This window comes from Chanodichthys erythropterus, chromosome 13 (assembly GCF_024489055.1).
Source record: "Chanodichthys erythropterus isolate Z2021 chromosome 13, ASM2448905v1, whole genome shotgun sequence".
NCBI lineage: Eukaryota > Metazoa > Chordata > Actinopteri > Cypriniformes > Xenocyprididae > Chanodichthys > Chanodichthys erythropterus.
In genome coordinates this window covers 13,430,495-13,553,235 of record NC_090233.1, presented here as the reverse complement: position 1 = coordinate 13,553,235, position 122,741 = coordinate 13,430,495, and the positions used below count along the sequence as shown (strand labels likewise).

The following is a 122,741-nucleotide window of genomic DNA, read 5'->3' as shown; positions in this document are numbered from 1 at the left end:
AGTGAAGTCTTTGAGTCATTCATTCAAGAGATTCATTCAAAAATGCTGATTCATCCAGTAATGAAGTGAGTGAAGTTTGTTTAGTTGTATATTCCTTATTGTGGGTGAATTGTGATCTCAATTAAGTAGTATTGTGAAGTAATAAAACAGAACTGGAGTTGGAAAGTTTGATTCATTTCTGAGAGTTGGTTCAAACACTTTCAATGAAATTGAACTTTAAAAGTTAAAAATGTACATTGTAAAAATATATGGAGGTAAACATTGCTGTTTTTCTGTGTAGTTGCATTGGTCCACATAAAATTATAAAAGTCATTCTTTGTGATTTCAGATCAAGAGATTTCAAACCTCACACTGGTAATGGGAATACAAACAACGATCCGTCTTTGAAAAAAGCACAATCTGCTTTATTTCTCTCTTGTTGAGATCATTTCCAATAAAAGGGCAAATATGGTCACACATTTAATAGGATAAACAACACTGAGTGATAAATATCTGCAGGGAAAACAGACCCCTAAAAATAAACGTAAAAGTGAGTAAATCCATCACTGGCCCTTTAAATACAAGTCTAACAAAAGCGAAAGGGCAAATAATGAGTCTGTACAGATATTCGGCGATCATCAAGAAGCAAATGAACCTCTAAAATACCCATGAGCACTGGAGAAATCATTTTAAAAAGGCATTTCAGATGTGCAACAATTCACCCAAAATGAAAAGGACGAGTTGCGATTGCAGTGATGCTCCAATAGCAAAGACGAATGATGGTTATAGTTCTGTACAGCTGTAGTGTAACGAAGCACCGTCAAAACAAGACACTTCCTGCGCACTTTATATTCAATCATGATCCCTGTGAGACAGCAACATCTACAACACAAGCACTCGTTCCACATCAGACGCACATTTGGACCCTGATTGTTACAGAAAGGCTGTTTATTGCTTGTGCCACTCCAGTGACTGACAGACCGCAAAAACTGGAACTCAAAGCAGAAGGTAAAGGGTTTCTGGACCAAATCAATTTGTCAAACGTACTGTAACAGTTTCCCATCAGCGGCCCAACAACACATTAGACAAGAGGCCAAATATCCCACCCACCCCAAACACAGAGTGAGCTGTTGCTCATGCTGCTGCCTTCAACATGTTTATTCCACACACACCGTCACTCGAGCGCCATCATGCAACATCTTTAAGGAACAAATGTTGCTTTGCATTTACAAACACATGAAAAGCAGCTGTAAAATTAGAGAGAGTTCAGCAAAGATGCTCACTTTGTGTCCATGTTTAGATTAAATAATGTCCTCAAATTTGGGTTTAAACTTTTTTTTTATTGAATAAAAGGTGTTTTTTAATAATAATAGAGCAAATAGGCATGATTGCTTTATTATATATATATATATATATATATATATATATATATATATATATATATATATAAAAGAAGTTAAAACTCCATGGTACCCAGTAAAAATGACTAAAGCCTCACATTGGAGCTCATGTTGATCTGCCATGTCAATCAAAACCTGGAGTCCAATCAGCTGGCTCGGTTTGGCAATGTGGGCAGGAGCTGAAAGAGGAGATGCGCTTCTTGTTTTGCTGTTTGCAGACTTTGATGGAGAGAGAGAAAGAGTGAGACAACCGGGATTCGTTTGTGACTTTTTTTGAACCGTTATTCTTCACTTTTGAAATGTCAAATAAAATGTAAATAAATAAAGCTGATCTTGAAAAGTCTGCGCAGAAAAGTCCAAAACTATTGTGTCTATTTATATATATATATATATAGTATACATTTATATATAGATATTCATATCTCTCTATGTGATGTTTATTAATGTATTCCGATTCATTTGTGGGGTTGGTGATCCTGTGCGTCAGTCCAGTGAGAAAGAGAGAGAGAGCAAGAGAGGAAGAGGAAGTCCTACAGACAGCCGGGTCATGTGATCATGAGGTCCATTTATCAGGCTTTGCCTTCCTCCACTTTGACCGACTGTGGTTTGATGGCTCCGGTTCGGGCAGCTTTGACCTGTACTGACGGCAGCTGCTCTTGTAGCTTGCTGGGAATCGCTGAAGAGCTCTTGGCGTCGCCGACGGCCTGACGCGCATCACGCAGAGCCTTGGCCTGTACCAAACACAACAGACGCCTTACAGTCACTTCATTAACACAAGTCAAAGCTTTGATTAAAACAGCTGCTTCAAATGACTACCCCTGAACACAAGACTGGGTAATATGCTGAACAAAAAGAAAACATACATGGTGAATTTAGCATCAATTGTGCTCTTTATTTCATTAAAATGGTTTCTCTGAATGCAGGTCATATTTTCACTATGAATTATATGCTGGTCCATTAAAATAATTACATATTCATCCATATTCTCATTCGATTCTGATACTCATCATTGTTAATTTTATAGCATTAAAGTGGAAGGAAATGCATTGCACATGTTTGTCATTTTTATACTGTACAAATTAAACAAAGAACAGATTTTACCAGCATATTTTATCAGCAACACTTTACAATAAAGGCTCTATTTGATAACATTAGTTAAATATAATAACTGTCAAGAGATTAAAATTTACATGTGCCAAATAATTAAATCACAGATAAATTTTTCGGAAAATACCACCCAAAAGATTATTATTAACATCACTGTTTTAGATGAGAAAAGCACTGAACAGACCTTACAAAAAGGAGCTTTAGAAAGAAATATTTTCAACATTACACAAACTTTTAAAGCTACAATGGGTCATAATGTTTTTTTTTTTCTGAAGCTGTAACAGAAGTGGCATTTAGATTTAATATGAATGAAAAATTAAAATATATTCTTAATATGAAACTAAAACTGCCAGTAGGTGGCGGCAGGTCTTAACGAGGGAGTCACTGAATAATTCATTCAACCGATTCATTATAACATTCAGAAATGTAGCCAGTAGGCTTGTTCGAGATGCGTCGGTGCTGAGCAGACCCATCGGCGTATGACATCAAAGTACCGCAAGAGCAATTGAAGAGCAAACGACTCCTTGTGCTTTTGAATCCCTCTTGCGGTACTTTGATGTCATGCACTGATCGGTCTGCGCAGTGCAAATGCATCTCGACTTATGAACGAGTCACTGAATCACTCGCTGCAGATTCATTCAGGAAAGAAACATCACTGTGTGTCACTCGGAGACACAAAAGTTCTGCTGCGACTGTGTTTGAAACTATTTACATTGGCCAAATTGAACAAAGACAGACAATATTATGTTTAAACTTTAACAATTGTTTATTGAACTATTGTATATCACATTTGCAATCATGCAGATATTCGGGGTAAAACAGCACTCTTGCTCAAGTGATACTGCTAAACTATCATATGATATACATATAGGACAAAAAAAGGGCATCTTTTGCCCCTATATTTAGATTTTTAGTGTTATTTTGAATATTTATTGGACCCGAGTTAACTAAAAATTAAGTTACTAACACTAATGTTAACAAAAATGAAACACATTAGCAAACATATTGTTCATTGTGAGGTTACGCATGAAGTAGCATTAAAGCGTCAGTTCACTCAAATGAGAATTATGCCATGATTTACTCACCCTCCAGCCATCCAAGCTGTATTTGATATAGATATATTTAAAAATATCCTTCTTACAAACTTTAAAATGGTAGTGAACCGGGGGTGAGACTTTGAAGGGGGGAAAAAGCACCCGTCCATCATAAATATAATCCATTGAGGGCGAATAAATAATGGGAAAATTTTCATATACTATTGGGACCTTTTTATAAAGCAATGCCATTTTCCCAATCAACGCTGATATTAAGCACCCAGCCCTAATCAAGCTCTTCCAGCATCAGGTCTCAATCATTAGACATAAAGCTTCATATTTACTGGTTTGCACCATGGTTTTGACATTTCAGAAAAACATGGCACAGAATGAAAATAAGAAAGGAGAAGTGGATTAAATGAAATTACCTATGATCACAGTGGGTGGCTCACCTTCATCCCGTCCTCAGGGCCCTTCCCAGCAGGCTCAGGGTTGGAGGGGGGCGGCTCGCGCCCGGGGCCGGGGTAGGGCGGAGAGCGGATGATGACCTTGTTAACCTGCATGACGGGCCGCTGGATGGGGTTGGGGAAGGGGCCGCTGGTGGGGGGTCTCATGTGCATGACCATGCTGCCCTGAGGGGCCGACACCTGCAGCAGAGCACAGACGGGTCGGCCACATGTACCGTGAGGTTTACTAAAGCAACGAGATGCTGCGCTGAATACCTGCTGCGTGTAATGTCCTGGAAGAGAGACGACAGCTGTAGGGGCTCCGGGTCCAGAGGGTTTCCCGCTAGGACTGGCCGAACCGGGTCTGAAGGGCAACAGAGAACTCATCAATGAGCAAAGATGTAGGAAAGCATTCCTGTAACTAAACACTCAAACAGTCAGCAATTTAATTATTGATTAATTCCAGTTCTTTTTGAGGTGCATGTCTGTTAGGCCACATACACACCGTAAAGTTTCAGGAGTAACAACCAAATTTAAACACAGGAGTGAATCTCTTAAATGATCGCTCCCGAAACTCTGATGATTGATTCAGATCTCATCGGGCGGAACAACTTTCAAATTCTAAGTCATATGCCAGCCCAACAGGAAATCGATATACTTTTCCTAGGGGAATCATCCAATCGCAACCAAACTCAGTCAGCATGAAGTCAAGACACTGAGGATGCTAAATTGCATATAGATTTTTGATACTTAAAAAGGTTTGGCTGTGGCATTGAAACAAATTTATGGCAGGAAAAGGGAAATGGGAAGTGTGTTATAACTTCTGCATATATTACCTGATTTTGATTAAACTAAAACTGTGTGATCATTGTAGGAGGCTGATCACATGGATGTGACCTTATTTTTACCCAATTTGTTTGTTTGAACATGCCAAGACATGGCAGATGTAAATGTAAAAGGAGTCTTGATATCTTAAACGCTGTTGCCATGGCAACACAAACTTTTATAATATTTTTGGATGTTTTTGAGGCTCTTAGCACGCTTCAAATTGCATGATACTTGACACGTCAAAGTTGTCAGCCGGTAGACATGGGCAAAGCCTTATAAATGGGCAGGGAGGAGGAACTCTATAGCGCCATCTTTTGGCAAAAGTTGGGGAGGTTAGTTTTACCAACAGTCACCAAACTCAGAACATATATTGTTCTCATCAAGCCAGACAACTTTTTATTTTATGGTCATTAGCTCCGACCAACAGGAAGTCAAATATTTTGGTTTGAATGTGGATTTTTTTGAATAATCAGGCTAAGAGTTTTTAAGTACTCATCGTAGGAGATTCATGCAATCGCCACCAAACTCGGTTAACATTAAAGACACTGAAGATGCTAAATTGTGAACAATTATATGATATCTCGAACAGTGTTGCCATGGTGAGGGATTAAATTAAAGACGAAAAAAAAAAAGAAGGAAACAGGAAGGGTCTCATATCTTGTAAAATCATTATTTGATTTAAATTAAATTGCCATGCACAGGTTTCCTTAAGCCCCCAGGGTGGTGGTGGTGCCAGTGGTGCTGGGGCTTGGCCCGTCATTGCTGCTTGCAGCTATATTTTAGTCTTATTTCAATACAAAGCATTTGGATTTATTTTGGTTTATTATGGGCTTGTAGTTCACCGTTTTTTCCTATCAAGATCTGGCAACACAAATTATTTGAGGTACAACAAGTTAAGTTTTCTTATTATTATTCTTTTGCTATTGAAGTCTATGGCATTCCATGGAACTGTTTGTGGGAAAACTATGAAATTTGGCACACTGATAGAGGGGAGTCTGAACCAGAGCAATTTTGGAGTGTGTAACTCAATCCCTCTAGTGCCACCAACTATCCATATTTGCACTTGCATCTATTTTAAAAACCTCTGAACCATAAGGGCTAGAAACAAATTTATTTTTTCCTCTGATTTCTTGGCTAAAGACGATTTGATTGTTTCTCGTCCTAGACGGTTTGAGCACTTTTAACCAAAATTGGCTCAGATCATCTTCAGACTAAGCTGGCAAAAAGTTTAAGAACTTTTTGATAAACCCAACAGTTCTCAAATAATACACAAACAAAGAGCACGGCAATTGGATGCAAGGCTACAGCTCATGTTTTAGATAAATCTTGGTACATGTTATCACAAGCATGATCTGAGGCTACATGCAGCGCCACCTGCTTGTCAAGAGATTAAAAAAAAACAATTTGATTATAACTTATGAACAGTTTGCCAAAAAACCTAGAGCAGCCTCTTTAGATTAAGTCGATTTATTCAGAATTTTCCCATGTCAGCCATTTTGAATTTTGCCATAAAATGCTTTATTTTATGAACGCATTAGTGCAGTGTTACAGAACTTGGTATGCGTCATCGGGACCATGCCCTGAAGGTATTCTGAGTTTCGGAACAGCACCACCTTCAGCTCAAAATGTCAATGAAATTTTTAAATAAAATACTAAGAGCATTTTGTGTTTAAATTTTCATTTTTTTCCACATTTCATTTAATCATTTTAATGATGCCATATTTGGATGAACTTACTGTCTGCCATTTTTAATTTCTTTGAAAACCTTTTTTAAACTCAGACGGTCCAATTTTCACCAAAATTGGCTAAGATTGGATCATGCTGGCAAACATTAATTAAAACCGTTTTCATTCAACAGTTTTCGAATAACGCATCAACAAATTTGATGGCATTGTGCCAAGCTGATTCTGAGGGTGTAACTCTGCAATGCGTTGGCATAATAGGCTTGTTCGAGATGCATCGAGGCTGCGGCAAACAATTGGCGTATTACATCAAAGTACCGCAAGAGCGTTTAAGTACCGCAAACTACCTTTTGAATCGCTCGTTGTACTTGATGTCATACACCGATCGGTCTGCACAGCACTGATACATCTCGAACAAGCCTAATGACACCAAACTTTGCATGTGTCATTATCTCCACAGAATATCACTTTGCTAACAGCATCACCTATTGGGTCAAAAATGATAAGCAATTTAATCCCATTACAAATGACAGTATTTGATTTTTCAGCCACTTTTGACAAAAATGATCTAAAAATGTCTTTCATTTCAATTGCAGCTCTGAAGCCCCCAGCCATGCTTGTATAACTCATGCCTTTTTTGATTGATCCTTTAATTGCTATATTTGTAAATACAGTTGTACTACCTGCGTTTTTCAGAAGTTACCTCTGTTCAGAACAGGATTAAGCACTAAAAGGTGAACAGACAACTGTATTTAGCTGCAGTGTGTACATGGCCTTAGTGTTTGTTTAACTGTACTGTAATTGACACTATAGACAGTGTTCACAATAAATAATATATAAAGTTACCCGTACATTGCCGGCAAATACACTTAATACTTGTCAAACAAGGCTCTTGATGAAGGTGTGAGACTTCAGGTCATTGTACTGTAGGTGGAGTGTGTGAAATGTCCGCTCACCTGTAAGAGCCGCTGGGTATTCCAGGTGAGTGGTTGGGCTTATCAGAAAACTGAAATCCTTTCATGTCCATCTGGGAAGGCTGCAGGATGAACATGATTTATCAGATACGGTGTGTAAATAATACAAAGACAGACATCGGACGCTGAGGGATGTTCACATGCATTAAAGTTGCATAGATTGTAATCAATCCAATCTGACTTCATTTTAAAATTTGTTTATATGAACCCTAAACATAGCAGTCCGATTCACACATTTGAGTACATGTGCATTGCATGCATTCTAAATGAAACTTCAGTGCAAGCGCCATGTTCTGATGTTTCCCCATCACTCACCTCCCTGCTGCTCATGATGGGCGGCTGTGAACCGGGAGGCATCATGCGGCGCGGAGCTCCTACAGACAGGTTCTGGTTCTGCTGGAGCTGGATGGACTGGGGCAGAATGAGGTGCTGCTGGGCCGAGCCGTATCGCAGCTGAGATCCGGGCATGGGCACCGTCACCTGAACACACAAACCAAAGTCAATAGAGTAGCGCCATGTTTAAGTTTTGACAGGAATGGAAAGGAGGCTGTGAGGGACAGAATACAGGATCGTACTGTTGTTTAACAGCATACTGATTGTTCAGCTTATGAAAAATTCAGTAGACAAAACTTTATTAAATATTTTTGAATGTTGTGAGCTGTGAAAATTAAGTGATCTAGAACCTTTATACAGTGAGCGCCATTGTAAACACTCTACGTCTGTCATGTTTAACTCATTTAATCTGCGTTGAATATGACGTATAACCTGACTATTGCATTGTGTGCATGTCCATTGCAAACCAATATTATGGCCTTATAAAGTCGGTTAATTTTTTTTTCAGATTAATTTTTTTTCCTGGATTTTGATGTACTGGTTCAATTAAATGTTAGCACCCAAAAAGCAAATCTAATTGAAATTGTCAAACTTATACAATTATTTTTAAATGTTTTTTTTTTTTTTTTTTTTTTTTTTACAAAATACATTTTTACGGCCCTACGTAATGAGTTTTATTTTTTTTCTTCAATTCTGCTTTATTTTTCCCAAATTCTGTGTTTTTCCATTTTAATTTTTCTGGATTCAGTTTTAATGGTTTAACCCTCTGGAGTCTGAGGCTGATTTGGGGCCTGGAGAACTTTTGACATGCCCTGACATTTGTGCTTTTTTCAGTTGTTCATAAACATATTAATGGAAAAAGTGTCATTACACTGTATTCAGCACAAACTAGGCTACAATAATATGTGAGGAACATGTATGTACATGTTTGTGTTTTTGAAGGAATAACATTTATGCGTGGTTGTTGAAAAAACAAAAAACTTAAGTCACTGAAATAAGGCCAAAAAAAGTATAATAAATCTGTGTTCATAAGACTTTAGGGTATTGGAGGTTGTAGACTAGAGTTTTTGCTTCAAAATTATGTAAAAATTATGCTGCCTACTCCTTCATATTTAACAATATATTGATTTAGTTTTTGTAAGACACTTTTTGCCAAGAAACACAGTATGCAAGGAGGCGTGAATCACCACTGAAAATGGGCCATTCTCACCTGAGAAGACAAAAGAATTGGATAGTAATGAGCTGAAATGACTTGCATATTAATGAGGCATTTCAGTCAGGTAGGCTGTGAAAAAAAACCTTCTGTGATGTCTCAAGCTCATTATGATATATGAAACATACAGAAAAATATTATTACAATATAAAGTAATGGTTTTATATTATACTTTAAAATATAATGTATTTCTGTGATGCAAAGAGTCTGAATATAGGCTTTTAGTTTAAAAGCATGCACATTTGGAGAAATATTGGATTCTCATATGCTTGTGTCAATTTTCTATACAGAGGAGTTATTTTTATTTAATATTCACTGTCATTACTATGAGCGCTGGTGTTTTCAATTCATCCTTGAAGTCGGAGGGCGCTCTGTGCATTTTAGTCCACAAATTCATCTAAAAGAAGAAGAGGCTATTCCATGAATGGAGTTTCCAATACATACAGCAGCAGGAGGGCGCTAAAGAAACAAAAACTCATCTAAACTTCATCTGTAGAAGACAAGTAAACAGGAAGTAACTGCATGTCTTCTAGAGATCGCTAACCATGACTTTTACATCCAGATAAACACTTTTCAAGACAATAAATACACGATTGAGATAATAAATGCATGTATTGACTGAATTTGCGTCTGAATAGCGCTGGCTCCGTGGGCGTGGCCGCATTAGCAGATAATGAGCTGAATCACGGATTTCTGACATGGCTCTCTTTTCATACAGATTACATAAACAAAGAAGGTTTGTTTTCGATTTGACTTACATGATTTAAAACCTGACATCTTAACGTTTTTTTAGACATAAGTGTAATTTTTTTGTCATTAGTATTCACTAAGTTACAGTTCATTTTCTGAGAACTATCAGATTGGAGTTCGTTCAGAGGGAGAGGAGAAATCACGCATCATGTTAGTTTTCTTTATTTTACAAAAAGCACAAAATTCTGTTTTTACTCTGAGTGTACACAAATGAAAGAAGACATTCCACAGATTAAAATGGTGTATAACTCTTAATTGTATGTGCAACATTGACGGAGTATTTTGAGTCTCTTTCACACTGATAAGAAAAAAACCACGGTGGTATCGCCGGCGATACCGTCAGACCTCAGAGTGTTAAATAAAACGAAGCAAGCAATTCATAAACTTTAACAACTGCATTTGTTATTATACTATTACAGGGTATCTGCAGATATGAACAAGTTAAATTTAAGACATGAAATTTAAGACCTAACCTACGATGGAAACACACACATTATTTTATATGTGTGTGTATATAATTGTTATTATTAAAGAACCTGCGAAATGTACTGTAAAATGTAATTTATTCCTGTGATCATTTTCAGCATCATTACTCCAGTCTGAAGTGTCACATGATCCTTCAGAACAATTACAATTTGATTTGATACTCAAGAAACATTTATGATTATTATCAATGCTGAAAACAGTTGTGCTGCTTCATATTTTTGTGGAAACGGTGATATTTGTTCGTTTTCTTTGAAAAACAGGAAGTTCAATAACAGCATTTATTTAAAATTATATTACATGTATTTATCAAATATATTATTTATTAAAATATATTCTGTAACATTTTAAATGTCTTCACTCTTCACTCACTTTATCACTTTAAAGTATGACAGATTAAAGTATTAATTTTTGTATTTTTTAAATCTTACAGGAAAGGTTTAAATTGGATTTCCACAATTTTAAGCAGCAAAAACTGCATTTTAACCTTCATAATATAAATAGTGAATGTTTCTTGAGCAGCAAATCAGCATTTCTGAAGAATCATGTGATACTGAAACTTCTCTTTGTAAACAACAGAATTAAAAATCATTCTAAATGCAAATTTAAACATCACAAGCAAAGTAGCATTTACAGTTAATCGAAAATGAAAACACACACCTGCTACAGCAAGCATGCTATATAATTAAATCACAGCCGTTGCAAATTATATATTTAATTCCCAACACATTCATAAAAAAAAAAAAAAGTTACCGAACACGTTTCAGCGCCGATTCTACTCGCATTTGGTGCGTTGAGCAATTTGAACTCTTTTAGGGACCGTTCATATGTCGTGTCTAAAAACGCATGGAAAACGCGTCGGCGCCGCTTTCTTCTTTCCAAAGCGCTCGGGCGCTGCGGTGGCGTCTGTCGTTACTACGCAACCATGACGAGTTTGTTTCAGCAAATCATATATGGATTACCAGCACCGAAAATCACTTTCAGTAGCTTTGCCACGGCAGATTTATTTAAAAATGTGTATCCGTGTACAACTCTGATCAGATATTCCTACATCTTTGCTGAGCTTTGTCCTACAGATGGCGCCGCGCAGCGCTGGACCATTCCGTCGGTGACGTATTAGAAAACAAAACATACATAAAACATTTTCGCAGTAATTTTACGAACGCACCCACAATAGCCTAGTTTATGTATCTGTTCGTTTTTTTAATAAAAATGACTAAATTAAAAAAATTAAGACTTTATAAAGCCGTGATAAGACTTTTTAATACTTTTCAAGGGTCTTAATTTTCCCAAAATTGATTTATCACCTTTTAATACTTTAAGACCCCGCGGATACCCTGTATTATACCATATGAAATTTTTCTGGATTTATGATCAAAAATGGTGGCAATCAATCAAAGGACACTAACAACTTAATAAACCTGTGTGATCACATGAAAAATTAAAAGTTCTTTATTTTTTTTGCCAAAAAAATAATTCTGCAAACAAAGGTTTTGTGTTAAAACATAGAAGAAAAAGTGTGATTATTCAGTTTTAAGATTTTATTATTATTACTATTTGAGAAGTTCTACTGTAGCATAGTTACATATTTCTGTTACAATATCTTCAAGTTAAACCAAACTTTTATTTTGGCGGGTTGTGGTGAAGAGCTGTGAGTTTCCGTGTGTATCTACCAATAGTTTTCCCTGATGAAATGCTGCTGAAGACTCTCAAAGCAGCTCTGGACAAAGTTGTGTAGTACAGCAAACTGAGACAGACGTAAGATTTGCATAGCAGATTTAAATATATGCCCTTCTTTTAATTTCTTTGACACCGTGTTATACATTAAATTCCATTTTTTCCTCACTTAATACCGTGATTGTCTGTTTTCCGCATTGCAGAAATCATAGGGCCCTGCAATAAAAGCGCTGTTGACCGCACATCCCACATTAATGCCCAACATTTTTTCTTTCATGTGTGTGTCTGTCCTGCGGTGCTCTTGCCTGAATGAGCTGCGAGTCCATGAGCTGAGACGTGCTCATCCCAGCCGCCTGGTTCATGGGCCCGTCGTACACCAGCTGCTGGCTGCCGTTCATGGGCTGGTAGTGAGATCCTGACTGGGGCTTGACCATGTCTGACGGCTGCATGCCGGGAAAAGCAGAATACGGCCCTTTGAGAGGCGCTCCACCAGAGAGCACCATGGGACTGGGCTGAGACAGGTTTGGGTGCATGTACACCTGAGACCTGCAAGAGATTCAGCAGAACATTGTATTCAGACAAGGTCAAATTTATCAGTTGTTTGGAGCAAGTCTTTATTATTATGACTGCGCTACTCTTCTTCAATTTCCATGCTTTGTTTACGATGAATGAAACTGAATGATAGACACGTTACTGTGGCGGGAGAATTACCTGAAGGGAGGCATGGAGTTGAACATCTCTTGGGACTGAGAGACGGGCAGAGCTCCTCGCAGACCCAGCTGAGCCTGAGCCTGCAGAGACGTGTGCAGAGAGATGGGGATCTGCTGAGGGGAGGCCTGCACACACACAGCCCATGAATTAACCCTACTGAATCATATGATGCATATCTAAGGCTTCTAACTGATAAAAATCATTGCTGATAAACCTGTCACACACTCATGGTTCAAGTGTCTGTGCAGTGATATCTTTTTATCAAGCAAGCACAAGAATAACTGATGTTGTTGGTAATATTACTGGACTGAAGCAGCTCAGGTTTCTTTATTATCCATACATTTTTTAGAAAAACATGATCATCAAGCTTTTGAGGACAGTTTATTTGTTCATCTCTCAATCATCATTCTATTGAATTGAATTACGTTTTAAAACTACAGAGCTTTGATTATAAATCTAAGCATTTAAATATCATCTTACTAAGACATTATTGGCAGATACTGATATTTATAAGCATTTTATGTAAGTATCTGCTATATTATAAAGATAGCACTGATTTACAGCATCAGATTTTATCTTACATTTTGTCTATATTAATAGCTATGGAAACTTGTTTCCACCACAAAAAAAAGAAAAAAGAAAAAAAAAGTAGTCGACTTCTCACAATTCTAACTTTTCTGACTTTTCTCTGAATTATTGAGATATAAAGTCAGAAGTGCGAGAAAGTGTCAAAATTACATGTTTTAAAGTCAGAATTGCGAGAAATAAACTTTCAATTGCGAGATAAGTAAGAATTGCGAGAAATAAAGTCACAATTGCGAGATATAAAGTCACAATTGCGAGAAATAAAGTCACAATTGCGAGTTGTAAAGTCACAATTGCGAGATATAAAGTCACAATTGCGAGAAATAAAGTCACAATTGCGAGTTGTAAAGTCACAATTGCGAGAAATAAAGTCACAATTGCGAGATATAAAGTCACAATTGCGAGATATAAAGTCACAATTGCGAGATATAAAGTCACAATTGCGAGAAATAAAGTCACAATTGCGAGAAATAAAGTCACAATTGCGAGTTGTAAAGTCACAATTGCGAGAAATAAACTTTCAATTGCGAGATAAGTAAGAATTGCGAGAAATAAAGTCACAATTGCGAGATATAAAGTCACAATTGCGAGAAATAAAGTCACAATTGCGAGTTGTAAAGTCACAATTGCGAGATATAAAGTCACAATTGCGAGAAATAAAGTCACAATTGCGAGATATAAAGTCACAATCGCGAGATATAAAGTCACAATCGCGAGAAATAAAGTCACAATCGCGAGATATAAAGTCACAATCGCGAGATATAAAGTCACAATCGCGAGATATAAAGTCACAATCGCGAGATATAAAGTCACAATCGCGAGATATAAAGTCACAATTGCGAGATATAAAGTCACAATTGCGAGATATAAAGTCACAATTGCGAGATATAAAGTCACAATCGCGAGATATAAAGTCACAATTGCGAGATATAAAGTCACAATCGCGAGATATAAAGTCACAATCGCGAGATATAAAGTCACAATCGCGAGAAATAAAGTCACAATCGCGAGAAATAAAGTCACAATCGCGAGAAATAAAGTCACAATTGCGAGATATAAAGTCACAATTGCGAGAAATAAAGTCACAATTGCGAGAAATAAAGTCACAATTGCGAGAAATAAAGTCACAATTGCGAGATATAAAGTCACAATTGCGAGAAATAAAGTCACAATTGCGAGATATAAAGTCACAATCGCGAGATATAAAGTCACAATCGCGAGATATAAAGTCACAATCGCGAGATATAAAGTCACAACTGCGAGATATAAAGTCACAATTACAATTACAAGATATAAAGTCACAATTGCGAGTTGCAAAGTCAGAATTGCGAGAAATAAACTTTCAATTGCGAGATATAGTCCGAATTTTGTATATAGTACGACTTGAGCCAAAAAGTTTAATAAAGTTTAAAGATGGCTGATATTTTTGGTGCCGACACGTACCTGCTGGTAGCTCGGCTGCTGAGTCAAGGGCGGCACGAGCCGTGGCTGACTAGGAAACACATGGCCGTCCAGATACAGAGGAGGGATGTGACTGCCTGTGACACACACAGATAATTTAGAGACGCACACAATCACTGCCCGTGACAGAGTCAGAGATGAACGAGAAGACAGACCTTGCATGGAGACAGACGGAGCGACAGACGCCACGGGCATGGGCGGCATAGACACTCCACCGAAGGAGCTGTAGCTGACGCCGCTGGAGGAGCCCACGCTGCAGGCCGGCTGAGCCCCGGATCCGGCGCCGCCTGGTGAGCCCTGCTCCGGAAGAGCCTGAGAGTTTTCCCACGCCTTGCGCGCCGATTCCATCTGAGGGCGACAGAGAGCGACGCTGCTGAGGAACGTTACGGATGGACACAAGCATTCGGAAACAACAGCGATGATTCACATGTGCTTTAGTTTATGTGATTCTAGCATATCTGAACATGAAAATAAGTATGTTTTAGTAAATTTCTAGAATGATGAGGGCGGGGCAACCTGTCACTCACATGAGATCCACCAATAGCAAATCAAAACCATGCAATCAATTCCCCACGGACAAAATTAAGCCCCGCCCTACATTTGTTCTTGTTCCGTTTCACCTGGATATAAGCTGAGTTACCTTGAGCGTGAGGTCGGCACTCGGAAAGCTGATGGGGTTGAGGTTTATTCCGGGCTGCAGGTGGTCTCTGCGGAGCATCGGGATGGCTTGAGTCAGGCCCGCCTGTGTACACACAACAACAACAACAGTAAACGCTCCACACTTCTATACACAAGGTCAAGAAGACAGACTCTGCTCTCATGTACGCACATTCCCAGCGAGTGCATCCTGCAGCTTGGTGACGGGGTTGGACACGGGCACTGGCGTGGACCCCGGAGGCAGGCTGAAGTCGGAATCCTTCGCACTGACACCAAACTCAATGGGCGGCACAGGAAGGACGTTGTCCACGTGAATGTCCACTCCGTTGACGGGGGTGATGGGTCCCTCCAGGCGCTCCATGCCCTCAGAGCCCTTGCGGTTCTTCAGCGATCGCTCATTGCCGATGGGGCCGGGTTTGTGTTCCTTACTCTGCTCGGGTCCTGCATCTGAATCCTGGAGGACAGAGGGACGTTAGTCTCGGGATCAAAAGGGATCTGTCAGCCAGTACATACTATAATATTACAGGTTAAAAAAATTGGCTTGTTTTGTTCACGCATCAACTGAAAACAGCAAAGACTAAAATATTGATTCGTGGGATTTAATAATCGGTATCAGTCAATTAAATCGAAAAATCAACCCAGCCCTACAAAAACACCAAGAGTTTTTCTTAAATAATGACCTGCACCTCTGAATTGGGTTCGCTTCCGGTGTAGGACACCTGTTTTGTCCATGAATCGCCACCTGACGACTGGACAGTCAGAGCTTCAGGAGGAAAACAAAAGTCAATTAGAATCAGTCTCTGTTAAGAATGATACACAAGACTTTATTACGGTCACACCCTTTTTACCTGTGCTGTTCGTCTCCCAGATCTCGGTTCCCAAGTTGTTGGCGGAGAGCGTCTCTTCGGGTTGCTCGATGGACATGCTACCCTGCTTCTTAGCAAAACGGGGAGGCATTTTCGAAGCAATTGTTCTGTTCTTCACCGAACCCTTCAGGTGCACAAACCAATTAACTTTAACATCCAGTCAAGCGACACTTCATGCAGTTACATAACAGAATCTGTGACCATCAGCCCAAGTGATTACTTACTGGAGGACCCTGATCCTTTCTCCTGCGGTCATCATCCTGTGGGCGGCGTTGTTTTTTGGACAGAGCGTCCTGGAAAACCTCTGGACTGGGTACAGATGCTCCAGAGTCACTTTCAACTGTGAAGAAACACAAATGACAAATGACTAATGCAATGTGCTTCAATTGTTGTAGATTTATAGCACAGCACTGATAAATTATTAGATATCCGTTAACAGAATGGTTTCATGAATCGCTATAACTGTACATAACTTCAATACACCATTAACACCACTAGGAGCAGAACTTTTTGCACTTTGGACACATGTCCAGAGTGCATTAGTTTTATTCTGTCTCAATGGCCTGATGTCAATTATTCTGCACTGGAGAGGCACTTCTATCGTAAAAATGAAAAAACATTTGTGGCTCACTTGAGTAAGTGTTCAGGTCATATTGAGAGAGCTGCTCTGTCATGTCCCCCTTCATGTTTCTGGGTTTCATGTCTTTCTCTAGAATCTTTCCCGTTGCTTCAGCCGTGCTGGTGTCATCATTCTGCTCCACTCCATACACAGATGCCGAGGTCAGGCCGGGGACCGATTCTTCTGGAAGTCTGCACAGAATGAGTTAAAAGTATTAGTTCACTTCAGAATTAATTTCCTGATAATTTACTCACCCCCATGTCATCCAAGATGTCTTATAATTAAGGTTTTTGAGGAAATCATTCCAGGATTTTTCTCCATATAGTGGACTTCACTGGGGTTCAATGGGTTGAAGGTCCAAATGTCAGTTTCAGTGCAGCTTCAAAGAGCTCTACATGATCCCAGACGAGGAATAAGAGTCTGATCTAGAGAAACCATCACTCATTTTCTAAAAAAATAAAATCATGTACTTTTTATCACAAATGCCCATCTTGCACTGCTTGGCGATGCGCCACGCATTACGTACTCATGTTGGTTTTTCGCCCTACCACGGTACTTCCACCTACATTACAGGAGACCTTTCCAACATGATTATGTAATGCGTGGTGCAAGAAGAGCATTTGTGGTTAAAAGTATATAAAAGTTAAATTTTTTTAGAAAAACATTGATCATTTCTTTAGACAAGACCCTCATTCCTTGTCAGGGATCATGTATAGGGCCCTTTAAAATCTTTTTAAATTTTTTCCCAAATTCCGTTTTATTTCCCAAATTCCGTTTTTTCCGTTTTAATTTTTCTGGATTCCGTTTTTTTCTGTTTTATTTATTTTTTGACTCAATTTTAATGGATAAATTAAATTTTAGTAATCAAAAAGCATGTCTAATTTATTGAAATAATGAATCTTGTCCAATTTACCAACAATTTAATAAAAGTTTAACAAAAAAATTACATTTTTTTTTTTTAGGGCCCTCTATCCCCTCAAATTTTATTTTTACCAAATTCTGTTTTCTGGATTCCATTTTAATTGTTTAATTCCATTTTAATAAATCAAAAAGCATGTCTAATTAATTGAATTCTTAAAACAAAAATTAATTAAAAAAAATATATATTTTTATGATTTTTTTTTCCTTCAGAAGTTCTGTTGTGTATTTAAATTTTTCTGGCAATCAAATGAAGGCATACCATTTAATTTATCTTTTAAATCATGAAATTAAACTTTTTTGTCAAACAATGAGCTGCACAACAGAGCTTTACCGTTAAAATTAAAACATGGAAGAAACACCAAGATTAATGTTTAAAATATATTTTAATAATTTATGAAACTAATTTATCTAAATTCTACTGTACAACAGTAATATGTTTCTGTCAAGTTAAATCGAACTTTTATTTTGACGGTTTGCCTAGAGCTTTGAGTTTCTCTGTGTTTATGATGGTAGTTCTCAAACGAAGCGGTTAAATAATGGTGAATCAACTTTCAGAGCAGCGACAGAGGACGAAAACACCGCGAGCATCACACGTGCTTCAGCGTGCCTGCTTTTAATTCATTCATCAAAAATTTGACAAATTCCGTGACATTCCGCATTATATAGTAAATTCCATTTTTATGAATGGATTCCGCGTGGAAATTATAGGGCCCTACATGTAGAGCTCTTTGAAGCTGCACTGAAAATGACATTTGGACCTTCAACTTGTTGGTAACCAACATTACTTACCATAAAATGTAACATATTACTACTTTTTTAGGAAGTAACAAATATTGTAATGCAAACACTTTCCCCAAACACAGTTCATAAGTGGTACTGGTTTTATCTCATCTCAAGATTCTCAGCGCATGTTCTAAAGAAACGTACCGTTTGCTGTTGGAAGCAACACCGTTCTGCCAGCTCTCGTTTCTACCGGAGGAACCCACACTGGACTGCGTGTCTGTTGAGCGGGTCATCTTATTGTTTTCCATTACAGACACTTCACTCTTCCGGTTCTGTCTGTCGACCACTGGCCGCTGGCTGGAAAAGCTCCGTTTGGAGAGCTCTCTCTTCTCAGAGCCGGGATCACCGTGACCCACATCTGCAAGCGTGTCGCCATGTTGCCCCCGTTTCTCCCTCCAGTCATTGAAATCACTGTTCTCCGAGCCGGTTTCCCAGTCCTCGCCTTGACTCTGACCCGTGATGTCCTGCGGCCGTCCTCCAGGATAGTGGTTGGGCCAGTGTTCCTCTGGGCCCTTGGGCCGACCCGGCCACTGATTTGCGAAGTCTCCGTTAACATAGTCTTCGCTATTCCACTGACCTCCTCCTTCACGCTCTTGCCGCAGACGCCTGAAGCGCGGAGGTTTATCCTGGCGCGGGGGACGGCGCCTTCTCAGGGGCCGGTTGTCGGGATTATCGCCATCAAGGTAGCAGCCTCCTTCTCTGTCCTCGACGCCATTCTCTACAAAGGAGCTGTTAAATTTAGGAGTGTACTTCAGGGGCTCGCGCTCTGATGAGCGTTTAGAATAGGAGTCCGTGCCAAAGTTGTAGCCATTCTCCTGCGTGGGGGCACTTCCAAACTGTGTTCCTCTGCCTCTCCATGTCGAAATATCCCTCGAGCCAAATCCACGGTTGTATCCAGCATTGAGTCGAGGGGGCAACGACCTTCCAAACACTCTTGCCGATTTTGCCTTGTCCCTGGAATCACTGTTGCCGCTCAGATCGTCTGTGTAGACCTTGTTGGATCTCCATGACTCCCTGTCGGCCCTCTTGACCTCTCCAGGTGCAGGATACGAAGCCTCTCCATTCTCTGCGACCTTCTGCCGCGGACGTTTAGGCAGTTCCTCATATTCCGAGGCCTCGCTGTGCGTCTCACTCACGTTGCGTCTACGGGGTTTGCCTCGTTGCAGATCCTCGCTTCTAAAGTCTCTAGAGCCACGTCCGCGTGCGGGTCTCTGCGTACCTGTGCTATTGTAGGCTCCTCGGTTGCTGTCGCCCCGTCCTCCACGAGCACCACCTCGAGAGCTGAACTCTCTAAAGCCCCGGCCTCGTCCGCGACCCGCTCCTCTGGCCCCAGCGAATGCCTGCTCTTCATCAATGAATATCCAGTTGTTGCGGCGCGGAGCTTCTCTGCTGTCAGCGCCATCCACAGACTGAGACTTGACACTATCCCAGCAGTTCTCCTTGTGCAACTCTTCATGCAGGTTGCTCGTTTTCTCCATCTTCGGAGCTTCCGCTTGTTTCTCCTCAGGAGAGGAAGCGCGTGGTGGGGCGGAGTGCCTGTTAGACAGAAGTGGGCCGTCTTTTTTTAGATCATAGACGTTGGTGACCACTTCCTTCTCCAACCTGTATGGGACCGGCTTCTCCTCAGGCTCAGATTTGGGTTTCTCGTTCTCCTTGTCTTCAACCTTCAAGGGCTTCAGCACAGGTTTCTTGATGGGTCCCGTCCTCCTAAGAGTTCTGCCGCTGGACTCAGATGGCTGGCTAATGCTGCTGCTGCTGCTCGAACCGTGATCGGACCACTGGGCCTGACAGCCGCCATCTTTCCTCAAACTTGCGTCCTTTCTCCAGAAATCAGAGTCGTAGCTCTTCTCCTTGCTGTCGAAGGCCTCGTCACGGGACTCTACACTTTCCTTCTGATGTCTACCAGAGGACACATCCCTGTGCTCGCCATCTCCAGGATGGGTCCTGCTGAGTATCTGATGGGACCCTTCATGGGAAGCTTCTCGCTGTGACCCGAGCGACACGTCTGAGCCTCTGCCTTGGCGGAAGCCTTGATGTGGCAGTTCCTCCGCTGGACTGTCTGTGCGGTCATGCCCACGGTCTTCATACGAGTCGTGTCTAGAGCATGACCTGTCGCTCCTGTCATCCGCCTGAGCCCTCTCGCCGTTCTCATGCTGTCTCTGGTAGGGTGGAGTGAAACTGCGAGCAGAAGAGTAGCTGTCTTGGTTCCACACTTGGTATGGCTCAGTGGATGGTGCCCTCCTCTCCTGATGCATGTTGGGATGGCAGCCTTCATCAGAGGTGGAACCAGGGCTATTCAGGTGATCTTGCTGAATGACAGGTTTCACCAGACCTTTAAAATAAAACAAAATATCATTATAAGAACATGTTCTGAAGACCACACAGAACTCAATACCAGCAGGGCCAGAACCAGCAGATTTTTGAAAATTGCTCATGTTTTGAGCAAAATTTGTTATTTGCAACAATAGTAACGGTGGGAAAATACAGTGAATTATCCAATTGCAGTTGTTAAGGAAGGCTCAACTAAAATGTTGCAAAGACAAAGTTACAGTGAACATTGCACTAAATTAAAAGTTCAAATGTTACAAATAAGTTATAATATTGATGTTTTAAATACTGGTTGCACTAAAATAATATTATATGTTACAATAAAGTAACATTTTTTGTACTTTTGTTTTGTCTTTCATCTCAGTATTTCTATAAGTGTTGTATAAGGGTTATGTATAATACCAACCCTAAAATGTGATGAAACAGTTTAAAATGTGTTAATAACTGGGCTGATAGAGGCTATATAAGAATTTTCAGTATACACATTATCCCACCGGTCACAATTGTGACAGACCATAAAACCATTTTTCACACACTTTTCCATAAAACTTTCAAAAAATAATTATTGATTATTTCAAGAGGTTACTAATGAAACATCATTTGGATTTTTTCATGTCTGGAAAAAATTTGGGATTAATACTTTAGGTTTGATCACATCAACACCACCAAAGATGTTATCATTTACCAGTAGAGTGAACCCCAGGAGGATAGAAGTCCACTGGAGAACATCCCTGTGCCATGCGGGGATCCATGTAGGGCGGCATCATCATCCAGCGCGGGTCGAAGCCCAGGACATGAGGAGGGGGGTAAAAGCCCCTCTGCGGATGAGCAGAGCTGGACTGCGTGGGGTGACCCGACTGCTGCCACGGCGGCATCTTATACACCTGCTCCTAGAAACCACAGAGCGTACACAGATTATGAAATGAACCCAGAGATGCTTATAGTGGCTGTATTAATAACTGTTACTGGCAGGATTAGTGGTAAAAGCTCACCTGCTGCTGGTGCTGCTTCTGGAACCGGGGCGGGACAGGCTTCTGGTGCCGGCCGTAGTCTGGGAGGGGAGAGGTGGACTCCGGACCATCGTCTTCATTATGGTAATTACAACCTTCATCTTTGTAATCCTGACTGGAGGACTCAGCTGGCGTATCCGACACTTCTGTATTCAGTGAGATAAAGCGTTAAAAGCAGCAGCAAATAAATCTGAAGGAGTTTTCTCACCTGGGTTCCATCTTTGGCTTGCTTAGTTGGCATTTATAAGACATTTAACGGGGTCAGGAACTGCATTGTTTTCTGGGGTGCACTTATAATGTTAGTATGCTCTTTACATCAGAAATCATTATAGAAATTTAAAAAAGCATTTTTCCTACCCTGATTTTAGCCCTCTGATTTGAACTCTAAATTTCTTGTTTCTAAAATCACTGCCACTACAAGGGAAGCTGCAACTTGAGACAAATCTTACGCTGCACTCAAAACCAGCCCAATTATACAGAACTACCTAGAAACCAGCTAGCATACATAAACAAGTATACCTTTAGCGCCGTACTGCCAGCCCTCCTGGTGGTGTTTGGATGAACTTCGGCCTGGCGACTGCGTCAGCAGCTCTTTGTTGTCTGCTTCTCTCAGTGTTTCTCCGGAGCGTGAGGGTTTCTCAGTTTTGCCAAATTTCTCATCCAGTTTTTTGAGTTTCTCTGCACAAGCAGCCAGTCTCTCTTCACGCGCTCTCCTCTCCTCCTCCTCACGTCGTCTGCGTGCCCTTTCCACGGCAGAGAGGTCGGCAGAGACAAACTTCCCTCGAGGAGGCGCCTGCCGCTGGGGCTCCTCCTGCTCCTCGGCGGACTCACCGTTTCCACTGCTCTTCTGCTGGTGCTACAAATCAAACAACAGAAGATTAGATCTCTTAGGTGTGATTTAAACGTTTCATTTAAATGTTTTTTTGAGTGATGAAATTAAAAGTGAAGCACTGTGTTCATTTACAAGGGAGCAGCTCATGATCCGCTGGTGTTTTCAGCGTCTGTTCTGCTTTAAAGATTATGCCTCGATTATGTTTTCACTTTTTTAAACTTTAGTGTGTAATGTTGCTGTTTGAGCATAAACAACATCTGCAAAGTTACTACGCTCAAAGTTCAATGCAAAGGGAGATATTTTCTTTTACAGAAATCGCTTTTAAAGGACTACAACAAATGGCTGGTAGAGACTATAGCAAGCTTCTTTCCGGGTTAGTGACATCACAAACCCTAATATTTACGTAAACCCCACCCCCGAGAACACAAACAAAGGGGGCGGGGCCATGTTGGGCTGCTTTAGAGAAGAGGAAGAGTTGTTGTAGTCAAGTGTTGTTGTCATGCCGTCATTTTACGCCAGACTGCTTCACAAACGAGGGTCAATTCAATGCTGGATTTGCACAAAAGATTAACATGACCGTTGAGCAACCGAAGCACAAGCCGTTTAAGCTCCGCCCTCTTTTGGAAAGCGGGGAACAGCAGCTCACTTGCATAGCTCACACCCAAATAGGGGCAAATTTGACAAGCTATAATAAATGATCTGTGGCGTATTTTGAGCTGAAACTTCACAGACACATTCTGGGGATACCAGAGACTTATGTTACAAAATTACAAAACATGTAAAAGGCCCTTGAGTGTTACCGGAGATTCTGTAGAGGAGAGTCGTCCATTGGTCTTTCTGGATGGTAAGGGCTCCGGCTGGCGCGAGTATGGTTCCTCCTCAGGGTCGTGTGGGAACGCGCCGTCACCGGAGCTCTGAGATGAATGCTGATCCTGATGGTTGTCCCAGTCATCCCTGCAAGACACGAGAGCCAGAATGTGCTTCAATCCCAACAACAGCCGCTTTTCCACTACGCACTGCATTAAACTAGAGATGCACCGAAATACATTTTTCTAGCTAACTATTGAGTTAATGTTCACGGATTTTCTGAGGTAAATGTGACATTACATAACATTCTCAAGCTGTTTTATTGACATCTTTCTGCGGATGAAACACTGATTGATTACATGAGACATGATTCATTTCAGTAAGTTATTCTGTATCTTTCAACAATCCTTCTGATGTTCATTTATGTTTATTTGGCCCAGCCCTAGAAATGATTTCTGCCTTCCAAAACAGTTTCAGATGATATAGACATTCCAGTTTCGGCCGAAATATATTTCTTGCTGAAATTTTGGTGAATCACTAACTAAAACATAGGAAAACTCACCATATCTTGTTCTTCTCACAGGGGGAGTGATCTTCCTCATCATCACTGAATTTGAGCTTCTCGCTATAATCCACTTCCTCATGGAGACCTGAAGATCAGACATCAGTCACAATGAGTGCATTGATGAAGAATACTCATCTGCTGCTGCTAAAGAAAGCCAACGATCACTCACCCGCCCAGCCATCTTCACAGTCATTGTCTAGTTCATCGAGGTCCTTCAGGTCATCAGGGTTGATTATGGCAGGACGGGGCGCTCGATCTCCCGGGCGGCGGATGGGGCGAGCGGAGGGCCGTGGGGCGTTTCGGGGGAAACGGTTTTCTCTTCTTAAATCACCACTGCGAAAACAAAAGCAGCAAATTATAGAGGACAGCAAGCTTTCCTCAATTGTGCATGATTATTGATAAGCGCAATGCTTACTTGACAGGCTCTGGCGCAGGGAACGCTGGTCTGAAGTTCAACCGGGAATCAAAGCGCACGGGGGCAACCACAGCGGTCGGGGCGTGATCCGAGGAGCCCGGGGCATCACGAGTCTCTTTAGGGCACATCTGACAAACAAAGAGCCAGCAACCATTTTCAAAGAAATCACAACACACATCCAGTTTCTAGTATGAAAAGTATTTGTGTGCTGTGTTTAATAACTGATATGCTGGCCAAATACGTGCATTTCAGCGCATTTTAAAACAGACAGAAACATACTGGGGCAGCATATCTGCAGTTTTTAGAATCAAATTCAAGACTTTTTAAGAGCTGCTCAAATAACATTAATACCATATGGGCGTGGTCGTGCGAGATCTATGGTAACATTCAAAAACAAAGTAAAAAAAAAAAAAAAAAAAAGATAAACCTCAAATTTCAGCCTTTGAACAATTTAAGAAAATGGACGAGTAAAAATAATAAATTATTTTAATTATATTAGTTTAAAAATAATTCCATAAGTAGTAGGTGGCGCTTATATATAGGGCTGGGTATCGTTCAAAAATTTTCGATACCGAGACGATACCGATACCTTGACTTCGATACCGATACCTAAACGATACCTTTTTCGGTACCAGTTTTATAAAATATGTTTAAACAAGATTACATAACCTCAAAAAAATCTTTGGTTTTATATTTTAACTTTGTTGACTTTTTTTCAGACTCAAAGACTCATCTCCTGAGCCACTGCGGGGAATAAAAAAAGCAAATTAAAAAATTTACCCAACACAATAAATCAGTGCAAATAGTTTTAATAAAGTTTAGTTTTCAATGCAAAAATTAAGTATGTGAGGCTCTTTTTTAAATCACTCAGCAATTGTTCTTCAAAAAATTAATTATTATTAACAAGATCAAAGTGGAAGTAAGAGTGACGCAAGTTCGTTGCGTCTTACCGTGAAATAAGAGTTCTGTGTCTTTATTAAAATCAACACATTAATGATTCATCTCTCATCCACCCGCAATTAATTTGAATGTTATTTTTTTTTTTTATTACTTGGCCCGACCCGCAAATTATCCGCAGTATCAGGAGGACGCTGATACCTCTTTTTCAGCAGAATTGTTCGCGTTCTGGAGCCAGAGCCTGTGCTCGTGCAGGCGAACGAGCCTGTCACGAACCGGTCGCGTGTTTCCATAGACTTGAGGGACGAACGCTGATGTAAAGCTGCTGTGTGTTGTACCTTAGACTACAAAAAACATTGCGCGTTCCGCTGTTTCTGCAGGCAGTGCTACACTTTTGTTTTCTGTTAACAGTATCTGTAGTGAACCGGCTGCTCACATAAACAGCCGTTTCTCACCCGTCCATTCGGAGATAAACTGAAAACGAAACCGTTGATTCACTCGCCCTCTCGCACATAGGGTCTCTCTCGCGCGTATAGTTTTATATATTTAGATATAAATAACAATGTAGCGCAACGTTACTTGCTCCTCAACGAGACAGCGAAAGCATTTCTCCGCCCCTCTCCTCTGCTCCATTCTGAGGTACCGAAATTTGGTACCGAATGACAAGACACTTTTCGATACTCGGTAGTATCGAGGCAGTTCGATCGGTACCTAAAAAGTATCGAGTTCGGTACCCAGCCCTACTTATATAACAGCAGAAATACAGCGGTTACCCTGGTACTTTTTAGAAAAGTGGCAAGTTTGCAGGTGTGATATGGTGAGCACCTCACACACAGTTCTCGTCACATGTGCACCAGAAAGATTCATCCTTGTCTCTGCGCTTTTTCTCTCTGAAAGTTATGGTCGATAAAAATGTCTGTAGTTTTAGTCCCCTCACACAAACGCTCATCAACGCGGGTGGCTATGTTTGTTGTTGCTCTTGTTCAGGTCTTCTCATTTCTTTTTTTTCCCCTTTGAAACAATGGCCCGGTTCAGAGTTGACACCTTGTGGACAAAGTAAAGTAGTGCATAAAAGCACATGTGCGAAGTGCCTGTACATTTTTGAGGTTAGAAAAATTGGGATGCGCACATACACTGCACTTTCTGTGGTGATAGCTACATTTGCCTCGCCTAAAAAAAAGTATATTTTGGTCTTAATATTTGTGCTACTTTTGAACGCAAATTATAATAAAAGTATGTTCATATTTAACATGACGCATGCCACACATTTAATGCTGATGGTCCAGGCGCAGCCCTCGGGTCGGCTGTTAAGTACCCCGGCTATATATTAAACATTGTCAATTGATTGATTGGCATAAATGCACGTTATTCACTGATCATGAACTACTCTAAAACCATAAGCCTGTAGAACAAGCAATAATGTCGTGTTTTTAAATTCAAATGTGCAGCACCCAAAATTAAATCACCTTTTGAAGTTTAATAATCATATTAGGCAATAAGGCGATTCCTTTTATTTTGTCCACAAATTTAAAACCTCTTGAACTGATAATTAAGACTTTTCTTATATCGTTTAAGATTTTTTTATGGTCTTAAATTTGATAAAACTCAACTTAAAACTTTGAGAGAGTGTCCCCGTGGGCCGTTCAAAAGTTTTAACTGAAAACATTTGCTCCCCAGATCAGATGTGTGGAGACTCACGAAGGCAGGCAGCATGTCGTGGTAGGTGGTGGTGGTGTGGTGCTGGTACTGGAGGGCTGATGGGGCGGCTCTGCGCTGCACGGGCTGAGCGGGTCGCAGCGACGGCTCCTTCAGATCAGGGGACTGAGCAGCGGCAGTGGAAGGGGGCGAGGAAGAGGGAGGAAGAGGAGTGCTAGCCTCAGCTAAGCCGTTGCTCTTGGTGTCCGTGTCGCAGGGAGGAGCAGCAGACAGCGCTGGCGGCTGCAGGTTCCTCCCACCACCCTCCCTCCAGCTCGACACGTCTGACAATGACAGGAAAGATCAGATCATTAAGACATTATCAAATGATTTTAACATTTGCACATGAACAAAGTGCAAAGAGAACAGTTACTCATAGTAATACAGAGATTGACTAGTGATGCACTGAAAGCCATTGGCACAAATATTTTTGCATTGATTACAGCATTAAGTAAACTGACAACTGAACAGAAAAAACAATTTAAAGTCACTATGCAATCAATACTGACAACTGCTACTTTATGGAATATTGTAGTGTTTATTATTGTTATGATTTATCATTGCACATCAAGCCAACTTACTGATCTACTATTTAAGCTTATTATTAGCAAAAATTTAAACAGTACCTTCTCCCAGGGCTTTCAAGCTACAACCAACAAACTCAGGTCAGACCTTCAGACTGTTCTGACTCGGTTTTCTATATCTTTTCTAACCGATCTAACCTGTCTCTCCATCTATTTGTTTTTCTGATCGACTTTATTGATTTCAAAACATTCAAATTTTCTAAACTGCTTTCTCAAACCAACTTCAAAGTTTATCGTCAAACTTTACTCATCTAGTTATCATTTTAAATTCATATTCCTTGTAATCCTGAATCAGAATATCTTCCCCTCCCTCTCTCAGCATCAATTCTTCTTTTCTCTGATGATAAGGGAGGGGCAACCTGTCATACAAGCCTGGAATTTCCCAAACCTGACAGCTCTGAACACAAATTATTGAGAGAGCTGTTGAGACGTAGAGATGGACTCACTCTGTGGGCGGAGGCTTGGTCCGGGCCCATACGACGGATCGAAGACGCTTCTTTCCTTGCCAACCTTGTCCTGTTCTCCTGCCGCTTTCAGCGTCGGAAATTCCTCGTGAGAGAAGGGCTGCAGTCGGCTTGAGACCTTTAAACCTGAACAACACACCCAGACAAATGTGAAACATTGCAACTAAACACACCTGATCATGCCACCCCTTTCTGAAAAACCGATAGGAATAAACTGATTTTTACCATCTTGATCTACTGCCTTTCCATTGGGCTGTGCCCATTGCTTTGGTCCACCTGTACTTGTGCTCTAGAGGAACAAATCACATCAAAACATCACGCTCGTCATCACGACTTAAACTCGAATCTCTCTAGGTGATGAAGGTGCTGTTTGTACCTCCTGGCTGGTGATTGGCATGGGCTTCTGAAGATTGGAGACAGATTTCTGTAAAGCCAGCGGTGGCTGCGACTCCGGCAGCTGTGCTGATGATGCAACGGAACTGCAGGAGGAAACAGACACAAAAATGATCAGCCAATCAGATGATGGCCATTCACATCCAAAAATAGAGCTGGATATTTTGAGAATAAAGTAAATTTAAGTATATATTTAAATAACCAGAAGAAGATTTCACCACACACACACACATCATTCACTTCTGAATTTCAAAAGTCTGCGTTGAAGAATTATAAGCTGTGAACCAAACCAACCAGCTACAAGGAGAATCTTAACACTACAAACTTTGATTTCAAGCAAAAATGTATTTGAAAATCTTTAAAGGATTAGATCACTTCAGAATTAAAATTTCCTGACACCAATATCATCCAAGTAGACATGTGCCGATATTCGGTACTGCGATAACACAATAATGAATATGCACAATATTGTTATCGTGGGCACTTCAAAATACCGTAAATAATCATTTATTACCAATTATTGACATTTTTATAATACATTTAAGAATACTTTCCCCATCAATCATATAAAATGCACAACACCGCTGTATTCTGCATCAAAAGAACACGCGCTCAGATGTAAACAAGTCCAATGTGCATGAGTAGCACATGGCGGAACGAGCGAAGGAGACGCGCTGAATGAAAGTGCACATTCACTCTGACAGCAGAGGCGCTGATGGAACAGCAGAAATGCAGCGGTTACCCCGGAAACCCCGCAAACAATTCATCATTTTTTGTAATTTCAATGTTGTTCATCACAGCACCAAATACTTAAAAACTTAACAGGCCATTTATTTTCAAACTTAAACATTTTTATATTTTAAATCTGGACTACAACATCCCCTAATGATTGAAAATGTTCTGATTTGTTATTGTTCAGTAAAACTTTGAGGCACACAGCTTCATTAGCTAACATGTTAGTTCATAATAAGTATTTTTCATTGGCAGTTTGGTAATAAAGCATTAATTATTCTTAGTTAATGTTAATTTCTTAGTTACTGTTTAATAACATTGCTACAAAAAATAACTTTTTAATTTAATTTAATTATTATTTAACAATGATCAGTTGTATTTCTTAACATTAACAAAATAATACTTTCTGTAACAAATGTAGCTATTGCTCAATCTTAATGAGCGTTTCTTGTTGTTCTTTATAGCTAATTCTTTTGCACTTAAATCTGTTTGAAAATTTTACTCATATATATATTTGTTGTGTATTGTATTATTGTATTTAAACATTCAGAGTTATTTTTGTTATTACAAAAAGAGTTCTTCAACTTGTTATACTATGACAACACTTTTTTTTTTTGCAACTCATCAATATCGTGATAATACAGTGTTAAAAGCTTCAGCAATTAATCGCAACATGAAAATTTGATACAGTCACATGCCTACATACAAGATGTTAATGTCTTTCTTTTTTCAGTCGAAAAGAAATTATGGTTTGAGAAAAAACATTCCAGGATTTTTCTCCATATAGTGGACTTCACTGGGGTTCAACAGGTTGAAGGTCAAAATGTCAGTTTCAGTGCAGCTTCAAAGAGCTCTACATGATCCCAGACGAGGAATAAGAGTCTTATCTAGAGAAACCATCACTCATTTACTAAAAAAAAAAAAAAAAATCATATACTTTAACCACAAATGCTCATCTTGCACTGCTCTACGATGAGCCACACATTATATAATCATGTTGGAGGCGGAAGTATCGCGGTAGGGCAAAAAACTCCACATCACGACACCTTTTTTGTAAAGGCTGTTTGACTTAGTCTTTGCATATTGGTTTTGTAATCACTTCCTCTGTACTTCTGCCTATTACAGGCGTGACCATTACAACGTGATTATGTAATGCGTGGAGCCTCACAGAGCAGTGCAAGATGAGAGTTTGTGGTTAAAAAGTATATCATTTTTATTTTTTTTTAGAAAATGATTGTTCGTTTCACTAGATAAGACTCTTATTCCTCGTCTGGGATCATGTAGAGCTCTTTGAAGCTGCACTGAAACTGACATTTGGACCTTCAACCTGTTGAACCCCAGTAAAGTCCACTATATGGAGAAAAATCCTGGAATGATTTCCTCAAAAACCTTCATTTCTTTTCCACTGAAGAAAGAAAGAAACATCTTGGATGACATGCGGGTGAGTAAATTATCAGGAAATTTTAATTATGAAGTAAACTACTCCTTTAACGCTCGTCTTTACTGACAACAGATTTATAAATGATTCTCATGGGAATTTGGAAAGATGGTTGGCGCACGTTGCGCTCCCAAATGCAAAGCGAATAACACACAACACATTTACTCTGAATCGAAACTGCAAATGAACAGTGCTGTGCTTTACTCTGAAACATAGCTTGTCAGACTATGCGTTTGTATAATTACATCACAACAATAGCGATTTGATGATTTCATTAAGCCATATCATGTTCTGATAACCATGCATTACTACCTGGTAACTTTACGAATTTTGACAGTAACAATGACGTAACATTTGGTAATTAAGGCCATTTTGCGATTAACCAGAGCGATTAACCTTTTTTTTTTTTTTTTTATCTCAGATTTACGCAATCCAAACTTCTCAGAAAAATCACATTCCTGGAAACACACAACTTACACTGTGTGATGAGCATCTCCCTTTCTCTTTGCAAACATGCCTTTCTTAATATAAGCTGTCCTGCATGAAAATCACTGTGACCTACAGACACACCTGCTGTAAAAACACACACACACACACACACACACACACACACACACACACACACACACACACACTCTCTCTCTCTACCGCTCGCGATCTGTCCTTCAATCCACTTCTCACACAGGCCACAAAGCTGCAGTGCCGTTGCAGTTGCTAGAAATGTTTTACTGAGAATGAGCCTGGGCCTGACCTCTTTGGATCGGGTTGATCCTGCTTGTTTGCCCATCCTGTACCGTCTTTGGGCACGATAATCACGTTGGGATCGTTTCCTTTACTCTCAGATTTCAGACTCGGCAGGTGAGCGGGAGGCGGCATGCGCCGGGCAGCGGCCACTTTGCCAAGACTCTGTAAGCCATGTCGTGCAACAACTGCAGGAGATGGGAGAGGAGAGAGACTGTCAAAACCGACAAATATACAGGGGAAAACATTATGTACATCACATCAGACGAGATCTACTGCTGCTTCAGTGCCGCTGAACATGGTGTGACACACATCTGGATGGGACAAATGTGAACAGATTTGACATTTAAGGTAGGGTCCTATGAAATCAGTGAAGAGCTGTGAGTTTTTGTATCTGCCAATGGATGAAATGCTGCTGAAAGGGTTCATTCACCCAAAAATGAAAATTATCCCATGATTTACTCAGCCTCAAGTCATCCTAGGTTTATATGACTATCTTCTTTCAGACAAATACAATCAGAGATATATTTAAAAAATATCCTGGCTCTAATGCTGCGTTCACACCGAACGCGTCTGGGGCGTATGATTTACATGTTAAGTCAATGTAAACGCGAGTCCAGGTGTCCTGCGGCGCAAATCAAGCGTCTAGCGCGGCTCGGCCGTTGACGTGCGAATTGAGCGTCTGACGTCCAAACGCCAGAGTTGAAAAAATCTGAACTTTGGTGTAAATTCGCGGTGCGTTAACCAATCAGGAACTCTGCTTTGGTAGTAACGTGTTTATGATGTGATCAGCGGTGGAGACCAGAACAAAGATAATAGTCGCTGTGTGTGGCCACCCTGAGCTCTATGATGTGTCATTATATTTTTATCAAGACAGGAATAAAAAGGACCTTGCCTGGAAGAGAATGCGCGAAGAAATCGGACAATCTGGTTAGTTGTAAAACTTTTTGCATGATTTTAGCCGTTGATACTAGCCCACATTCTAGCTAGCAAAAGTCGGCCGGCATAAGAGTTAAATTGCCGCTAGAGACGCGTTCGGTGTGAATGCAGCAATATAGTAGTGAATGGGGGGGCGTGTTTTGACATGCCGTCCTTTTACACCGGACTACTTCACAAGCGAGGGTCAATTCAACACTGGATTTCAACAAAAGATGAACATGACGGCACATGCTAGTGGATGAGTTGAATCAACTCCACAGCAACTACATCAATTTATCCACTAACCATTCAGAAACGTCTAAAAGTTGTAACTTCTTCCTGAGTCTCTCCATCAGTGTCGACTCCGGTTTGAACAATGTAAGGCTGAACACTTTCCTCATTTTGGCTGCGTGAGATTCTCCAGCTTTGTTGTTGTTGAGCTGTTAAAGCTCCGCCCTCTTCTGGAGCAGCAGCTCATTTGCATTTAAAGGGACACACATAATTGCAGTGTTTTTGCTCACACCCAAATAGGGGCAAATTAGACAAGCTATAATAAATGATCTGTGGGGGATTTTGAGCTGAAACGTCGCAGACACATTCTGGAGACACCAGAGACTTATATTACATCTTGTGAAAGGGGCATTATACTTCCCCTTTAAATATATCTCCAATTGTGTTCGTCTGAAAGAAGAAATTCACATACACCTAGGATGGCTTTAGGGTGGGTAAATCATGGGATACTTTTCATTTTGGGTGAATTATGCCTTGAAGTGACTCAAAGCAGCTCTGAAGATGAAGTTCATGCACTCATATAGTGAGACACAGACGAGTGTCATGCACACTTGAGTTTGTGTAGTACAGCAAACATGCAGACTTTAAATTAAAGTAGCCTTTTTGTGCCTTATCAATTGCAGAAAACATGGGATAAAACTGAACATTTTAATAAACAACGATTTATTATTTTATTTTAAGTCTGAGGAACACAACATCTATTTGAAATCACAATCGCAGAATGTAAACTGTTAAGTGAATGAGTGAATAAGAGTATTATTTACTCCCAGAAACACTTTCATATGGATGTCATGTCTGAATATTGAGTTTTTGAGTCTCACCTGTGGTTTTCTGAGTTTCTATTGACTTCCCTTTGTACTTGTCAAATAGGCTGAGTGATGAATACTTGCTTTTCCCATCCTTGGACTTGGTTATTTGCCCCAAACGATCGGACATTGCGATGTAATGTCATCGAGTATGGGAATTTTTCTTTGCACCTCTTCCTCAGTACCGTCTGTTTCTGTGGAAAGACACAACCATTAACATAAGTAGAAGAACCATCAATGTCTCTCCAACACGACCTCTGAACTATAATGCCACAAAAACATCTTACACCCAGGCACAAGAGGATCTGGTTCAGACACATTTCAAAGCTTGTCAACAACAAAACACAATCTTGGATGGAATAATGCAGTGTCCCGCTGTCCCAAGGATTATGTGAAAACGCTACAACTCAGACCTAAAATTTTCCTGCTTCACAAATGATAAAAATTAATTGTAAAAGTTAAAACATGGCAAGCAGAAACTCAAACATGCACCAATAAGGTTGTTCTCGCGGATCAAGAAAGCATGTTTGAGCTTCTGTTTACCTTATCTCATGTGCGCTGATCAATGTTTTTAAGTGAATAAAAGCATAAATTAAATATTATCACCATATAATTTTGTCTCTTCAGGAGATTAAACCGCTCAAATCAAATTGATTTGTTTTACAATCTCTTTATGAAACATTGTTTTGTTTACACAGACTTTCAATGGAAGAAACCTCTCAGATTTCAGTAAAAATATCTTCGTTTTGAGGATGAAAGAAAGTCTTAAGAGTTTGGAGCGACATGAGGATGATTTTCAGACGAGCTAATGGTCTAAAGGAATAATTCTCACACAACTAGAAGCTTGCAATGTCATTACTTTCTGTAGTTCACATCTCCGTTTGTGTCCCATGAAGCTTTAAAGATTAGTCAATTTTTAAATAAAATTTTCCTGATAATTTACTCACCCCCATGTCATCCAAGATGTTCATGTCCTCCTTTCTTCAGTCAAAAAGAAATGCAGGTTTTTGATGAAAACATTCCAGGATTATTCTCCTTATAATGGACTTCAATGGACTCCAAACGGATGAAGGTCAAAATTATGGTTTCATTGCAGCTTCAAACGATACCAAACGAGGAATAAGAATCTTATCTAGAGAAACCATTGCTCATTTTCTAAAAAAAAAAATAAATAAATACAACTGTATATGCTTTATAAACACAAAATATCGCATTGCACATGCTTCCGCTTTCTTCAAAAAGCTTATGCCATATGTCTTACGCCTTCCCTATTCAACTTACGGAATGAATGCGGCGTCAGTTTCGTTTTTTTTTCCCCGTAAGTTGAATAGGAAAGGCGTAGGAGACGCAGCGTTAGCGTTCTGAAGAATACGGAAGTACGTACAATGCAATATTTTGTGTTTATAAAGCATAAACAATTTTTTTTTTTTTTTTTTAGAAAATGACCGATGGTTTCTCTAGATAAGACTATTATTCCTCATCTGGTATCATTTAAAGCTCCTTGAAGCTGCACTGAAACTGTAATTTTGACCTTCAACCATTTGGAGTCCACTAAAGTCCATTATAAGGAGAATAATCCTGGAATGTATTCATCAAAAACCTTCATTTCTTTTCGACTGAAGAAAGAAAGACATGAACATCTTGGATTATATGGAGGTGAGTAAATTATCAGGAAAATTTCATTTAAAAGTGGACTAATCCTTTAAAACGACATGAGGGCAAATAAATCATTTTCAGCTTCAACTTCAAGTGCAAACCTTCGATACTTCGGTAAAGTTGGTTTTATATTCGCACATTCGGACTCCTGATAAATTCAGACTTTCCAATAAATGTGCAATAAATGAATGTTTGCGAATTTTAAGCAGCGACATGATATTGACAACCAACGATTGTCAACTTACAAAATTTTTCACAGTCGATCAAAATAGGCAAGTATTGTTTTAATGGCATATTTACTTGTGAATGTCCACTGAATGTCCAATGTAGTGTGATTAACAAGCTATTGAATACGGATGTCCGAATGTGCGAATATAAAACCAACTTTACCGAAGTACCTTCGATTTACACCAAAACACACTCAGGAAACATGTAAATGTTCATTAGAGAAACAAGATTCACAAGTAGGATCACTCTCAAAAGCTTTCATATGTTATTTATTCTCCCAGATAGTTGAAATGAAGCCTCAGAAAAGATGTCTATCAATTAATAGTCAATTATGCACAATTACAAGCAACTAACCCTAAACCAAGCCCCAACCCTAATTATACAGTAAGTACATTTTAATCAATATTACTCAGTACTTGTAACAAAGGCACCTTAAATAAAGATCAAATGCGTCAACACTAACACACAAAGCTTTATATTTCCACTCTGATAGATCAACATCATCATCAGAGACAAACTCAAAATCAACATGACAAAGAGCGAGACATAAATGACACACGAGAAAAACAAATAAACGCTGATATACATGAACAGAAAGATCTTAAAACGCCATGATTATGAAATCAACGTGATTTATTAGCGAAATATGAAACATCTTGACACCAGGCTAAATAAAGCCAACACATCTGTCACGATAACTGATAAAAGCCCGTCTTTAAACAGCAATCATGTGTTAGTGATACAGCAGAAGCGTTATATTCATGTCTCGATTAAAACACGAATAGAGCTAGTGATTGAGCAGCTAGCATGAGATGTAAACAGAAGCTCCCCAGCAACATTACTGAACAAACAGCTCACATCACACACATTAAACCAACACGATCACACACTGGAGTGTGAAAATATACGCGTGAGCGCTGATTAACAGCGATGTTTAATATAATCTGAGAGATTTTGATAAAAATGTTCTCAGAGCTTTAACGTTAGCAATGCTACGGAGATTAGCCGCGAGCCGCTTCTGAGGTATAAACTTCAGCAGAACCGACGAACGAGCTTCAAACCGGGATAGAATCGGCACTTTAATTAACATCAGCTAGTATAATGAGAAATTAATGCGTTAACGAAGGTTTTGTGTGGACTTGTTGATGTGAGGCGATTAAAAATGGCTGCTCTTCAGAACAAAGCGACACAAACACTCAGACATCCTGCGACAAACCGACCCAAAACACACAAATAACCGCACAGAGCGCGCGAATAACTCACCGATTGAGCGTATAACTGTCACTGCAGATCACATATATCGATATATTTCCACCGGAGAGAGAAACTCGGCAGGATGGATGGAGATTTCTCTGTTTTTCTCTGTTCGCTTGTTGTTAGTTTTTCCCGGCCTGAGAATGAAGCTGCTGCTGCCGCCCAGAGCGGATATGACGTCACTACAGAGCCACAGCGACGCCTGCAGGCCGCTGCATGAGCCGCACCATAAAATCAAAATGGACAATTCTTGTTTTAAAATGGAATATTGCTTAACTAATGATTTATCCGCGCACATCGTTATTGTTTTAAATTCATGTTTCTCTTTTATCAAAATCTTGCAGCGGCACCTGATGACGTTTACTAGCGCGAGGGCGGGGCAACCTGTCACTCACATGAGATCCACCAATAGCAAACCACAACCATCTAACAATCCTACTTTTGTTCTTGTTCGAGAAGCGTTCACTTAGATTTGGGAAGAAAAGATGATCGCAAGTAATAATGTTCCCTTGCATGCTGCATTAAGGAATCAACTTAATGTGTCGATTGATTAATTAATTAAAAAATATATAATAATGGCCTTAAATGATGACTCACTTAAATGATGACACACTAATGTTATATGGTATTCCTCTTGTTTTTCGAAACAATGGAACAAAAGTTTTTATGTTTTTCATTAGAGATGCATCGATATATATCAGCTGCTAATCGGTATTATTGATATATAAAAGCAAATTTTCACACTATCGTCTATCGGTCGATAATTTAAAAAGAACCAATAGTTAGGGCCGATATATCCTGTCAATCAAAAGAGGGCAGAAAAAAATGCATGGCAAAATGCTAAGAAACCAGTTTGATGTTTAATATTAATAGTAATTATATTAATTAATATCATTCAGAAAGTTTCGAAATATTAATTTAATCTTCAGAATTTAGTTAATGTGTGTTAATATTAATTTGAGCAACGTGTTTGTTTATAACTGATACCACTTAACTCTGAAACAAGTTGATGAAAAGGAGATAATAAAGTGTTTATTTGCATTTCTTTCAAAATATAATGATTAATTGACTATATGCACGGAGCGTTAGAACTTCCGCATTAATATAAGCCAGTTGGAAAACTTCCGACGAGAGTCATTTGCTGGTGTGTTGAACATTATAGTGTAAGTTTATAATCAGAAAATTAAATAGTCAAGCATAGCATTAATTTAGTTATTCAAACGTAAGACAGCATAACAAATAAATAAATAAAGACGTACTTCAGTGTTCCTCCTCGGCTAAATTCAATTCGACCATCAGTTTTCACAATTTTATGTGAAAAAAAAGCTTCAAAAATTAAATATTTATTGCACTTTAGCTAAATTAATTCTGAAATCATTGATCTCGCTTTCTGTGTCATTCATTCACCAGAAAAGTTATTGTTTTTCATGAGATTTTTTGAGTATTTCATACTTCACATTGACAAAATGTATTTTTAAACCTAGTTATTTTATAATGTTTAATATTTAGTCAAAAACGAAGTGAAAACGATTAGAGGAAATGGCTGATATATGCGCAAATAAATGCTACTTTGCCTCCACCTGCTTTTATTTAATTTTTCCTTTTTTATTCAAAATATTCACAAATTTGTTGACTATAGCAGATATGTGCAAGTGGATGTGTTTTGCTGTTTAAACACCAGCCAAAGCGCTCAAGTTGATCACGTGATGTGTTGAACGTTCTAATGGTGCTTTCAAGTCCTAGTTGATATTTACGAGGTGGGAAGTCGTGTTTACGACGCTAAGTGCGTTCAATTCACTTTCGTCGTAGTAAAATAGCGGTGTACCTTCTCTTAATTAATTACACAAAAATACACTTCAAGAAATAAAGCACAAAAAATGTGCATCGGTGTGTTTCGCTTTGTTATGTTTTTAATTAATTTATGAAGCCACTGTAAACTTTATTGTTACATATTATGTTATCTTATAATGCTATCATATTCTGTGCAGGAAATTAGCTAACTTTGTTGTAAATAGAAAAGCCTGACAATTTCACCGCTACCTAAGGTGTATTCCTCCATGTTTCTCACTGACACGCCCCCAACTCGTACAGATCGTGGCTTAAAGAAAATCCCGAGCTTCCCACTCGTGTTTACGACATTGTGGCGTTCATTTGCATTCAGCTCATAAATACGATATTTCCTAAATGACTTGAACGCATCATACTCACACTGGTGTGATCGTACACGTCAAAGGGTTAATTATACGTTTTATGTTTTTTAAAAACACATTTGCAAATACTAAATGCGCATGATTTTTTTTTTTTTTTGAGGAGGCACTGCTTTGGGTACCTGATTGGATGGTTGTGGTTTGCTATTGGTCGATCTCATGTGAGTGACAGGTTGCCCCGCCCTTGTGCCAGTAAACACATCATCAAAGGGACACGAGAAATTATTTTGAATTAAGATTATGAGCAGTGTTGCCAATTCTGCAGTTTTCCTGCAGAAATGGGCTACTTAAAGGGTTAGTTCACCCAAAAATGAAAATTCTGTCATTTATTACTCACCCTCATGCCGTTCCACACCCGTAAGACCTGCGTTAATCTTCAGAACACAAATTAAGATATCTTTGATGAAATCCGATGGCTCAGTGAGGCCTGCATAGCCAGCAATGACATTTCCTCTCTCAAGATCCATTAATGTACTAAAAACATATTTAAATCAGTTCATGTGAGTACAGTGGTTCAATATTAATATTATAAAGCGACAAGAATATTTTTGGTGCGCCAAAAAAACCAAAATAACGACTTATTTAGTGATGGCCGATTTCAAAACATGGCTTCAGGAAGCTTCCGAGCGTTATGAATCTTTTGTGTCAAATCATTATTCAGATCGCGTGTCAAACCGCCAAACTGCTGAAATCATGTGACTTTGGCATTCCGAAACGCTGATTCGATACACTGATTCATAACGCTCCGAAGCTTCCTGAAGCAGTGTTTTGAAATCAGCCATCACTAAATAAGTTGATATTTTGTTTTTTTTGGCGCACCAAAAATATTTTTGTCGCTTTATGATATTAATATTGAACCACTGTACTCACATGAACTGATTTAAATATGTTTTTAGTACATTAATGGATCTTGAGAGAGGAAATGTCATTGCTGGCTATGCAGGCCTCACTGAGCCATCGGATTTCATAAAAAATATCTTAATTTGTGTTCTGAAGATTAACGAAGGTCTTACGGGTGTGGAACGGCATGAGGGTGAGAAATAAATGACAGAAATTTAATTTTTGGGTGAACTAACCCTTTAAGATTACGAGCAGTGTTGCCGCAGAATTGAGCTACTTTAACACTGTTGCCGCAGGTTGTTTTTCATGTCCGCAGGTTGAAACAACCCCAAATAACATATTTAACCCCTGGAATGCGAATTTTACCAGGCGAACCCCTGAAATGCGATTGGGCTAGTTTTGAGTAGCATTGGGCTAGTTTTGTTATGAAAACCTGGCAAACCTGATTATGAGGCGCATGAATAAAAAAGAATGATTTGCACAGATAAATCATACATTATAAATACTGCAGTATTATATACCATACAGAACTATTTTTTTTATTTCACGCTGACTTTGAAGGCTGTCAGTGAGGTGCAGTTCCGGCGCTGGTCTGCGGTGTCGCTGTCGCTTTCAGTGAATCTGCTCCAGTGTAAACAGCGTCAGCGGATCTGTGTTGAAGTGCGCGACAGTAAAGTTCACTCACTCACTCACTCATATACACACACAGAAACGGTATGGCCGACAGCGACTGGGACACAGTGACCGTGCTGAGGAAGAAGGGTCCGTCTGCCTCTCAGTCCAAATCCAGACAGGTGAGTCCGCATGATCCGGATCACAACCGAGCGGAAGTTCGGCTTCCTCTTCTCAACTAGTCAACATGTGGCGCGTGCTGTTTGTCCTGGCATCTAGAATATTCTCTTGATAACAGTGTCTGCTGATCTATAGCAGGTCTAGACAGTCACACATTTCATTTTCGTGATATTGTTGTTGTTTGGACAAACAGAAACAGTCTCTGATTTGTAGAATGACAATAAAATTACTAATGATATGTTAAAATATTGATATATCAATGTTGATACGAATTAAATGAATTTGACAACACATTTACAAAATGTAATTTCTGCTGTCTCAGTTTGAATAAGTCTTCTTTATTTACCTCTGCTTTGAGACAATATGTATTGTGATAAGTGCTAAACAAATAAACTTGAATTTGCATTGAAAACAAAAGTGATGCATGGCAATAAAATGACACTGATGATATATGTGAATGTGTTGTTTCAGGCGGTCGCTGCTGCTCAGAGGCGTGGAGATGAAGTGGAGACCACCAAGAAATGTAAATAATAATAATAGCCTACTATTATACATCTTGCAGTTTGATGAAATGTTGGACTGATCTGTTGATTGATTTAATGGTGTGTTTCTGACAACAACAACAACAACTAAATGAACCTTCAACCTTTAATCCCACACCTCGTCATCATCTACAGTAAAACTACAGCCCTGCTGCGACTCATGACATCTGTCACTTTAATAACATCAGATGAATCGTCTAATTATATCAATATGCTTATGTATTTAATTTATTTTGTATTTCTGCTGCTCCTTGTGTCGTGGTAAAATATTACCTTTTTATTTCAAAGAAATGAATGTACTATATTTTAGTTGTAATATTTTGTATTTTTAGGGGATTTTATGGTACTAAATAATATTTATGCATTAGTTTTAATGTATTTATTACCTGTTAACCACTTTAAGCATAGAGCTGAAAATTAAATTTTCAACTTAAACTGTCATAAATCTTGAATGCTTTGGACTTTTTAAAGAAGACACTTTTATTGCTTTATTTAAGTGAGCGTAAAGGATTAGTTCACTTCAGAATTCAAATTTCCTGATAATTTACTCACCCCCATGTCATCCAAGATGTTCATGTCTTTCTTCAGTGGAACAGAAATGAAGGTTTTTGAGTAAATCATTCCAGGATTTTTCTCCATATAGTGGACTTCACTGGGATTCAACGGGTTGAAGGTCCAAATGTCAGTTTCAGTGCAGCTTCAAAGAGCTCTACATGATCCCAGACGAGGAATAAGAGTCTTATCTAGAGAAATCATCAGACATTTTCTAAAAAAAAAAAAAAAAGAAATTATATACTTTTTAACCACAAATGCTCATCTTGCACTGATCTGTGATGCTCCACGCATTACATAATCATGTTGGATGCGTGATGTTTTTATTTTAAGTCTGTGCAGCTGCCGGTTTTAACCATGACATATACAGCTCAAAATGACCCGCTAACATAATCATAATACAAGAGATTTCATACGCACATTTCATTACATATCAGTGTCGACACTTTGCAGGCATGTTCATAACCTTAAATCAAAGACTGCTTGAAAAGTTTATTTGTGAAGTCGACATGAAAGGGAAGTTGCGCTCATCTTTTGTTCTCTATTGTGCTGTATATCCGAGTGAACAAGAAGAAATGTAGGGCGGGGCTTGATTTTGTCTGTGGGGAATTGATTGGATGTTTGTGGTTTGCTATTGGTGGATCTCATGTGAGTGACAGGTTGCCCCGCCCTCATTATCAGTGAAGAGGGAGGGGAAGATATTCTGATTCAAGATTACGAGGAACATGAATTTAAAACAATAATGATGTGTGTGGATGAATAATTTAGAATAAACACTGTAATATTGTGTTGTCATCGTGTGCCAATCTCAGGGTCGGCGGGGCAGAATAAACAGCATCTGGTGACAAAGAACACGGCCAAACTGGACCACGAGACGGAGGAGCTTCACCATCAGCGCGTGCCACTGGAAGTGGGCAAAGTGATCCAGAAAGGCCGACAAGACCAGGGTCTGACCCAGAAGGACCTGGCCACTGTAAGCCGGAGCGCAGCCATAGTCAATCTGAGCCGTCCGTTTCACAGCTCATGTGTTTAATGATCACTGTACAGGACCGACTGATTCAAGCGGGTATTAAAAATAAGATGAGACAGACTAGAGTTCTTTTCTCACAGTTGCAGGTTTTTATCTCCAAATTCAGCCTTCTTTGAGTTTACATCTCAGAAATGTCACGTTCTGTGTTTTTGTCGAACAGAAAATCAGTGAGAAGCCTCAGGTCATCGCCGACTATGAATGTGGGAAGGCAATCCCTAATAATCAAGTCATGGGCAAAATCGAGAGAGCCATTGGTAAGCATCTCGTCATAGTGTGCATTAAGGTTTGTTGCGTTCATCTCATTACGCTCACCTTCAACAGGTTTGAAGCTTCGTGGGAAAGAAATTGGGCAGCCGTTGGAGGTCAAATCCACGAAGAAATGAAGACAAAGCCTCGAAAATCAGCCCTGGCTGAGGTCACTGGAGACGAACACCCAGTGTCAAGCTGCATAAAGAAATGACTCTCAAAATAAAACCAAAGTGCTGTGATGCATTTTAGCAATTCCTTGCTTTGGCATGAAGTCTTTCTCTTGTGGAGATGATGAGGCCGTTGAGGCAGAGATCACTTTAAGTGAACCTCTGATTTATAATCATTTAGAAGCATGTTGTTTTGTTTTTGCTAATGCTCGATTGTGGCCTTGATCTGACATGTTCATGTCTTAAATCAAAGGCTTGAATAAAATCTGAAGCATTTGGCAGCGTCATCATTTCAGAAGTATTACCAAAAAATATAGAATAACACTTGTATTATTATGAATGGGAGAAAGTGCAACGCGGAACAAGTCCCGCCTTCTAAATAAGAGCCAATCGGCGATTGGGAAAGTCATCGCGTCACTGCAGCGGCCGTTAGAAGCTCCGTTTCATATAGAAACAGTCAGATGCGTGCCTCCAAAATGAGACACAAGAGACATGCACATTAGCTTGATCCAGCCTGAAAAATACTATTTTTGTCATGATTTGAGCATTCAGAAACACAATTTGAGACCGTTAGATTTCATTGGTGATTTCAAATATGAAATTTAATCGAACAGCTTTGGAGAATGTGATGTTCCCCCATTCAAAGAGATAGGAGCTGCACTTGGATGCCCGAGAGGCTTTTCTAAGATGGCCGTCGAGTGAAATGACTTGTCTTAAAGGGACTTTGGTATTACTAGCTTGAGAGGATTTTATTTTTCCCAAAAATGTTAATCTTATTGGACTAAAACTTTCGGACTTTGCTCACACAGGTTATAACAACTTCCCAGTTTGTTTTTTAATTTATTTTTGGCGATTTTTTTTTTTTTTTTTTTTTTTTTTTTTACACCTTGTTACACTTGCGGTGTTCCGGATCAAAAATAACCTGCCTACAAAAAAAACTGCTTGTAAATCTCTCGTTATGCTATATTATTTCCAAACTTTTGATTCAATCGTTTTGTCAACTTATTTACTGTCAATCAGCACAGGTTTTGTATTTCTTTGTGAAGCTTTTATTGATTTTAAGTTTTTTTTTTTTTTTAGGTGAATAAGGCTACATTCACACTGCGAGCCTTAGGCCCAGATTTACTAAACGGGGCGAATACCAGTAAATTGACTAGCGTAAACATTAGTAAATTGCATGACGTGATTCATTTAAATACTCTCCTCCCATATATTTTGCGTCTGAAAGGGAAACTCCTACAAATGCATATGCATTGTCAGCCGCAAACACAACTCAGTCCACACCTTTTCAGTGCTAATTTTGCACTGTCTTTAGTAAACCCGACAGTTTAACGCCAAAAGAGGGTTTTTGCTGTCGCAAGCAGTTAGTAAATCTGGCCCTTAATGCTCCATTCTGATTTTTGCTCAGATCTGATATTTTTGTATAGCTGTTCACATTGATGTTTTAAATGTGGCCAATATCAGATTTCCAGTGTGAACATATCATGGTTCTGAACTGACCTGCATGCGCAAAAGAATGATACAAACGGGGTTGCCAGGTTTTCACCAAAAATCCACTCACCAAAAAGTCTAAAACTAGCCCAATCCATTCTGTGTGGTATCCTGTAAAAATCGTGAGTTAAATATCACATTAGTGCGGTCGCTTCAACTCGAGGCAACAGTGAAAAGGTGACCTAATTCTGGGGGAAAATCGCAGACACAGCACGCTGTCATATGGAAGTAAACACGGAGGGCATTAAAATAAGCGATTACGCGTTTATTTATGGTGTGATTTTAAAGGAGTGTCATTTTTGACCCGGAACACCAAATAAGGTAAAGGAGGGCAGACTGGTTGCAAAATAATAAGGATTTAGACATGAATACATTTGTTATACTTAAAAACCAAAACTGTGATTCAAAAAACTCCACAATTTTTAATTAGTGTTCAAATTTTCCACTGTATTAAAATCACATTTGTACACTCAAGAGTTCACACACAAAATAGAAAGTCTTCTAGGAGAGAGACAGTGCAACAAGATATAGAAAAATACAAAAACAATCTACAAGGAGTAAACGGCAACAACCTCTAAAACCACGAAACACAATCATAGGATTCACACAAACTGAACCCTGAACAATCACAGTGTTGATCAATCTGTTCACAAGTGTCTTTCACTCATGTTCAGTGTATCACAGCAGAGAATCAAGGGAGATGATGAACTTGGACCATTTATGATACCAAAAACAAAACAAAACTTGTGGAAAACAAAGGGAACATTGTTTGGGAACATTAATTCAGTGGTTCATCCTGAAATGTGTTCGGGTCAATGGGAAGGTTGAGTGATATCAGCTGAATGATGTTTGTTGTGCTGCTCATCTTGGACTAAAGGCCCGTTCACAATAACTGTGAAGTCCACGCCACAATTATAATGATAATGACACAGAGGAATGATATAAACATTGACAGCCAATCAGAATCCATCCTATGGAAGCCCATTTCCATTACACAAGAAACAAAATAATGACATCAAAAGTTGAAATTATGACAGTGTCATAATTATGAGAGTCAAAATTTACAAAAATGTGAAATTATGATGTACAAAGTCATGATTATTAGATTAAAAAGTTGAATTTATGATATACCAAGTCAAAATTTTGAGATGAAAAGTCAAACTTACAGTATGACATAAAAAGTTGAAATTATGACATAGTAAGTCATAATTATGAGATAAAAAGTCTAAATTATAACTTAAAAAGTCATGACATACTAAGTCTTAATTATGATACAAAAGTTGAAATTATGACATACCAAGTCAAAATTATGAGATGAAAAGTCAAACTTAAGACATAAAACGTTGAAGTTATGACAGTCAATTATGAGATAAGTCAAATTTATGACGTCATAATTCTGAGATAAAAAATTATAATAAATTATTTAAAAAGTCGTGACATACTAAGTCATAATTCTGAGATAAAGTCAAAGTTATGACATTATGGCATAAAAAGTTGAAATTATGACATGTAAGTCATAATGAGATAAAGTCAAAATCATTACTTAAACATACTAAGTCTTAATTATGAGATAGTCAAAATTATGAAAAAAATGTGAAATTATGATATACAAAGTCATAATTATGAGATAAAACAGTTGACATTATGACATACAAAGTCAAAATTATGAGATAAAAAGTCAAATTTATGACATAAAAAGTTGAAATGATGAAACAGCAAGTCATAATTATGAGATAAAGTCGAAATTGACAAATAGTTCAAATTAAAAGTGATAATGAGATAAAAAGTCCAAACTAAGTCCTGACTTATGCATGTCTTATGTCAATTTCGTCTCGTGTCATAATTTCAATTTAATATGTCATGAGTTTTTAAGTAATGACTTTTCATCTCATAATTATGACTTACAAAAGAATGTTTTTTATGTGGCAGAAATGGGCTTCCATACTATCCTGCTTTAAAGAGCTCGAGCATTTAAAGTGGCAGGTGACAAAACTGCAGAGCGCTTATAATAAACAGAACATTATGTTGCATTAATGTGGATACTAATATAATTCTGGTTATAGTTCTCGTTCTTTGTGTGAACGGGCCTGAAGAGCCTGAAGCTCACACTGAGTGAACACAAGCCGGAAAACTCGATTTGGCTGAGGGGAGGAAGGAGGAGAACGTCTGAATACAGATAAAGAGGCAAAACAGAACACGTGAACCGTGAAGAAGTGTTTACGAGAGCACAACACAAATATAACAGAGAGAACGAGAACATTGTGATGCCGCTCTGTCTTGACAGGACCACGTGTGAATGACAGAATGACAATCACACCATTTCCGGAAAATGCTTTAGTGATGCGGGTGCAGAATTACGCAAAAGTGTATAACAGCAGAGACCTCCGCGGACTGTGTCTCGCACATACACAATTGCACGTGTCAAACAGAGCGATCCTAATGCCAAGTTTATCACTCGTTCAGTGATTGGCAGCCAGCTGGAGTCGAGTTGAAATCTGAAGTTTCCAACTGCTGATGCCAGTGTAGAAACGCTCTTTTTCAGGGAAGATTACTTCCGCCATGGACAAAAATATAAAAAGCTAATTAAGACTTTATCTCGCAATACTGACTTTTTCCGGAATTCTGAGTTTTATATCTCACAATTCTGACTTTTTTTCCGGAATTCTGAATTTATTTCTTGGGATTCTGAGTTTACATCTTGCAATTCTGACTTTTTTCCCCTCAGAATTCTGAGTTTATATGTCGCAATTCTGACTTTTTTCTCGGAATTCTGACTTTTTTCAGGCAATTCTGAATTTATGTCTCGCAGTTCTGACTTTTTTCCCAGAATTCTGAATTTACATCTTGTAATTCTGACTTTTTTCCAGAATTCTAAGTTTACATCTTGCAATTCTGAATTTATTTCTTGGAATTCTGAGTTTATTTCTCACAGTTTTTACTTTTTTCCTCCGATTTCTGACTTTTTTCCAGAATTCTGAATTTATTTCTTGGGATTCTGAATTTACATCTTGTAATTCTGAATGTATTTCTTGGATTTCTGACTTTTTTCCGGAATTCTGAATTTACATCTCGCAATTCTGACTTTTCCCCTTAGAATTCTGAGTTTACATCTTGTAATTCTGACTTTTTCCCCAGAATTCTGAATTTACATCTTGTAATTCTGAATGTATTTCTTGGAATTCTGACTTTTTTCCGGAATTCTGAATTTACATCTCGCAATTCTGACTTTTCCCCTTAGAATTCTGAGTTTACATCTTGTAATTTTGACTTTTTTCACAGAATTCTGAGTTTACATCTGGCGATTCTGAATTTATTTCTTGGAATTCTGAATTTATATCTCGCAGTTCTGACTTTTTTCCCCAGAATTCTGAATTTACATCTTGCAATTCTGACTTTTTTCAGGCAATTCTGAATTTATATCTCCCAGTTCTGACTTTTTTCCCAGAATTCTGAATTTACATCTCGCAATTCTGACTTTTTTCCCAGAATTCTGAATTTACATCTTGTAATTCTGAATTTATTTCTTGGAATTCTGAATTTATATCTCGCAGTTCTGACTTTTTTCCCCAGAATTCTGAATTTACATCTTGTAATTCTGAATGTATTTCTTGGAATTCTGACTTTTTTCCCAGAATTCTGAGTTTACATCTTGCAATTCTGACTTTTTTCCTGCAATTCTGAATTTACATCTTGTAAATGCCAAGCAATTCTGACTTTTTTCCGGAATTCTGAATTTACATCTCGCAATTCTGACTTTTCCCCTTAGAATTCTGAGTTTACATCTTGTAATTTTGACTTTTTTCACAGAATTCTGAGTTTACATCTGGCGATTCTGAATTTATTTCTTGGAATTCTGAATTTATATCTCGCAGTTCTGACTTTTTTCCCCAGAATTCTGAATTTACATCTTGCAATTCTGACTTTTTTCAGGCAATTCTGAATTTATATCTCCCAGTTCTGACTTTTTTCCCAGAATTCTGAATTTACATCTCGCAATTCTGACTTTTTTCCCAGAATTCTGAATTTACATCTTGTAATTCTGAATTTATTTCTTGGAATTCTGAATTTATATCTCGCAGTTCTGACTTTTTTCCCCAGAATTCTGAATTTACATCTTGTAATTCTGAATGTATTTCTTGGAATTCTGACTTTTTTCCCAGAATTCTGAGTTTACATCTTGCAATTCTGACTTTTTTCCTGCAATTCTGAATTTACATCTTGTAAATGCCAAGCAATTCTGACTTTTTTCCGGAATTCTGAATTTACATCTCGCAATTCTGACTTTTCCCCTTAGAATTCTGAGTTTACATCTTGTAATTTTGACTTTTTTCACAGAATTCTGAGTTTACATCTGGCGATTCTGAATTTATTTCTTGGAATTCTGAATTTATATCTCGCAGTTCTGACTTTTTTCCCCAGAATTCTGAATTTACATCTTGCAATTCTGACTTTTTTCAGGCAATTCTGAATTTATATCTCCCAGTTCTGACTTTTTTCCCAGAATTCTGAATTTACATCTCGCAATTCTGACTTTTTTCCCAGAATTCTGAATTTACATCTTGTAATTTTGACTTTTTTCACAGAATTCTGAGTTTACATCTGGCCATTCTGAATTTATTTCTTGGAATTCTGAATTTATATCTCGCAGTTCTGACTTTTTTCCCCAGAATTCTGAATTTACATCTTGCAATTCTGACTTTTTTCAGGCAATTCTGAATTTACATCTCGCAATTCTGACTTTTCCCCTTAGAATTCTGAGTTTACATCTTGTAATTTTGACTTTTTTCACAGAATTCTGAGTTTACATCTGGCCATTCTGAATTTATTTCTTGGAATTCTGAATTTATATCTCGCAGTTCTGACTTTTTTCCCCAGAATTCTGAATTTACATCTTGCAATTCTGACTTTTTTCAGGCAATTCTGAATTTATATCTCCCAGTTCTGACTTTTTTCCCAGAATTCTGAATTTACATCTCGCAATTCTGACTTTTTTCCCAGAATTCTGAATTTACATCTTGTAATTCTGAATTTATTTCTTGGAATTCTGAATTTATATCTCGCAGTTCTGACTTTTTTCCCCAGAATTCTGAATTTACATCTTGTAATTCTGAATGTATTTCTTGGAATTCTGACTTTTTTCCCAGAATTCTGAGTTTACATCTTGCAATTCTGACTTTTTTCCTGCAATTCTGAATTTACATCTTGTAAATGCCAAGCAATTCTGACTTTTCCCCTTAGAATTCTGAGTTTACATCTTGCAATTTTGACTTTTTTCACAGAATTCTGAGTTTACATCTGGCCATTCTGAATTTATTTCTTGGAATTCTGAATTTATATCTCGCAGTTCTGACTTTTTTCCCCAGAATTCTGAATTTACATCTTGCAATTCTGACTTTTTTCAGGCAATTCTGAATTTACATCTCGCAATTCTGACTTTTCCCCTTAGAATTCTGAGTTTACATCTTGTAATTTTGACTTTTTTCACAGAATTCTGAGTTTACATCTGGCGATTCTGAATTTATTTCTTGGAATTCTGAATTTATATCTCGCAGTTCTGACTTTTTTCCCCAGAATTCTGAATTTACATCTTGCAATTCTGACTTTTTTCAGGCAATTCTGAATTTATATCTCCCAGTTCTGACTTTTTTCCCAGAATTCTGAATTTACATCTCGCAATTCTGACTTTTTTCCCAGAATTCTGAATTTACATCTTGTAATTCTGAATTTATTTCTTGGAATTCTGAATTTATATCTCGCAGTTCTGACTTTTTTCCCCAGAATTCTGAATTTACATCTTGTAATTCTGAATGTATTTCTTGGAATTCTGACTTTTTTCCCAGAATTCTGAGTTTACATCTTGCAATTCTGACTTTTTTCCTGCAATTCTGAATTTACATCTTGTAAATGCCAAGCAATTCTGACTTTTCCCCTTAGAATTCTGAGTTTACATCTTGCAATTTTGACTTTTTTCACAGAATTCTGAGTTTACATCTGGCCATTCTGAATTTATTTCTTGGAATTCTGAATTTATATCTCGCGGTTCTGACTTTTTTCCCCAGAATTCTGAATTTACATCTTGCAATTCTGACTTTTTTCAGGCAATTCTGAATTTACATCTCGCAATTCTGACTTTTCCCCTTAGAATTCTGAGATTACATCTTGTAATTTTGACTTTTTTCACAGAATTCTGAGTTTACATCTGGCGATTCTGAATTTATTTCTTGGAATTCTGAATTTATATCTCGCAGTTCTGACTTTTTTCCCCAGAATTCTGAATTTACATCTTGCAATTCTGACTTTTTTCAGGCAATTCTGAATTTACATCTTGTAATTCTGAATTTATTTCTTGGAATTCTGAATTTATATCTCACAGTTCTTACTTTTTTCCCCAGAATTCTGAATTTACATCTTGTAATTCTGAATGTATTTCTTGGAATTTTGACTTTTTTCCCAGAATTCTGAGTTTACATCTGGCGATTCTGAATTTATTTCTTGGAATTCTGAATTTACATCTCGCAATTCTGACTTTTTTCCCAGAATTCTGAATTTACATCTTGTAATTCTGAATTTATTTCTTGGAATTCTGACTTTTTTCCGGAATTATGAATTTACATCTCGCAATTCTGAATTTATTTCTTGGAATTCTGAGCTTACCTTGTTCTCTGGAGAAAAGAAATCTGAGAAAAAAGTCTGAATTGTGAAATATAAACCCCAGAAAATATCAGCACTGCGAGATAAAAAGTCACAATTACCCTATTTCCATTTTTATTCCATGGCAGAAACAAGCTTCCATACAGCTCACTGCCAGCCGTGAGTCCTTTATTCAGCGAGAGAGAGCGTCCAATCACAGACGAGCAAGTAAAACCTCATTTATGACTGATTTGACTGTAGTCTTAATCATGTGAGTGGACATGATTGAGCTTCATCTGATTGGCTGCAGGAAGCCGATAGTGTGTTTGCTGGACTCGCTTCCCTTACTTGATCCAGAAACATGTCTTTATTCATTATTAAAAATATATATATAAATATATATTTTATAGAATGTCAATTACAGAAATAACAAATCTGAGCCTGATTAAAGCTCGCGTGAGATTGACTCAGTTCTTCATTGCACCGCGGCCTGAGTTTGTGTGTTATTGCAACATCACAGGAAGCTGCTGCTCAGTTACTGTACGCTGCACGTCTCTGCGCTGGACTCATTGCCCGCTTCGTCCTGAGGGTTCGCTTCCTGCTCATCCGGAGGAAATAAACTCTGTCTGAGGCCCATCAGCAGATCTCGGCCGTCACTGGGCGGAAGGTTCCCTAGATAGTACTGAGGCGCCAGCTCCACCAACCTACAACACACAGGTTTAAACCTTGGAGATAAGCCAGCTTCAACCACTGAAAGACCAGCAGGGATTGATACGATCATACTCACATTTGAGGGTGAATCTCAGATACGATGCAGATGCAGTTGTCGTGCGAGATGGTGAAGTCGTGATAAAGCACCCAGCTGGGCGGGTCGGGCCGCGGCCGGCGGCAGTGGTACGACGAGAACGGGTGGAGGTGAGCCACGTGCCGGTGTGTGAGCAGCAGATAGTTCCCAGAGCCGTCAACGTCATGAGCAACCTGAAGATCAGACACACGGCAGACTTAAAACTGATTATGTACCGCCATCACAGCGCAATAAACCTCAACCTGAAGCTGAGCGCTGAGACTGAAATTAAACCGCTTTCATTTGGCTTTGTAAACTAATTCCTGTGCTTCATGTTAGCTAATTAACACAAATAAATACAAATAATGACAAATATTATTCTGTTATTTGTTAACAGTATTATAGTTTGAGTTCTATGCCTTTCATTGAAATGCAAATCAAACACATTATGGGGTTTTAACAATAATAATAAAGTTCTTTGGGTTTACTTTAATTTACTTTAATTACTATGATTTTTAATGCAATGCAAATTTAAAAGATTATGAAATTGTAATAATAACAACAACTAGATAAAAAAAAGTTTGTCAAGACAAACTCTGATGTTGGCTTGAAAAAGCCTGACCAAAAGTCTGAATAATTTTTAAAAGCTTAAAGTTGGAAGGTTCTCAGTTTGAAGTAGTTTGAACATGTTTTATCATGTTGCTAGCATTAATTAGCATGTTGCTAACATAATTTAACATATTGGCTAACATGAATTAGCATGTTTTAACATGTTGCTAGCATTAATTAGCATGTTTGCTAATATAATTTAACATATTGCTAACATGAATTAGCATGTTTGCTAGCATGATTAAGCATGTTGTTAACCTGTTTTAAACACAATGCTAACATGGATTAGCAGTTTGCTAGCATTAATTAGCATGTTGCTAATATAATTTAACATATTGTTAACATGAATTAGCATGTTTGCTAGCATGATTAAGCATGTTGTTAACCTGTTTTAAACAATGATAACATGGATTAACATGTTTTAGTATGTTGCTAGTATGAATTAACATGTTAACATGAATTAGCAAATTTTAACACATTGCTAACAGTAATTAACATGATGAATTAGCATGTTGGTAACATGATTTAGTTATTATTTATTATTTAACATGTTTTAACATGTTTGCTAGCATTACTTATTTAACAAATATTTAACACATTGTTAACATTAGTTATCATTTTTAACACATTGCTAGCATGAATTAGCATGTTTGTTAATATGATTGAATATGTTAACATTTTAACACATTGCTAACATGGATTAGCATGTTTTAGCCCATTGCATGAATTAACATGTTTCAACATGTTTGCTAACATTTTTAACATGTTAACCTGAATTAGCATGTTTTAGCATGTTTTAACACATTAGCATGTTTTAACATGAATTAGCATGTTGTTACCACATTTTAAAAACTGTTAGCATTAATTAACATGTTAGCACATTTTAAAACACTGGTAACATGAATTTTTTAACATGTTGTTAACATGAATTAGCATGTTTTAGCAAGTTTTATCATGTTGCTAACATGAAATAACAAATTGCTAATATGAATGAGCACATTGCTAATATGAATTAGCATTTTGCTAACATGATGCAAGCACATTTGCTAGCGTGAAATAGCATGTTTTAACACATTGCTAGCATGAATTTGCATGTATTAACATGTTGTTAACATGTCCTAAGGTAGTTGCTAGGCTTAGCTAGTGACAGATACTTGATGGATGAAGCTCAAATACTATTAGGTTTATTGTATAAAAGTTTTGACTCCCTCAATGAAAGTCTATGGGATTTTTCGTAGTTTTGATCATCCATTTAACGAAAATTGTACGTCGGATCAGTTTGAAGCGATACAGCACACCGAGTCTGAATTTCTGACCCGAGTTCGGTGGTTCTAGCTTGAAAGCCCTAGGAGGAGTTTAGAGTCTGAAATTTTAGTCTCAGAAGAGCATTTCAGTATGTTGACTTTCTCAATAATAATGAAGGTTTTTGGGTTTAATTACAGTCGGCTGTGTTGGTCAGAACGTCTGTCAGCCAATCAGAGTCCAGCATTCTAGAGCGCCGCGCTTTATTAACCGGCTCACTATGAGCGTGTGCGTTTACCTTCAGGAAGAAGCCTGATATCAGAGCTCTCTTTATATTGGTGCTGTTATCCTGGCAACCAAAGGCGGGAGGAGAGACGGGCAACTCGATTCGCTGCATCACCTCCAGTAGCTCGGCCCTAATCACCACAGCCAATCGTAACGCAGAGGCGTTCAAGAAGTTTGTCCGGCACCAGACCTCATCTTCATTATCTGAGGAGACACAGGAACATTAGTTTCCAGTGATCCAGTGCGAAGCATTAGTATGATGACGTCACTCACGCTGCAGATATGCATTATAGACGTTGATGAGGGTCATGTGATCTCCCTCCGGATGCAGCAGGGGCCGTCTGTGCGTCGCAGCAGCCTCCTCTTTATTAACCGGAGGTGTGATGAAGCACGGCGGAGCTGGAAGTCATCAAACACACAGTCTCGTCACACTGAAGGCTTTGGTGTGTGTAAGCGTGAGATATAATAAAGAATATAGAACCCAAGAGGCGACACTCTGATACTTTTTTGGGTAACAGCCACTAGATGGCGCTCCGGTAGCGCGGACGCCATTATGGGGTGAAAATACTAACTGGACCATAGAATCCTTCACATCTTACGCACCCAAAATCGGCGAATTTTACAACCAAATCAGAAGCGCAATAGAACAGATTTTTAAATTAAGTGAGCAGTAAATTGTATGGCTCCTACAGTAAATGTTGTATTGTCTTATATATGTTTTATTTTACCAGTTGTGGAATCCAACCATTCAACCATCTGAGATAATGTAGTTAGCCTACTTTATTGAGTATTTCCATTTTATGCAACTTTACACATTTATTAATAGTAAACTAATAATTAATACATTTAAGATTATCATGTTTGCAGCAAACAATATATTTCAGACCTTCTGGAGTAATAGTAATAATATTTAGGACTGAATTGAAATAGGCTATTTTGTACGTTTTAATGGATCATGCAACAAACATAATGATCTTATAATACATGATGCATTGCTGTGTCCGTTATCCCATAATTCCCACTTTTGCTTTAACGGACATTAGACAACACTGCAAAATCAAGCTGTTACTTATATTCATATATTTATTGTCCAGCATTTCCAACTTTTCTGATGCATGTCCTTAATTTAATTTCATATGTTGGTAATAGTTCAGTGTTTATAAGCCTTTTGAAGAATTTTAACCCAAATTACTGGATTTCTAGAGAGCAAAGGTTTTGTGAAAAAAGTGGAAGACTTAAACACAAAGTGTGTAAAATAAACTGTGAAAGGATTTGATGATCACTAGTGATAGTATTTTACTCTGTGTTGTCATCATTCAGGTTTTTTTTATCATAGCAGCTGATATTGCCATAGAAACTAGTGGACTGCGACTTGCTTTCACCACAGAAATGGCGCAGGTGTTGCAATGGATCGTTCTATTGAGTGTCGCTTCTTTGGATTCAGTATACAGTACCGGTCAGCATGGCAGCGATGGTCAGGAGCTCGTTGACGCAGTCGAACTCGCAGGACGCGATCAGAGCTTTGGCTAACGCCGGCTCCAGTGGAAGTTCAGACATGATGATTCCCACCTCCGACAGATTCCCGTCGTCATCGAGAGCCGCCAGATAGTCCAGATCCTCCAGCGCCTGCATCAGCGCCTCAGGAGCTGCACAAACATACATGAGCTTTCTCAAAATGCAGCAGGGTTTCCGCTGGAAACATCATGTCTGGTGTAATAACTGCTTCCATGGAAGAACTCTAGTCTGAAATCTGACCTGGCCGGTCCAGGAACTTGCACTGGCCCATGTCAGCGATGTCCAGCCTCTTGAGGAGCAGCACCAGGTGACTGAGGTTGGCTTCGGCGACCGCTGGACAGCGAGCCGCAGGCATCTCCTCCTCATACATCAGCTGAGAGTACAGCCGAAAACACACACCTGCGAACACAACACAGCCCTGCCATCCTTCACGTAAATCACACACAGTTATTGAACTGAACGGAATCAACACCAGCAAATCTGACTTCGTTTTACTCACATTTTAGTCTGAATTGTTTTAGTTTTAGTCAACAGAGGTAGGTGACATGGGAGAGCCTTTAATCAAGACCTCAGTTTTACTTTCATTTAAAAAAAATCCAAAGCTTAAAGGGATAGTTCACCCAAAAATGAAAATTTTATGTTTATCTGCTTACCCCCAGCGCATCAAAGATGTAGATGACTTTGTTTCTTCAGTCGAACACAAATTATGATTTTTAACTCCAACCGTTTCAGTCTGTCTGTTATATAATGCGTGGCAATGGGAACTTAGAACTTAGTTGGACATGGTGTGTTTTAGAAGTAAAAAAAATGATATAAATACTGTTCGGTTTCTCACACAAACTGATAATTTTGTGTCTTAGGACATCAGCGTGTCGTCACGAGCCGCAGGGTTTAATCTGGATTTGTCTGTGCATGTTTTTTTACTCTTATAGACTGAGTTCCCATTGACACACATTATACGACTGACAGACGGCAACGGTTGGAGTTAAAAATCATCATTTGTGTTCTACTGAATAAACAAAGTCACCTACATCTTGGATGCCCTGGGGGTAAGCCGATAAACATCAAATTTTCATGTGAACTATCCCTTTAATGTCACTGTAACATTTGTGTACTTTGTCCAGAGAACATGTTTTATATAAACTGAAGATCATCAGCACAGAAATGGTATGAAATACTATACTTCTGAAAAATAGAGCATATACAGAGAGAACAACAGTGGTCCCAAAATCGACCCCTGAGGAACGCCACTTTCTAAAGGAGCCAGTGTGGAGGAAAAGTCTCCCAGATAATAACCCTCATGGGTTCGATTACCAGGAAATGCATCAACTGGCCAAATGTAAGCAGTGAACACAATGTGAGTCGCTTCGGATAAAAGCATCTGCCAAATGCATAAATGCATAAATTTTCAATTCATAAGTTTCTCCTTTCTATGAAACGCAGTATGCTTAGTGGATGGGACCGAACTAACAAAGCACCATAAAAGTACTTAGAGCATGTATGGACCACTTTTATGATGCTTTTGCTTCTTTTTGAAGCTTTAGTTTCACTCATTGTAAAATTTCAACAGAAGAAAGAAAGTCATATGGGTCTAAAACAAGGTTCTCTCTTTTTTTTTTTGTATTCCATTAAAGTGTCGTATTGTTCTATTTCAAAGGTTCCTAATGTTGTTTTAGAGTCTCCTACAACAGGTTTACATGCATCTAAGTTCAAACAACACTTTCTTTTTCTCATAATATCCACTGCAGCATCAGCTCTTTTCTCACAGTGTCTGAAGCGGTTCTATCAAAGATTCGGTCTCTCTAAAACCCCACCTTTCTGAGAGCTGCTCTGCTCTGATTGGTCAGATGACCGACCCTGTCTGTTGTGATTGGTCAGAAACCAAACTCTCATTATCATATCTGAATCTCAGCTCTTGATTCACAGAGATACGAACAGTAACAGTTTTACCATATCAATCTCATCAAAGTGGATTTGCTTTGGCAGCAGAAAACAGCGTCTTCTCGACATGAACAACACAAACTCTTCCAGTCTCAGATACAATACAGTGATTGAGGGCGGGGCAAAGAGACGCTGTTCAGCCAATGAAGACCACAGACTGGCTTTATGCAAATTAGTTATAAATCAATGTAGGTTCAGCAGGAAGAGAGACTGGAATTACTGACGACTCGTTTCAGTTCAGAATCTCTTTTAGGAGACACAAACTTTATCTGCACTGTGATCTTTGAAACTTTGCAGACCTTCTGCATTCACAAACAGCTCTTTTAGACACAAAAGCATAATAGGGGCACTTTAATAACGTGTTGGTTTACCCACCAGGCAGTTTGGCGTTGACCCTCCGGGCTCGCGTGTCGGCCTGCTGTTTGCTGATGGGCTGCTGAAGCTGTGAATCCGCTCGGATCTGTGGGTTGTAGATCTGTGGAGGAACAGCAGGGTGAACATCACTGAGCCTTGTGCGTCAGAACCTACACAATCTCCGCAGACTCACGGTCTTCAGCTGGACGCCGGTGTCGATGACGTAACGGATGTTGAGGAGGGAGAACGACGCCTCTCCTAAGACGTCGGTGAGGACGACCCTGCGCCTGTGGGCCGGAGTCTCCTGCTCGTCCTGCTGCGTGTCCCCGACGCTCTCGGTGTCGTAAAGCTCCTGCGTCGAGCCTCCGACGGCAGCGTGCAGCGCGATCACGCGCAGAGACGACAGATGAGCGCTCAGAGACACACACTCCTTCTCCAGCGCCGCACGACACTCCTGGATCTCCTGACAAACACATCAAACATCCTGGTCAAATGTACATCTCTCAAGGATCAACTCATTACAGGGTTTTCTGTGCATGTATAAAAATATTTATTTAACCTGTTAACTCGATCTCAAATATGAGGATTTGATAGGATCCTTTCCTCTGTAACTGTTTAAGTAGTATGAATTATTTTTCTCAGCTGACTTTGTGAATTAACTTGCAGCGAGTTTCTCCTTCAGAATGAGGTCAGTTTGCTCAAGGGACTGAAGGAGGGAGTGACGCTGTTGACAAAAGGTGAGTCCATGTTTGTGTGTGACTGAAATGAGGAGATCAGTGTGCTGAGATGATACAGGACTGCTTTACATTACTCACATGTGAGAGAGAAAAGAGGAGGAACTAATATATATATAAAAATGGAATTACAAAAGAAATAAGCAAAAATACATAGTCTGTAAAATGAGACACACACCTGCACGCTGGGGAGGAACACTAGTATATCGCCTTCCTCTCCCCTGCGGTGCAGATCCAGGATCATGTGACAGGAAGCTGTGACCAGGTCGCGTCCCGTCGGCGGGTCCCGGTACAAAATCTCCACGGTGGTGGTTTGCGAGGGAACGCTGAGGTGAGGAACGCTCTCTCCCAGGAAGCTGGCGAAGGTCTGAGCGGCGGCGGGCGCCGTGAGCACCAGGACCCGGAGTTCGTGGCGCTGCTGGCACACGTCACGCAGCAGCCCCAGCAGGACGTCCGTGGCCACCGTGCGCTCCTGAGCCTCGTCGATGACCAGAACCCCGTACTGCCGCAGCAGAGGGTCTGACATCATTTCCTCCAGCAAGAGGGAGTCCGTCACAAACCTGCAGATTTCCAGCAAAAGCATTACTACGTGATTAATGAGCAGCAGCTGAGAGCAACGAGCGTGTCGCGGCCTCGTACCGCAGTATGGTGTCCGGGGTGCAGCCGTCCTCGTGCGGGACCCTGTAGCCCACCTCCAACCCCAGACTCAAGTCCATCTCATCGGCCACTCTGAGCGCCAGACTGCAGGCGGCCGCCGCGTACGGCTGACAGCAACACACCAGACCCTGAGAGAACTCATGTGACAGAGCGTACTCCACACACCACTGAGGAACCTACACACACACCAGAGAGAGAGGCACGTCAGAGGACAGAACACAATACAATACAATTAAATACAACAGGCTAAAATAGAATAGAATAGAATAGAATAGAATAGAATAGAATAGAACCATACAATTTAGCAGGACAGAATAGAATAGAAAAGAATGGGACCAAATAGAACATGACAAGGGAAATAGAACAGAATGGGATGGAACAGGACAGATTAAAAGGAATAGAATAGAATAGAATAGAACAGAACACAAATTAGAATAGAACAGAACAGAACACAAAAAAACAGAGTATGACTGAATTGAACAACTGAATTGAAAACAACAGAACAGATTAAAAAGAATCAAACAAAATAGAATACAACAATAGAATAGGACAAAACAGAACAGACTAGAATTTTACAGGACAGAATAGAACAGAATGGGATGGAACAGAACAGATTAAAAAGAAAAGAACGGATAGAATAGAATAGAATAGATTAAAAGGAATAGGATAGAATAGAATAGAATGGTACAGAACAAAACAAAACACAAAAGAACAGAGTATGACTGAATTGAACAGAATGGATGGAAATAATATAGAATTGAATAAAACCATACAATTTAGCAGAACAGAATAGAATAGAAAAGAATGGGACCAAATAGAACATGACAGGGGGAACAGAACAGAATTGGATGGAACAGAACAGATTAAAAGGAATAGAATAGAATAGAACACAAAAGAACAGAACACAAAATAGAATAGAACAGAATAGAACACAAAAGAACAGAACACAAAAAAACAGAGTATGACTGAATTGAACAACTGAATTGAAAACAACAGAACAGAATAGAATGGAACAGAACAGATTAAAAAGAATCAAACAAAATAGAATACAACAATAGAATAGGACAGAACAGAACAGACTAGAATAGAACAAGACAGACTAGAACAAGACAGAATAGAACAGAATGGGATGGAACAGAACAGATTAAAAAGAAAAGAATGGATAGAATAGAATAGAATAGATTAAAAGGAATAGGATAGAATAGAATAGAATGGTACAGAACAAAACAAAACACAAAAGAACAGAGTATGACTGAATTGAACAGAATGGATGGAACAGAACAGATTAAAAAGAATAGAATAGAATAGAATAGAATAGAATAGAATAGAATAGAATAGAATAGAACCATACAATTTAGCAGAACAGAATAGAATAGAAAAGAATGGGACCAAATAGAACATGACAGGGGGAATAGAACAGAATTGGATGGAACAGAACAGATTAAAAGGAATAGAATAGAATAGAATAGAAAAGAACATAATAAAATAGATCAAAATAAAATAGTACAGAACAGAATATAATAGAACAGAACAGATTAAATATTATAGAATAAAACAGAACAGAACAGAGTATGACCGAATTGAACAAAATAAAACGGGGTGGAACAGAACAGATTAAAAAGACTAGACTAGACTAGAATGGGACAGGACAGAATGGGAAAATATAACAAGAATAGAACAAAATAAAATAGAACAGAAGAGGACAAAGAATAAAATGGGACAGAACAAGAAAAGAGAGTAGAATAGAATAGGATGGAATAGAACACAGTAGAATATGACTCAATTACTTCTTTCTTTCAGAAATCAAACCTGCAGTCTTCTCGTTACAGCCCTGGGGAATGTTCTGGGATAACACACGTAATACACTCTTTTGGTAACATCTGTGGCACACTGTCCATCACCACACAAGAGTCGCGCTGACAGTAAACAATTACAGAGGAAGTCTACGGGTCAGGTGTCCTAAAGGTACATGCAGCTTGTATTTCTGCTAAACTGCTTGCTAATTCTTCCTTACAAAGCTATTTATGATTTGATCTGAAAACATCATTTTGTGGAAACTATGATACAATTTATTTTTCAGGATTCTATGATGAATAGAACAGCATTATTTTGAAACATGAATCTGTTGTATGATTATTAATGTCTTTACTGTCACTTTTGATCAATTTAATGCATCCTTGCGTTTTTACAACAGCAACAAAAAAATCGTATTGACCACAAACTTTCAAACACTAGTGTACTTCCTGTGGAACTGATCCATATGAACAGTGCCTTAAGAAGAGAGAGGAAACAAGATTGGTCAGTCCAGTCTTCCAGCATTTCTCAACATCTGTGTCCTTCATATTTTATTATGTAGTAACGGTGCTATAAAACCAATAAACCATCTAATTCACTGCACCGCACACTGTGCCTAACAGCAACCTTTAGCCGTGACTAATTACGTCACCTCCTTTTCTTTGCTTTTAGAGACTGACGGACAAGATATCTTTCAGTGATAAACATCATGACACAGATGCCGTTCATTAAGCCTAACATGAACCTCTGGATGAATGAGTGATGATCTTTTCAGTCACTAATAGCAGGTGCATTAATAGTTGGACTGGACAGGTGTTAACAATGCCATTGATAACATCAATAATGTGGCTTTGAAATAACACTGTAACTATGATATTTATAAGGTGCTGCAAATGCATTTTTGGACTTCACATTACATCAAACAACCATCAACAGATCATGAGTGTGAAGCAGCGAGTGTTTGTGCTCCACCTGTGTGCTCTTCCCCGTCCCTCCGTCTGCGCTCAGGACGATCATACTGTGCGACTCCATGTGCTCCAGCAGACTGAACTTCAGACTCCACACGGGCAGCTGCTTCCTCTCCTCCAGCAGACTGTAGTAGCGGGAGGAAAACGGCAGCCCGTCGTAGGGGTTCACCTCCAGATCGGCCAGATCATCGTCCGCTCTCTCGCCGTCCTCCTCCAGGTCTCCAGACAGCAGAGACGATATGGAGAGATTGTCCAGAACTGAGAGCGCAGGAGAAGGTTTCGGGACAGCCGTGGAGGACATGCTGAACGTGGACGGGCCGCTGACAGAGCCCTGAGGTACCCCGCAAACTAAAATTACCTACACAGAAGAAATCGACAGGAGCTTAATTTGATGTCATGCATGTAAGCAAACATTTAACGTTTATAGGGACTAAAATGTAAACGCTTAAGAACAGAGCACTTAAGAAAACCCCATATTGATCAAACACCAGTGTGAATGTGGTTAGGGTTCACTACAGCTCAATACACCACAAAATACACAACAAACCAAGATCGATGAAACTGGTTGTACATTCATTACATCTATTTATAATGTGAATATAATCATGAAAATTTTTCCGCGACTTTGCATTTTGAACTTTTTCGAACTCTTCCTAGATCCTTTGTCCAATTTGCATGAAATTTGGTATGTAGCATCTACTCACACTCTAGGCAAAAATTGTATTAAAATATTTTTGATCGGCCAATCCGTTCTCGTATAGCGCGTCAACGAATTTGACGGTGAGCACTCAAAAATGAATTTGATGCTGCATCTTCGTAATGATTTGGTGTATCGACACTATCCTTGGTATATGTCATTATAGGCATGACTTGGGGGAACATGCACAGTATCATCACAGCGCCACCTACTGGTGCCGAGATGGAAAAAATGCTATTTTTGCTTATAACTTTAGAATGCCTTGTCCTAAAATCATGAGGATGGTCTCCTTAGATTCCTTGAGGCTTGCCGAGTTAAACGATATCCAATTTTGTCATAAAATGCTGTGTTTTTCGAATGCATGAATGGATTGTTATGAAACTCAGTATGATTCATTGAGGCCTGTAAAATTTTAGGTCAGCACCCTCTAGTGCTCAAGAGATATAATAAAATTTATTAAAATGCTTATAACATATGAAAAATTCAACATTGTCATTTAACTTACAACATTAGATTTGTTGGCTTATGTCGAGTCCTACGATACCAAATTTGACATATTCTACCATACTAACCGTCCGCCATATTGCAATTAATTCAAAACCTACTTTTTCGAACTCCTCCTATAAAATTTGACCGATTTGTACGAAATTTGGTATGTAGCATCAACAGACACTCATGACAAAAAGTTATAAAAAGATTTTTGATAGACCCAACCGTTGTTTTATACTGCGTCAACAAATTTGACAGCGAGAACACCAAAATTAATATGTGGCTGTATCTTTGCCGCAAAAGTTTTGTGTATTGACACGTAACTTGGTACATGTCATCACAGGCATGACTTGAGGGTGCATGCAGAGTTTCGTCACAGCGCCACCTACTGTTCAGTAGTTATAAACCATGATATTATGGTGCTTAAACTGATGTAGTTTAAACAGCTTTATCCTAACCTCATGATCACAGATGTCCACAAATATTTCCTTTTCTGCCCTTATTCGGCTTGACCCCGTAATTGCTGCTTGCAGCTATATTTGTTGTTCTTATTATTACAAAATAAAAATCTAAAAGTGACAAAAAGAAGAAATGTTACTAATGCACAATTTCTCTAAGACTAAGGAACAGCTGAACTACTTTTTCTTTCATCAGCAGCGAGTGCGAATGAAGTCAAGAAGAACAGCCGCTGAAGCTCTCAGTAATTCTACACATTTCAGGAATCCAGCACGTCCTCCAGCAACTCAAACAAATGCACTGCAAAAACGCAGGCTTCAGTGCATTATGTAAAGGACACTACAATGCTCAACACTATCCTGTTTCCCTCAGTGTTACGTAAACGAGTCACTATCACACTCTTTTTACTATCATTACTGCTACTTACACAATACAAGAGCTGTCTCAGGTTAGGAAGACGCTATCTGATAGCACATGCAGTAGAATAGAATTATAATGTGAATAAATTATATGTTAATACTACAACACAAGATATGTGAGGTGATGTTTAAACAAGGCACTGATGCATTTGGAAGCAACTGACCAGGAGACAAAACAAACCAGAACAAAGCAGAAACAAGGTTTTTGTGTGAGAATATGAGTGTCAGTGATATTGAGGTCAGATTAAAGCTCATCATAAACAACAAAACAACAGGGTAAAGCATGCAAAATCATCACTAAGCTTAAACATATCAGTGTTTTACATTATGCACATAGATCACACCCTAAACATGATTTTATTTGTATTTAAAGAATATAAAAGGACTGACATTTGTGTTTGATTCGAAAACAACCATGATAAACACTGTGATATAGCAGTAGGATAAGTCTAAATTAAATTTAGCATAACAGAGTCACTATTTTAAATTCAATAATGATGTAATGTGTAATGTTTTTTTTACATGATATGATGATAAATTCAGACGCGTTTCCTTTAAATCTGCATAATGACCGTGTATCAGCTGACTGTCAGAGATCAGACGACAACACGCCGAATAAAGAGCAGAATAAGGACAAAAACAAAGCAGAACGAGAGGAAAACACATTCACCTGAAGCACATTTTCATCTCAGATCCGCCAGACTAACCCGATGAAATCAAACGATGCAAATGAGAGAAACGCGTTAGTGTACATCCATCGAGACTCGCGATGACACGAAAAATAATATGATGTCCTTCAGAGAATAATGAGAATGTAAACGAAAGGCTTTAAAACTCGATCTGTGTCTGATTTAGTGCAATATTACGACATCATTCGTGACTGTTGACGGTATTTCATAGCCAGAGAGCGAAACTCCGCCGCCATGATGAAGCTCCTGCGCGACTCACCTCACGGGCCGCGTCTCAAACCCTGCCCCGCTGCTGCCTGGACAGCACGGGATTGCGACACACGCACTACTGACGCTCTGCACTAGGTAGGCGACTCAGGAGGTGTAGAGAACAGCCTCGTGCTCACCGGGCAGGTGGAGCTGAAACCTGAACCAGATAGTAGAGAAGAGAAAGGGTGGAGACCGACAACTAAATAGCCTAAATGATTGAATGTTCAATGAAGAAAACAACCAAGCAAAATAAATAGGTCAATGTACGATTATGAATTAAGAGTCGAGAAACATAAAATAAATTGAAGTTAAATTGAAGATAACATGTCCTACACACAAAAGCCCTCTTTATGTTAAAAATAAAAATTAGGGCTGTCAAATGATTAATCACGATTAATCGCATACAAAATAAAAGTTTGAGTTTGCCTAATATATGTGGGTGTACTGTGTGTAATTATTATGTATATATAAATACAAACACATCCATGTATATATTTGAGAAATATTTACAAGTATATGTATTTATTTATATTTTTATATAATTTATATTATATATATAAATAATTTTTTTGTACTTAAATAACATATTTCTCTTAAATATATACATGAATTTGTGTGTATTTATATATACATATTATTTACACACATTACTCACACATATATTATGCAAACTCAAACTTTTATTTTGTATGCGATTAATCACGATTAATCGTTTGACAGCCCTAATAAAAATACTTAGTTATATCTAAAGGAAATCTGGATACTCAGGACGTTCATTTCTTTTTTTAAATTAATTGATTTTTAAATGATTTTCTTAGTATTATTTAAATGCATGCTCTATATTTGGAAACATGTAATTTAGCCTGTCCTCATCATGAGGTCACAATGTAAAATTGCCAAACAAAGTGTTTTTAAATATGCAACAAATTAAAAAAATACATTTAAATTGAAATGCAGAGATCTGTAATATATCAAACAATACAAAAAGTAAGTCTTGAATTATATTTTCCATAAAAAATATCTTTCAAAGTTGTGTCCTCACTTTGCATAAATTTTTTTTATAATTCTGAAAAAATCAGCCAATGTCATGGTCATCTTCAACTATGAGGAGCACTTACTATTTACTGTTCATTGTGGATCTCACAGTAGGACACACAGTCCTGGAAGTATATATATATATATATTTTTTATATTTTATACAAACAGTGTTGAAGTCTCTGCTGTCACAGCTTTAACATGTCAACTCCGTTATCCCGTACAACCTGTAATGGTTTCTGTAAATAGTTGTGGATAAATCTGGGCATTTTTGATATGTTTATTAAGGCAGCTACAACTGAGAAAGAAAACAAAATTCATCCACTGTACAACACGTGATTAAGGTGGAAAGAAATTCAGTTTTGTCAACTCCGTTCGACATCAACTCTGTCTCAACAAGTGCTCTCAAAAAGTCTATATAATGTGATTTAATGTGTTTTTTGCATATGGGGAATTCTTCTAATGTTGTTTCATGATTCTATTTACATTCACTGTATGTTTGGCCCCAACTCATTTCCATTAGTATTCGTCAACTCCATCAGTATTTGTCAACACTGTCAGAATTTGTCAACTCCATCAGTATTTGTCAACTCCATTAATATTCGTCAACTCCGTCAGTATTTGTCAACTCCGTCAGTATTAGTCAACTCCGTCAGTATTTGTCAAATCTGTCAATATTCGTCAAATCCGTCCGTTTTTTTCAACTCCGTCAGTATTTGTCAACTCCGTCAGTATTCGTCAACTCCGTCAGTATTTGTCAACACTGTCAGTATTTGTCAACTCCGTCAGTATTCGTCAACTCCGTCAGTATTTGTCAACTCCGTCAGTATTCGTCAACTCAGTCAGTATTTGTCAACTCCGTCAGTATTTGTCAACACTGTCAGTATTTGTCAACACTGTCTGCTCGTCAATTCCGTCAGTATTTGTCAACACTGTCAGTATTTGTCAACACTGTCAGTATTTGTCAACACTGTCAGTATTTGTCAACTCCGTCAGTATTCGTCAACTCCGTCAGTATTTGTCAACTCCGTCAGTATTAGTCAACTCCATCAGTATTTGTCAAATCTGTCAGTATTCGTCAACTCCGTCAGTTTTTTTCAACTCCGTCAGTATTTGTCAACACTGTCAGTATTTGTCAACACTGTCAGTATTTGTCAACTCCGTCAGTATTCGTCAACTCCGTCAGTATTTGTCAACTCTGTCAGTATTCGTCAACTCAGTCAGTATTTGTCAACTCCGTCAGTATTTGTCAACACTGTCAGTATTTGTCAACTCCGTCAGTATTCGTCAACTCCGTCAGTATTCGTCAACTCCGTCAGTATTCGTCAACTCAGTCCGTATTTGTCAACTCCATCAGTATTTGTCAACTCCGTCAGTCTTTGTAAACTCCGTCAGTATTTGTCAACTCCGTCAGTATTGGTCAACTCTGTCAGTATTTGTCAACTCCGTCAGTATTCTTCAACTCCGTCAGTATTTGTCAACTCCGTCAGTATTTGTCAACACTGTCAGTATTCGTCAACACTGTCTGCTCGTCAATTCCGTCAGTATTTGTCAACACTGTCAGTATTTGTCAACACTGTCAGTATTTGTCAACTCCGTCAGTATTCGTCAACTCCGTCAGTATTTGTCAACTCCGTCAGTATTAGTCAACTCCATCAGTATTTGTCAAATCTGTCAGTATTCGTCAACTCCGTCAGTTTTTTTCAACTCCGTCAGTATTTGTCAACACTGTCAGTATTTGTCAACACTGTCAGCATTTGTCAACTCCGTCAGTATTCATCAACTCCGTCAGTATTTGTCAACTCTGTCAGTATTCGTCAACTCAGTCAGTATTTGTCAACTCCGTCAGTATTTGTCAACACTGTCAGTATTTGTCAACTCCGTCAGTATTCGTCAACTCCGTCAGTATTCGTCAACTCAGTCCGTATTTGTCAACTCCATCAGTATTTGTCAACTCCGTCAGTCTTTGTAAACTCCGTCAGTATTTGTCAACTCCGTCAGTATTGGTCAACTCCATCAGTATTTGTCAACTCCGTCAGTATTCTTCAACTCCGTCAGTATTTGTCAACTCCGTCAGTATTTGTCAACACTGTCAGTATTCGTCAACTCCGTCAGTATTCGTCAACTCCGTCAGTATTTGTCAACTCCGTCAGTATTCGTCAACTCCGTCAGTATTTGTCAACTCCGTCAGTATTTGTCAACTCCATCAGTATTTGTCAACTCCATCAGTATTCGTCAACTCCATCAGTATTTGTCAACTCCATCAGTATTCGTCAACTCTGTCAGTATTCGTCACCTCCGTCAGTATTTGTCAACTCTGTCAGTATTAGTCAACTCCGTCAGTCTTTGTCAACTCCGTCAGTATTCGTCAACACTGTCAGTATTTGTCAACACTGACAGTATTCGTCAACTCCGTCAGTATTCGTCAACTCCGTCAGTATTTGTCAACTCTGTCAGTATTCGTCAACTCAGTCAGTATTTGTCAACTCCATCAGTATTTGTCAACTCCGTCAGTATTTGTCAACTCAGTCAGTATTTGTCAACTCCGTCAGTATTTGTCAACTCCGTCAGTCTTTGTAAACTCCGTCAGTATTTGTCAACTCCGTCAGTATTGGTCAACTCCGTCAGTATTTGTCAACTCCGTCAGTATTCGTCAACTCCGTCAGTATTTGTCAACTCCGTCAGTATTTGTCAACACTGTCAGTATTTGTCAACTCCGTCAGTATTCGTCAACTCCGTCAGTATTTGTCAACTCCGTCAGTATTCGTCAACACTGTCAGTATTTGTCAACACTGACAGTATTCGTCAACTCCGTCAGTATTCGTCAACTCCGTCAGTATTTGTCAACTCTGTCAGTATTCGTCAACTCAGTCAGTATTTGTCAACTCCATCAGTATTTGTCAACTCCGTCAGTATTTGTCAACTCAGTCAGTATTTGTCAACTCCGTCAGTATTTGTCAACTCCGTCAGTCTTTGTAAACTCCGTCAGTATTTGTCAACTCCGTCAGTATTGGTCAACTCCGTCAGTATTTGTCAACTCCGTCAGTATTCGTCAACTCCGTCAGTATTTGTCAACTCCGTCAGTATTTGTCAACACTGTCAGTATTTGTCAACTCCGTCAGTATTCGTCAACTCCGTCAGTATTTGTCAACTCCGTCAGTATTCGTCAACTCAGTCAGTATTTGTCAACTCCGTCAGTATATGTCAACTCCGTCAGTATTTGTCAACTCCGTCAGTATTAGTCAACTCCGTCAGTATTTGTCAACTCCATCAGTATTTGTCAACTCCATCAGTATTTTTCAACTCCGTCAGTATTTGTCAAAACCGTCAGCATTTGTCAACTCCGTCAGTATTCGTCAACACTGTCAGTATTTGTCAACTCCGTCAGTATTTGTCAACTCCGTCAGTATTTGTCAACTCCATCAGTATTTGTCAACTCCGTCAGTATTCGTCAACTCCGTCAGTATTTGTCAACTCCGTCAGTATTCGTCAACTCAGTCAGTATTTGTCACCTCCGTCAGTATTTGTCAACTCCGTCAGTATTAGTCAACTCCGTCAGTATTTGTCAACTCCGTCAGTATTTGTCAACTCCGTCAGTATTCGTCAACTCCCTCAGTATTTGTCAACTCCATCAGTATTCGTCACCTCCGTCAGTATTTGTCAACTCCGTCAGTATTCGTCAACTCCGTCAGTATTTGTCAACTCTGTCAGTATTTGTTAACACTGTCAGTATTTGTCAACTCGTCAGTATTTGTCAACTCCATCAGTATTTTTCAACTCCGTCAGTATTTGTCAACACTGTCAGTATTTGTCAACTCCGTCAGTATTCGTCAACACTGTCAGTATTTGTCAACTCCGTCAGTATTTGTCAACTCCATCAGTATTCGTCAACTCCATCAGTATTTGTCAACTCCATCAGTATTCGTCAACTCCATCAGTATTTGTCAACTCCATCAGTATTTGTCAACTCCGTCAGTATTTATTAACACTGTCAGTATTTAACACCGTCAGGTAAAGATTTTTGTTAATTTTGAAAGAAATGTCTTATTCTTTTTTCAATTCATTGTGTTAAAATATTAAAACATCAACTGAACTACATGATATCATGTCTGATTTACCTAAGAACATTGGTTACATATGTTTAATATTAATATTAACAAGGAGGTTAGAGAATTAAGTGATTTAGGAACTGGATTGTTCATAATAACCCTAACCCCCCCCCCCAAAAAAACGTATAAAATGTATTGTTTTTCACTTTGCTCCTTTACTGAACACCATCATTACATAAATGAAGACTGTACACTGTTGTTGGATGGATCAAATTAAAATATCATGCATTTTAATGCGTCTGACGGAGTTGACACAAATTAAGTTCCGAAGTGAATAAATGTACATTTTTAGAAAAAAAAAATTCCCTTACTTGGTTCATTAGCTGAGACCTTTGTCTACAAATATATCAGTTTAAAAATAATGTATTATTATATTGTAGGGGAATTTTACAGTTAAAGACCTAAAAGACCAGATATGTTGAATAAAGACCCAGAGTCAAAGTTTAAAAAATTAATAAATTGAAGAAAATTTTACTGAAGAATAGTTTGCAGTTTCATCAGCAGAAGCCAGCTTCAAGTCTCACAAGGAGTTTGTGGGCCGCTCTGCATACATTCACATTTCCACAACAATTATACTCTAACAGTGTCTACTGACTACATCATTACTAAGGTAAAAATGATTCTGGTTGGCTAAGAAAAATAGACAAATTTGGTACATGGACAGATCGGAAGCATATCTCCATTCGTCAGGATGCTGACGAGGGGACTCTGGATTTAGGTACTGGATGTCCTTTTGGTCTCAAGCAGAGTGCCAGTTGTCCACCAGTACAAAGGACCTGCACAGAACACATACACAGATACACATGATTCACAGCTTCAAGGTTGAAGTTGATCTGAGCTCTGCTCTGAGCAGGAAACTTTCCCAAAACATACTGATAACATGTTCTTTTTTCTCAGTGAGAGGTACAGACAATATTAAAAATTATTTTCTAATGTTTGAAAAGGAAAATAAATGCTTTAACATACGTTGAAGAAGCCATTCGAATAATTTAACAGAAAGATAAATGTTGATTAATAATTTAAAAGATATATATTGAAGCAGTAGTGGATTCCAGAATCCACCCCCTTCAATACAATTATAGTAATGTATTATTACATAATAAAAACTAACTTTTAAAACATGTTTTGTCCCTTATCTCAAGAATCAGTGAAAGCTATGTGATATCTGTGACACTAGTGTCCCCAAATATATTGATCCTGAGTCCCAAAGCCCTCAAACTCACACTACTGGTTGTGTCAGAAGCTGGATCCTAAAGGTCAAGAGTGTGTCTAGAATGGCCCCATTAGCCCCTACTGGTAGATACTATAATTACACTATGTGTCTAATCAGTGTTGACATGATGTCATTTTCCTGCAGATCCAGAGTGATCAGTCACATGACATTTACAGCATATTGCCACATAAAAAATGATGAAACACAGCAAGACAACTGTTATAGGAGATCAATTTAATTAGCATTAGCAAAAAGTGTCTAGTGTATTAATATAAAGAGACATCAGTAAGTTCCCATTGACTCGCTGACATTTATATCACCCAAAATGAGTTCAGCTGCTATAGTTGCTCTGTTCAAATGAACCAATAACTATGCACCTGATTCAGTTTGGTAAAAGCAGCATGTGACTTTCCATCAGCCGCTGCCTATGTTGACCCGAGGTAATAATTCTATAATTCGATTAAATCCATGGGATATGTGACCTATTAAAGGTTAATCAGAGATAAATGATTGAAAAGCAGAGGGGACGTGTAAAATGTGACAATTCTGTCATTAGCGCGTGACTCTACAGACTAATCACTTCAGCACTCATTATTCCCTTGATTGAAGTGACTCGTTAGGCTCCCGGATGTTACATATGAACACTGCAGAACATGTCATGTATTTCAAGAACATTATTGTCAGTTCTCTTTTTATTTTCTATTTATTGTCATTTGCAGAACTTAAAATATGGTTGTCACAAGCATCTGTGCCACAAAAGTCTTCTTGAACTCAACAATCATCAGCCACTTTGATGACAAAGTTGTTCAGATGCCTGGAGACACACTCAAGGGGTGACCAGCAGAGGGCTGAGGACAGAGCCCTGGGGTACCCCTGTGTCCGAACTGAGAGAGTATGAGCTTTGATCGTGGATTCTAAAAAGTGTTGTTTGGTTGGTGTTTTAATGCCATGCCAGCCTCCTGAATACAAGTTTCATGGTGAAACTTTGTCAGGCCGCCACGGACACACTTAGTTTTCAATGAAAACTCAAGAATTAACATTGCTAAGGCCTTAAGATTAGACTGACCAAATATGATGTTGTTCTAATTAAATCTCAATGAGGAGTTAATCACAGTGTAAAATATGAAATTTACTCTTGCCCGCAGGTGGCGCTATGACTGTAACTGAATATTGGCATGTAGATGTCTTCAGGCCAGGACTCTAATAAAACATGTGAAGTTTGGGGCAGATCCGACATTGTGTGCCCGAGTTACAACAATTTCCTGTTTCATGGTGAAACATCGAGATTTGTCAGGCCGCCACAGTCATGCCCTTCAGTGAAAACACAAGATCTTCACAATTTAACTTCGCAAAGGCCTTTAGATTAGACTGACCAAATATGATGGTGATCTGATTAAATCTCTAGGAGGAGTTTGTTAAAGGTCATTGTGTGGAAATGGCAAAAACTGTTACAAAAATTTTGCAGAGAAAATTCGAAAATATCTAACTTCCTTTTGGGTTTTCAGAATTTGCACTCGGGACTTTTTTGTAGATATTGGGCTGTTACTTGTGTCTACCAAATTTCATACTTTTACGTGAAACGAAGCACAAGGGTGCTTAATTGAAATTTTGTAGGTGGCGCTATTGAGCCATTTTGCCGCACCTAATTCTGAAACCCATATCAGATGTAAATTTTCACCACTTCTGATGCATGTGCAAAGTTTCTTAAGTTTTTGAGCATGTTTAGGCCCTCAAAAATGCGATTCATTTCAGAGAAGAAGAAGAATTGACCAAGCAATTACAATAGGGTCCTCACATATCGGTGCTCGGGCCGCTTTTTTTTACAAGCATCTGTGCCACAAAAGTCTTCTTGAACTCAACGATCATCAGCCAAATTGATGACACAGTTGTTCAGATGCCTAGAGACACACTCAAGGGTGTTTCACATGAACAGTGGAGGGCCGAGGACAGAGCCCTGGGGGACCCCTGCGTCCGAACTGAGAGAGTATGAGCTTTGATTGTGGATTCTAAAAACTTTTGTTTTTTGGTTGGTGTTTTAATGCCATGCCAGCCTCCTTTGCAAGTTAAAAAACTTGTTGAAAGTAATGATGCCTAACAACTGTTGACCATTTAGTCAACAGATCAAAGCATATGCCTTAAAAAGGAGTGGTTTAATACAAGTAAAAACATGCAGTTCCATTATCACCAATGCAGTAAGTCAAAGAAAAACACTTAAAATAAAGGTTCTTCATCGGCATCTATGGTTCTAAGACTAAAGTAACCTTTCCATTAAACTTTGCATCATTGCGAAAACCTCTGTTTGAAAACTTTAGTTTTTAAGAAGTTTCAAAAAGCTCTGAAATGAATGTTCTTGTGTTAATTCACAGCTGCCATTCAGCCCTCTCACACCTTATGCCTGATCACGGGCCGCTAATGACGCACATCCCTGTTACTGGACAACGTAGTGACCGGTCCACTGACCTAATCAGGTCACATCATTAACATTTAGATAGTTAAGGCTCCTTGATTGTAGCTAACAGGTAATAATGTGATAATATCACGCAGCAAAGAGAGCAAGGAGGTATAAAAAGAGTCTCCTCACACCGTACAAATGAACATTGTTGCTCAAAAGCCGAATCTCTTCACCAGCTGTCCATTTCAGCCTTGATAAAGTAAGTACTGCATCTTCATTTACAGTATTGTTATATTTAGAGACTGTTGTCTTGTATTATTATTGAGTTTCTGGCACAGATATGTCTGGAGGTCTGCTGTCAGTGGTTTGTCTGCTGTGTTTGCTGTCCATTTGCTCGGCCTGTTACATCTCTAACTGCCCCATCGGTGGCAAACGGGCCGTACAGGATTGGCCGTCTCGACAGGTGCGTTCATTCATTTCTTTATGGCATTCTCAACAATGAAGACATGCTTATTGAAATTTAACATCCTCGTCTTCTGTAGTGCATGTCATGTGGTCCTGGGGATCGTGGTCGGTGTTTTGGTCCCAGTATCTGCTGTGGTGAAGGTATGGGCTGTTTGGTGGGCTCTCCAGAAACGCTCCGATGTCTAGAGGAAGATTTTCTGCCTACTCCATGTGAGGCGGCTGGAAAAGCGTGCGGTTATGAAGGACGCTGCGCTGCTCCAGGGGTCTGTTGTGACGCAGGTCAGTTTTACCTGTTTCATATCTTTAACCCTCATGTTGTGTTCCAGTTAGGGGATTTTCTTTTTCCTGAAAATGCTAGTTAATGTTATTGCACTGGACTAAAACTTACTGACATTCTTAGGGTATAACATTGTTATACCCCCGAACTTACTCAGGGTATAACAACTTTTCAAAAAACTGTTTTGTAATTTTTTCCCCATCTCGTTAAACTTGTGGTGTTCAGGGTCAAAAATGACCGGCCTACAAAAAAACTGCTTATAAGTTTCTCATCACGCTAAATATTGGATTTAATCTTTTTATCAAATTGTTTACTTTCAATCAAGCACAGGTTTTGTCTGAGTTGAGAAACACTGTTATAAAGTATCCCGCTACTTTATTAGTATGTGAAAATGTTGCAAAGATTCAGTTAAATTTTAGATCTTTTTGACCTTTTGAGTGATTAGATCAAAACAGTGATTCATTCATGAATCTGGTATCCGTAGTTATTATTCTTAACAGCTGATTGGTAATATATTGTCAAGGAAAGTGATTCTCAGAGGTGTAAAGAGTACCTGAAAACCATACTTGAGTAAAAGTACTGATACCTTACATCGAAAATGACTCCACTACAAGTTACAAGTAACCAATTCCAATATGACTTGAGTAAAAGTCTTAAAGTATCTGATTTTAACAGTACTTGAGTATTTTACTCATGCTGAATGTAGGCTCAGAGATGCACTAGTCCTGAGAGACTGCCGGTGAAAATAAGAAACAATTGATTTGTAAGATGAGAAATCAAGTTTATTTCCTAAAATCAAACTAAAACTGAACACTTCAATATTGCAATAAATCAAGGTTTTAAACGTCTACAAACTCTCAAGTCTCAGTTAAGCTCAAGTGGCCATAAGTAAACCAATATCCTTCAAAACGATCTTGTCAATATAGTGGATAAATAAAACAATGTTAAGTAAAATTAAATGGTCAAAGTCTACTGTATGTGCTGGTTTGATCCTCATCACCAGCTGCAGTCATTTCCTCATCTAATAAATCAAACACTTGCGATCAGCAACTTCCTGCTAATGCACTCAGATTCATATAAAGTATGCTTGTTGACAAGTTTGGGGTGAGTAAAGGCAAAATGCACAAGATATAGTGCCTTCAATGCCCTTAGATGGCAATATCGCTTCTTTAGGAGAAACAAACTGCTGCAGAAAAAGTTAGGTGCCATGAAAAATGTAATTTGTAATTGCATTCCTTAACTCAAATGTAGTGGAGTAAAAAGTACATTTACTTGTTCAAAAATGTAGTCAAGTAGAGAGTAAAAGTTGCCAATATCTTTGATACTCAGTACAACTACAAAGTAGCCAAAAAGATACTTAAGTACAGTAACTAATTACATTTACTCAAATACTTTACAACTCTGGGTTGGTATACAGTTTATCAGTAATATTTTACTAGAGCACAGTGGTATTTCATGTGGCTCGCACCTGATGCTAAAATCATTTTTTGTGTGTAAATCAGAGGGCTGCAGTGTCGATCAGTCATGTGTGGATGGAGATAGTGACGGTACGGCCGCCGGTCAGCCCGCCACTAGCCAAGATCTACTGCTGAAGCTCCTGCACCTGTCAAGCCACGCCCACCCCTACAGACTCCACCAATGAAATACTCACAGAGGAGTGACATCATCTCAGGAGGAGCCCGCCCAGCCACCAACCATCATCGACCTTTTGTAAACCAACTTTGTATAGCCGCTAGATATTTGTATGGCTAATAAATAGCAGCAGATATCAGTAGAATTGTATTGACGATAGCTTGACTGTACGCTATTAAACTATTAAAGAATTTCTCTGTGTTAGTGCATTTCTTCACGGCCACAGAATCAACCAGCGCTGAGTTCATAGAGACACAAGTAGATCTGTATCTGTTTCTGCAGATAATGTGAGTGCTGTTTGTCCCTATAACTGGGTTATACACAACTTCAACTTTAAAACCAGATATACAAAAAAAAAAAGACAAACTTGTTGGCTTGAGAAAGCCTGACCAAAAACTTTGAAGCAGTTTTAAATGCAAGACGTTTGCAGTAGTTTTAAAGCAAGTAAAGTTTTAAAGTAGTTGGAACATTTTGAAGGCTCTGAATAATAATAATAGTTTAAAAGTTTAAATCAAAGTACAGTTTGTTGGCAACATAATCTAATCACTATATACAGTAATCATAAACACAGTTTGTATTCATAAAGGAGCTCAAAGGCAGTTCCTTCCCTCACAAAACTCATCATCTTGAACAGTTTTATCTTTGGTAGAATATAAAATGACTAATATATTACAATACAAGCATTTCAGTCAGATACAATTTATGTGATGCGTCAAACCTTTAATCCGTGGGAAAAAATCAACCCGCAGCAACAATTTGAAATTATCCCAATTCCAGACTTGGCAACCCTGTCCAGGCGCCACTGGTCGGGCTGTTGAGAACCACTCAAAGAAGATGGAAAATGCTAATAAAACCAACAAATGTGACCCAGAATGTATTGTGGTGTCGGAAAGTATAAAAACATAAAAAAAATTACCAACGGCCCCTTGCATGAGCGCCGTTTATATTCAAGGCCAGCACTCATCAGAAGGCCTCCATAGTGTGCATGTGTCTGTATGAGGTTATGGTCAGTGTGTCTACTCGGCTTGAACACCATAATAACCAAAGTCCAAATGTTCAGCTACACTAAAACAGTTACACTGCAATAAAGCCTTCTCGAGTTAAACTCCCACCTTCATTATCACACACTCACATATACACCGATCAGGCATAATGAGCACTGACAGGTGAAGTGAATAACACTGATCATCTCTTCATCACGACACCTGTTAGTGGGTGGATATATTAGGCAGCAAATGAACATTTTGTCCTCAACGTTGATGTGTTAGAAGCAGGAAAAATGAGCAAGCGTAAGGATTTGAGCGAATTTGCAGTGGTCAGTATCTATCAAAAGTGCTCCAAGGAAGGAACAGTGGTGAACCGGCGACAGGGTCATGGGCGGCCGAGACTCATTGATGCATGTGGGGAGTGATGGCTGGCCCATGTGGTCCGATCCAACAGACGAGCTCCTGTAACTCAAATTGCTCTAGAAGTTAATGCTGGTTCTGATAGAAAGGTGTCAGAATACACAGTGCATCAGTTTGTTGTGTATGGAGCTGCATAGCTGCAGATCAGTCAGGGTGTCCATGCTGACCCCTGTCCACCGCCGAAAGAGCCAACAGTGGACACGTGAGCATCAGAACTGGACCACGGAGCAATGGAAGAAGGCAAGCCGGCGGAGGCAGTGTGATGCTTTGGGAATGTTCTGCTGGGAAACCTTGGGTCCTGCCATCCATGTGGATGTTACTTAGACTCATACCACCTATCTAAGCATTGTTGAGTCCATGTACACCCTTTCGTGGAAACAGTATTCCCTCTTTCAGCTGGATAATGTCCTGACACAAAGCAAAAATGGTTCAGGAATGGTTTGAGGAGCACAACAACGAGTTTGAGGTGTTGACTTGGCCTCCAAATTCCCCAGATCTCAATCCAATCGAGCATCTGTGGGATGTGCTGAACAAACAAGTCTGATCCATGGAGGATCCACCTCACAACTTACAGGACTTAATGGATCTGCTGCTAACATCTTGGTGCAGATACCACAGCACACCTTCAGGGGTCTAGAGGAGTCCATGCCTCGACGGGTCAGGGCTGTTTTGGCAGCAAAAGGGGAACCAACACAATATTAGGAAGATGGTCATATAATGTTATGCCTGGTTTTTGTGTTTTATGAGGATTCTCCATAGTGAGATTTATGAGCTGTTTTCCTCATGGGGACCCAAAAATAATAATTTGCACACAACGGCTGCACTTATAGAGAAACAAGTGAGATTCTGTTTATTCAGGACAATTACTGACATATATAAAGACTTACAGTCTACAGTCTATTTGGAGGCACATCCCAATTTTGAATGCAACTTCCAAAAGACAAAAAATACATACTTTTACATTTGATAATAGAGTTCCATGATTATTCTATAGTCACTGGTTTCAGTGAATTTTGCTGTTTTGAATAATCATTTAAACCTCTGTGATTTGAGATGAAACAAGTTTTTGTATGCAGGTGTTTGGGGAAATCTGTCCAAAATTTACAAAATAATGTTCAGAACAGTACAACCAAAGAGCTTCAGCATTTAATGAATTTGTGTTATACATTCATTTCTATGTCAGGGTTTTGTTCATTCACGAAACACAGTGATAAAGTGCAGTTTAGTCAATGCTGATGGTTTAAATTCATTTGATTGTATGCAAGACAATATCAATGCAGGATTTGAAATATTCTTAATATTCTGGAATGTTCTCGCTTCAATTGATAATTTGGTATATAATTGGGTCAGAATAAAGTTAAGTAAAGGCTTATTATAAATAATAATAGTTACTTGTATTTGAGCATTGTTTTTCCTGTGAAACACAAACAGTGTAATTAAAAAGTTGATTCCGCCCTATATATGAAAATGCAGGCGATCTCTAGAACTCTAGAGTTCATTTGCAATTTCACTTGGTTCATTATAAAAATTTATATTATATCAGGATTTGAACCTGGCCTCCATGCATACAATAAAATTACACCACTAGATTCTCATGACAGAGCAGTTTATCCACACAACATTCATTATTAAAAACTGCTGTGAATATTTAAAAACAAAATCTGATATTGCAGCAATTTAATCTTCATGTCAGTCTCTGGTCTCGGCCGTCTCTCCGCATCGTCTCATTGAGCCAATGGACTCTATGTGGTGCCTCAGTTTGGACTCCCAGTCATCCGACTGCTCCAGAACTTCATAACGCGTCTCCAGCGCGTCTAACGCCTGCACTGCTTTAGGGAGGTCAAGGGTCAAACCGGCCTTCTGCACGGCCTCCTGAAACTTGGCTGGTGATGCGGTCGCTATGCAACATCTGAATACAAAGAGCTTATTTACACTGTGAAATTGATTTCAAAAACAGGAAGAATAATTCCTGCCTAAGAATAAGAATAATTACTACTAAGTGTGATCTACTCATGCCTAAATGCAACAGCTACATCAGCAGTGTCATTAAAATAGGCCATTCACGTGATTCTTGCAAATGAATGTACATCTGAAGTGAACTGACTGTCTTCAGAAAAGTTTTGATGGCATTTTCTTTTCATTTTACCTGTATAATGCTTAATAAAGTAGTGTTTATAATACGGTGTACAGGGGTAACCGCTGTATTTCTGCATCACTTAATGAGTGAATTTTCATTCAGTCCATCTGTCGTTTTTGTTCAGACAATTATATTTACAGTGTAAACACTTATAAGTGTGTATAATGTGTGTGTGTAACCTGTTTTCTCCTGGTGTGATGGGACTCTGATAGTGTCGCCACACGGCCACAGCGGTATGAGGACAAATGAGATAGTGATTGTCTTGCCAGCATCTCCTCATGGTCTCCAGTATGCCATCATCAGACACTGACCCAGACGACAACACTTTGCACAACTATAACGTCAAATGTAACCATATTACCATCAGCCTCTATGAACATTAACTTCATGATTTTCTGCTGGAAGTTGCTTTGAAAAGTGCTATACTTATGATACTATCAGATGAGAACTGAACTGATGTGAATAACGACAGTATTGTGTTTTTAGAGCTGCTTTACAGAGAACGGGGAACGTTCTGGCAAGGTTCTCTCAAAGTTACGAACAAACGTTCTTCCAGTAACGTTGTTTGTTTGATCAAAGTTATGTGGTCTTTAATAATGTTCTCAGAACGTTAGCAAAAACATTATATTAGTGTTTTTTCTGAAACATTTTAGTTCATCTAACATTTTTTAAATGTTACTTGTTTCAGTACGGTTAGAGAACATTCAAAAGTAACATTCCCATAATTTTGAAGAATGATAAAATGGAATATTCCTTTAAAGTTCACATAACCAAGAAAAAAGCATTAAAAAAATTAGTTGTATTGAACGTTCATAGAACATTCAGAAATATGGGAGTGTTAGCAAAACATTCTTAGAACATATTTTTTGTTAGCTTGGTTTATAGCAGAATTTGAATTTGCCTATTTGATGAAGTTTGCATTGATTCTTTGATTTTTCTGTAAGGAGATATTCAGTGTTCACCTGCTGATGAAGTGACGCAGGAAGAGTGAGTTTGTGCGTCCTCTGAAACTCCTCCATCAGATTCTTCACCATCACGCCATCTCGACCAGACAGCAGCCAGAACACGCGCTCCATGTTATACGGGTCCTGTGAACATGCAGAGCTGTATTCACACACACACACAGCAGAAACGCATGAACGCAAACAAACCTGGATGTCGATGGCCGGAGCCAGAGTTTGCTTGACGGCATTTGACATGGAGAAATCTCCGCTCTGGACGGCACGGTGAACGATGTCATTGGCGTTCACCATAGCGACGAGGCGGAGAGGGATTCCCATCAGCTTCATGATGCATCCAGCTGAACACAGACAATAATGATCAATAATTCAGTCCAACGTTTGAAACACATGCAGGTCCATAATAGAGTCATAAAATCCAGAAACGAGTTGTATTTTTTGGTGTTACCTGAATAGCCGATTTTGGCTGGAATCAATTAATAGTCATGAAAACATAGCATAGAGCTGTAACCCTATTGTAATTGTTCAATTTTCCAAGGATCAGCATTCTCTCCTAAAAGTGATCAGGCAGACCAAATCGTAAGTCATACAGACTTGAAACTTAGGGTTGGTAGTACTGATCGGCCTGACGGAAATGGCGAAATGTATTTTGGATTTTTTTTGAAAAACCTACTTTTGCGAACTAGTCCAAGGTTTTTGACCCGATCAGAACCAAACCAGTGCAGCGAGATTCTCTGGAGTCTGACTGTCAATAGTTATCAAAAAATGTTGAAATTTCAATTCACGACCCCTAAGGGCCGCCAAAATGTTTGAAATGGGTGGAGCCACTTTTAATGAAATGGTTTTAACTTGTGAACGGAATGAGATATTTTTCACCAAACTTGGCACACCCATGTAAGAGCTCATTCTGTGGTTACATGAAAAAGGATGCAGCGACAGGCCACTTGGTGGCACTATAACAGGAAAAAAAACATGAAAATGGCAATAACTACTTTACCGTAAGTCCAATCGACTTGAAAATTGGCATGGAGCGTCTTTGTTCTTTGTTCTACAACTGTCTATGAGGACATTGACGCATCTCAAAAAATATGTCCGCCATATCAGACAAGGTTAATGGAAGCCGATTGGAATGAAATTAGCTGGGCGTGTTTGACTCACCGCCCTAGAGGCCTGTGAGCAATTCAAAATATATTGGCCACCAGGGGGCGCCATCACATTTTTCATGTGTATTGTGCAATTTTTTGCCCACGCCCACGACATTCATACCACATGGTAGAACTCCTCATTCTGAGCAACTTTGCCTCTAGGACTGCCGCTGTCCATTGAATCGTTCGTTAAATATTGGAGATTATTTCAAAAAACAACTTTGGCAAACTAGTCCTAGGTTGTTGGCTCAGCCTTGATAACTGTTAAAAAGCCTTAAAACCATATATTTCCTATGATCAATTGCTTGTATTGGCTGTAAATTGTCTTTTCCATGCATGATCAAGATGGTTACAGGCTTGCTAAATAAAACAAAAAATCTTTCTACGCATGTGCTTAAAGGCCTTAAAACGCCTGAACCCCGTTAACTGCTGCTTGCAGCTATATTTCTTTTTGATTATTCTGATTTTGGCAGGTTTGGTGTGATTGACCCTGCGCACCGGTGATGTTTCCCGCTCCTCCCGTGGGCACCAGCACCTCCAGCACAGGCAGCGGTTCTCCTTCGGCCTGCTGTGCACTGAGCTGAAGGTAAGCGAACAGGAAGTGAGCCGTCTGCACCAGGATCCTGCACCAGTTGACAGAGTTCAGACTCATGAGACCATGACGCCGCACCAGGTCCGCATCTGCAAACAGTTTCCTCAGCGGGACGTCAATGTCATCGGAAGTCCCGTCCGCTGCGATACAGCACAAACACACAGAGATCCACTCACACTGTAACAAAATGAGACTAAAACAGTGGATTTCATAAACAAATCTACAGTTTGGGAGTCTCTTCTGCTCATCAACACTGCATTTATTTGATCAAAAATACAGTAAAATTGTGAAATATTTTTACAATGTAAAACAGCTGTTTTCTATGTGAATATATAGTAAACTGTAATTTATTCCTGTGATCAAAGCTGAATTTTCAGCATCATTACTCCAGTCTTCATTGTCACATGATCCTTCAGAAATCATTCTAATATGATGATTTGCTGCTCAAGACACAATTCTGATGATGTTGAAAACAGTCATATTTTTCTGGAAACACTTTATTTTTCAGGATTCTTTTGATCAAAAAAAGTTCATAAGAACAGCATTTATTTGAAGTAGAATCTTTTGTAACATTATAAATGTCTTAACTGTCACTTTTGATCAATTGAATACATCCTTGCAGAATAAAAGCCAAGTTATGATATAACAAAAACTGAGCAGCTAAAAGGTTTCCATTTTACCTGCAAACACATGGACGTTGTCTGCTATGCTGGTGGTCATCTGTAGCTCTTGTACTTTGGTGACGCGTCCGCGAGGAAACGCCACCACGATGTCCACTTCACTCAGACCGAACACGCTTCTGATGGCCGAGCCGCCCGTGTCGCCGGATGTTCCTAAAACAACATCAGATCTGAATCTTCATCACAGGTCACGAGCCGGGCAGATCTGAGATGGGCGTTACTTCATACCTACAAGTATTATGGCCCGTTTGCGGTCTTTGCGCAGGAAGTACTGCAGGAACTGAGCGGTGCAGGACATGGCCAGATCCTTAAACGCCAGAGTTTCTCCATGGAACAGTTCCAGGATGGACAGAGAGTCCTTCAGCTGAACTAGTCGCACCACATCTGGTATGGAGAAGCTCGACAGCGCTTGTGAAATGAGCCCTACAGATAGACAGACAGGAGGTTTGGAGAGACAGTTCATGACCAGTAGTTTCAACAGATCCTGAATTTAAATCTAAGCTAAAAACATATCTTACTGTTCCTCAGTTTAAGACCTGGTTGATTAACCTCACTGCTATATTGCACATGGAGAGAGTCAGATATGGTATTATAGGAAACCCTAATAAATTCTACAGAATATGGCAACCATTTCTGGATTATCTCACTCAGTCTAATGCTGACTGTAATGATGTCCATATATGCTGGCCACCCCTGTTGAGAGCTTGTTCGGAAATATGCTCAACCACTGATATAGTAGCATAACTTCCGCAACAGAATAACACAATAAAAAAGTAATTGCATATATAAACTCAAAATTCTGAAAAAAAGTCAGAATTGCAAGACATGAACTCTAAATTCTAAAAAAAAAAAAACAAAAACAGAATTGCAAGACATGAACTCAAAATTCTAAAAAAAACCAAACAAAAACAGAATTGCAAGATATGAACTCGGAATTCTAAAAAAAGTCAGAATTGCAAGTTATAAACTCAAAATTCTAAAAAAAAAAAAAAAAAAAAAAAAAAAAAAACAGAATTGCAAGACATGAACTCAGAATTCTAAAAAAAAAGTCAGAATTGCAAGTTATGAACTCAGAATTCTAAAAAAAATAAATAAAAATCTGAATTGCAAGATGTAAATTCAGAATTCTAAAAACCTCAGAATTGTAAGATATGAACTCTGAAAAAAGTCAGAATTGCAAGTTATAAACTCAGAATTCTAAAAAAAAAAAAAAATCCAAATTGCAAGATGTAAATTCAGAATCCCAAAAACCTCGGAATTGCAAGAAATAAACTCAGAATTCTAAAAAAAGTCAGAACTGTGAGATGTTGCCCCTCTTATAAGTGTTTGTCTATAGTTTATACACACTTTCCTCTGTTTGTGATGTCTTTTTTACTATGTTTGTACATCACAGCAGTCTACGACTGTTGTTTTTACTGTGCTTTATTAATTTGACCTGATTTGTGAGTGTTGGTAAGGAGGCATCTCACCCTGCAGATGGTGTCGCGGGATCTCCTGCTCAGGGATGTAGAGGCAGCAGATCTCAAACAGCAGCTGCTGGTAGGACAGACACCTCCAGAGCCGCAGCGTCTCAGCGGACAGGGACGGGACGCTCTCTGGCATGAACATGCCTCCATCGGGAGCGTATCCAGAGAACAGCACGTCTCTGAAGCTGCGGCCCTGAACGCCGGCACGTGTGCTGCAGTAACGCATCCTGCAGGGTCAGGTGATGCATTCAATGACTTCATTCATCTTTTACATATTACTAAACTAAATACAATATGTAAAAAAAAATCTCTCACTAAGTACTAAAATAAAACTTCTTACATACTTAATTTTTGTGCAAATTACTAGGCTATTTAATTCTTTTTGGCATGGACTAGCTCTTCAAATTCACCCACATGCATAACTCAACAATATGAGAGATTTTAGTGTCATTGAGATACTATTACATTTTCTATTAATATTTTGAAAGCTTTTTAATATTTTAAAATATTTTAAGTTTTATTACAGTTTTAGTGATTTTGTTGTGTGTTTTTGTCATTTGTACTATGATTTTTCCCTAATAAAATGTCTATACAGTTTTTATTCATTTTTATTTCAATCATTTTAGTACATGATACAATGAAAAATGTATTCCTGGCAACTATGAAATAAATATTTTTAAATATTTTATATTATTTCAGTTAACGTTTAGTCACATAACAAAAATGTTTATAATAACTGGTCTAATGTCTAAAATTAAATATGTTTATGTAATTCAAAGTTTTACTCAGTAAAAACAACCAAACAAGCAGAAGTTTTACAAGTTCTCATGTGAAGATCAAAGGTCTAAATCGTAAAACGTTTTCATTTGCTGCAGCTGTTTTCACTTGTTTTATTTGTTTTTACTCTTTCATTCATGTTAGGCTATTCGTTTACATCATTTATGCGTTTAGCAGACGTTTTCATCAAAAAGCGACTTAGAGTTGAGGAACAAACGCAGTTTGCAGCAGTATAAGTTAATCAATACCTGTGACAGACTGCGGTGTTCGAGTGTCTGCAGAAACTCACCCGGATCTCATGCACTTTAATTTTAACTTTCACCCGATCTGTGTTTGGCTCGGATCAGTCAGGGTTGCCAAGTTTGCGGTTTTCCTGTGGAATTTTCCTACTTTTATATGTTGCCGCAGGTGAATTTTTCCCTTTTGCCCGGGTTAATGTTTGACTAACATATTCCAAAAATTGTATTTTGGCCGACATTCTTGTATTGTATTACTTTAATAATTTTATGTTCTATCAATGATAAAACCGTGGTAGCTAGTTTATGTATTTTGTGAGGGTGAATAAAAGCAATGTTTACTACTAGGCTGGTAAAGCTGAAGTTGTGTAGAACGTATAAAAGAGACCAAAATATAATTTAGGTATAGGAGTGGCAAATGTGGGATAGAGTCATTGGATTAGTTTTGTTTCGCAGACCTGGCAACCTCGATATCAGCCTCACTCTCACGTGATTCGTGTTACTTTACACAGCGCCTGCGGGGATGAACCAATCAGAGCCGTTTGTGATTACAGGAGAAGGCTGGACATTTTTTTATTTATTTATTTTTTTGTAAATTGCTTGAATGGAATATAAACAGTAAACACAAAACTTAATACAATTCTAATAAATCCAAACAGCAGAAAAAACTGGAGAATGTTTAATACAGATCTCTGATTAGACAAAAATATAACATAAAATAGTAATGTAATACTTAGGCTACATTCGTTTCAGCCAATATGGTTATATTTTTGACATTGAAATGACAGAAAAATGCTTATTCTTAAAATGGATTTCATTAATAATTATGCATTGTAGTCGAAATGTTGATAGCAAATCAGTTTTGATTGTAGGGGACACCTGGGCTAGTTTTTATTATTATTATTACTATTATTATTATTATTATTATTATTATTATTTAGAGTGGATTTATTTTTGAAAGATCATTTCTGTTTAGACATAAACCTTCAAACCTTTACTAAACTTTTTTAAAGGTCATTACTGACATTCATGGCTCCATGAAGATCCTTTTATATCCATGGAAACTTCGAATTGCGTAGATTATTAAAATGTTCTTCACACTAAGAAAAAATTGTGCTTTTAAGAACTGATCACTGCACAGTTTTTTGGGGACCCAAAATGGTTCAAAAGTTTTTTTTTGTTTTGTTTTTTAAATTTTGATGATTAGAGCGTACAGCTCATGAAAGTCCAAAATCCAGTATCTCAAAATATTGGAATATTTCCTAAGATCAATCAATAAATGGATTTTCAAAACAGAAAAGTTCAAGTTCTTTAAAGTATGTTCATTTGTGCACTCAATACTTGGTCGGCAGCACATATTACAGCAAATGACTTGCTCCTAGCACAAATTACAGCATCAGTGAAGTGTGGCATGGAAGTGATCAGCCTGAGGCACTGCTGAGGCACTATTGAGCCTTCAGATCATTTATATATTGTTGGATTGACTGTTTCTCATCTTTCTCTTGAAAATATCCCATAGATTCAGGGGTCAGGCATGTTGGCTGGCCAATAAAACACAGTAATATCATGGTCAGCAAACCACTTGGAAGTTGTTTTTGCACTGTGGGCAGATGCTAAAGTCCTGCTGGAAAAGGAAATCAGCATCTCCATAAAGCTTGTCAGCAGATGGAAGCATAAAGTTCTCCAAAATCTCCTGGAAGATGGCTGCATTGACTTTGCACTTGATAAAACACAATGGACCAACACCAGCAGACGTCACGTCCCCCCCAAATCATGACTGACTTCAGAAACTTCACACTAGACTTCAAGCAGCTTGGATTCTGTGCCTCTCCAGTCTTCTTTCAGACTCTGGGACCATGATTTCAACATGAAATGCAAAATTTACTTTTTTCTGAAAAGAGGACTTTCGACCACTGTTCAATGTCCAGTTCTTTTTCTCCTTAGCCCAGGTAAGATGCTTCTGACGTTGTTTCTGTTTCCCAAGTGGCTTGGTAGTCCTTTTTCTGAAGATGTCTGAGTGTGGTGGCTCTTGATGTGCTGACTCCAGCTTCATTTGACTCATTGTGAAGCTCTCCCAAGTGTTTGAATCGGCTTCACTTGACAGTATTCTCAAGCTTGTGGTCATCCCTGTTGCTTGTGCACCTTTGCCTACCCATTTTCTTTCTTCTAGTCAACTTTGCATTTAATATGCTTTGATACATCACTCTGTAAACAGCCACCACATTCAGAAGTGACCTTCTGTGACTTACTCTCTTTGTGGAGGGTGTCAATGATTGTCTCCTGGACCATTGCCAAGTCAGCAGTCTTCCCCATTAGTGTGGTTTCAAAAAACAAGAGATACCCGGAATTTATACTGTAGGGATGGTCATTTAATGAAACTCAAATGTAAATATTCTAATATTTTGAGATACTGGATTTTGGACTTTCATTAGCTGTACGCTCTAATCAACAAATTAAAAAGAAAAAACTTTTGAAATGTTTTACTTTACATGTAGGGAATCTAGAATAAATTAAAGTTTCATTTTTTAAAATAATTTACAATAAAAAATGAACTTTTTCACGATATTCTAATTATATGACCAGCACCTGTGTATATATATATATATATATATATATATATATATATATATATATATATATATATATATATATATATATATATAAGAATTTATTAAAGTATGACTCAAAAACTAATCATGAAAAAGAGGAAATGTACAAAAAAGTGTAGTGATTGATGACAGTTATGAATCGCAGAGTCTGTAATATTGGAATGGTTTATAATTTATAAAGTTCAAAGAGTTTAGGAGCTTTCTGCTGTATTTTGCTTTTGTGATTTCTTGGAAACCGTTTTTGTCTGAGGCAACAAGAAGAAACGCACAGAGTATGTTTAATAAACGTTGTGTGAATGTCTTTATTTCAGTGTAACCTTTGGACATTTATTCCACACTGAAGCTTTTTCTCAGTGGCATAATCATAATCTGTCTTATATAATCATATTGTGCATTGATAGGTTTAAATCCTGAAGTAAGAAACCCTTGAAAACAGCCTGTTGAACCAAAAAACCACATTTCTGCAGGATCTTCTGAACCTGATCGGGGGAAACATTAACGGTAAGTCTAACGTTTGTGAATGTTACTACTCGTTCTGAAGAATGATGAAATGGAATATTCCCTTAATGTTTTTAAAAAACTGGACCTTCTGAACGTTCAGAGAACATTCCGAAATAATGTTTTTATAAATTAAAAGGAATGTTGGAAGAATGTTCCTAGAACAGATTTTTGTTAGCTGGGTAAAAAAGGTCTTGATTGGCTGCTGTCATCTGCTCAGGTTCATTCACTGTGATTGAATGATTGATCCTTATTTCTGTCTGCAGCTTCTGATGGATTTCAGTGGGAAATATCAGCTGGAGTCACATGAGAACTTTGAGGCTTTCATGAAGGCCATTGGTAAGACTGTCCTGAGAAAACACATTTACACAGAAGCAGCAGGTTGCTTGTTATCGTGATTGTAATATGAGAATAAAAGCATGCATGAAAAAGTCAGACACTTGACATCTGTTTCATGTATTTCAAATCTTGCATCTCTGCAGGACTACCGGAGGATGAGATTGAGAAAGGCAAAGACATCAAGAGCATCTCAGAGATCCAGCAGGACGGAAATGACTTCAAGGTGACGGTGACGGCGGGAACTAAAGTGATCCTGTACTCGTTCACTGTGGGTGAGGAGTGTGAGCTGGAGACCTTCACTGGAGAAAAGGCTAAAGTTAGTCAGATCAGAGTCTATTCATGTTCCCACCAACACTGAAAGAATATTTTTGAAATAATATATGATTTATAAAAAAAAAAAAAAAAAATCACTTAGACAGATTAATATTTTGGAATAAGGTAAAGTAAACTGATTAATCTTCTTTGGAGTGAAATATGAGTAGATTAATTAATTGAGTAGATAAATTAATATTTTTGGAGTGAAATATGGGTAGATTGATTAATCTAGTATATTGATTTATCAGTTTTGAAGTGAAATATGAGTAGATTTATATGAGTAGATTGATTAATCAAGTAGATTGATTAATATTTTTTGAGTGAAGTATGAGATTGATAAATTAAGTAGATTGATTCATATTTTTGAGTGAAGTATGAGTAGATCGATTAATTGATTAGAGAGATTAATATTTTTAGTGAAATATGAGTAGATCGATTATTCGATTAGAGAGAATAATATTTTTGAGTGAAGTATGAGTAGATCGATAAATCGATTAGAGTGATTAATATTTTGAGTGAAGTATGAGTAGATCGATTAATCTATTAGAGTGATTCATATTTTTGGAGTGAAATATGAGTATATTGATTAATCGATTAGAGTGATTAATATTTCTGGAGTGAAGTATGAGTAGATCAATTAATCTATTAGAGTAATCAATATTTTTGGAGTGAAATATGAGTAGATTGATTAATCGATTAGAGTGATTAATATTTCTGGAGTGAAGTATGAGTAGATCAATTAATCTATTATAGTGATTCATATTTTTTGAGTGAAATATGAGTAGATTGATTAATCGATTAGAGTGATTAATATTTCTGGAGTGAAGAATGAGTAGATTGATTAATTGATTACAGTGATTAATATTTTTGGAGTGAAATATGAGTAGATTGATTAATCGATTAGAGTGATTAATATTTCTGGAGTGAAGTATGAGTAGATCAGTTAATCTATTAGAGTGATTCATTATTTTTGAGTGAAATATGAGTAGATTGATTAATCGATTAGAGTGATTAATATTTCTGGAGTGAAGTATGAGTAGATCAATGAATCTATTAGAGTTATTCATATTTTTTGAGTGAAATATGAGTAGATTGATTAATCGATTAGAGTGATTAATATTTCTGGAGTGAAGAATGAGTAGATTGATTAATCGATTAGAGTGATTAATATTTCTGGAGTGAAGTATGAGTAGCTAAATTAAACTATTAGAGTGATTAATATTTTTTGAGTGAAATATGAGTAGATTGATTAATCTATTAGAGAGATTAATATTTTTGGAGTGAAATATGAGTAGATTGATTAATCGATTAGAGTGATTAATCAGTTTTGAAGTGAAATATGAGTAGATTGATTAATCGATTAGAATGATTAATATTTTTGGAGTGAAGTATGAGTAGACTGATTAATTGATCAGAGTGATTAATATTTTTGGAGTGAAGTATGAGTAGATCGATTAATCAAGTAGATTGATTCATATTTTTGAGTGAAGTATGAGTAGATCAATTAATCGATTACAGTGATTCATATTTTTGAGTGAAGTATGAGTAGATCGATTAATTGATTAGAGAGATTAATATTTTTGAGTGAAGTATGAGTAGATCGATTAATCTATTAGAGTGATTAATATTTTTGGAGTGAAATATGAGTAGATTGATTAATCGATTAGGGCGATTAATATTTCTGGAGTGAAATATGAGTAGATCGATTAATCGATTAGAGAGATTAATATTTTTTGGAGTGAAGTATGAGTAGATAAATTAATCTATTAGAGTGATTCATATTTTTTGAGTAAAATATGAGTAGATTGATTAATCAATTAGAGTGATTAATATTTCTGGAGTGAAGAATGAGTAGATTGATTAATCTATTAGAGTGATTCATATTTTTTGAGTGAAATATGAGTAGATTGATTAATTGATTATAGTGATTAATATTTCTGGAGTGAAGAATGAGTAGATTGATTAATCGATTACAGTGATTAATATTTTTGGAGTGAAATATGAGTAGATCGATTAATCGATTAGAGTGATTGATATTTCTGGAGTGAAGTATGAGTAGATCAATTAATCTATTAGAGCGATTCATGTTTTTAAAATGTAAATATGAGAAGATTGATTAATCGATTAGAGAGATTAATATTTTTGGAGTGAAGAATGAGTAGATTGATTAATCGATTACAGTGATTAATATTTTTGGAGTGAAATATGAGTAGATCGATTAATCGATTAGAGTGATTAATATTTCTGGAGTGAAGTATGAGTAGATCAATTAATCTATTATAGTGATTCATATTTTTTGAGTGAAATATGAGTAGATTGATTAATCGATTAGAGAGATTAATACTTTTGGAGTGAAGTATGAGTATATCAATTAATCTATTAGAGTGATTCATATTTTTTGAGTAAAATATGAGTAGATTGAATAATCGATTAGAGTGATTAATATTTCTGGAGTGAAGAATGAGTAGATTGATTAATCTATTAGAGCGATTCATATTTTTTGAGTGAAATATGAGTAGATTGATTAATTGATTACAGTGATTAATATTTTTGGAGTGAAATATGAGTAGATTGATTAATCGATTAGAGTGATTAATCAGTTTTGAAGTGAAATATGAGTAGATTGATTAATCGATTAGAATGATTAATATTTTTGGAGTGAAGTATGAGTAGACCGATTAATTGATTAGAGTGATTAATATTTTTGGAGCGAAGTAGGAGTAGACTGATTAATCCGTTAGAGCGATTAATATTTTTGGAGTGAAGTATGAGTAGACTGATTAATCGATTAGAGTGATTAATATTTTTGGAGTGAAATATGAGTAGCTTGATTAATATTTTTTGTTATGAATGTGAGGTTTTGTGAGATTGAGATATTACAGATCTGCTCATGTGTTTGTGTCAGACTGTGGTTCACATGGACGGGAATAAGCTGACGGTGTTTGTTAAGGGGATCGACTCTGTGACTGAGCTGGATGGAGACACTATCAGTAACGTAAGTCGAGACATCGTCATCATCATCATAATAATCATCATCATCACTGACTGTTCGGTCACTGAAGCCTGTGCCGTGTGCTTTCAGACCCTCAGCTTCGATGGCATCGTGTACAAGAGGATCAGCAGGCGCATCTCCTGATCGTCTCACTTCTGTTGTTTGGAAAGGCGAGTGATTTTCTTAAGTCTGGGATAGATTCAATCAAAACGCCACAATGTGATCTGTTGAAAATGCCTTTATTAGAGTGCAGATTCAGGCACGTTTCTTGCTTAGCTTCATGACGATCAGTACATCAGCAGGTTTATGAAGTGGCTTTGATTTGCACTTGTTCTCCAGCGATGCTCATGGGTTTGTTAGAGAGCACGGCCTCCCTCATGCTTTGATAGACGTACTCGTTCTGTTTGAACAGACGAAGCTCCATCTCTGTCTGCGTCCGCATCGCCTGAAAACACACATTTCACATCATCCAAGCTCACAGTGCAAATTAACTCTCACAAACCCATTCTGATGTGCTTCTCTTGGATTAAAATCGAATCTTTCTTTACCTATAGTGACTCTCAGGACTGTCATTTGTGTGTGTGTCCATGACTTACTGAACTTACATGATTGGATAGATTTAACTCTGTTTAGTTGTTTTAAGGCGAGACACTACAGGCAAACCCATTGTTTTTTTTAATGCACTAGTCAGTTTTGAGGTCTATTTGCTTACATAACATGCGACTACTGGAAAGAAAACATACAAAATACATTTTTAAGTGCTTATTTTATTGCACTTTATCTATTAGCATCTGTAGATTTCAATTTAAATCCATATCTTAATTAAAGGTGGTGATTTTGAGTCAGAAATCTTACACCAAATACAAATTCCAAACTTTACAGTTTTATTCACATCTATATTCTGAAGGTTGGTTCATATATCATTTTCTGAGTGATAAAAAGAGAAACCCAAAATCCCTTCTGTAAAAGTTTTAACTCTAAAACGTCTACAAAATCAAACTAGAAATATAGCTGCAAGCAGCCATTAAGGGTCCAAGCAAAAGCAAGAAGTAAAATCATTAGTAAAATATAGCATTTTATTTCTTATACTTTATTGTAGTTAGTGGCAATTTAATATTTTGTTCAGTTATAGTGCCACCAACAGGTGCAATCCCACCACTTTTTTTAATGTATCCTCAGAGTGAGCCCATAAATAAGTGTCAAATTTGGTGAAAATATCTCATTTCGTTTATAAGTTATAGACATGTCTATGCATGAGTATGCATTAGTAATGATTCACTAATGCGTTCAATAAATACATTATTTTGCTACAAAATGCAAAATGACTGACACTCAAAATGGCCGATATGGTAAAATTGGATATCATTCAACTTGCATGCTGCCCTGAATCTAACAAGACCAGTTGTTTTTTTTTTGGCCAAACTTTTCGGAAGTTATAAGCCAGGGGTTCCCAAACACATTCCTGGAGCCTCTCCAACACTGCACATTTCGCATGTCTCCTTTGTCTGACACTCCCATTTCAGGTCTTGGAGTCTCAAGCTGATGATCTGAATCAGGTGTGTCTGATTAAGGAGACATGGAAAACATGCAGTGTTGGGGAAGCTCCAGGAATGTGTTTGGGAACCCGTTATATTTATTATTATTATTATTATAGTAGGTGGCAGGTCCGTGTACGTTTTGATAGTTTGTTTTCCAATTTGAAATGAAATACGCAGAAACGAGAAAACGGTCGTTTCCCGTTTTTTCGTTTGTTAAAAAAAACGGAAAAACGAGATTTTGACTCGAATTTCGTTTTTTCGGGTCACGGATAGAAAACGGAAACACGACTTCAAAACTCGTTTTCCACATGTGGGCGGTCATTACACGCCCCTTTCAGCCGATTGGTCAATCAAATCTGAGCCAGTGACGTCATCTTCAGTTCGTTCAACAAAATAACAGTCCTCTGCCGCTATATCAGTAAATGTCATAAATCGGCTTTCTTCTGTGCAACCTAACGCGTATTTCACAGAAATATTTATTTCAGAAATGTTAATCAGCACACAGACTGTTGTAATGCTGTTTGTAGTTTAATATGCATAGTGAAACTGCACTCCCCACACAGAGGAGCGGATGAAAAGCACAGATTAAAAAAAAACAAGTTTTTATTTTATTCTATTTTGAATAAATAGAATAAATCACAATAAATAAGTAGTGTAAGCAATTTTGAAAAACGAACAATATCTCATCTCTCTTTATTTATTTTATATAGCCTAACATTGCCTGCTGAATATAGGCTAATGTTAATAACCCGTTAAAAGATTGAGGGAATATGTAAAGATCAAACATTAAAGATCGAAATTACAGCTACATAGCTATTTTAGTTATGACAAAAATAATATATAAATGTTAAGCCAAAACGAATTCATTTAAAGCTGAACTGAAACAATACCGGCCTTATTACTTCTCTAATTTGACACAAATCCAAATGTTTCAATATTCACGATTTGGAGGCTAAACTATATTTATTTAAACGCTTTTATTGTACACATTTTATATTTGGTTGAATGTATGTTATTTTGACAGTTAACAGGCTGTGATGTCAAGTTACTAAAACTGATGTTGTGTGTGCGTGAGGCGCCGACACGTTCACTTGAATTTTCTTACAAAAGCGGAAACAACTTAAAATACTCAGACATTTATGGTCAAATATATGTAACACCATTCGAATCTGTGAAGGGTTAAATAGGCCTATTATTTCTCTACACTCACAATAAAAACAAAACATTGCTTGTAAAAACGAAATTTTCTGCTGTCTTGGTTTCCTTTCTGTGAACTTCTCAAAAATTAACCGACACTCATATTGTCGCATTTTTTCCCCTTTCATTTTGGTTATATTTTAATTACTTAAGTTCACAGAAGCGCGGCAGGTGCGTGATGATGATGAATCCTCATGTTCTGTTGTTTATTCTGCTATTTGTTCATGTAGGCTAAAACTAAACCCCTGGGATTTTTTTAATGATTTACAGACATTTATCAAATTTCGTTTAATTCTAATTTAATATAATCTTGTCCGTTAATGAAACGATGATCACGTCAGTTGAAAGTCAGGGGGAAAAAAACAGAAATTATATTGACAAGGCAACAATAATTTTCGTTTAGTTTAAGTTTTTCAAAACATTCACAGAACTGCATACAGTAAATTTTCCCGCTGTTTAAGCCACGAATATTTACAAAATAAAATAATTACAAAGATAATAAAAGATAATAAAATAATTGCAAAGATAATAAAAGTTCTATGTTTAATATACGAGAGTTTTTGTTTTGCTGTTGTCCACTAAAGCAATTGACGCAGAATCGCCAATTGCCGTTAAATCGAATTTGAAAGTAAAATGTTCAGGGCCATTTAATTCATTCAAAAGCGAAGGAAAGACAGAAAAAGTGAGGATAGCAAGTAAACTGTGACATATAATAATGTTTACTGTGTTCATAAAAGTGTTTAATTTAAGAGATAAAATCTGCATGGCCATTTATAAGTAGCCTAAGGAAAAATAAAAAGCCCCCCGATACCGTTATTAGGTGTTGCCACCTAGTGGATATAGTCTACTGCAAGGAATGCGTCTGCTAAATGATTGAATTTAAATGTATAAAATGTAAACAAAACATTAAAATAAGAAAAAAATGAGTGCAGATGCCACTGATCTATAATAGACAATAGTCCATCATTATAGCCTATTGATCGGTGGTAGTAGCCCAAAGGATGTCATGCGCTTGGTAACAGATGTAGAGGCATTTACATTTTAAAAACACAATGACAGCTTAAAAACAGACTTAATTAAATTTACTGTAGGTTTTTTAAACTTTTTTTTTATCTGTGCAAACATATTTCTGTGAAATACGCGTTAGGTTGCACAGAAGAAAGCCGATTTATGCATTTACTGATATAGCGGCATAGACAGTAAAAGAGGACTATTATTTTGTTGAAGGAACTGAAGATGACGTCACTGGCTCAGATTTGATTGACCAATCGGCTGAAAGGGGCGTGTAATAACCGCCCACATGTGGAAAACGAGTTTTGAAGTCGTATTTCCGTTTTCTATCCGTGACCCGAAAAAACGAAAATCGAGTCAAAATCTCGTTTTTCCGTTTTTTTTTAACAATTGAAAAAACAGGAAACGACCGTTTTCTTGTTTCTGCGTATTTCATTTGAAATTGGAAAACAAACTATCAAAACGTACACGGACCGTGGCACTGCGCCGAAATGCAGCATGTAGCCTCAGGTCATGCTTTTTGGCGGGAAAAGTTTCATGAAGGAAATGATGTCATAGGGTGCAATCGAATCGGATTGAGCCAAGGAATCAGAGGAAATTAACGTTTTTCAAGAGTTATTAACGTAAACATGAGTGAAATTTTGTGCAAGTGGTGGCACTAGAGAGTTTGATCTAGAGCCACTAAATTTGCTGTAGTTATTGTTGGGACTGTCCTCTATCAGTGTGCCAAATTTTATAACTTTCCCACATGTGACTGCCATAGACTCCCAGAGTGGAAGAATAATAATTGTAAGTACACCATCGAACCTTTGGTGCTTCGCCCTTTGTTATTAACATGGCTTTATCCAATGTTCAGATTTCTTTTCTGGAAATGTATGCAAATGAGTGCATTTTTAATTAAATAATGCCTCATTTGCATATTTGCGCATATCATTTTTTGGAAAAGTTGTAATGCAAAATTTAATATATTAATATACTGTGATATACTGGGGAATATATGGTGATATCTATTAGTTAAAAATGTACCCTATTTACCTGTGGTGTCTTGCCTTTAAAATAATGTTTTTATTCACTGGATTATCATTACATTTAAACTGTAAAATTGTGAATTGAATTCAAATTGTACCAACATTTTGCTTTGATTGAAATTAAAACATTATACCTTAACTGTCTACAGTGCATGTTTTTCAAAAATGTCATTTGTTGATTCAGAATTTGTCTTTCTGTTCTTCAGCCCTGTTATGCTTTCCCTTTAAAAATAATGCTTTCATTTCTCTGACATCATATTTAAGCAGTCATCATAAGTATTTCACTTAGATCGGCCTCATCAAGGTCAATAGTTCAACTCCGTTACAGGAGGAACACAATGAGCTTGTAACAGAAACCAACACTGACTGATTTTCGCCATGGTAACATTCGAGCCCGAAGCGTTTGATGGTTGTATATTGTCGTGTGCAGCTGGTGTTTTACCTCCAGGTCTTTGGTCATGGGATGATGAGCTCCATGTGTGATCAAGAGGATGGCGTAGGCGCGACAGATCAGCCCGTGACCTTCCTCTATCAGCCCCGCGTGCCAGTGCGTGACGCCCGCCCTCATGATGGCCATTCCCAGCTGGGCATTATTGGGATGGTAAAGCTTCCTAAGACGAGGAACAGGGAAATTATTGTCTGACTGGCCTGATGTTTGCAGCACAGGTGATTGGAATTAAAGAGATTTACAGGAAATCAAAAGATTACTGGATTTCACTGGTTGAAAAGAGGTCAGCCCTGTTATAACTCACTAGGGCTGGGCTTCGACACAAAGATCACGGTTTGATTTCCATTCACAAGCGTGCCGTTTGATCCAGTTCTGAACCAGATTCGATGTTAATTCGATATATACTACATATATTTCTCAAAGGAAACAATCTCTCTCAACTATTCAGGAACCCTGTCAGTCGCCACATTACTGTAATATTACAGGTTACAATTAACAACTGATTTGTAAGCTTTTAAACTGCACGTAAGACAGTTATGCATCTGGAAGTTAGAAATAACTTTTAAAAGTTTTAGATTTACTCAAAGAGGTCAATAAAATGTTTACATGGTGTAACACATTGCTAATATGTTTCAGCAAGTTGCTAGCTTATTTCTCATTTCAACATTTTATTATGTTTTAACCTGATTTATAATACGTAACAGGCATGTTTTATGAATTGGCACATTGCTAGCATGATTTAGCAAATTGCTAGCATGTTTCTAGCATGAATTAACACATTGGTAACATGTTATAATGCTGCTAGCATGTTTCTGACATAAATTACCACACATTACTGGCATGTTTATCATGATTTAGCATTTTGGTAGCATGTTTCTAGCATGATTTGGCACATTGCTAATGTGTTTCTAACACGTATTTGCACCATGATAACATGTTTTAATATGTTGCTAGCATTATTTAGCATGTTTCTAGCATTATTTAGCGCATTGCTAACATGTTTCAACATGATTTAACACTTTGCTAACATGCTTTACCATGTTGTTAACATGATTTAGCATGTTGGTAGCATGTTTCTAGCATGTGGGCACATTGCCAATGTGTTTCTAACACGTATTAGCACAGTGATAACATGTTTCTAGCATGAATTAACACATTGCTACCATGTTATAACATGTTACTAACGTGATTTCACTCATTGCTAGCATTCTTTAACATGTTGCTAGCATGTTTTTAACATAAATTAGCACACGTTACTCATGTTTTCACATGTTAAAATGATTTAGTATGGCTCTAACATGTTTTAACACATTGCTAGCATGTTTATAGCATGAATCCACACATTGTTAACATGTTTTACCACATTGATAGCATGTTTCAAGCATGATTTGGCACATTGCTAGCCAGTTTTAATGTGTTGCTTTTTTAGCATCTTCTAGCATGTTTCAAAAGAAATGTTTCTAATTAAATTCATCATAATTAAACACTTCATGATGGATTTATTCATACATACATTAAATATTAAAAAATATGTGAAGTAAAAATGTAATGAATATGTAATATGGAGCATATGTATCAAAACGCTCCTCATTAGAGTTTCTAGTTGACTATCGAGTTTATAGTCACTGAATGGCTTTTCTGAGGTAAATATGGCGTTACGTTTGATTTTTCTCAAGCTGTTTTATTGATGTCTTTCTGTGGATGAAACACTGATTAATTGATTACATGAAACATAATTCATTTCAGTAAGTTGTTCTGTATCTTTCAACATTCCTTCTGATGTTCATGCTTATTTGCTACTAGTAAAGAGGAAGAGATGATCCATTTTCAAGCCGATATATAAATAATAAGTTTTGTTCACACATCAACTGAAAACAGCATAGAATAAAAGATAAATTCTTGGGATTTAAGAATGCATATCGGTTCATTAAAATGGAGAAATGGATGTGTTATGAGCCACAGACTCACGCGTATCCCTCCACCATGCGCCGCGCATATCCGGACGCCTCTTCAAACTGCTGCAGGAAGGACAGGACCTCGCTGGCAGTGCTGAGGACGCGCAGCAGATGCAGGTTTGTGTCTCCAAACACTGGATCCTGCTTCTGCAGACACTCGCGGCAGATCTTAATCACCTACAGAACCAGATCATAAACCACTGAAACACCCATGTCATTCATTTAAAGTGCCTTTTTATATTGGTCAAATCAAAATCAGTTTTGTTCACCACAGGGGGACTTTAAACAATTTTCAATTTTCATCACACTTCGGCGTTGGTTCGAAGGTCATCGCTGAGGCTTGGAAATGCTGTTTAGATCCTCTTTTATTGCCAAAAGTTCAGGTTCGACTTGTCAGACTGACCTCATGGAAGTTTCCTTCAATACGAGCCTCTTCGATCTTCACCAGAGCCTGAAGACTGAAATCTGTCACCTCCTTCAGCACCTCAGCAGACGGCTGCAGACACAAGCACACGAGTGAAGATCTGAAGACAGCAGCGATTCTTCGCTACACACATTATTACAGGCCAGACTTCAAATGCATTGCTCAGTTTTATACAATATATGTAAAGTGGTCCTTTGAAAAAGACGCCAGTCATATACGGTCAAAGCTCTTGTATTTCTGCATTAACCTTCATTGATTTCCACTCTTCATATCTGAGAGAATCTAATTCAACAAGTAGCACAAATATTTTTGCATTTCTTATTTTGCATATCAACAAAAATTACCCAGGAGGTGGATAGGGGGAGTAAATGTTGAAATAAAGTGTTATTTTATAAATTTTTTAGCAAGATGTGAAAAAATGAGAGCTGTTTATGTTTGATTATTTTGGTATTTAAGAGTTTTTTTTTTTTTTTTTTAATTTTGTGACTCAGTGTAGTCAAATTTCTACAGAACCAAACTTTCTAGCATGAATGTATTATCATTCCCTGCCACAAGGGGTGCTGTTTAATCAATGCAAAATTTACTTTCATCAGAGAACACAACTTTGGACCACTCAGCAGCAGTTCAGCCCTTTTTGTCTTTAGCCCAGGCGAGACGATTCTGACGCTGTCTGTTGTTCAAGAGTGGCTTGACACAAGGAATGCGACAGCTGAAACCCATGTCTTGCATATGTCTGTGTGTAGTGGTTCTTGAAGCACTGACTCCAGCTGCAGTCCTCTCTTTGTGAATCTCCCCCACATTTTTGAATGGGTTTTGTTTCACAATCCTCTCCAGGGTGCGGTTATCCCTATTGCTTGTACTCTTTTTCTACCACATCTTTTCCTTCCCTTCGCCTCTCTATTAATGTGCTTGGACACAGAGCTCTGTGAACAGCCAGCCTCTTTTGCAATGACCTTTTGTGTTTTGCCTTCCTTGTCAATGGTCGTCTTTTGGACAACTGTCAAGTCACTGTCAAGTTGAAATAATCAACTTCTTGATGATATTCTAATTATATGACCAGCACCTGTATATTGTCTAAATATCCTGTGCGACTTGAGGGACTGATTTAGAATGGGCTATTATGGAGAAAATACAGACTTCTTCAGTCTAATTCATGTCAGATTCATCTCAGACTCATAGAAATAGGTTCAGTGCTCTGTATAGAACTCTAGGGTTTTTGACTCAGTTTTATAGAACACTTCATGCCAAAAAGGTTCTATAAGGAGAAATGTCTTAAATGATTGCATAAATACTTATTTCATTTTTTTCTATTGATAAAATATGTTTACAAACTATTTAATTCCCATGATGGAGCCCCTAAAGGTTCTAAATATAAAGGTATTGTTCTATACAGAAGCTTTTCTTGTAAGAGTGAGTGTTTCTTGTACAGATCTTGTATATGTAATGATATGAACCTTCTGTCCATCTTTGACGGCCGTCATCAGGTCGTCTTTAATGCCGTTGGTGCAGTGCTCACACTTGCAGTCGAAGTAATACTGTTGCTTCAGCAGCCGCTGCCGGTCCTTGGACACGTTCAGGAAGTCCACGTAACTCACGGTCAGCTCTTCCCCTTCAGAGATCTTTCCCAGAGCCCTCAGCTCGATCCTGACAGCATTCCCAGAGGACACAGAGCCAATGATCCTTACTGTGAGCTAATGCTCTCTCTTCAACAACAACAACAACAGTGTGGAAGCTTGTTTCTGCCACAGAATAAAAAATTAAAATGGTAATTGCTCCTTTTATCTCATATTTCTGATTTTCTCATAATTTAGACTTTTTTCTCGCAATTGTGTATATATCTTGCAATTCGTACTTTATCGCAATTCCAAGTTTATAACTCTCAATTCTGTATTTTTTCTTGTAATTCTGAGTTTGTAACTTGCAATTCAGATTTGTTTTTTTCACAACTGCAAGTTTATATCTCGCAATTCTGAGTTTGCTCGCAATTGGACTTATCGCAATTAATATCTCGCAATTCGTACTTGTTTCTTGTAATTCCAAGTTTACATTTTATAATTCAGACTTTATTTCTCGCAATTCCGAGTTTGTAGTTCGCAATGGCACTTGTTTTATCGCAATTCTGTTTATATCTTGCAATTCGTACTTGTTTTTCTTGTAATTCCGAGTTTACATCTTGCAATTCTGACTTTATTTCTCGCAATTCTGAGTTTGTAGCTGCAAATTGGACTTGTTTTAACGTAATTCTGTTTTTATCTCGCAATTCATAATTGTTTCTTGTAGTTCAGAGTTTACATCTTGCAATTATGACTTTATTTCACGCAATTCCGAGTTTGTAGTTCGTAATTGGACTTGTTTTATTGCATTTCTGTTTATATCTAGCAATTCATACTTGTTTCTTGTAATTCCAAGTTTACATTTTGCAATTCTGACTTTATTTCTAGCAATTCCAAGTTTGTAACTCACAATTGGACTTGTTTTATCGCAATTCTGTTTATATCTCGCAATTCGTACTTGTTTCTTGTAGTTTCGGTTTTATCTTTTAATTCTGACTTTATTTCTCGCAATTCCGAGTTTGTAACTCGCAATTGGATTTGTTTAATACAATTCTGTTTATATCACGCAATTTTGTTTCTTGTAATTCCGAGTTTACATCTTGCAATTCTGATTTTATTTCTCACAATTCCGAGATTGTAGCTCGCAACTGGACATTTTTTCTTGCAATTGTGTTTATATCTCACAATTTGTACTTTTTTCTTGTAATTCCGGTTTATATCTCATAATTCTGACTTTGTACTTTGTGAAACATAATGTCACACTCAGCTAATGTTCTCATTAAGTTATGAGAATGTTATTTCTGAATGTTTTCAGAATGTTCAAAACGTCCAGTTTTTTAAACGTTTTATTTTTTGTTATGTGAACATTATTTACCTCTATTTCTTCATTTTGCAGTTATTATTGAAGTGTTACTGGAATAATGTTTGTTCATAACGTTGAGAGAACCTTGACAGAATGTTCCCTGTTAGCTGGGCAATTACCTTTTTTGTCTGTGGCAGAAACAAAGTTCCGTAATTCAATCTTAAAAAACTATTTATTTTTTATTTTAATGTCATAACATTCCAAAAATAAAAGCATTAGACAGCTGTTGTGTTAGTACAAAAACCAAACAAACCCAAAAATCTATTTTTACATCTCACATGCAACACCATGTTAATTCAAATCAAATCACAAATGTTTTATGATGAAGACAGTGAATGAGTTCCTTAGAGCAACATAACATGTGACAAAAACACGAATACATGATGACTTGACAAGCGTTTTTTAACCATTAGACGATGTTTTATAAGAATGACTGGAGCTGGTGTACATAATATTTACTAAACTGTTATTCTCATTGTCTCTGAAGTGTCTGTATTTTCTGCAGCTTTTAACTCATGAACTAACAATGTACTATATGATAAAAGACAGATGATGATTAAATGGAAATGAGAGGTCAAAGGTCAAATGTTAGTGTTTAAGACTGACCCACCTTCTCTTCGTGTGGAATGAAGCATCCAGTGCCGTCTGACTGCAAGAGAGAAACACACACACGCTTTATCCTGTTAAAGGTCACATCTCTATAATTGAGCTCAGATCTGAATCATTTCATCTTTATGAATTCTCATCTACTCACTTGCCATGATTGAGAATGACGGTGCAGTTGGGCCAGCAGTCGTGATTGACCAAACAGAGGTTGGGAAAGAGACCGACGCCCACCGCCTGAAGACCCCTCTGATCACTCAGCGTGAAGCCATTGCAGTTGATCTGAGGACAACACAAACATCTTTCTCATCCTGAGGATCTGAGCAGCGTAAATGAAGAAGTGACGAATCTCTGCCTACCACACCAAAGATATGTGACACGTAGTCCTCTCCGACCACTTTGCTCTTTTTAGGCCAGTAACTATAGAAGTGTTGCACGTCGACTTTGAGCTCCTTTAGATCCTCGGGCGTCATTTTGGACAGGTGATCCTCCAGGAGGTCGAGGGTGGTGAGCTGCGCATCGGAGACCAGACCCGTGTCCTTCTTGATACGCCACATGATACGAGCGGCCAGACTGCCATCAAACGACATTCAGCGCCAATAAATGCCTTTTCTCTTGTGGCTGAGCATCTTTTTTCTTTATTGCCAACACTTATTTATCATTACTAACTCTGATCAATATACTTCAAGTGAAATTGATGTGACACATGACTCGACTTACCGTACATTCTCATTGGGAGCTTTTCCAATCTTTCTAATGGCAGAACATTCCTGCTTGTGTTCATCCCACGCGGCGCGCTGGCACGTGCGATCGCAGTAGTGTGCGAATTTGCACTGTGCGCAGCGGTGAGGGTTTGGCTGCCGGCGGAAACAGCTGTGACACACCTGCAGAGAGAGACTGACGGACCGGAGACACACACCTGCATTAGTAACATCCTCAAACAAAACGGTTCATTACATCTATGCAGTTTTTGAGGAAGTGCTAAATCAAAGTGCAATTTTTTGCCAGAGCAAAACGCAAGTGTGTGTGGATGTGAAGCACACATGCTATCGTGGGTGTTTATTAGGGCGCTAGAATACAGTCATAAAAAACATGATTTCGCCAAGTAAGACATGTTCCTGGGTCGAGATATTTTGCTGATCCTGGAGCAACAATCCTATCCTAACCATTTCTCTACCCCTAAACCTAACCCTACCCATAACTTATCCTTAAAATCAGAGGGAAATGATATATGAATAACACCTAACCCTGGTTGAAAGTCTAAACTTGACATACACTTGCTGTGTTTGAAATTGCCCCTAAACCCTCATTCACTATTCCCTACATTAGTCTACTAATATAGGCTAGTATAGGATTAGAAAATCGTGCGCACAAATTAATAAATCGAGGGAACTAATTAGTAAATCGAAGGAACAAATTAGTAAATCGAGGGAACGAATTAGTAAATTGAGGGAACGATTTAGTAAATCTTGTGCACGTTTTAGTAAACTGAGGGAACGAATTAGTAAATTGAGGGAACGAATTAGTAAATCGAGGGAACGAATGAGTGAATTGTGCGCACAAATTAGTAAATTGAGGGAATGAATTAGCACGTTTTAGTAAATCGAACGAACGAGTTAGTAAATTGCGTGCACGAATTTGTAAATTGAGGGAACGAATTAGTAAATCATGTGCACGAATTAGTGAATCGAGGGAACGAATTAGTAAATCATGCGCACGTTTTAGTAAATCGAGGGAACGATTTAGTAAATCGTGCGCACGTTTTAATAAATCGAGGGAACTAATTAGTAAATCGAAGGAACGAATTAGTAAATCGAGGGAACGAATTAGTAAATTGAGGGAACGATTTAGTAAATCTTGTGCACGTTTTAGTAAACTGAGGGAACGAATTAGTAAATTGAGGGAACGAATTAGTAAATCGAGGGAACGAATGAGTAAATTGTGCGCACAAATTAGTAAATTGAGGGAACGATTTAGTAAATCGTGCGCACGTTTTAGTAAATCGAAGGAACGAGTTAGTAAATTGCGTGCACGAATTAGTAAATTGAGGGAACGAATTAGTAAATCATGTGCACGAATTAGTAAATCGAAGGAACGAGTTAGTAAATTGCGTGCACGAATTAGTAAATTGAGGGAACGAATTAGTAAATCATGTGCACGAATTAGTAAATCGAGGGAACGATTTAGTAAAGCGTGCGCATGTTTTAGTAAATCGAGGGAACGAATTAGTAAATTGAGGGAACGAATTAGTAAATTGAGGGAGCGATTTAGTAAATGGTGCGCACGTTTTAGTAAATCGAAGGAACGAGTTCATAAATTGTGTGCACGAATTAGTAAATTGAGAGAACGAATTAGTAAATCATGCGCACGTTTTAGTAAATCGAGGGAACGAATTAGTAAATCGTGTGCACGAATTAGTGAATCGAGGGAACGAATTAGTAAATCATGCGCACGTTTTAGTAAATCGAGGGAACGATTTAGTAAATCGTGCGCACGTTTTAGTAAATCGAGGGAATGAATTAATAAATCATGCGCACATTTTAGTAAATCGAGGGAACGAATTAGTAAATCATGCGCACGTTTTAGTAAATCGAGGGAACGAATTAGTAAATCATGCGCACATTTTAGTAAATCGAGGGAACGAATTAGTAAATCGTGCGCACATTTTAGTAAATCGAGGGAACAAATTAATAAATCATGCGCACATTTTAGTAAATCGAGGGAACGAATTAGTAAATCATGAGCACATTTTAGTAAATCGAGGGAACGAATTAGTAAATCATGCGCACATTTTAGTAAATCGAGGGAACGAATTAGTAAATCATGCGCACATTTTAGTAAATCGAGGGAACGAATTAGTAAATCGTGTGCACGAATTAGTGAATCGAGGGAACGAATTAGTAAATCATGCGCACGTTTTAGTAAATCAAGGGAACAAATTAGTAAATCGTGTGCACGAATTAGTGAATCGAGGGAACGAATTAGTAAATCATGCGCACATTTTAGTAAATCAAGGGAACAAATTAGTAAATCGTGTGCATGAATTAGTAAATTGAGGGAACGAATAAGTAAATTGAGGGAACGAATTAGTAAATCGTGTGCACGATTTAATTTTATATATGTGCAGGGCTCCATAATAATCATTTGAAACTTAGCAAACTGACAGATCCAATAGGCTAATAATGAAAAAAAATATCTCAAGCTCTGTCATGAAAACTATAGCATGTATAAACCTTAATAAAACAATTTAATAATCAAGTAAAAATTATGCTGTACGCACACTGGGAAGTAGATGGGTGGAAGATTCAGCTGTAGGCGCCATCTTCTGGTCAGATGCAGGAATTCATGTTGGGTGTACATTGGTTGGACGTTCGTTGTTGCATTGCATTTTGGGATTGCATGCACTTGGTAATGTCCACTATGGTTTTGGACACCACCACAAATGACTATCCCCTCAAATAATGCCCTATTTAAGGATATAGGGGGCGATTTCGGACACAGCCCTCTTCTCTTCTCTGATGATATGGGTGGGGCAACTCACATGAGATCCACCAATAGCAAACCACAACCATTTAATCATCCAATCAATTCCCCACAGACAAAATCAAAATCCACTAAACTGGATCACGAATTTTCATGACATCACATTCAGCTTCTCATCACATCTTCGGTCCAATCAAATGCTGTCTAGAATCTGAAGTCCTGCCCCCTCCTACACTATGAACAGATGCTGAAGCTGCGGCTGAAATCGATCATTTATTCACACATTTACTAGTTTCTATATGGTGAATGGCACATAGTGCATACATGTGAGTCGGCACAAACCACAAAACGTTCGGACACGTTTGTGTGAATTATACAAACAATGCTATATTTTAAAGCAATATGGAGGAGAAATGGTTAGAGTTTGACGAGCTCAACGGCTCTGTGATCGAGGTGAACTGCTATTGGCTATTTTGAAAAAAGGGGAGGAGCTTCTAGATATATCTCACTCTGTCTTTCTGTTTCATTGCAAATTATGTCAGCACAGTAAATAAAGGGTATGGGGGTGATTTCGGACACAGCCACTGTGTAAACTTGTCCCTCAAATCTAATTGGTTGATTGGAATGTTGATCCAGGATCATGTTGTACTTGGTGAAATCATGTTCATCTATAAAAATGGAATTTACTGTATAACGTGGAATGTTACGGAATGTAACATTTGTATTATTTTAAAAAAAAAAAAAAAAAAAAAAAAAAAATTAGTTTTATTAATTCAGTTGATTAGACATGCTTTTATATTATTAAATTTGAATTAAAACATTAAAATGCAATCCAGAAAAATTTAAATGGAAAAAACAATACAGAAAAATTAAAACTAAAGAAATTTTGGGGAAAAAAAATTAATTTATATAATATATAATATATTAATACTGTATAACGCAGAATGTCACGTATTATTGTAAAAAAAAAAAAAAAAAAATAATTAAGTTATTAAAGTTTTATGAATTCAACTGATTGATTATTTTAATTGTTTTATTTGTAAATATAACGCAATTAAACAAGCCAAACTGTGCGACATAATTTTCGTCCAGGCTGTCATACAAATAAATTATAAACACATGCAAAAACAAGAAAGAACCAAATAAATATTAATAACTTATGTTGTAAGCTTTTGTCAGCTTTTTGTTTTTCTATGCATTGAACATTTTGCACTTTTTTGCCAAATAATTGTGTCATATAAAATACCCTAAACAAGAGCGTTTTGTTCTAAAATATTTTCCCATATGTAACCCTGGACCACAGAACCAGTCATAAGTTGCACAGATATATTTGTAGCAATAGCAAACAATACATTGTATGGGTCAAAATTAGAGATGTTTTTTAAATGCCAAAAATCATTAGGATATTAAGTAAAGATCATGTTTCATGAAGATATTTTGTAAATTTCCAACCATAAATATATCAAACATTTATTTTTGTGAGTGGATATGCATTGCTACGGACTTCATTTGGACAACTTTAAAGGTGATTTTCTCAAATTTTTTCTCAGATTCCAGATATTCAAATACTTGCATCACGGCCAAATATTGTTGTGTCCTAAAAAACTATATATCAATTGAAAGCTGATTTATTCTGCTTTCAGATAATGTTATAAGCCTCGATTTAATGACTGGTTTTGTGGTCCAGGATAACATATTTTGATGGTTTAATTGAACTTGTAGGGTCATTAAAAACAAACATCCCCCTGGAGATCACTTTTGGCCACTGCTGTACTCTGCATATCCATGAGACTGATTGAAATATTTATATTTTGCTTTAATTATAAATGCGATTGAGGAACTGTCACCTCAATCTTCCGGTGTCACTTTGCACGCTTAGAAATATTGCTTCATGTGACTTACATATGTGTCTATTTTAAGATGACATTACCTAAGACTGATATCATCGAACGCTCCATCCAGGTTAACTCTTTGTGTTGAAGCACATGGAACCATGTTAGTGTTTACAGAAGGTCAAAGGTCGAGAGCTCTGTGTGTTTTCTGCAGTGCAAACTGTTGCACAGGCTCTTGACTTTTTATGGAGGTGAAACTGTGATCGTGTCACATGAGAGTGGAATCTCTCCCACCTTCTAGCACTTGATAGTGACCGAACTACTCAAAGTTTCTCCAGGGGAAAAACTCCAAATCAAAATGTGCAACTAACAGGATCCAAGGCTTTGCATTTCCAAAGCAATATTTAATGACAAGCTTTCAGAGTTTCAAGCGCAAACATCTTGAACCATCAGCTGGCAAACATCTACACACTGACTGCAGGAACACATATGGGATAAAACACATGAAACAGAGATATGAATATACCACAGAATCTCAGACATGTTGGCCGCTCAGTAACCCGAGCTCTCAGTATGAACTAAACCCTGTTCTCCATTTAACAGAACCAAAGCAGTGCAAACTCAAGTAATCACGTCACATTTGAGATGATAAAACCATTTTAGATTATAGCTTCACCATATCGGAGTCCCAAAACGACAAGTTCAGGATCCCTTCATTGAGATGTCAACAGGTCAGCATCCACAACATTCTTCCGAAGTAAGCCGTTCCTGACCCGACAGTCGATCTTACCTGTCGAACACGACCGCGGCGAAGCTCGCCTCAGCAAACACGACATCTCCAGCTGACAGCTCCTTGGTGACACGGAGGCCACGGCCTTTCTCCCCGGCCGCGAACACTTCCACAGGATCCATCTTCTCCACAGTCATGGTGACACAGTCTGCTGTCCTGTGCTACGGCTGAGGGTTTCCAGCGCTTGCCTTCCCATCCAGCCCATCCAGCACGGCTAAAAATAGAGCTGCTCCTTTACAGTGAGGAGAGTTACTGTTACTGGCATGAAGGAGTGAGGAGGCGGGAGAACGTGTATGGAGTATTTCTGTCTGTCAGCTGTGTGTGCTCATCAGGGCCAACATGAGCTGACACTGGTAAACCATCCATCGACATTCACATGATCTTTGAATAAGGGTCATTTTCATCACATCTCAAATCATCAGAAAGAGATTGATAACGCAACAAGTGTTTAAACTGAGAATTCTTACACTTTTATCCACTAAATGAGCTCATTTCAAATTTGATGCCTGCTACAGGTCTCATAAAAGTTGGCAAGGGGGCAACAAATGGCTGAAAAAGCAAGAAAGTAAACATGGGCTCTACAATCTGTGAAGAAATGCATAAAAAGATTGTGGAAAACAATGTTCCTCGATGTCAAATTGCAAAGGCTTTGCCAGTGTCATCATGTACAGTGCATAACATCATCAAAAGATTCAGAGAAACTGGAGAAATCTCTGTGCGTAAGGGACAAGGCCGAAGACCTTTATTGGATGCCCGTGGTCTTCAGGCCCTCAGACGACACTGCATCATCATCAGCATGATTGTGTCAATGACATTACTAAACGGGCCCAGGAATACTTCCAGAAACCACTGTCGGTAAACACGATCCGCCGTGCCATCTGCAGATGCCAACCAAAGCTCTATCATGCAAAAAGGAAGCCATGTGTGAACATGGTCCAGAAGAGCCGTCGTGTCCTGTGGGCCAAGCCTCATTTAAAATGGACTGTGGAAAAGTGTTCTCTGGTCAGACGAGTCCAAACTTGACATTCTTGTTGGAAATCACAGACGCCATGTCCTAAAAAGGGAAAAAGACCTTCCAGCGTGTTATCAGCGTTCAGCTCAAAAGCCAGCATTTCTGATGGTATGGGGGTGCATAAGTGCATACAGTATGGGCAGCTTGCATGTTTTGGAAGGCACTATGAATGCTGAGAGGTACATAAAGGTTTCCAGACGACGTCTATTTCAAGGAAGGCCTTGTGTATTTCAGCAGGACAATGCAAAACCACATACTGCAGCTATTACAACAGCATGGCTTCGTCAAAGAAGAGTCCGGGTGCTGAATTGTCCTGCCTGCAGTCCAGATGTTTCACCTATAGAGAACATTTAATGCATGATTAAACGAAAGACGACCACAAACTCTTCAGCAGCTGGAAACCTATATCAGGCAAGAATGGGACCAAATTCCAACACCAAAACTCTAGAAACTCATAACCTCGATGCCCAGACGTCTTCAAACTGTTTTGAAAAGAAGAGGAGATGCTACACCGTTGTAAAAATGCCCCCGTCCCAACTATTTTGAGACCTGTAGCAGACATCAAATTTGAAATGAGCTCATTTTGTGCCTAAAATTGTAAAACATTTATGTTATCTGTGTTCTATTGTGAATATAATATTGGCTCATGTGATTTGAAAGTCTTTGTTTTCATTTTATTCAAATTTTAAAAATGTCCCAACATTTCCAGAATTTGGTTTGTACATTGAAAAATTTGTATTATAAAACTAAAATTAGTTTCTATAAATATTTTTTGTATACTGTTAAATGTATAATTTATTTAATTTTGATCAATTTTTATTTCATTTATTTTATTTTACATTTTTTTTTGTTTAGACTTTTCCCCTGACCCCAGTTTGAAAGCCTCCTAGAGAAACAAGTACACTAACTTTAGAAACAACTGTATTAGGGGCAAAACTGTGGTGGAAATGACTGAAAAAAGTCTGTACAATCAACCATAAACGTTTCGTAGTCGAAGACGTTCTCAGGAATGATTTGGGAAAACAGCAGCTTTGGGAGTTTACATGTACAGCGTTTACATCAGGTGTGTGTGAAATCCAAAGACTTGATTGATTTTCGGAAAAAGTGCCATCGCTCCAAACAGCTGCGCGTGTTTCGTTAAACTGTTTACAGCAGGAGTGTGGAAAGATCAACGCAAACATGACAGAGAAACACTGCAGGAACTAACAGGCATTTAATCAGGTGACAGAGTCTGCTTTATATAAAACAGAGATTATGTGGGCATAAGGCTGTCTTTGCAGTGCAACAATTTGCATTATATTATTCATAATTTTGATACTGAATACACACAAAATATAAGTTTTGATTATTGAAAAACATTCTTAGAAACTATAAATAATACATTATAAAAAGACAATTTTATTATTTAAAAAAAATATATAGAAAGCAATTCAAGACATAAAGTGAACAATCCTGAATAAAAATCATCATGAAGAAACACTTGACACAATGATCACAAACAGAGTTTTCTTTTGGTCCAGAACTTCAGGTTATAATCTGAAAGTAAAATCCTCAGGAAAGTTTACACATTAAAGTCAAGGCACTTTTCTCTTCATCACATTACCGAAATATTCGAAACACTTCAATACACCGATTACAGCTCTCTCTTCTCTCCGATAGTGAGTTTTAATTCATTACGTATACAGTATATGAGATTAGTTCATTACAGAGCATCTGCACTTAATGCTGACCTCAATTAATCAATCATTAAATCAAATCAAAATGGACAATTCTAGTTTTTTATGGATATATTTATTCTTAATGATTTATTGGTGAATATTATCGTTGTTTTAAATTCATGTTAAATTGGACTGTCATATATAATATAAAAGTTACATTTACTAGATAGAGCAATTGAAATTATACGGAAGAGGATTAGGGCCAAGCAATAATAAAAAAATAAAACCATCTCGAGATTAAAGTTGTTAAATTACAAGAAAAAACTCGTTAAATTTCGAGAAAAAAGTCGAGATAAAATGTTGAGAATAAAGTCATTAAATTATGAGAAAATAGTCGTTAAATTCCGAGAACAAATTCGTCAAATTACGAATTTGTTCTCATAATTAGACGACTTTTTCTCATAATTTAATGACTTTATTCTCAACATTTTATCTCGACTTTTTTCTCGAAATTTAAAATTTTTCTCATAATTTAATGAATTTGTTCTCGTAATTTAATGACTTTTTTCTCGTAATTTGATGACTTTATTCTCAACATTTTATCTCGACTTTTTTCTCTAAATTTAACAACTTTAATCTCGAGATGGTTTTATTTTTTTATTATTGCTTGGCCCTAATCCTCTTCCGTAAAATTATGATGTCATAATTTAGAAAAAAAAGTTAAAATTATGAGATAAAAAAAAAAATCAAAATTATAACAAAAAGTCAAAATTGAAAAAAAAAAAAAAAAATCTAAATTATGAGATACTAAATTATAATTATGATAAAAAGATCAAATGGAGATCAAAATTTAAACAAGATAAAAGTCAAAATTATGACATACCAAGTTATTATGAGATAAAAAATTTAAAATATGAGAAAAAAATTATTAAATAAAAATTGAAATTATGAGATAAATGGATGAAATGATTAATTAAAGTAGAAATTATGGACATAATGGACTTTCTATGTTGTAATTGTGAGATTAAAATATCTAAACTATGACAAAAAATTTGAATTTGACATACAAAGTCATAAATATACAGAAGAGGATTAGAGCCAAGCAATAATAAAAAAATAAAACCATCTCGAGATTAAAGTTGTTAAATTTCAAGAAAAAACTTGTTAAATTCCGAGAAAAAAGTCGAGATAAAATGTTGACAATAAACTTGTTAAATTCCGAGAAAAAGGTCGAGATAAAATATTGAAAATAAACTCATTAAATTATGAGAAAAAAGTCGTTAAATTAAGAGAACAAATTCGTTAAATTTTGAGAAAAAAACCTTAATTTAATGACTTTATTCAACATTTTATCCAGACTTTTTTCTGGAAATTTAACAACATTTTTCTCATAATTTAACAAATTTGTTCTCATAATTTAACGACTTTTTTCTCGTAATTTAATGAGTTTATTCTCAACATTTTATCTCGACTTTTTTCTCGAAATTTAATCTCGAGATGGTTTTATTTTTTTATTATTGCTTGGCCCTAATCCTCTTCCGTATAATTATGAGATGAAAAGATAGATTTATGAGATAAAAAAAAATCTAAATAATGAGATTAAAAATGGAAATGATGACTTTTTATGTCATAATGAACTTTTGCATATAATCATTGTTTTAAATTCATGTTCCTCATAATCTTGAATATCTTCCCCTCCCTCTTGCAGCATCTCTTCTCTTCTCTGATGATGAGGGCGGGGCAACCAGTCACTCACATGAGATCCACCAATAGCAAACCATCCAATCAATTCCCTATGGACAAATTCAAGCCCCGCCCTACATTTGTTCTTGTTTGAGAAGTGTTTCACTTGGATATACGGCACAATAGGGAAGAAATGACTAGTGTAACTTCTCTTCAATGCCGACTTTAAGGCACAAACCCTATAAGTCATAATAGTCCAGATGGGCTCCTGAGGGGTATTTGTCGTCCAGCAGCACCGTCATGAGTTTGCTGATGGACTGGTCACAGGTGAGCAGCTGACCGTGAGCGTGCATGACGCTGAACGTGTTCCTCAGACTGTCGTCCGCAGAGCTGCTCCTCGCCTGCAGCTGCATGTCCGTGTCCAGAGGCCCTGCGGGAACCACGGCACATCTTTAACACACGTAGAGCACAGCAGTTAGAAATGAACAGTGTAGGACTGAAACCCCCGCTGAACAATAATGCCGCCGGGCAACAAACCCATGATGCATGTAAGATTGTAATAAAACGCTTCAAATCAAAATACCAAAGTCTTTTCATGGTCACGCTACATTTGAAAGTCTTCTTCTGGCACAATGTATGCATTTTTGCTCTGGAGAACAAAATGGCCAGAAAATTTGCTTTTTATAGTGTTTTTAACCATCAAAAGTATGGTTTCCAATTTTTTAGTGAGTAAAGATCGTGTTTAATTATTTCCCTGCTATTGAGGCTATTCCCTCCCTGTTTCTATAACATAAACAGCATAGGAGAATGACAGAGTAGAGAAGAAATTGTTGAATAAAGTCATTATTTTTGTTTTGTTTTTGAGCACAAAAATTATTCTCATCGCTTTATATCATTAAGGTTGAACCACTGCAGTCATGTTGACTATTTTAACGATGCTGTTACTACTTTTCTGGACCTTGAATGTGCTAATTTTGTTGCTTTCTGTGGGGATAAAAAAAAACCCTCTTGTATTTCATCAAAAATGCCTTAATTTGTGTTCTGAAGATGAACAAAGGTCTTACAGGTGTGGAACGACATGAGGGTGAGTAATTAATGACAGAAACTTGATTTTTGGGTGAACTAACCCTTTAAATGCCATCCAATAATCACAAAAATCTTTGTGTAGCTGACATATATCCAAAGGACGCCTGTGTGTAAATGGGAAGCTGTCAGTTCTGGTACCTGGAGCGTAGTTCAGGACTCTGAGATCCGGCTCTTCCTCCGCCAGCACGCGGAACATCATGTCCCGGGCCGCTTTCCCGCTGCAGTACAGGACCCAGGACGGGAAGGGCCGGAGCGCGCACAGCGAGCTGACGTTGACGATGACGCGCGTCAGACCGGCGCGCCGCGGCACCGAGCGCAGGACTCCCGCCGTCAGACAGAGCGCCGAGCTCACGTTCAGAGACAGGTACGAGTTCACCTCGTCCACATCCGTGAAGTCACGGCAGTACCGCGACACGTCCCCGAGAGAAGCTGTGGTCACATGACACAAGATGAAGCCATTTTACAGCACTGGAGAACAAATCATGCTCTGCTCAATAGAATCATCACAGAAAAAAGCAAGATTATGACATTATAAAGTCATATTTAATATGAGGAAATGTTAAATTATTACACACTAAGTCATAATAAAGACATAAAAAGTCAAAATCATGAGATAAAAAGTCAAAACTGAAAAAAAATTGGAGGAGATTATGAGATACTAAGTCATAATTATGAGAAAGTTACAATTATGAGATAAAAATTTAAATTATGAGATAGAAAAATTTAAATTATAACATACTAAGTCAAAATTATGAGAATCTAAATTGAGATTAAAAAAATTGAAATTATGACCTATTATATAAAGTTAAATTTACTAGATAAATGTATGATAAAATTATGAGATAAAAAAAGTCAAAATCGAAAAAAGTCGAAATTATGAGATACTAAACTAGAATTATGAGAAAAGGATAAAATTGAGATCAAAATTTAAACAAGATAAAAGTTGTAATTATGACATAATAAGTTATTATTATGAGATTAAAAAATCTCAAATGAGACAGAGATGAAATTATGAAATAAAAATCTAAATTATGAGATAAGAGTCAAAATTATGACATGCTAAATCATGAGATAAAAAAGATTAAATTATGAGGAAAATATGAAATTATGACCTATTAACTGTCATATAAAAGTTAAATTTACTGGATAAAGCAATTGAAATTATGACGTTATAATTGAGAAAAAATTTAAAATTATGAGATTAAAAAAAATCAAAGAGTCAAAATTGGAAAAAAAAATAGAAATACTAATTATAATTATGATAAAAAGACAAAATTGAGGTCAAAATTTAAACGGGTAAAGTCGAAATTATGACATACTAAGTCATTATTATGAGATTAAAAAAATTAAAAAATGAGAGAAAAAATGTAAATTATGAAATAAAAATCTAAATTATGAGATAAAATGAAATGATGGTCATAATGGACTTTCTATGAAGTAATTGTGAGATTAAAATATCTAAACTACGACAAAAAAATCGAATTAATGACATACAAAGTCATAATTATGAGATAAAAAAAATCGAAATGTCTTATGTCATTATTATGAGAAAAAGGTCGAAATTGTGGCAAAAATAAAAATTATGAAATTATGAGTCATAAATGGGATACAAATAAATTAAAATTATGACTTTCTGTCATTGACTTTTTATGTTGACTAACATATCTCATTTCAATTTTTGTCATACATATGACTGTCATAATTTACTCTCATAATCTCATAATGATCACTTAGTATGTCATAATTATGATTTATCAATGCATATGGGGAAAATAGGTTAGACTACATAGATTCCAGCATGTTTTCTGCATTTTAAGAGCTGTGAGGATGTGTTCAATATCAAACTATTAAGTGTGTTTAAAGCTAATCGTGTCAGCAGGAGTATTAAACTCGCACCTGCGTTATTGAAGAGCAGCAGATGATCGATGTCCGGATCGGTGTCTCTGGTCTCGGTGAGGACCTTCTCTACACCCGCTTTACACCCCAAATCAGCCGCCACACAGCGGACCGTCAGTGCGGACTCCCCGCGGCACAGATCGCGCTTCAGCTCCTGCAGTCTGTCTTCCGATCGGGCCGCGAGAATCAGAACCGAGCCCGCTGCCAGACGAGGCGCTACGGATAGAGCCAGAGCCCGGCCGAAGCCCTTAGACGCTCCGGTGATGATGACCAGCGTTTTACCGAAACCAGAAACCGCGCTCATCTCGAACCGATTGATTTTGGCTGCCGCTCTGCGAAAACTGATCGTCCTGATCGATTCGACACGCCCCCGGAAGACAGGCGAGGCCACGCCCACTTCAGATGCAGCGTCACGTATGTGTTTATAAGTAATTGTATTAAATTAAAGACACAGTTTTGAGTGAATGAAAGTACTAAATAGGCTGTTACAAACTCGCATTTTTTTTTTTTTTTTTTATATTTTAACTGAAGAAATGCTACTTGTTTTATGTAAGGGTAAGATTGTGAACTTATATACACCTTGTTTATTTTTATGTACACTTATTTATTTTAATTCGCTCAGCCTCTCATAAAAAAAATCAATGCTTCAATCAGTCTAACGGACCTTAATCTCAATACAAAATAAAAGTTCACAAACCATTCATTTAAAGCTTAAAAAATCATTTATCACAATTATTTTCTTATTTAACTAATTAATAATTCTGTATCAAATGTCTACGTCATAACTACTGTAATACAGTCGCACTTTTATTATGAAATCGGCTCGTGCGCTCTGCCGTTGTGTACAGATCCGGTGTGTAAGCATGGCGGTGGAGATGAGGCTCCCAGCGCTGCACAAACACGTTTCTATCACACTATCACAGTCTCACCGGGACGACAAACACCTGGTGGTCCCTGGCGATGTCATCACATCTGACACGGGCTTCATGAGGTAAAAACGCGTTTCTGTGTGAGTCCGTGCTGAAGTCAGTATGTGCTGAACTCTGATGCGTGTTAAACTCTGAACTGAGAGAATGCAGAGCGATCTGTAAACATCAGGGAAGTTTCTGTTATAATCATGACTTTTTATGTCTTAATTTTGACTGCCATAGTTATGAAAGTCATAATTTCAACTTAGTATGTCAAAAGTTTGACTTAGGATGTCATGTTTATGATTTACACAAAAATGATGTTCTTCTTATGTGGCAGAAATGGTCTTCTAGACTGGTTTGTATTGATAACATCCATCTGTCGGTCGAGGATCTTATTCTGTACACTAGTAAGTGTAGGCAGTGTACTTGTGTACTATCAGACAGTGTGTGATTGTGAAGATGCTCCTCATCCTCAGGGGTCATGGCACATACATGGATGAAGAGCGTCTCACGGCTTCAGTGGCTGGACAGGTGGAGCGGGTCAACAAACTCATCTGTGTGAAGCCGCTGAAGACCAGGTGAGTGTTCACACTCGCACTCACTAACGCTCACATTCATACTCCTACATGCTCATATTCATACACAGTCATACTCAGTGGCGTACCACATGTCTGTGAGGCCCCCCCGCAAAGAATGAGATGGGGCCCCTTCCACAAGCAGTGATGTCATGTGTTAAAATTTGTTAAAAGTACATCTGCCCCACAGTTTACAAAAACTGATTTAACAGTGAATCATGTGGTGAATTATCATTGCATTGATTTATTTGATGTTATTATCGAATAATATTATAGTCTAGCCTATATGATGTTTAGTGATTTTGATATCGCAGACTAAAATACCGGCAGGAATAAATATTTAGGCTAATTTACTCATTAAAACCAAAGGAGCGCCAAGAGAACGGATAACAGCCGCAACGAGCACTGGCCATGATTTCAGAAACGACACATTCCAGCGGATAGATCACCTCTTATTTAACACAGACCTACACATTTCTTATCAAATGGAGATGTTTCTTTCTTTTAGGTACAGTTATTCGCCGAGTTTAAATTAATTTTTGAGACGTTTCAGAAAGATTCTCGCAGAGAGACAGCTGAAAGCGCACCCTGTTTTTCATTTATTCTATTTTACAAAAGTAGCTTACAAGGTGTTGTTATTGTGAGCGTAAATATAAAATAAAATTTAAAAAAAAGTAGACCATTTGCAGTCTTGCACTAATCTGTAGGCTATCGCCAAAAAATGTTGTTTCAGCTGTCATGAAGAAAAAATCCATCAGAGCGCGCCGGCGCATTCGTTGGCCAGAGGGATAAAAATGTAGCCAATTTAGTTTCATATTTATATTTAAATATTGGGCTATAGCCTAATATTATTATTTTTTTAATAGCATGACGGATGCGCAATGTCGGGAGACTTCATTAAGTTTTGTTTTATAGTAAGTCTTTCTTTAAAGTGAATTTCGTTTTGTAGAAATTGTATTTTAATTTCAAACTGTTTCATCATCCAATTGCCTATATTTAATAAATAGAAAGAAAACCCAAGAACGTCGGGTGTGGAATGGATTGAAGTGCGTAACAAACAAACTCATGTTTCCGAGGCCTTTAAATAAGGCTGAAGCAATAGATGTCTTTCTGTTTTTATTAAATTTCTTTATTACTTTATTACATGTCTTTATTACTTAAGTAATTGATAAGATATATTTGGTCTAACAATATATTTTAGCTGGTCTAAATTCTAAGTTAGTCACAAATTTGCGTATAGGCGTATATAAGGTTCCCTTCTAGACAGCGCGTAAATTGCTGTTTCGGCCGCAAATTTTCAGTCATTTCGATTGGTGCATCAAATGATGTATAGGCCTAAACTAAATTCATGTAGTTACAGTAAAAGAATAAAGAAATAACTAAACTTATTGGCTAGGCTACATTTGGAAAAGAACTTCAGACATTCCGGTAGCTGACCATTAGCAGAGCTGGCGATGGGGTAAATACATTTGGGCAATATATAATAATATAAATAACAATAATAATGTCTCAGCAAAGACCGAACATATTTATTTGTCTCGGCACATGTCTACTAACAGTAGCACAGCGCATCAAAGCTTGCTGTTGTCTTGGCTACCTTACAAATGGCGATGGAAACAACAGTGAATTTTTCCCCCTTTTGTGGTAATTTAGCACTATTTTCTATGATCTTCTGCTTGCATTTTTGGGCTTCAGTTGAATGCTTTATTTTCATCTTTAGTCAATTGAGTTCAGTTCTAAAAAAAAAAGCAAAGGCTATAAAGTAGTCTAGCCTAAATAGGTGAATCTGCGACGGGGCCCATCATAGGGTGGGGGCCCCCACGCACCGCGGGGACTGCAGGGGTGTCCCATACGCCACTGGTCATACTCGCACTCATACTCGCTCATTCTCATACTCTAACGCTCATACTCATACTCTCATACTTGCTCATTGTCATACTTTCACACTCATACTCTCTAACGCTCACACTCTCTCATTCTCATACTCTCTCTCACGCTCACACTCATACTCGTACTCTCTAACGCTCACAATCATACTCATACTCTCATACACTCATACTTGCTCATTCTCACACTCTCTAACGCTCACACTCATACTCTCTCTCATGCTCATACTCATACTCTCATACTTGCTCATTCTCATACTCACACCCATACTCTCTAATGCTCACGCTCATACTCATAATTGCTCATTCTCATACTTTCACACTCACACTCATACTCATACTCTAACGCTCAAACTCATACTCTCTCTCACGCTCACACTCATACTCGCATACTTGCTCATTCACACTCATACTCATACTCGCACTCTCTAACGCTCATACTTCCTCACACTCATACTCTCTCATTCTCGTGCTCTCTCACGCTCATACTTGTACTCATACTCGCACTTATGCTCTCTCGCGCTCATACTCAAACTCATACTCATAGTTGCTCATTCTCATACACACGCTCACACTCATACTAACTCTCACACTCTCTCATGCTCATACTCACTAACACTACTCTCTCTAACACTGTGCCTCTCTCACTCACGCTCTCTCACGTTCACACTCATACTCACTCACACTTGCACTCATACGCTCTCTCACGCTCATACTTGTACTCACACTCACACGCTCATACTCATAGTAGCTCATTCTCATACACACGCTCACACTCATACTCACTAACACTGCTCTCTCTAATACTGTGCCTCTCTCACGTTCACACTCATACTCACGCTCTCTCACGTTCACGCTCACACTCACACTCGCTTTCACGCTCACTCACACTCGCTTTCACGCTCACACTCACACTCGCTTTCACGCTCACACTCACACTCGCTTTCACACTCACACTCGCTTTCACGCTCACACTCACACTCGCTTTCACGCTCACACTCATACTCGCTTTCACGCTCACACTCATACTCGCTTTCACGCTCACACTCACACTCGCTTTCACGCTCACACTCGCTTTCACGCTCACACTCGCTTTCACGCTCACACTCATACTCGCTTTCACGCTCACACTCACACTCGCTTTCACGCTCACACTCGCTTTCACACTCACACTCGCTTTCACGCTCACACTCATACTCGCTTTCACACTCACACTCGCTTTCACGCTCACACTCATACTCGCTTTCACACTCACACTCGCTTTCACGCTCACACTCACACTCGCTTTCACGCTCACACTCACACTCGCTTTCACGCTCACACTCACACTCGCTTTCACGCTCACTCTCGCCACGCTCACACTCATACTCGCCACACTCACACTCGCCACGCTCACACTCACACTCGCCACGCTCACACTCGCCACGCTCACACTCGCTTTCACGCCACACTCACACTCGCCACGCTCACACTCGCTATCACAATCACACTCATACTCGCCACGCTCACACTCATACTCGCCACGCTCACACTCACACTCGCTTTCACACTCACACTCGCCACACTCACTCTCGCTTTCACGCTCACACTCACTCTCGCGATCACACTCACACTCGCTTTCACGCTCACACTCGCTTTCACGCTCACACTCGCTTTCACACTCACACTCGCTTTCACGCTCACACTCACACTCGCTTTCACACTCACACTCGCTTTCACGCTCACACTCGCTTTCGCGCTCACACTCACACTCGCTTTCACACTCACACTCGCTTTCACGCTCACACTCATACTCGCTTTCACACTCACACTCGCTTTCACACTCACACTCGCTTTCGCGCTCACACTCGCTTTCACACTCACACTCGCTTTCACGCTCACACTCATACTCGCTTTCACACTCACACTCGCTTTCACGCTCACACTCACACTCGCTTTCACGCTCACACTCATACTCGCTTTCACGCTCACACTCACACTCGCTTTCACGCTCACACTCACACTCGCTTTCACGCTCACACTCACACTCGCTTTCACGCTCACACTCGCTTTCACGCTCACACTCACACTCTCTTTCACACTCACACTCGCTTTCACGCTCACACTCATACTCGCTTTCACACTCACACTCGCTTTCACGCTCACACTCACACTCGCTTTCACGCTCACACTCATACTCGCTTTCACACTCACACTCGCTTTCACACTCACACTCGCTTTCGCGCTCACACTCGCTTTCGCACTCACACTCGCTTTCACACTCACACTCGCTTTCACGCTCACACTCATACTCGCTTTCACACTCACACTCGCTTTCACGCTCACACTCACACTCGCTTTCACACTCACACTCGCTTTCACACTCACACTCGCTTTCACGCTCACACTCATACTCGCTTTCACACTCACACTCGCTTTCACACTCACACTCGCTTTCGCGCTCACACTCGCTTTCACACTCACACTCGCTTTCACGCTCACACTCATACTCGCTTTCACGCTCACACTCATACTCGCTTTCACACTCACACTCGCTTTCACGCTCACACTCACACTCGCTTTCACGCTCACACTCACACTCGCTTTCACG

General features: G+C 38.1%; 9 protein-coding genes across 13 annotated transcripts in view; 4 read left to right on the top strand and 5 right to left on the bottom strand.

Moving 5' to 3' along the window:
• Positions 1–1,972: 1,972 nt before the first annotated feature.
• On the bottom strand, positions 1,973–36,740 carry prrc2b (proline-rich coiled-coil 2B). Of its 3 annotated transcripts, XM_067408397.1 has the most exons (30): positions 36,573–36,740; positions 33,441–33,619; positions 31,421–31,598; positions 28,483–28,585; positions 28,332–28,395; positions 28,089–28,232; positions 27,062–27,342; positions 24,467–24,594; positions 24,221–24,384; positions 24,049–24,136; positions 23,480–23,633; positions 22,367–22,703; positions 21,830–21,993; positions 21,523–21,727; positions 18,654–20,841; positions 16,818–16,996; positions 16,411–16,526; positions 16,169–16,310; positions 16,007–16,083; positions 15,493–15,774; positions 15,304–15,405; positions 14,819–15,011; positions 14,646–14,740; positions 12,618–12,742; positions 12,212–12,452; positions 7,766–7,930; positions 7,433–7,512; positions 4,243–4,330; positions 3,949–4,167; positions 1,973–2,110 (listed from the first exon to the last, which is right to left on the bottom strand). In XM_067408397.1, exons 2-29 carry the CDS (start codon positions 33,553–33,555, stop codon positions 3,955–3,957), a joined length of 6,411 nt encoding a protein of 2,136 aa, XP_067264498.1. In that variant the 5' UTR covers positions 33,556–33,619; positions 36,573–36,740; the 3' UTR covers positions 1,973–2,110; positions 3,949–3,954. The 3 variants fall into 3 exon arrangements, with proteins under 3 accessions (XP_067264498.1, XP_067264496.1, XP_067264497.1); XM_067408395.1 differs by having other exon boundaries at positions 3,949–4,330; XM_067408396.1 differs by having other exon boundaries at positions 3,949–4,330; positions 33,441–33,613.
• Positions 36,741–40,231: 3,491 nt separating this feature from the next.
• LOC137034163 (endothelial differentiation-related factor 1 homolog) lies at positions 40,232–43,186 on the top strand. Its single transcript, XM_067406830.1, has 5 exons — positions 40,232–40,404; positions 40,874–40,925; positions 42,309–42,469; positions 42,687–42,780; positions 42,848–43,186. Exons 1-5 carry the CDS (start codon positions 40,327–40,329, stop codon positions 42,907–42,909), a joined length of 447 nt encoding a protein of 148 aa, XP_067262931.1. The 5' UTR covers positions 40,232–40,326; the 3' UTR covers positions 42,910–43,186.
• A 1,433-nt stretch (positions 43,187–44,619) lies between these two features.
• On the bottom strand, positions 44,620–65,099 carry dqx1 (DEAQ box RNA-dependent ATPase 1). Its single transcript, XM_067406059.1, has 12 exons — positions 64,678–65,099; positions 61,951–62,304; positions 59,167–59,360; positions 58,706–59,087; positions 57,987–58,256; positions 57,815–57,914; positions 55,739–55,897; positions 55,438–55,629; positions 54,257–54,382; positions 53,997–54,187; positions 51,851–52,041; positions 44,620–51,767 (listed from the first exon to the last, which is right to left on the bottom strand). Exons 2-12 carry the CDS (start codon positions 62,245–62,247, stop codon positions 51,599–51,601), a joined length of 2,271 nt encoding a protein of 756 aa, XP_067262160.1. The 5' UTR covers positions 62,248–62,304; positions 64,678–65,099; the 3' UTR covers positions 44,620–51,598.
• An 8,487-nt stretch (positions 65,100–73,586) lies between these two features.
• oxt (oxytocin) lies at positions 73,587–76,114 on the top strand. 2 transcript variants are annotated; one of them, XM_067406404.1, is made up of 4 exons: positions 73,587–73,953; positions 74,033–74,157; positions 74,237–74,438; positions 75,939–76,114. In XM_067406404.1, the coding sequence occupies exons 2-4, from the start codon at positions 74,035–74,037 to the stop codon at positions 76,076–76,078; spliced, it is 465 nt and encodes a 154-aa protein (XP_067262505.1). In that variant the 5' UTR covers positions 73,587–73,953; positions 74,033–74,034; the 3' UTR covers positions 76,079–76,114. The 2 variants fall into 2 exon arrangements, with proteins under 2 accessions (XP_067262505.1, XP_067262506.1); XM_067406405.1 differs by lacking the exon at positions 73,587–73,953 and having other exon boundaries at positions 73,970–74,157.
• Positions 76,115–78,324: 2,210 nt separating this feature from the next.
• On the bottom strand, positions 78,325–85,509 carry thnsl2 (threonine synthase-like 2). Its single transcript, XM_067406977.1, has 9 exons — positions 85,479–85,509; positions 84,457–84,680; positions 83,216–83,410; positions 82,988–83,140; positions 82,214–82,447; positions 80,763–80,911; positions 80,574–80,699; positions 79,791–79,945; positions 78,325–79,383 (listed from the first exon to the last, which is right to left on the bottom strand). The coding sequence occupies exons 2-9, from the start codon at positions 84,677–84,679 to the stop codon at positions 79,164–79,166; spliced, it is 1,455 nt and encodes a 484-aa protein (XP_067263078.1). The 5' UTR covers position 84,680; positions 85,479–85,509; the 3' UTR covers positions 78,325–79,163.
• A 3,061-nt stretch (positions 85,510–88,570) lies between these two features.
• On the top strand, positions 88,571–92,363 carry fabp1a (fatty acid binding protein 1a, liver). Its single transcript, XM_067406978.1, has 4 exons — positions 88,571–88,912; positions 89,056–89,228; positions 92,133–92,222; positions 92,310–92,363. The coding sequence occupies exons 1-4, from the start codon at positions 88,813–88,815 to the stop codon at positions 92,361–92,363; spliced, it is 417 nt and encodes a 138-aa protein (XP_067263079.1). The 5' UTR covers positions 88,571–88,812.
• Positions 92,364–92,448: 85 nt separating this feature from the next.
• smyd1a (SET and MYND domain containing 1a) lies at positions 92,449–109,680 on the bottom strand. The gene is made up of 10 exons (XM_067407335.1): positions 109,445–109,680; positions 104,060–104,236; positions 103,699–103,912; positions 103,491–103,621; positions 103,347–103,385; positions 101,275–101,464; positions 99,800–99,892; positions 99,410–99,573; positions 97,436–97,604; positions 92,449–92,664 (listed from the first exon to the last, which is right to left on the bottom strand). Exons 1-10 carry the CDS (start codon positions 109,579–109,581, stop codon positions 92,524–92,526), a joined length of 1,455 nt encoding a protein of 484 aa, XP_067263436.1. The 5' UTR covers positions 109,582–109,680; the 3' UTR covers positions 92,449–92,523.
• Positions 109,681–113,640: 3,960 nt separating this feature from the next.
• Positions 113,641–117,135, bottom strand: spra (sepiapterin reductase a). Of its 2 annotated transcripts, none has more exons than XM_067407792.1 (3): positions 116,780–117,135; positions 115,022–115,312; positions 113,641–114,247 (listed from the first exon to the last, which is right to left on the bottom strand). In XM_067407792.1, exons 1-3 carry the CDS (start codon positions 117,081–117,083, stop codon positions 114,168–114,170), a joined length of 675 nt encoding a protein of 224 aa, XP_067263893.1. In that variant the 5' UTR covers positions 117,084–117,135; the 3' UTR covers positions 113,641–114,167. The 2 variants fall into 2 exon arrangements, with proteins under 2 accessions (XP_067263893.1, XP_067263892.1); XM_067407791.1 differs by having other exon boundaries at positions 113,641–114,227.
• A 495-nt stretch (positions 117,136–117,630) lies between these two features.
• exosc2 (exosome component 2) overlaps positions 117,631–122,741 on the top strand; it is a 13,206-nt gene continuing 8,095 nt past the window's right edge. The window contains exons 1-2 of the mRNA XM_067406567.1: positions 117,631–117,770; positions 118,167–118,268. Of these exons, the coding sequence (XP_067262668.1) occupies positions 117,643–117,770; positions 118,167–118,268 (230 nt within the window). The 5' untranslated portion in view covers positions 117,631–117,642. The remainder of the gene's footprint in view (positions 117,771–118,166; positions 118,269–122,741) is intronic.

What these genes read in the sequence shown, in the direction of transcription:
- prrc2b (XM_067408395.1), bottom strand. Translation starts at nt 33,555, where the DNA reads ATGTCCGATCGTTTGGGGCAAATAACCAAGTCCAAGGATGGGAAAAGC. An exon ending in AAAGGCAGTAGATCAAGATG is followed by an intron (nt 28,233 to 28,331) that starts GTAAAAATCAGT and finishes TGTGTTGTTCAG; the next exon opens with GTTTAAAGGTCTCAAGCCGA. An exon ending in AGCAGCCGAGCTACCAGCAG is followed by an intron (nt 12,743 to 14,645) that starts GTACGTGTCGGC and finishes GTGTGTGTGCAG; the next exon opens with GCCTCCCCTCAGCAGATCCC.
- LOC137034163 (XM_067406830.1), top strand. Translation starts at nt 40,327, where the DNA reads ATGGCCGACAGCGACTGGGACACAGTGACCGTGCTGAGGAAGAAGGGT. An exon ending in CTCAGTCCAAATCCAGACAG is followed by an intron (nt 40,405 to 40,873) that starts GTGAGTCCGCAT and finishes GTGTTGTTTCAG; the next exon opens with GCGGTCGCTGCTGCTCAGAG. An exon ending in AGTGGAGACCACCAAGAAAT is followed by an intron (nt 40,926 to 42,308) that starts GTAAATAATAAT and finishes TGCCAATCTCAG; the next exon opens with GGTCGGCGGGGCAGAATAAA.
- dqx1 (XM_067406059.1), bottom strand. Translation starts at nt 62,247, where the DNA reads ATGTCCTCCACGGCTGTCCCGAAACCTTCTCCTGCGCTCTCAGTTCTG. An exon ending in CCGGCGTCCAGCTGAAGACC is followed by an intron (nt 57,915 to 57,986) that starts GTGAGTCTGCGG and finishes GTTCCTCCACAG; the next exon opens with ATCTACAACCCACAGATCCG. An exon ending in CATCGCTGCCATGCTGACCG is followed by an intron (nt 54,383 to 55,437) that starts GTACTGTATACT and finishes GATGACTTCCAG; the next exon opens with CTCCGCCGTGCTTCATCACA.
- oxt (XM_067406404.1), top strand. Translation starts at nt 74,035, where the DNA reads ATGTCTGGAGGTCTGCTGTCAGTGGTTTGTCTGCTGTGTTTGCTGTCC. An exon ending in AGGATTGGCCGTCTCGACAG is followed by an intron (nt 74,158 to 74,236) that starts GTGCGTTCATTC and finishes CGTCTTCTGTAG; the next exon opens with TGCATGTCATGTGGTCCTGG. An exon ending in AGGGGTCTGTTGTGACGCAG is followed by an intron (nt 74,439 to 75,938) that starts GTCAGTTTTACC and finishes TGTGTAAATCAG; the next exon opens with AGGGCTGCAGTGTCGATCAG.
- thnsl2 (XM_067406977.1), bottom strand. Translation starts at nt 84,679, where the DNA reads ATGCGTTACTGCAGCACACGTGCCGGCGTTCAGGGCCGCAGCTTCAGA. An exon ending in AGGAGCGGGAAACATCACCG is followed by an intron (nt 80,912 to 82,213) that starts GTGCGCAGGGTC and finishes GTCTGTGTTCAG; the next exon opens with CTGGATGCATCATGAAGCTG. An exon ending in CTCCGGCCATCGACATCCAG is followed by an intron (nt 80,700 to 80,762) that starts GTTTGTTTGCGT and finishes GCATGTTCACAG; the next exon opens with GACCCGTATAACATGGAGCG.
- fabp1a (XM_067406978.1), top strand. Translation starts at nt 88,813, where the DNA reads ATGATTGATCCTTATTTCTGTCTGCAGCTTCTGATGGATTTCAGTGGG. An exon ending in GGCTTTCATGAAGGCCATTG is followed by an intron (nt 88,913 to 89,055) that starts GTAAGACTGTCC and finishes GCATCTCTGCAG; the next exon opens with GACTACCGGAGGATGAGATT. An exon ending in ATGGAGACACTATCAGTAAC is followed by an intron (nt 92,223 to 92,309) that starts GTAAGTCGAGAC and finishes GTGTGCTTTCAG; the next exon opens with ACCCTCAGCTTCGATGGCAT.
- smyd1a (XM_067407335.1), bottom strand. Translation starts at nt 109,581, where the DNA reads ATGACTGTGGAGAAGATGGATCCTGTGGAAGTGTTCGCGGCCGGGGAG. An exon ending in GCCGCGGTCGTGTTCGACAG is followed by an intron (nt 104,237 to 109,444) that starts GTAAGATCGACT and finishes CCGGTCCGTCAG; the next exon opens with TCTCTCTCTGCAGGTGTGTC. An exon ending in CGCATGGTGGAGGGATACGC is followed by an intron (nt 97,605 to 99,409) that starts GTGAGTCTGTGG and finishes TCCTCGTCTTAG; the next exon opens with GAAGCTTTACCATCCCAATA.
- spra (XM_067407791.1), bottom strand. Translation starts at nt 117,083, where the DNA reads ATGAGCGCGGTTTCTGGTTTCGGTAAAACGCTGGTCATCATCACCGGA. An exon ending in GCTGCTCTTCAATAACGCAG is followed by an intron (nt 115,313 to 116,779) that starts GTGCGAGTTTAA and finishes ATGTGACCACAG; the next exon opens with CTTCTCTCGGGGACGTGTCG. An exon ending in AGTCCTGAACTACGCTCCAG is followed by an intron (nt 114,228 to 115,021) that starts GTACCAGAACTG and finishes TGGTTCCCGCAG; the next exon opens with GGCCTCTGGACACGGACATG.